Source organism: Martes martes (assembly GCF_963455335.1).
Source record: "Martes martes genome assembly, chromosome: 13".
Taxonomy (NCBI): Eukaryota; Metazoa; Chordata; class Mammalia; order Carnivora; family Mustelidae; genus Martes; species Martes martes.
Window position 1 is genome coordinate 16873465 of NC_137901.1, and position 144179 is coordinate 17017643.

At 43.9% G+C, this 144179-nt stretch overlaps 1 protein-coding gene and 1 pseudogene across 3 annotated transcripts; one reads left to right on the forward strand and one right to left on the reverse strand.

Annotated features, from left to right (window-relative positions):
- Positions 1–47225: 47225 nt before the first annotated feature.
- MALT1 (MALT1 paracaspase) lies at positions 47226–106705 on the reverse strand. Of its 2 annotated transcripts, XM_080821517.1 has the most exons (17): positions 106305–106657; positions 97607–97773; positions 86488–86609; positions 81574–81733; positions 79117–79295; positions 78445–78541; positions 77896–77928; positions 75178–75204; positions 72780–72812; positions 66757–66960; positions 58445–58622; positions 57587–57661; positions 57115–57242; positions 54616–54765; positions 51931–52088; positions 50150–50275; positions 47226–49085 (listed from the first exon to the last, which is right to left on the reverse strand). In XM_080821517.1, the coding sequence occupies exons 1-17, from the start codon at positions 106577–106579 to the stop codon at positions 48645–48647; spliced, it is 2553 nt and encodes an 850-aa protein (XP_080677643.1). In that variant the 5' UTR covers positions 106580–106657; the 3' UTR covers positions 47226–48644. The 2 variants fall into 2 exon arrangements, with proteins under 2 accessions (XP_080677643.1, XP_080677644.1); XM_080821518.1 differs by lacking the exon at positions 77896–77928 and having other exon boundaries at positions 106305–106705.
- Positions 85419–85887, forward strand: LOC308353923 (small ribosomal subunit protein uS17-like; annotated as a pseudogene). Its single transcript has one exon. The product of its transcript is annotated as a small ribosomal subunit protein uS17-like (transcript).
- Positions 106706–144179: the final 37474 nt, after the last annotated feature.

Genomic DNA, 144179 nt, shown 5'->3' on the forward strand with positions numbered 1-144179 from the left:
AAGAAAAAGAGTCATTTATTTCTTTACCGCGTATTCTGTGGAAGCCACTGTTCCGGGCCCCAGAAAAATCCCAGAAACCAAATGGGTTCCTGCTGGTCTGGAGTGGACTCTGGTGGGGGAAACAGGTGAGGAACACGCGGATGAAGGAAATGCAAGGAGGATACAGGAAAATGGTGATGAAAACAGGTTTTTTGTTTTTTTAAAGATTTTATTTATTTATTTGACAGAGAGAGAGAGAGATCACAAGTAGGCAGAGAGGCAGGCAGAGAGAGAGGAGGAAGCAGCCTCCCCGCTGAGCAGAAAGCCCGATGCGGGGCTCGATCCCAGGACCCTGGGATCATGACCTGAGCCGAAGGCAGAGGCTGTAACCCATTGAGCTACCCAGGCGCCCTGAAAACAGTTTTTATTATGTCACTGTGTGACGGGCACTGTGCTAAGTGTTTTCTATATTCTCCTAGTTAATCCTCAGAACAACCCTAGAGGCAGATTATTATTGTCCCCATTTTACAGATGAGGAAAACAGAGCCTCAGGGAAAATATGGGGCTAGTGAATCGCAGAAACGAGACTCCGACTTCCTAGTGGCCACGTGTTTCGCTGCTTGCCTTTTTTTTGTGGTGGTTGTTTTGCGGTCATTTTAAAATACAGCCTCCAGTGGATGGGAGTAAAATTGTATAAATCAAGGAATCTTGAAAATACGTTCTTTGTAGTAATTTATTGTGCTCATGCTCTTCAAGAATATTCCTGGAAGTGTAGTTTATCTAAAGGAAGCCTCTTCCTGGGAAAACTACTTAATCAGCTTCCGTGTCCCTAGGTCAAACGCTCTGAGTCAGCCCACGCTAATGACTGCTTTAATCGAAGGTCGGTTTGATTTATTTTCCTCCTGAACTGAGGTTCTTTGGCTGAGAACTTGAGGAATCTCATACCTCACAACTTGGGAACTTCTATACTACAAACTGGAACAAAGAAGCACAATCGACCACTGGGATTTTAGGAGGGTACATCCAGAGACCTTCAAAAGGCTATAAACACGCACAGATTTCATCCCAGCAAAACATTCCCCATTAAATGTACTTATGCATTGGATGGAGTGCTTGCTGAAATATCATGTTTTTTTTTTTTTTTTTTTTTTTTTAGGATTTTATTTATTCATTTGAGAGAGAGACAGAGCACACAGAAGGGGGATAGGCAGAGGGAGAAGCAGGCTCACCACTGAGCCAGCCAGGATGTGGGGATCAATCCCAGGATATGGAGATCATGACCTGAGCCAAAGGCAGACGCCCAACCCTCTGAGCCATCCAAGTGCTCCACATCTTTTTTTTTTTTTTTTTTAATTTATTTAAGTTATCTCTATACCTTACTCATGACCCCAAGATTAAGAGTCACATGCTCTGACTGAGCCAGCCAGCCACATCATGGTGGACAAGGCCGTGTCAGGTCTAATCTGACCTCCAGTGAATTTTGTTCTATAGCTTAGCCCAAATTTTCTGTTTCTTTTTCCCCACGAAGAATCGTTACTTCCTTAAACATGCCCAATTTCTCTTCACCTGCAGGACAAGCACTGGCTTTTTTTTTTCTTTTTCAGGGGTCTGAATATCTCTTCCCAAGAACAAAGGCACATCCACTTAGTAGTAGGAACCAACAGGGCACCTGGATGGCTCAATCAGTTACGCATCTGACTCTTGATCTCAGCTCAGGACTTGGTCTCAGGGTCCTGAGCTCAAGGCCCATGTTGGGAACAAAAACAAACAAACTGAGGTAGAAACCACTGAGATCGACAGAGACATAGATGCTAGGAGACTCCCTCGCCAGCCATGGAGCACGGCACCCTTGCTCTCCATGAGTGAGGTGCCAATTTGTGGCTCAGAGAAGTTAGGAAGAACTCCACAATGTTTACACTGGAACCAGTGATGACAAGTTGAAACTATGAATGCTACAGTGCCAAGAACACAGCATAGTAATTACCTATTGCTGCCTAAAAAATGACTCCAAAATACTGTAGCTTAAAACAAAACAAAAGTCATTATTGCAGGGCACCTGGGTGGCTCAGTGGGTTAAGCCTCTGCCTTCGGCTCAGGTCATGATCCCAGGGTCCTGGGATCGAGCCCCACATCAGACTCTCTGCTCAGCAGGGAGCCTGCTTCCTCCTCTCTCTCTCTCTGCTTGCCTCTCTGCCTACTTGTGATCTCTCTCTCTGTCAAATAAATAAATAAAATCTTTTTAAAAAAAGTTATTATTGCTCTTGGTTTCTGTGGGTCATTGACTCTGCTCTACAGTGTCTGGGACTCAGCTGGCAGACTGGAAAGCCTTCATCTGACGGCATGTTCATTGTCATGTCTGGGGGTTCATGCCCAGGAGGCTGGCGGGTGGCGGGTGGCAGGGGGTGAGGGACAAGGGATGCTCCTCAGAACATCCACACTGGTCTCTGAACATAGCTTGGGCTTCCTCACAAAATGGTGGTTGGGTTCAAAGGGCAAGCATCTTGAGAGGGAGAGGGATAGAGAGACAGAGAAAGAGCCAGGTGGACACTGCGACTTTCTAAGACCTAGTCTCAGAAATCCCATGGCATCCCTTCTGCTGTGGGCCATCAGAGCAGCCATGGCCACTGCCCAGATACAAGCTGTCGGGGGAAACTTTGCTTCCTCTGATGAAAGGAGATACAGTCCCATTAGAGGAAGAGCCTAGGAGACAGGATACGTATGGAGGTGTGGTTGTCTTTGGAAAACATAATCTGCTGTAGATGTAGATGGCACCCAACGAGTACTTACTGAGAAAATCTGTGAGTGTTGAACACCGATTCTCAGAGAAGGTACAATGCAACTGGCGAAATCAAGCCCAGAATCACAGAACTCTTTTGCTTAATACCACCCAAGACCAACTAGCTATATGCTTCTTAGCTGTTTGTGTATCACCAATGGTCTGCCTTGGGAGAAGTACTGTGCTTTGTCCAAGACCTTGGACAAGTTAGCTAATCTCTCCCAACTTCTGTCTCCTCTTATAAAATGGGGTGACTGACCTGGCCAGGAAAATGTAGTCAACATCTTTGATAGAAGGTAAAAGGATGGCTCTGTGTCCTTTCAATATCATATGGGAGCACTGTGCAGTCCAAGGCCCTCCCAAATTTTATCTAATTGTTTAAGAGATGTATTTTTGTGGTCCTGCCATTTACAAAGGACTAATGGCCACATTCTCCGAAGTTGCATGTTAACTTGTAGATTTCCAAGACTAGGGAAGATACCTCCAGAGGTTATAGTTTTCCTGCCCCAAAGACAGTAACCAGTTTTGTCTGTGGCTTAGAAAACTTATTTTAGGATGCCTTTCCTGACTCACTGCAGAGACATCTGTTCCTCGAATTCTCCTTTGAACCAGCTTTACCGTCCTCCTAGCACTCTCGTGAATTAGCTACATAAATAATTGACATGTGTTCGTTCTATATTTGTCTGAGAGTCGGGTTTTTAGCTTTTTGAAAATTATTCTTTGACAGCCCAAAGTCCTATCTATGCATCATGGGGGAAAAAAAGTAATTAGTGTCCTAGCTGTTCATTGGAGGAAGTGATCTGAAGGAGGCCAGGACGACTTTATAGGAAAGACTTTTTACTGAAGGACTTTCGAGAAGATCTTGATAGATGTGAATACTTCCAGAACAGGGAGGGCATTTGAGGGCCGGGGCGTTGGGGCGGGGGTGTGGAGAGGGGGCGCTTCCTCTGTGCAGAAGGAGCAGTAAGCTGGGAAGTCAATGAACAAACCAGAGAGCCACGGTCTAGAGAGGGTAATAAATAACATTTTGAAACTAACCACATGAAAGCCTATTGATAACCTCACCACTCCACCAATGGTGAATTATGAAGACGAAAACCAGCAGTCGTTGTGTATTTAGATTGTATTTGGTTTTCTTGGGCGCCCCTTTGTTCTTTTGCTTTTTTTCCACATAGAGGAAGCAGCGATATGGTTGCTTCGGTTTATAGTGAAGTCTTGCTCTCTCTGCACAAGGCTGCATGGGTGGCCTTTCCTGCGCTTCGTTTCGAAAGGAAATGAAATAGGGCTCTTGGTCATAAAGTTTTAATTTTGTCTCCTGGACTCTGCAGAGCCATCCAGTGCGAAAAGCCCGTGTCCTGTGTCGATGCAGGGGTTCAGATTACCAGCTAGACTGGTAGCATATAGGAGAAAGAAGTCCTTTTCTGCCTTTGCAATCTTTCTTTCAAACTCATGCATTTTTTCTTCTGTAAATTACAGAAGGGTCAAGGACAACCCTGGGAAGCTACCGAGGTGACCCCTCACGGAAAGCCACAGGGAAGGGAGCCCCGTTTCGAAATGCGGACTTTAGATCCCCCCTTTCTACACTCCTTACTTGTGCTGCTGGATCTCGCCTTTCCGACACCGTTTCTTTCTTCAAATTGTAGTGAGCTATGTATAACATAAGCTGTACTATTTTAACCCTGAAGCACACGGAGAGTGACAGGGATGCACAACCCTCCGCCTCCAGAGCTCCTTTCGTCTTGCAAACCTGAAACTCCGGACCTGCTAACCAATACCCAGCGCCCCACCCCACCCCGCAACCACCATTCCACTTGCCGTCTCTATAAACCTGACCACTTTAGGTATTCCGTGTGGGTGGAATCGTGCAATCTTTGTCCTTTAGTAAGTGGCTTATTTCACTGAGCATAATGTCCTCAAGGTTCCTCCACGCTGTAGCGTCTCTCAGAATGTCCTTCCTGTTCAAGGCTGAATACTACTCCATCGTGTGTGGACACCATATTTGTTTACCCATTCATCCCTCCGTGGGCGCTTGAGTTGTTTCCAGCTTGTGGCTGTTGTGAGTAATGCTGCTCTGAACATGGGCATGCAGATATCTGCACACTGCTTTTGATGCACCGCTTTTTATTTTATTTTAAATTTTTTAAGTAGGCACCACACCCCACGTGGAGCCGGATATAGAGCTTGAGCTCATGACCCCGAGATCAAGACTTAAGCTTAGATCAAGAGTTGGATGCTTAACCGACTGAGCCACCCAGGTGCCCCAATGTGCCATCTTTTAAAAAAAATGATTGGTGTGGTCCAGGAGACTGAGGCAAGTCCAGTAAGCCCTAGGCCTTATAAGGGACTCTTGGAAATATTTTGTCCAGTCCTGATCCTAACCAGACTTCTACACATTTTCAGGAAGAGCACAGTCATAGGCTGTGATGACATTTCTATGTTGAATTGCTATTGCCCCCAGATCAACTATTTATGGGGACAAGAATCTGGGTGTTTGGGCGGTGACTGTTGTAGACTTCCTGGTATATTCCCCCAAATTTCTACCCCTCGCTGTATGAGACCCAGCAGCTCCTGGCTCTAGGAGATGGGCAGGTGATGAAGCCAAGGCAACCAGATTATGTTCATAGGAATCTGAAAAATTCATCTGATGGCAAGATCTCCAACAAAAGCTCATTGTGAGCCTCTGCTGCCGTGGTCCCCAGAACCATCGCATTCCTGATTTCAACTCTAGGCCGCTCAGTATCATTCACATAACCTCTTCCTTCTGGCCTTCAGTTCCTGAGTCAATTTCTAGTGCTTTCTTTCTTCCTTTTGTTTTATTTTTAAAAAATTTTATTTATTTGTCAGAGAAAGGGCACAAGCAGGAGGAGCGGCAGGCAGAGGGAGACGCAGGCTTCTTGCTGAGCAAGGAGCCGGATGCGGGGCTGGATCCCAGGACCCTGAGATCATGCCCTGAGCTGAGGCAGACGCTTAACTGACTGAGCCACCCAGGAGTCTCTCTAGAGCTTTCTATCAAAGAACTTCGACTGATAAGTTGTTCAAAGACTAACGATGCTTGAATTTCTTCAGGAAATACAGGAATGCCATAAAACTCAATTTGATAGGAGCATGACCTACTTTATTATGGTCCATTTCCTTCAGTGCCATCCTGATAGGTATTTTAAAAACATGTCCAAACCAAAGCAAAATCTTTCCCTGTTTCCCTCTGTCTCTGCAAGTCTTTTTCTCTGTGTTTATCTCTGTCTCTCTCTGTGTCTGTCTGTCTGTCTGTCTCTCAGAGGAGGAGGAGAAGGGAAGACTAAGTAGAAGGAAATAGGAGAGACTAACGTTACAGGGCAGACTCTTCAACTGTGGAAAGCCATGGAAACTTCCAGAAGGGTGCCTGTTCCTTGCTCCTAGGAACACATGCCTCTGGACGAGAGTGTGTTTCTGATTCAGGGCTTCATTTACTGTCTGCAGTTTCTGGCATCTCCTCAAAGTAAAGATCCACTGGGGCTGGAAAGTTATTCCCATTCGAGGGAGAATGATTGTGTCCACGTTTTCCATGATTTGCTTTTTTTTTTTTTTTTTAAATAAGAGAATTCCTCTAGAGTCAGAACTTCTTCAAATGCTCTAAAACCTCTCTTGTTTGAGCCGCAGCTCTGTGAGCTCTTTCTTCTAAAGAGCCGCTTTGGGTTGCCCTTCCACAAAGCATTTTAAAACTTGGTGTTGGCCTCTTTTTTCTGGGCCACATCAAAGAGCACATATTGTTTCCTTTCTGAGAACAAAACTCTTTAATGGCAAGAAAGAACAAGAAACTGAGCAGTCAACCATCCCTATCAGGAAAGACACGGTAACCCTAACAACGAAAAAGATCTGCTTCCCCGATCTCCACTCACTTTTTTGAAATTCAAGCCCAAGGACGGTGGTCTCGCCCTCCTGAATACGGCTCTACAGTGCAATCATGTTTTTCCACTTTAAAAACTCTTGATGAAACTGGTTTAATAATTAACCCTTACAGGGCAGTTAGGAGCACCTATCACATATCGAGGATGAAATAGTAAAATTGCGAGTAGCAAAATCACAAATATTCCGCAAAGCTGCAAACGCCCTTGTTGTTTGACTCAGCCATGTCACTTGTCGAACTTTATTCTACACGTGTAAGGCGTAGAGTACTGGCAATATACACGATACATATATAGGTGTGCAAAGTGACAGATGTGGGATGTCATCTGTTGCAGCACCGTTTTTTGTTTTTTTTTAAGAAGGTGCCATCGACATTTTTTTTTAAAGATTTTATTTATTTATTTGACAGAGAGAGATCACAAGTAGGCAGAGAGGCAGGCAGAGAGAGAGAGAGGAGAAAGCAGGCTCTCCACGGAGCAGAGAGCCCGACGCGGGGCTCGATCCCAGGACACTGGGATCGTGACCTGAGCCGAAGGCAGAGCCTTTAACCCACTGAGCCACCCAAGCGCCCCATGCAGCACCGTTTTTAAGAGCGAAATACTGGGAAAAACCTGATACTCGTAAGTATCCTTGTATTCCATCTAGCCAATGGATGCTTTGTAGCTGTTTTAAAAAAGGGGGTGGGATTCTTACACATCGATGTGAAAAGATCTTGAAGACTTATTTTTAGAAAAAAAAAAAAAGTCTGCCGAACAATGTGTATGCATTACTTCCTGACGCAGGATGTGCATTAGAATCACCTGGGGATTTTTAAAATACTGATGGCTGGGTCCCTCCCCCAGAGATTCTGATTTAAGCTTTCGGAACAGCTTCCCCAAATGATTTTAGTGTCCAGCCAAAGTTGAGAAAAGCTGGCGTCTGGTGTGCTTCCATTTGCTTAGACAAGAAAAAAAATATGGGTTTCCTTTTATAAGCTAAGATGATCTCTAGAAGGATACCCAAGAAAGCAGTCAGTGTTTACACTGAGGAGGGGAACTGGATATAACTTTCCAGTCTCATACCTTTCAACCATTTGAATTTTATATCCTGTGAGCATATTGCCTACTTAAAAATATGTGAATGGGGGCGTCTGGATGGCTCAATCCATTGGGCATCTGCCTTCGGCTCAGGTCGTGATCTCAGGGTCCTGGGATTGAGTCCCGCATCCGGCTCCCTGCTCAGTGGAGAGCCTGCTTTTCCCTCTCCCTCTGCCACGCCCCCTGCTTGTGCTCTCTCATGCTCTCTCTGCCTAATAAATAAAATACTTGGGATCCCTGGGACACCTGGGTGGCTCAGTCAGTTGAGCAACTGCCTTTGGCTCAGGTCTTGGTCCTGGAGTCCCAGGATCAAGTCTCACTTTGGGCTTCCTGCTCAGTGGAGAGTCTGCTCCTCCCTCTGACCCTCCCACCTGTCGTGCTGTCTCTAGTAAAAATAAATAAATGAAATTAAAAAAATAAAATCTTAAAAAAAAAAAGAAATGCTTGGGATCTCCTACAGCTTATGAAGATGGAAGAGTGGAAAAACTCATGGATGGGGAGTTTCAAGTTTACGGACACCAAGTGTATTCTTCCTACCTGGGACAGGTACAAAGAGGCTTGGCACATGTGGGAGAGGGCATGCTGACAATAGGCGAGGGGCATGAGTCTTACTTCTGCCTCAAAATATCTTTCCAACTCATCATTTAGATTTTCACAGGTTGATGCAATCTCTAGGGTCATAAACACGAATTTGATTAAGTTTATCATTGGTTCCAATACAATCTCCTCTTATCTCTTTTTCTCTGGTCATCTAAATTTAGGTGCTTAATCTGTAGTGTATTCTCAATAATTCATTTCAATTTAGCAAACAGTTAATGAATGTCTCCCTATTCAAGGCACCGGGATACAAAACTAAGACACTATCTTACAGCAGGAGGGTCAGTCAATTAACCAGAATTCAGTGCACTCGGTATGACCCTTTACATGCCTGTTCTGCCCACAGCCTCCTGCTGAGCAAGAAGCCAGTTCTTAATTTAAGATTGCCCGAGATATAAATGAATGCATTGGTGTCCTGAGGAGGAAGTGATTAATTTAGGGTTGGAGGAGAGTTTGGGGTAGAGGTTAGGGTGGGGCCAACCACGGTGATATTTGAATTTGAACTTGAGGAGTGCACCATTTCTTCTTTCCTTCTTCCCCCCACCCCCATTTTAAAAAGATTTTATTTATTTATTTTGACAGGGAGAGAGCAAGAGCACCCACATGGGGTTGGGGGAGACGCAGTCAGAGAGGGAGAAGCAGACTCCCTGCTGAGCAGGGAACACATGGGACTCAATCCCAGGGTCTTGGGATCATGACTTGAGCCAAAGGCAGACGCTTAACCGACTGAGCCACCCAGGCGCCCCAGGAGTGCACCGTTTTATAAAGACGTACTACAAAGAATGAGAAAACTTTGTGAGAATTTGGAGATCAGGCCGGCACCTGGATCTGCCAGGACCTGGAGTACTGGAGCCATGAAAGTGACCATGAATATCATGTAAGGGTTTGGGGGTGCTGACGGATGGCCATGTGGTGAGCGGGCCCAAGATGCTGGGGTCAGACTATGAGGTGAATTTGGACCAACTCCAGGGCAGTGAGCAGTCACCCATCCACCCATGCTTTGCAGGCACAGCGCTTGGGTTTGCCGCCATCGGACTTGCATGGCACAAAGGTTGGTGCAGTGCCTGCTCAGGAGCCCCCACCAGCTTGGTGAGGAACCTGTTCAGGCTTCTATCGCACCTCGCTTGAACACACTGGCCTCTCTGCTTTCCCAGCTCACCATAGATCAGAAACATAAAACAGCAAGTTTGAAAGGCAGTGTGCTAGATGCAGGCAACTGGGAAGGAGACAGACAACGCGCTGGACAGCCAGATGGTGCCAGGGCATTGGGTAACTTGTCCAACGGATTCTCGGCGGTAACCTCGGAGATCGGCTGATGTCGCCCAGCCCACACTGCGGACCCCCAGGGATGTCGAGGTCATGACTGCTATGCTTGGTTTAAGAGAGCAGGAGCATGCGTCATCTGTCTGAGAACGCTTCCATTAAAAACAAAGGTTTTCAAGGTTTGACCCTTAAAGGGATACAACAAAGTTGTTTTTTTTTTTAAATTAATTTTTGGGGGGGTGGGCACCTGTGTGGGTCAGTCAAGGGGCATGGACTCTTAATTTCAGTTCAGGTCACGGTCTGAGGGTTGTGGGATCCAGCCCTGCATGGGGCTCCTGACTGGGTGTGGAGCCTGCTTGCCATTCTCCCTCTCCCTCTGCACTCCCCGGCCTCCTCGCCTGCACACTGTCTCTCTCTATCCATAATAATAATGATGATAATAATAATAATAATAAATTATTTTATTATGGCAAGATGAACATGACTAAAATTTACCATTTTCATCATTTTAAGTGTACAGTTTGGTGGCAGTAGGTGATGTCGTGAAACCGTCAGCAGTATCTATTCCAGAACGTTTTTGTCATCCCCAACAGAAGCTCTGCACCTATTAAACAATAAATTTCCATTTTCTTCTCTCTTCCACCCCTGGTGACCAGCATGCCACTTCCAGTCGCTATGAATCTATTTCAAAGAAATGGAATCACACAATATTTGTCCTTTTGTGACTGGCTTATTTCACTCACCATGATGTCTTCAAGGTTCGTGCCTGTGTCAGACTTCTCGTCCTTTTGGAGGCTGAGTAATAATACGGACCACACTTACCCATTCATCCGTCCACGGATACTTGAGTTGTTTTCACCTCTCGGCTACTGTGAATGACGCTGGTAGGGACAAATATCTCTTTGCGTCTCTACTTTCAATTCTTGTGGGCACATACCCGGAAGTGGGCTATGTGGCTAGGTGATAATGCTATTTTTAATTTTTTAGGAACCACCATACCGTCTAAAAATAATCCTTTTATCTCTTCCTTCACTCACCTGCTCCCCATCCTTCAAGGTCCTGATCAAGTTTCACCTATTCTAGGAAGTCTCCAGTTTTCTTCTATACTTTCTTCTTGCACGCTGTGTGCCACGCAGTTTGGCAGCTGACGACCTACGCCCTTGTGTTATCTGGTCTCGGTCACCTCGGTTTAGTTGTATATCCCAGGTGCGACTGCAGAGTCTCCAGGTGCCGATCGTGATCGTGTCATGCTCAGATCGTCTGACTGCATCTAGCTCAGAGAGGAGGACGTGGCGGGTTCTCGGGAATAGCACGGACTGATGGTTTGAAGGAACTTGGGGAGGAAGCGTAGAGCCATAAATCTTCATCCTTGTGTTTTAGGGGATTTGGTGGATGGCAAAGCTATTTTGGGATAGAGCCCGGCAGAACCTCCCACACAAGGTGAAGGCCGTACGTGGTAGGGGCCAACACAGAAAGCCCAGGGTTGGGTTGTCACGGGCGTTGAGCATTAAGGAAATAAGAATGAGTTAATCGCGGCCTACGAGAGTGGCTCTGGGGCCTAGGACAAATTATTTAACTGCTCTTAGTTGCCCATCAGCAAAATGAGTTTGCTGTACTGGCCATTTATAAGCCCTCGATGAAGCTTAGCTGGGTCATGTCCAGAGTCAGAAAACACTGGTCACCTCCCCTTCTCCTTCACAGGTGCCCCTCCTTCTCCAGCCTTCCGGAAGGAAGTGACCGTCCGCGGTCTTAGCCTTCCTTCCCTTTCTTTCTTACTTCGTGCCCGTGTGTCTGAGAGCAGTGCTGGTGTTTTAAAAGTGTGGATTGTGTGACTCTTCGGGGAGGGGGAGGCCAGAAGATGAGGAGAAAACTGCCATTGGAGGGACAATTTGCCACGTGCAGCTCTCCAGACACAAGAGGGATACCATGCCACATGGGGCCGCAGGGCCACACGGGGCCACAAAGGGCCACACGGCGCCACACAAGGCCACACGGGGCCACACAGGACCACACAGGACCACACAGGAGACACCAGTGGTGGTCAGGAGGCAGAAGGGGCAAAGTGGAAAGCACGGACGAGAGCCTTTACTGTGGTTTTCTGGGAAGGAATGGTCGAGGCAGTGTAAGCAGGATAGACAGGTTTAGGATTGGCGGGTTTGAACATTTCTGTGCGCTATGGAGCATAGGGGTTGTCACTGGTGGTTTGGTCCCTAGGCCCTGGGATACTTGGGGCAGAGGATTATTGCATCCTGGAGTATAAGGACTATTTAGAGGCAGTGCTTCGGAGTACGGGCTCTGTTTGGTTAGCTCATGTAGGAAAGGAGTACTCCAAGAGAGAAGTGGGCCGGCTTTCAGAATTGGCTGGACCAGGGAGGGACAGTCTCTCCCCAGTCAACAAGCCCCCAGGTGCTAGAACATCAAGAATGTGGAAAATTAGGGGCGCCTGGGTGGCTCAGTCGTTAAGCATTTGCCTTCGGCTCAGGTCATGATCCCAGGGTCCTGGGATCGAGCCCTGCATCCGGCAGCCTGCTCAGCAGAGAGCCTGCTTTTCCCTCTCCTTCTGCCTGCCCGCCCCCCTCCGTGCTCTCTCTCTCTCTCTCTCTCTCTCTCTCTGTGTCAAATAAATAAGTAAAATCTTTAAAAAAAACAACAAGAAAAAGGAATACGGAAAATTAGAATATACAGTGTGATACAGTTGGTGAGTGGCAAAGACGCTGTCAAATACAACAGGCGTGATTCCTGTGCTCCCAGGGCCCTTGGCCCAAACCTGTCCTCACGGCTAAGGAAACACTTAATCTATGGGGGCTGAGAATAATAGTCATTAAGAAAATGGCCTCTCTTTCCCCAAATTCCCCAAGGATTCTGACTTTCCTAGGCCCTATCAACTGTCTCCCCTCTGCTCTCCTTACACAGAAAGGTTTTAAACTCCTAAAGATAAATATCTCTGAGAGGTTAAGAAAATGACCTCAATGGGAAGAAAGTGAAAGCCTCACTGGGAGATTTCCATGCAGGATGGCTCTCTTTCAAAGAGGAACCTTAAAAAAAAAAAAAAAAATCAACAAGAGCACTAATAAATATCGTAATAAAACCTATTTCCAAATGAGAGTTGCAACTCAGCTGTAAAACGTCACTGAAGCTTAATCTTGAACAAAGACTTTGAAAAAATAAACCTCACTCCAAATTAGGAACGCCTGCAAATGTAGTAATTTCTACCTAAGAGGCTTTGTGTCCAAACATGTCATTTGAGAGGCCAGGCAGACAAAGGAGAATGCGCTTGGAAACAAGGCTGCCATTCAGCCCCGTGGCCCCAGGGCATTGGATTTCCTCCCTGGGCTCAATAACATTTTCAGCCACATTAGCCACCAGCTACAGACCTGGTGGGAAGCAAATTTAAAGTGTCTCTTTTAGGGGGAAACAATAAGAATGCTGTATTTCACAAAAGAAAGGAATCCTATCACCCTTGGATTGGCGGACCTGGAGTCTTAATGATTATCTTTGACAGTTGCTTGTACTCCTAGATGTTGGATTTATAGACACCTTTGGGCTGGCAAAGTTTATCCCAAAGGGGAGACACCCCAGATCCTCCACTGAGCCCCCGTTCTTCCAGTAGCCTGGGAACAAATGTTTATCCTGTTCACCTTTGCATTCCCGGGGATAAGTAACAAATAAATGAATGATCCGAAAGCTTCAAGGTACTGACAGTAACGAGTAATAGATCAGAAGAGCATCCACCCATCCATTCGCTTGCCTGTTCATTCAATGACCAGATGGCTACGGAGGGCTACCCTTGCTGGGCACCTGAGGTCCAGAGTGAACAGAGATGTGGGGTGAGATCAGAACTGGTGGCATCTAGAGGGGGGATTGGGAGATTCCCTCACCTTCAAGCAAAGGGGAAGAAAAACTTCCAGGAAGTACGGAAGAGAAAAGAAGGGGAAAGGGAAGGAGCCCTGGCACAGGGTAGAGCACATGAGACTGGGCAAAAGGACATCGGGACGCGGGGAGACTTCTGGTCAAAAACAAACAATCGAAAGAACCTAGGAAACGTTTTACTGTGAAGCAAGGCCTCCAGTCCAGCCCAGGTCCAAGCTCTAAGGAGACATGGTTGAGGGAGGAGAAATGGACATCTTTCTTTTTTATTTTTATTTTTTCAAGTGAGCCCTATGCCCAATGTGGGGCTCGAATTCACGACCCCGAGATCAAGAGTTGCATGCCCTACCAACTGAGCCAGCCTGATGCCCCTGAAATGGGCTTTATTTATTTATTTATTTTTAAGATTTTACTAATTTTTTTGACAGAGAGAGAGACAGTGAGAGAGGGAACACAAGCAGGGGGAGTGGGAGAGGGAGAAGCAGGCTTCCTGACAAGCAGGGAGCCCGATGCGGGGCTCCATCCCAGGACCCCCAGGATCACGACCTGAGCCGAAGACAGACATTTAACAACTGAGCCACCTGGGTGCCCTGAAATGGGCATTTTTAAAAACTGAAAAACCATTGACCAGCCTGGCCCAATTTAGGAAAGCAAAGTCTCCCCTGCTTTTCCATTCCTAATTTCAGGGTCAAGAAAAAAGATGAGATTCCATACCCTGATTATGTTGCATAACATGGGAAAAAGGAGTTTTGCAGGTGTCATTAAGGTTACTAATCAGTTGACTTAGAATTACTCAAAAGGGGGGCGCCTGGGTGGCTCAGTGGTTTAAAGCCTCTGCCTTCGGCTCAGGTCATGATCCCAGCGTCCTGGGATCGAGCCCCACATCGGGCTCTCTGCTCAGCAGGGAGCCTGCTTCCTCCCTTCTCTCTCTGCCTGCCTCTCTGCCTACTTGTGATCTGTCTGTCAAATAAATAAATAAAATCTTTAAAAAAAAAAAAAAAGAATTACTCAAAAGGGAGAGAATCTGAGTGGGCCTACTTGAATCCCAGGAGCCCCTTAAAAGCAGAGAGTTTTACTGGGCTGATGGCAAAAGGGGAAGTCAGAGAGACTGAGAGGGTAAGAAAGATTTGCTGTACCTTTGCTAGCTTGTCGTGTGCAAAGACCAGAGTGGCCCCTAGGAGCTCACAGTGACCCCTCGTGGGTCAAGGCAATGGGGACTTCCAGTCGTCCAGCCACGTGGAGCTGAATTTTGCCAACAACCTCAATGAACTTGGACATTGCTTCTTCCCCAGGACCCGGCCCAGCTGCCATCTTGTTTTCAGCCAAGTGAGACCCAGAGCAGAGAACCCAGCTAAGCCTAACCTACACCTGAGTTAACAAACAGGTGCTGTTTTAACTGGTTACCTTTGGGACATTTGTTCCCCAGCAATAGAATGAATCCAGCCTATCAGACACTGGGCCGGATACTACAGAGACAGTTGCTGCCTTCAGAATCTTTCCGCTTCCTGGGACTATACATGTGGGCTCGTGCAGGGAAATGCAGGAATAAAGGCCACGTGAATCGGGCCTGGCAAATCACAGAAGAATCACCCGTGAGGCGGTCTGAGAAGAGGGTATGTGCGAGCACAGCGATGGGGCGTGGTGTCAGGGATGAGCTGGGTGGCTCCAGCTGTAACATCAACCCCCACATTTAGATGATGCTGGGGCTCCCCAGGTGCTCTATGGAGGGATGGGTACACACTCCCCACCCCCTTCTCTCTCTCTCTCTCTCTCTTTTTTAATCAGGTAGGCTCCACACTCAGCCTGGAGCCCAACTTGGGGCTCGAACTCACCACCCTGAGATGGAGACCTGAGCCGAGATCAAGAGTCAGATGCTTAATTGACTGAGCCACCCCTCCCCTCTCTTTCTGGCATCAGAATCATAGAAAAGGATTCAAGAAGGGAGAATTTCATTAAGGAGGGGTTACAGGACTATAATCCCCCTGGTTGCTGAAAATTCACGGGCTGTCCCCTATGGTGTTTTATCACAGACACTACTCACAGAGTCTATCTGTTTTGCTGTAAAAGGTGCTGCTACTGCCCAATTATCCAAAATTCTGTTTCTTTTCAACAGTACTTCATCAAAAGGCAGCACATTAAAATAAAAGGAATGTTCCAGAACCCAGGGGAGATGAAGCTGTCAGGCAGCTGAGGCAGGCCCTCTCTAGGGAGCAGACGAATTCCTTCTCTTTTTATCTCTTCAGACTCTTCACCAGTGCCCTGATGGATGAGGAGGCCAGAGAAGGAAGCAGGCCTACTGCAGACTTCTCCTCGGGAGGGTGAGAGGTGGGGAGGGCAGAGAGGGGCGGGGGGCGGGCAGTGGTAGATGGGGAGAGGGAAGGGAACACAGTGAGGTGTGGCCTGAGAGGTCCCCGGAGATATCACTTTCCAAGGGGGGGACGTTTGCTTCCTGCCTGTTAGCTTCTCTGAAGACCTTGAGAAAAAGATGGTGAAGACATCGGTTGGCTTCTGCCAGGTAATCTGCTGTGTTCACAGTTGGCTCTGCCGTGACCGTGTACTCCTCCTTCTGATTCATGGGACATTCGCCCTCTTCCTTCCCAACCTAAAATACCACGGTAGAGGCCTGGAGGCCTCAGGCCATGGAGAAATAATCCAGTGACAGAAAATATTTCCATCTGCACAAACCAACGTCTTCACGTTCACTCAAGTACCTATCCTGAGGACCACCACGGCCTCCATGGTTGGCTCTCCCACCCCCACATTTACAGGTTGAAATTCTAACTCCCGAGGTGATGGTATTAGGAGGCGAGGCGTTTGGGAGGCGATTAGGTCAGCAGAGTGGAGCCCTGGGGAATGGGATTGGCAAACCTCCACGGAAGGCCTGAGAGAGCTTCCTCGCCCTTTCGGCCACTAGAGGACCCACATCACTGTCTGTGAGGAGAGACATCGAATCTGCCAGCGCCTTCATCTTGGGCTTCCCAGCCTGCGAGAAGTGGATTTGTGTTGTGTATAGGCCACTGTGTTTGTGGTATTTTGCTATCACAGCCCCAACAGCCCAAAAGACGAGCCAAAAAGAGTAGCCCAAGTAATAGTGCCAAGAGACAAGTACCATGGCAGCTATTTCGGGATTTGGACAGAGGCGGGAAATTCAGGTGCTGATCCAGTCATGCGGGGTATGACCGTCTCCCTGCAGGCGCCTTTGCCTTCCTTTGAAGGGACCCGTGGGTATTTTGGTGCAGGATGTACCCTCCGCCCTTGCTGGCTGCAAAGACTCTTGGTCGCTGCCTGCAGGCAAATTTCCACATCGTGGTCCTGCCCCGACTTGTTCCTGCCCACCTGCCTGGTTTCATATCTGGAATTCTTCTCCACATCCTGATTGCTGCCGCCACTCCAGGCTGTTTTCTGCCTCCTAGATACCCTGTACTCTGTTGCCCTTTGTTACTGCACTGCTCTCCATCTAGAAGCTTCTGGGCACCTCCTCCTCTCTCTTCCAGGCAAATTCCTGCTTCTTCTTCAAGTCTCAGTGCAAATCCTATCACCATGAAATTTTCCATGATCCTCTCAAACACGCAGGGGCTGGTTTCTCCATGCGCGCACCAACCCTTGATTAGCACGTTGTGTTGTAATTGTCTGTTTGCCTGCAAGTCTCTCCCTTAGACTCCACACCTGAGGTGGAGATCCTGTTTTGTTTTGTTTCCATGTTTGCATCGCTAATGTTATTACACGTGTCTTCTGAACATTTGCTGGTTGAGCAACTACAGAGCTTATGGACTGTTACATAGGTGACATCTGTCAAGTCCCCTGTACAACGTCTAGCTCATTCCCCATAGGTGTTCATGAAATGTTGGACTTCTCGTGGAAAACAAGGGATCATGCTGAGAAAAAATGCAGAATGCTTCAGAGTGAAATCACCTGAAATGCTGACATACGGCAGGGGGAGGTGGTGGGGGGACCCGGAGAGGGGAGCATTGATTTGTGGCAGAAACAAAACAAAAAGACTCTGGAAAGTACTTGTTAGGCATTCAGCTGTTGAGAATTTTAGTTTGATGATCTGTCAGGGAAGAAAAGAGTAAGTGGAGACCCATTTCCTCCTGGCGCTGGGCCTCATCATGCAGTCCTACTGATTTTAAGAGCTGTTTCCCTCTGGCAGGGTCACAGTTAACGCTGTTGGGGTCTCTTTCCCAGCATCTGCATATGAACCAGCATGGGCCCAAGAATGCCAGGTCTGTGTGCTCCCTAAGTCACAGTTCCTGTGCTCATCAATGACAAGCAAATGAATAACGTGATAGTGGTGCCTTTTTTTTTTTTTTAACTCAGCAGTGGAAAAAATAGCAGATTTGAAGTCAGAAGACTCCCAAAGTTCCTGCCTGGACTCGGCCACTCTCTGCTAGTATGACCTTAAGCTCTCATCCTCAAAATGGTGGTATAACAAAGGCGGCAGTAATGGCCTCACAGGGCTGTAGTGACTGTCCAGTGAGATCCCTTAGATAATGCTAAACGAGAATTTTCTTAAATGGTGAAGTTATGACTTTCATACAGCTATGAAATAGACAAGAGTCAAAGATTTTATATAACTCATCTGTCAATGTGGAAATCAGTAAGATGGTAAAACTGATTCAAGCGAGAATTTGACTCACAGAGATGTCTGTTCTCCACAGCATACAGTGCCTTTGCACTGCCGGGAATGGGAGTCTGTGTGTTCCTATGGACAGGGAAAACTGGTGGTGTCAGTTTTCTATAACTTAACTTCTTTCCCGATAGATTTATTAAATAGCTCAGGCAGTCAAAAATAATCCAAGGTGCACATCCCCACAGTCTGATAATTCTTGGAAGGTCTACTAGAAAACCCCAGCACTCTACTACAAGGACACCAGGATTCTCTTCTGCTGATTTTCCCTGACACCTAGCCCCTGGACAGTCCTACCCCCGGATAATCCTGTCTTGTCCTCTTTCTCCTTGACAACACACCACACCTTGATCCTACCCCCCCCTTCTCCCTTTGACCAGTTGCCAACATACTTTCACCATTGTCCCTTCCTCCTTACAGACTCTTCTCTTCCAAGATCCATTCTCCTTTCATTAACTTTCCTCTCTTCTGTTTTTACAACCCTGTTCCCCTGCTCCTTCTCCATCGTTCTACTCCATGGCTTAGAAACTTTTTTTTTTTTTTTTTAAGATTTATTTGTTTTAAAGAGAGAGACAGAGAAGGGGAGAGAGCATGAGTGGGAGGGAAAGAGGGAGAGGGAAGGAGACTTCCAAGCAGACTCTGTGCTGAACGTGGAACCCGATGCAGGGCTCAGTCTCACGACCTGAGCTGAAACCAAGAGCTGGATACTTAACTGTGCCACCCAGGTGCCCCATCTTAGAAACATTTTTAAGTCCTTCTTACTTAATGTATAGTCGTAGTGGTGTTGTTGTTGTTGTTGTTTTAATTTTTTTATTTTTTTTAAAAAATATTTTATTTATTTATTTCACAGACAGAGATCACAAGTAGGCAGAGAGGCAGGCAGAGAGAGAGAGGAGGAAGCAGGCTCCCTGCCGAGCAGAGAGCCCGATGTGGGGCTCGATCCCAAGACCCTGGCACCATGACCTGAGCTGAAGGCAGAGGCTTTTAACCCATTGGGCCACCCAGGTGCCCCTTGTTGTTGTTTTTTTTAATGTAATTTCTACACCCAATGTGGGGCTCGAACTCACAATGCTGAAATCAAAAGTAGAATGAAATTCCTCCTACTTTAAAAACAAAAATATGAAATTATTCATCTATATTTGTGCAGTAATGCTGTGTAACCAAAAAACCTGGACATTTTGATGGTTTACAGTAGAAATCAAACCAACTTTTTCCTTAAAGGGCCAGAAAGTAAACATTTTAGACTTCATGGGCCACATACAGTCGCTGTTCCTGTTCACTCTGTTTTTCTTCACAACTCCTAGAAAACGTACGAGTCCTTCTTGTACAGGCTGGAGGCCAACGTGGCCGGCAGGCTACAGTTTGTTGAGTCCTGGCTGATAGAAATAAGGCTTTATTTTCAGCTTTATTTTCCCGTCTCTGGGGCAGAGTATCCCATCTCTCCCTCTTCCCATTGATGTCGGGAGCCATGGGCTTGCGTGGCTGATGGACTGTGAGCAAGTGTGGCATGAGAAGAACATGCCCGGGGCGGGGGGGGGGGGGGTCCGATGGTCCAGGAAGGATGAAAGACATGTGGCGCAGACCTGGACCCCGACCCTCGCTCGGAACCACAGCCGGCCGGGCCCAGCTCAGGTCCTCCAGACCCCAGCCCGCTTGTGCAGTTGTACGACGGCGATGGTCGGCTGCCGCAGCAGGAAGTGCCTCCGTACGGGGACGGAGGATTGTAGTTACTTCCGTGTTGCCGATGACAATCTAGACCAGCGTTCCTCCAGGCGTGAGCAGGGACCACTGGCCAGGTGTGACCGAATCGCCAGCCTGCTTGCTAAGTGTCAGGTCCTGGGGCCTCACGTGAGAGGGGTGAATTCGGAATATCTGGGGGGAAGACTTACTCATCCGCATTATTTCTATACTCCCTGAGGAGTCTGGGAGGCCCGTCTCAGACTCCTTCCAGAGCTCTTCGGTGCAGGTTGGGAATAGCAGGCTTCACGGGACAGCCGCCACATACCAGAGTCTCTGTGTGCACACAGTCTTGATCTTTAAACCCCGCAGAGACTGCTCTGCGAGGTAGCGGGACTGTCCCCCTGTTACCACGGGGGGAAGCTACGACACGGAGGGGCGCAGTACCTCAGCTCCGGTCACGCGTCTATCCAGGAGCAGGGTCAGACCCACGGGCCAGGCTTCCACCAGCCGGGTTCGGTTCCCTTGACTTAAGGCATTAGGGAATCAGCTCGTGCAGTCAGTCCTTCTGGTCAAAGAAGAGAAGTGAGGCCAAGAGAAGAGTTCATTAAGGAAAGGAGGGGAGGCTGAGAGCGGGAGGCTCTGTCTGTGGACTGCTGGGCAAGGGCAAGGGCAAGGGGAGGAGCAGGGGCCTGGTCTGCTCTGTCAGGGCCGGTTCGATGTGCAGAAGGCGGGCAGGGAGGGCCGAAGGGGCAGCAGGGAAGGCAGGCCGGATTCGGGCTTCGTAGGTCCGAGCTACAACCAAGGGACCCTCCTTTCCAGCAAGCTCTCTGAATCTGATGCTGGTGCCTTTTTGCGTTTTTTTAATATTTTATTTATTTGAGTGAGCACACACATGCGTGCACACGTGCAAGAGAGGATGGGGAGAGCCAAGTGCCCGCTGAGCACGGAACCCATTGCGGGGGTCGATCTCACGACCCTGAGCTTGTGACCCGAGCCGAAATCGAGAGTCCCACGCTTAACCGACTGTGCCCCCCGGGGCACCCCAGATGATGTTGGTGGCTTTAAACCACAGTTTGGAAAAACCGGGAACTAAAGGAATGATTCATGAACACCAGAATTTCTCTTAACGTATATCTATACGGAATACACGTGCAGTGTAAGTAAATTCTAAAATGCAGAAAAAGAAAAGGCAAGATGTCACTGAAATGCCACCAGTCAGGGATGCTTCTCTCAACGTTCTGATGTATGTCATATGTGTGTGCGCATTCCGGCTCTAGAAGGGGCATGCACTGGCCAGAGCGCTCGGCAGCTTGCGTTTTGCACTTAACGATGTATCTTACACACTCGTCGGTATCAATAGTAGAAATTTACGTCCTCTTTATGGTAGCCTTTCTGGCATGGGTGGAGATCCTGGTTTCGGAGGGACGGGCTGCAGTCTTTCACCTCCCCTTGGACTTGTACGATCTCATCTAGCCAACCCTACTAGCCTTGGGTAAGGCCGGAACTTGGGTTCATTTCTGAACCTCTTCACCCTGCATTCCCTACACTTCATAGAATCCTTCCCTGGCCTGAGAAGTGGGGAGCTCCTGGTTGGTTCTGGGCCAGCAACAACCTTTGCTGGCTTTCTGGGCAAATATCCCCAGACTTTAGAAAGCCATCAGGGGACTGGCCTCCGCCGCTGATCCTGAGTGTTTCCAGCTCCAACGGCACAGTCCAATCTGCAAGATTGGCATTTTGGGATTCCACGGACTGTCCTTTCCAAGTCCCACCCCGCCCCCACCCACGGGAGCCCCACGAGGACTGGGTTCAGGATGGAAACGTGGGCCCAGGGAAAGCAGAGCCAGCCGCCTTTGAAGGGGCAGAGATGGCCTCCCCCACCCCCCCCAGCTCTCTCCCGAGGGCCCCCACAACAATGCAAAGTTCAAATCTATGGTTACTGGAAAGCGCATTTGGGAACAATCAGGGGGCCCCCTGACCTCTGACATGTGACCTTAGGCCCACCCTCCCTGCGGCTGAGACCAGGCTTGAGTCCTTGGAACCAAAGGGGAGAAAATGTGTTACAGAGGCCTGGTTTTTGTTTTTGTTGTTTTTTGAGAAGAAATGCACTTAAAATATAAACTCTAGTAAACTTTAAAAAAAAAGGTAATTGGAAAAATTGGCTTCAGTCTGAGAGACAAACAAACAACAAAGCAAATCTTTTCACCTCCTGCTTGAGGCTGTAAAGGGGCTGCGTTTGTATCTTCCCGGTGCTTTTATGACCTGGGGGCCAGCCTTTCTCTGCCTCTGGACTGGGCCGTCACAAAGCCTGGCTAATCACAGAGCAGTTTCGGAAATGAGGGTCTAGAATGGAATTTCCTCCACATGCCACGCCCCCCTCCAGTCTGCAGCTTCCCCCTCTGGAAGGCTCTGGGCCCAGCTCTGCACAGGGCTGGAGAACAAAGGGACTGTCTCTCTCAATTTTCCCTGGAACTTAAGGAGCCTTGTGTTGTACGAAAATTCAGTGAAAGCAGCCCTTCTGTTCTCTTCCCAGGGCTAGGGCTGCCCGAAGGAAGGAAACCGGGGGCTGCACGTTTGTGGCACGTACCGTGTGTAGAACTCTGTGGGGGCAACACAAAAATGCATTTTGTACCGAGAGGCCTTGCCCTCAAAGAGCTTCCTATTTATCTGGAACGTCATAACTCATGAGAACACCAGGGAAAAGTCGACTCACAATTCAAGATGGCCGTCCAAGTGACTGACAGATGAGAGGTACAAGCCTTCAGAGTCCAGTAATTGTGAAGACAAATACCATCTCTCACTCATGTGCGGAATTTAAGAAACAAATGAGCAAAGGAAAAGAAAAAAGAGAGAGAGGGGGAGACAACCCCAAAAACAAGACTCTTAACTCTAGAGAACACACAGTTGGTTACCAGAGGGGAGGCCCTGGGCAGGGGGATGGGGGAAATAAGTGAAGGGGATTAAAGAGACACTTATCGTGATGAGCACTGAGTACTCTGTGGAATTGTTGAGTCGCTCTATTGTACACCTGAAACTACAGCAGCACTAAGTTAACGACACTGGAAAAAAAAAAGAGTTCAGTAATTGTTTAATATTTGTTGAGCATCTCTACTAGACAAGCTATGGGATGGGGCGCCTGGGGGGCTCAGTTGGTTATGTCTGCTCAGGTCATGGTCTCGGGGTCCTGGGATCAAGTCCTGCATCGGGGCACCCTACTCAGCAGGGAGCCTGCTTCCCCCTCTCCTTCTCCCTCTGACCCTCCTCCCTGTTCATGCTCTCGCTCTCCCTCTGTCAAATGAATGAATAACATTCTTAGGAAAAAAAAAAGCTACGGAATCACAAAGACCCTACGTGTTGTCTCAAAAGATGACTGCCACCCCTTCTTTCCTTCCCCGCACACGCTGGCGTCTCCCTCTTGAAGAGGCGGAGTCTACTTTCTCATCCCTTTGAACCTGGCCTATGACTGCTTTGACAAATGCATATGGTGGAGGTTATGCTGTGCTAGTTATTTCCAGGCCTTGCCTGGAAGAAGACTGGCGATTTCTGCTTGTGTCTTGGAACCCAGCTGACAAGAAACTACATGGAAAGTCCAAATGGGAGGACAATTCAGGCTCCAGAACTTTGAAACTGAGTGTCCCAAAGGAGAATGGTTTAGGAAATTCCCCTATAGCAATGGTAATGCCAGAAGGAGAGCCCGCCTGGGGCGGGAAGTCTATCCTCAAACACTGATTTGTGGAATTGGAATAGATTCCAGGAAGATGGTTTCAGTTTTAGACAAGCTGGAACTGAAAAGCAGACAGAGAGAAGATGTGGAACTCAGGGCTCGGGTCCTCAGCAGTTTACAGAATCTCTCTCTGTCTTCCATAGACACCCCATAGACCCCCATGTCCATGGACCAGCGATCACACATTCCTAATACACAGTCACACCGACAGAAAGAGAAGTAGTACGTATTAAGTGCTCAGAAAAAGAACAAACTGCCAAAACATTTGATATAGAAAATGCTATGGGTCATCTAGAGGGGAAAGATCATGGGCTTGACAGCCTCCCGAAGGGTTACAGTAGAATCAGAAGAAGGATATTCCTGTAACATATGCGTCCCAGGGCCTGAAGGGACCATGGAAAGCATCGTTTTCACAGCCAGCGAACAGTCTTCCAAAACGTGATTTTTTAACGATCACAGGGTATCCGTCTCATGAATAACCACAGTTTATTAAACTGTCCCTTGTACATTTTGTACATTTATGAGGTTGATAATTTTGGCTCTTATAAATAACACCAAGATGAAAGTCTCTGTAAATAAATTTTTGCCTGCATCTGATCTTTCTTTGAAGACAGATTCCTAGAAGTGGAGTTAGTGGGCTGAAGGGTGATAATTTGAAAATATTCTTGATACTCGTTGCCAAATAGCCTGCTGAAAGCGCTGCCAGGCCACGTGATGTCCAGCAGTGTGTAAAAGGCCCGTCCTGCATTCGGCTTGGAATGGAATGAGAAGAGGACATAGAGCTGTGCACACTTAGGACCTCCTGTTTGTTTTTAAAGATGTATTTATTTATTTAAAAAGGGGGGGAGGGGCAGAGGGAGAGGAAGAGAGAGAGTCTTAAGCAGACTCCTCGCTGAGCGCAGAGCCTGACACAGGGCTCGATCTCACGACCCTGGGATCACGACTTGAGCCGAAATCAAGAGTCAGACTCTTAACTGACTGATGCACCCAGGCGCCCCTGTATGACCTTGGTTTTAAAGATTTTTTTATTTATTTGAGAGAGAGAAAGAGAGAGGAGGGACACCTGGGTGGCTCAGTCAGGTAAGCATCTGCCTTTGGCTCAGGGTCCTGGGATTGAGACCCGCATCGGGCTCCCTGCTCAACAGGTAACCTGTGTGTAACCTCTCCCTCTCCCCCTGCGTGTATTCCTCTCCCCCTGTCTCTCTATCAAATAAATAAATAAAATCTTAGAGAGAGAGAGAGAGAGCGGAGTTGGGGGGAGAGCAGGGAAAGAGGGAGAGGGAGAATCCCAAACAGACTCCCCACTGAGCATGGAGCCCATCGTGGGGCTTGATCCCAGGACCCCGAGATCGTGACCTGAGCCAAAATCAAGGGTCGGCTGCCCAACCGACTGAGCCACCCAGGCCTTCCTGACCTTGTTTTATAGTAAGTACATGACAATAGATGAAAAGAGAACCCAAAGGGTTAACGGTACCTAACTCTGGGTGTTGGGGGCTCAGGGGAGATGTAATTCCTTCCTTATACTTTCATGTGTTATGTACAATTCCTACATAAGTTGTGTATTCCTTAAAATAGGTTTTTGTTTGTTTGCCTTTTTTTTTTTTTTTTTTTTTTAAGCAGTAAAAGTAATAGAGCAGGAAGAATACTGGGCTCCGGCCAGGACAACTGCGGTCCCAGGTCTCCTGCTGACAGCGGGGGTCGCCAAACCAGCTGCCAGGGGTCTCCGCGAGGGGCTCCCTCAATGACCTGGGCTTCTAGAAGCCCTTCCTCTGAGTCGACATCAGACTAACCGAGTTTGCGTTGTTAGCTGGGGTGGGGCCTGGGCACGGGGATTTTCAGAAAGTGACCCACCCGTCCTACTGTGAGACTTAGACCCTAAAGCGAAGGATCTAAGGATGGTCTTGAAGGCCGCGCTGAAGACCTCACCCTAGCCAGGCTGGGGCCGTCTCTGGAGCCGGGGGTGCTGGGACGGAGCACCCCCTCACCTGTCTACCTGCAGTGCTGAGCCCCGCAGGTGGGGGCAGGCTGACTCATATCCGCCCGCGTTTGCAGACGGTGAGTCAGAACCAAGCAAAACTGCATCTCTGGTAAGGGCAGCCAGGGTCCCCGTCGTTCCTAGAGCCGCAGAGGTCAGGTGGGTGAAGCCTGGCGGTGGCTGGCTTGGGCCCTCCCTTCCTGTGTTAGGGAAGCCGCACTGGTCGTCTCCCTTTTTGGGGGGTTTGTGATTGAGGAGACAGAGGTGGAGGTGGAGGAAAAGAGGGGAGAGGTAGGGCCAGGCGGCGACCTCCTGCGTGGTCTCGGCGAACGGGGAGCTGCCACCTCACGCTGGCCAGGCTCCCAGCCTCCTCTGAAGCCTGGAGATTAGGGCAATGTAATCCCTTGCTCCTCTCCTCTGGTTATTTCTGTGGGGAAGGGGGCTGGGCCAGCCGCGGGTTCCCTCAGCAACAGGGCCTGGCCCGGCTCCATGGTGAGGAGGCCCCGGCTGGGAAAAGCAGTGGGGGAAGGAAGGGAGGAGCCCCGTCTTTCTAGGGCCTTCCCTTCTCCGAGGGGGTGGGAGCGGTAGACACCCTAAAGACGGGGAGGGGAAGTCTTTAGGGTCCTCAGGCCCTCTCCGGGGGGGGGGGGGGCGGGGAAGGCCAAAGAAGGGCCTATGGCCATAACCGAGCTCATTGTTCAGGCGCTGAAAAGGAGGGCACAGCCAGGCCTGGCTGCAGGCCGCGAGAAGAGGTGTTAGAGAGTTCTGGGAGCCGATTTCCCTTCCATTGAGGGGAGGAGGAGAGGGTCAGGTCCGGACAACCCCGCCTGGAGGCCAGTCCCGGCCTACAGCCCCGACTCCTTACACTTGGCATTTTCTGACCAAACTAACTCTTCCCCTCAGCGCTTCTCCCCACAGAGCTGCTTACAAGCTTCTCTCTCCAGCGCCCTCCGCGGCAGGGATTCTAGTCCTCGCGCCCACCCCACCCCCCACCCCCCACGGCTCCATCTTCCCTGTATTTTGTGGTGATCACGGCTCCCTCCCCGCAAGCCTCGTCCAGCTCTGCCGCTTCCCGTCCATCTCTCCCGCCTCCTTGTTCCCATTGATCTTTGATTACACACGCACCCCACACCGCGAAAGCAAACGAACGTCTCCCACCCTCTTTCCAGGCGCGCCCTATTTCAGGACAACAAAGGGTCCGCCAGCCTCGAGGGCGCCGTCAGAGCACCCAGGCCTCGCCGCGCCGGCCCACGTTGGGAACCAGACACGAGACACACGCTTGAGAAACGTTCGGTCACTGGTGCTTTTTAGACGTCTCGGTACTTCAACATGGAAGCTTCTAGATCTAAAAACACGGCTGCTCTAGAAGCTTCCAGACCACACCCAAGGAGTCAGATGTGACCCCGGGTCAGATGTGAAGTCCCTTAAAACATAAATGTCTTTGCGGGGAGACCTTGCTGGTTTTAGTAATTTCCCGAATGCCGGTTCCTTAGGGACCCTTGTTTCAACCTGGCAAACGTCACGAGATGAAGACTCATGTTAAGGACCCAAGAGACCCAGCCACCCCCTCCCAAGGTGGCTTTTTATTGCTGACGGCATCCCCACCGCAGCGGAAGGGCACTCGGGCATTCCGAAGGACAGAGCTGGGCCCCCACCCCAGCGGGTGAGACGGCGCAGGCTGGATTTGAACTCAAACACTCAGCAACCCGTGGGCTCTTTCCAGAGCGGCCGCTGCCTCTCCTTCGTCTCGCCAGTTTTAGAAATGGTTTGCCTTACCTGAGTCCTTGGAGGTTTGCGCTAGGAGACAAGTCCATTAGGTCGATGCCCTTGAAGCGGGCTGGAGGCAGTGTCTCAGCGGATGCTTTTAGTGCCTGTTAAGCAGGTGGGGAAAGAGTCAGATCAATGCAAGGAACACGATGTGTGTGAGGCTCCCTTGTAGGGCCTGTAGACCTGCCCGTGCTCCCAGATTCTCGGACAAGGCTGGAATCCTAAGACCTCCGAGGAGAACGGCTTTGCCCAAAGACAGAGGTGGTGGCTTTTCCCATGCTGGCGTGATTTTAGGGGAAGGGGACTTTCCCTATGGATGTATCCTTTAGATCCAGGTTGTCTGCTATGAAATGCGCCTGAAGAGCCGACATTAAATCATTGTTCTGAGGTCCTCACTCTGTCTAGAGTCTTTTTTTCAAGCAAATATGCCTACAAGAAGGAAACCACCAGAGCAATGGGCCATGAAGGCAGCAGAGTATGGCCCGTCTGGGCCTGGGGAGGAGTGGGGGGAACTCAAGGGGGGGCATGAGGGCCTCAGTGATTTTCCCAAGACATCTGGGGGAGTATCTTCAATTGGATGATATTGGTGTCGTGATCTCTGCTGGGTTTTCCTGCTCTTCTCTGCTAATTTTTGACGGAGAACAGAAAAGAGGGATGACAGAGAAGGGGGCGTGGGCGGATGGGGGCGGATGACGGAGTGTCTGCCTAGCTTGGGTAGAGAGGGAAGGTCTCGCCTGGCACACATGTGTGCACAGGTACACACACACACACACACACACACACACCCCTCCCTGCACCATTTCGAGAGAATAACAGTGCCACCTGCTGGTTCTTTCTGTGCAAAGACGTCTCTAAACCTTCCCTGAGGAGGAGGTAGCACAGGTCGGTGTCATCCGTCCTTATTTACTCTGGTTTTCCCAGTTGAAAGTCCCTCCTCACCCTCCTGTCTTTTTCTCAGAAAGTGAGCCAAGCCGTGAATGTGCTTCTGAGAAGTGCCTTACAGCTTTCCCGGCGGTGCTCCGGGCCAGAGAGACAAGACTCAGAGCACAGCCTCCCTGCGGAAAGTCTGGCTTCTCGGTGTCTCAGAACCCTGGCGTTGTGCTTCTAGCAACAGCCTTGAGGAGCAGAGGTACGTGAACGGCGGGAACTGATCCCAGCCACTGCCCCCCACCGGACATCCTAAAAAATCTGTAAATTACCAAAAGAGCAGAATTATTAGTTGCCTCCACCTGCTTCTCTCAGGTGTGGTCTCTCCAGTAACAGCTCACCTCGCTCTGTTGTAATTATACAAAGTGACATCCGTCTACTGAGTCCTCACCCCCAACCCCCACACCCCCAGGCAGGTACCCGCAGGGAAGCTCCTCCCGTAGCTGGTGATGTCAGGGTAGAAGGAAGCCGGAGCATGGGGCTTTTTTTTCCTCCCAGGAGCGTGCAGCACAGGTCACAGGTGATCTTTATCTCTTTGAGTCAACCAGATGGTGACTACGATGCGCGCAGCTCGCAGCCTGGTGCCCCGTAAGCGTCCTGTTACTGCGGCTACGAAGGAACCAAGTGGATACACCACAGGCACGTGCAGCTAAGACCCATGACGAGGGAGCAGGCAGAGTGTTCGGTGCTTTGGGGTTTTAAAAGGACTCATTACAAGGCATCGAGATTACTACCTGGGAGGCTTTTGATTGATGGAGGAGTTCAAGGAGTTCTTTCCAAATGTTAACTCGCAGATCCTTGCAGAATCGCCTGGAAGTGACTGGCCAGGAAAGGGAACGCCACCAGCGAATCATTAATCTGAATCCGGTGGCAGCAGAGTCAGGACAAGGAACAGGCCGTTCTTCCAATGCCCTCGCTCCAGAGTCAGAGCCGTGAAACTCCCTGGTCAACAGCCTGGTTTTGCTCTGCACCTGCTAGGTACGGGAGCCGCCTCCTTGGTGGCCCCGAGGCCGTGAAGGAATAAGGCTCTGAACAATGATTCTGGATGAGTCTGTAAGCCGGAAACAGAGAAGTGGCGGATGGCTCACGGAGTCCCTTCTCCTCTCCCATGAGTGAGTACAAGGTGCCATCAGGCTAAAATGAGTATCAAGAGAGCTTCAGGGGTGCCTGGGTGGCTCAGTAGGTTAAGGCTCAGCCTTTGGCTCAGGTCATGATCCCAGGGTCCTGGGATTGAGCCCCGCATCGGGCTCTCTGCTCAGCAGGGAGCCTGCTTCCCCCTCTCTCTGCCTGCCTGTGATCTCTGTCTGTCAAATAAATAAATAAAATCTTAAAAAATAAATAAATAAAATAACTTTTTTTAAAAAAAAAATAAATAAAATAACCTTAAAGAAAAAAGAAGAGCTTCCAGGGGGAGGACCCGGATAGGAGAGCGCATAGGGGCCTCAGCGCCTGCAGGGGGCGGTGGAGGGAGGCTGCGTTTCCCAGTCTTTTGTAGCTCCCGCTGGCGGCCTGGGTTCCTTGGCCTGTGACCCCTTCCTCCGTCTCTAAAGAGCATCCCCCCCAGTCTCTGCTTCTGTCACACATCCCCTTCTTCCAACTCCAGCTCATCCCCTTGTGACGGCGCTGGCCCACTCAGATAAGGCAGGACAGTCTCTCCGCCTCAAGATTGGTACTCGAATCTGCAGAATCCCTTTTGCCATACAAGATCACGATCTGGGGGATTAGGATGTGGGGAAATCTGGGGGCTGTTTTTCTGCCTCTCACACTGGGCAGTCAGGGCAGAGAGACTGAATGGCATTGAATCTTTCCATAACATCAATTTCTCCAAGTCCAAGGATGCTGGGACACCTCACCCATGAGCTGGCCATTGGAGTGCTGGACTGGGCCAATGTGAGCCGTGCTTCTGGACATGTCTCCCACCGTGGGTGCAAGAGAGGGCATTCTTGGGACTCTCCCGAGCTAGGGGTGGTGAGATACTGGTGCAGCTCCAGCTTCTCCCTCCAGAAAGCAGAGGAGGCCTGTTAAAGTTCAATTATCAACGGGGAGGGCCACTGGGGTTGCTGGGGAGATGCCCTTGGCCACAGCAATCATGGGGAATGGGAAATGGGTTTCATAACAACCAAATCTCATCAAGTTCTTTTGGACCATCTCTGAAGAGACAGTCTGTGGCTTTGAGTTAGAGGAATCCGGATGGAAACCACAAACACCACGTGTGGGCATTTCCTTCTGCTCTTCAAGGAACCGAGTTCAAAGGAACAGTTCCCCTCCGCGGAGACACGTCCTAGTTCCTTCGTCCTGAAACCTCCAAGATAGTTCTGGCCACAAATCGGCCCTGCTGTCAGATCTTGCTGTGGCTTCTAGGATCTGATCTGAGCTCACGGGCGCCTCAGACCCCCGCACCCCGCACTGTCGCAGCCCACACAGGCCCTGAGGGCTCCAGACTTAACTACTCCCCTTCTCTCCTGGTTCTGTGGCTTGGATGTCCCCCGGGGGACACGCTCTACAAACCACGGTCCTTGGGTCTGCATTGAGGAAGACCCACTGGTCAGTTCCCCTAGAGCCTCGCTTCCCTGCCCCGCTTCCCCTCTCTGAAGAAGGCTCACTCGCTCCATCTACGGTTTGGGATGGCCCCAAGTTTGGGGTAAGCACACTTTCCCTCTTGAAAGCTTTTAGGGTTCACACAGCTCTTTCAGTCCTTTGATCAGGAAGAAAAATCTCAAGGGTGTGTCACATGGGAGTTTGTTAAGATGCAAAGCAAGAAATATGCAGCCCTGGTGACATTTGGGGGCAGATAAGTCTTTGTTGTAGAGGCTCTCCTGGTCTCTGTGACATTCCCAGCTTCTAACCACTAGATCAGCTACTCCTCACGGAGCAGCAGGGCGCGGGGGGCGGGGGGGCAGTTTTGTCCCTGGAGGACATGTAGCAAGATCCAGAGATGTTTTTGGATGTCAGACCTGGGAGTTGGTGGGGGTGGGGGGAGCCGCTCCTGGCATCCAGGAGGTCTGAGCTTGCACGGGACAGCTCCTCGGAGCAGAGTGATTGGGCCCCCGATGTCAGTGGTGTCAAGATTGAGTAGTCCTGGTTGAAAGAAGTGGAAGTGGACATTTATAGTTGGTCCAACAGGATGGGGCGAGAAAGTCCCGAGGGAAGGACATGCCCCCCAGAACAGAGTTCATATCCCAGTCTCTCTGCTGATACAGCTGGAAATAGTCCTTTTGGGGCCATCATTGCTGGGATGAACATCCTCCCCGGAGGCCCTTCCTGGCAGGAGACTCGGGGAGGCGAGCACAGGGGAGAGCGAGCACAGGGGAGAGCGCGCACGCGTCTTCTCTGGCCTGGCTGGGGCCGCGCGGGAGAGAGTGGGCAGACGGGCGCGCGCCTGACCCGGAGCAGGGGCCGCAGAAGTTCTGGCCGCACGGAAGCCACGGGCTCAGATGCCAGGCTGAAAATCCAGTCCCCAAAGAACCGCTCGCAGCCTCGGTCCCCACACAGCGGGCAGGGCTGTTGGCATCCTGCTTGGTACTTTTTGTCCTTCGCATTAGGTTTTTGTTGTTTTCGTACCCCACTTCTGTTGACACACTAATAGGACATGCAGACATCACCCAGTTGTACACAACTGTACACAAACACAAGCAGGCCTCATTTACGAAAACCAATGAACAGGTAACAAAGGGAAAAGGGGATCGGCCCACCCCTGGGGTGCTAGAGGCCTCCGGTTTCGTTCTGTAAGTCTGGCTGGGTGCTGGGAAATCCGGAGACGGGGAGGGGGGGGTTCCTGCCCGTCAGAGTAGCTGTGGGGTCCCTCCCCACAGCCCCGGCCTGGTGACAAAGCGGCAGGTGCAGGCTGAGGGGAAGATCGGCCGTGGTGGGGAGCCACAGAGGTTCCTGAAAGTCCCCGCGTGCTCTGGCGACAACCGGCGACAACTGTGTTTGCAAACCCTTTTCTTTTCGCCCTCTCATTAGCTTGACATAGAAGAGCCAAAATGCATTTCAAAAACCAAGCACAGGAAAATAGACCATCGTTCCTGATTTCCTGTTCTGCTTCTCTCTGCCCTTTCCGATGGAGGGATCGATCCCACAACCTCCCCGGGCTCTCTCCCGGCGGTGGGGGGCTCTCGGGCAGCCAAGTGGAGAATGAAGAAGCGACAGGAGAGGAAGAATGAGGACAGTCTTCCCCTGGCAGCCGTTCTCAAGAAACATTGGCGTGGGAAAACATGGCGCATTTTCTCTGGTCCTTTGGTGGCAAAATTCTCCCACTGAGGCAGCGGCAGAAGGAGGTGGCGTGACCGGCGGGTGGACGCATGAAGGATCCTGGGGCTGCACCGCTGACTTATTAAAGTTCTCATGTGGGTGTTTACCGATCCAGATGGACAGATGTGGGTCAGGGCTAGCGCGTCAGGCCCGGTGACCCTGACGTTGCTCCAAGATTGGGGGGGGGGGCTCACCCACCCGCCTCTGAGCTCCCCCAGGACACGGTTGCCCCCAGCCCATCTCCTGGCTGTCCTCCAGCCCCCAGTGCTGTGCTGGTCAGAGAGGGGGTCCTTCGGCCATGTCCCTGGAGCCCGTGTGCGGGTCCCCATCCGGGCTCCATCACTCACTTTCTCGGTGGCCTTGAACAAGTCAGCCACTGGGTGTCCGTTCACTTCTCTCCAGCGTGGACTTGATATCGGCACCTCCACTGAGTGAGGCAAAGGCCCGAGTGAGAGAAGCCAGTCCGGGGCCAGGCTCACGGACGATGCTGCCTAAACATCAGCCCTTAGTATTAGGAGTTCAAGTTCTGTCTTATTCGGCTTTGTAGCTCATCAAAGACCAAATATCTCAGGTATCTGACTGCTTGAATTTTTTTTTTTGTCCTACTTCTCAGTTATGTACTGTACAGATTATTTTCGAAGTGATATTTGTGGGGGGATCTTGAATGGCTTTGGTCCCGTTTCTGAACGTGGGCAGGAAGCCCTCTGGGGTCCTCACTAGGCTTCTGGATGCGCTGCGGGTTCTGAGCGGCCAAGGTGCGGGAGCGCAGTTGGAGATATACGGGATAGGACACCCCGGGCTCCGGGTCGAAGCGTCCCCGGAAAGCTCATATGGGCCCGAAGGTCTGGAAAGCCTCTCCTATCTGCCTTGGCTTCCTTCCGTATTTTTCTCAGCGGAATCCTTCTGCAGCTCTCTGCCTTTTCTTTGAGGGCCACTCTCTGTGCCCCAGGCTCTGGAAATGAAAAGTCACAATGAAAACCAGGAGTGGGAACAATGTGAGTGCACTTAACATCCTAACAGTTCGCATTTAAAATGATTAAGATGGGGGCACCTGGGTGACTAAGTCTGTTAAGCGTCTACTTCCAGCTCAGGTCCTGATCCAGGAGTCGTGGGATCGAGCCCTGGGGCAGGCTCCCTGCTCAGCGCGGAGTCTGCTTCTCTCTCTCCCCTTCTCTCCATTCACGCTGTCTCTCTCTCAAATGAATAAATAAGTAAAATCTCCAAAAGAAATAAAATGGTTAAGGTGGCAAATTTTATGTCAGGCATATTTTACCACAATTAAAAAAAAAATACAATCACTAGAAAAAAAAAAAAATCCCCCCAAAAAGTGGAGTGGGAGGGACGGAGGCGCCTTCATTCTCCATTGGACAACCAGCTCCAGGAGGTTCATTCAAGTTCAGAGTCGCGACTTCCAAGTTGCCTTCCGTGAACAATCCCCCTCTCCCCTCGCTGCGTGGGGGTGGGGCTGGGGTTCCGGAGCCCGGCTGGGACTGCGGGTTCTCTCGCGTCTGTACCGTCTGTACCGCAAGTCCTCCCAGGAGCCGCGGCGGGTCTGGATTTATTGACTGTTCCTCAAGGCAGGGGCTCCCCGCAGAGGGTTCCAGGGGGTATGAGGCCTCGCCCATGCCGGGAGGGGCGCTTCTGAGCATCCCTGCGCTTTCTGGTGCCAGGGCTGTGGGAGCAAGAGGACAGGGCAGGAGAAGAACCCACCGACGGTAAGTTAGGCTTGGCCCAGCCTGGCTTTCAACTACCGGTGTGCGGACAGCCTCTCGGGCATCCCCGGGTTGTCCAGCCTCCTGTCATCGTACTGAGCCACCAGCTGGGTTCGGGAGGCCCTGAGTGCTCAGGGTTATACAAATGCAAAACTGCTTCCTCCTGGGTCTTCCCGCAGCCCTTTGGGAAGGGCCCCATGGGCTCCCAAACCAGCGGGCCCAGGACAAACCCAAGCCTGTGCTGCCCTCTGCTGGTCATCCCGGCCCATGGCATCCCCTGGGTCTCTGAACCAGAGAAGGGGCACCTGGGTGGCTCAGTGGGTGAAGTGTCTGTCTGCCTTTGGCTCAGGTCATGCACGATCCTAGGGTCCTGGGATGGAGCCCCACATTGGGCTCCCTGCTTGGTGGGGAGTCTGCTTCTCCCTCTGCCATTCCCTCTGCTCATGTTCTTTCTCTAATAAACAAATAAAATCTTAAAAAATAAAAGAACCAGAGGGAAACCAAAGCAAGGGCGGCCCCAGTGGGCAAGGGTAGGCCCGTGAGGCCTATGGAGAGGGGCAGACCTGAAAGGGACCCCATGGGCCCCTCACGCAGGCTCTTACCTGCTCTTACCCCTGGGCTTGGGGCCCCAGCCTGCCTCACGGGTCCCAGTCACCCCGTGTGGATGCAGGCTCGTGTTCATCCTTGTAAGCCATTTTCAGCCCTGAGCTCTCTCGCCTTGGGGCTCAGGAAGCTTCCCCTGCCCCCCCGGGGTGGGTTCTGGCTGCTAGCTTCGCTGGGGGTGCTGCGCCGGGATGTGCCCTGTCAGCAGCTGATCTGTCCACCGTTGCCACCGGCTCCTATTTTCTTTCCAGATCACTGTTCTAGGTGCTGTCTGAGCCCATCTGGCAAGAGTCCCTCTCCCGCCTTCAGGCCGCTCTGCCCGACCCTGCAGTCAGTCCGAAGGAATATGTGACTCGGTCGTACCCTGTCTGACCGCCTGCAAAGTCCACCAACTGTCCAGAGGGCGGTTCCAGAACAGCACAAAACACAGAGCCCTTCACCATCTGGTTCTGTCTTCCTTTCCTGTCTGTGCTTGACATCAGTGTCACCTCCTCTCCTGTCGTTCAAACAAGAGGCAGCTTAGTGTCTGCAGCCCAGCAGCGCGGATTCCTAGAGCACCTCCGTTTGCTAGTGCTCTGACCTCGTTGTGACCCCTCTTGCCTCAGTGTCTGCATCTGTAAAATGGGGAGAATAGTAATAGTATGCCTCATAGAGCTTTTTTTTTTTTTTTTTTTTTTTTTTTTTAGATCTTATTTAATTACTTGGGAGAGAGAGAAAAGAAAGCAGGAGCAGGGAGACGGGCAGAGGCAGAGGGAGAAGCAGGCTTCCCACTGACGAGGGAACCCCATGCAGGACCTGATTCCAGGACCCTGAGATCATGACCTGAGCTGAAAGCAGACGCTTAACAGAGGCATCCCTATTTATTTCCTTTTTAAAGACATTATTTATTTATTTGAGAGAGAGAGCATTGAGGGACAGAGGGAGAAGCAGATGAGAATAATTCGTTAAATAGAGAGACGTTGATGATGTAGGAGAGAAGGGATACCCAAAGAATGGAATTTGGCGAGGGGGAGAAGGAGGCGGGACCCCGAGGATCTGTGGGGGGATTAGACAGGAGGAGGTCGTGCAGGGACCTGTGGGTGCAGATGTGGGTATGCTCCTGTGGGCTGCGGTGGCTTCCATTGTCTCCGGGAGGGCAGAGGCCAGGCTCCCAGCCAAGAGGGAGAGGGTGGCAGGAGGAAGGAGGGTCTGAAGAGGAAGAAAATGTTTGTGGAGGGCTGTTGGGGTGGAGTTTCACCAGTTAAACAAAGGGAGGGCCAGTGGACCGGGGTGGGGTGGGGGTGTGGGGGTGTGGGAGGGGGTGGTTGGTATTTGCTCAAGTCCTAGTAGAATGAATGGGAGCGTCCAGGTTAGGCAGGAAAGTAAGTTAAGAGAGGCTGGAAATGAAGTTAGAGCCGCCCACCGCCCACCCAGGTGAGCAATATGGATTCGGCCGAATAGTTACTGTCGAGGGGACGGACACCCGAGGAGGTGAGCTGAACACAGAGTTTGGATCAGAACAGGAACGGTTTAAATTGCTTTCTGGGGGGACAGGTCCAGGGTAGCTCCGGGGAGGTGTGGGTCTGGTTTGCAGGAAATGGTCTCTGCTGATGAGTCAAGGAAAGGAGAGGAAATTTGCTGGGCGGGCCATCAATGCGGGGCTGAATTTCCCGAGAAAGATGATGGGACGCCGCAGGACAGAGCTCAGGCTTCAGGACAAGTGCCAAAGCCTCCACTCTGTTTTTCAAGATGGGGTGGGGGCAAGAACACACTGTTTAAGAATGTTTTCTTACTTTGCAACGACATGGGTGGAACTAGAGGGTATTATGCTGAGCGAAATAAGTTAATCAGAGAAAGACAATGATCATATGATCTCCCTGATATGGGGAATTTGAGAGGTAGGGCAGGGGGTTTGCAGGGCAGGGAAGGAAAAAATGAAACAAGATGGGAAGAGACTCTTAATCTCACAAAACAAACTGAGGGTTGCTGGGGGGGTTGGGGAAGGTATGTGCTATGTGCTATGGTGAGTGCTGTGAAGTGTATAAGCCTGATAATTCACAGACCTGTACCCCTGGGGAAAATAATACATTATATGTTAATAAAAATAATTTAAATAAAATAATTTAAATAATTTAAATAAAAATAATTTAAAAAAGAATGTTTTCTTACAGAAATATTTCTGCTTCGGTTTTGAGATTCCCTGGTTCTCGCGTTTCACCTGAAATAGCAAATAGGTCTGGGGCTGGAGGAGGCGCACTTCTCCTTCTGGCCAGGAGGGGGCGCAGGAGACCACAGCCAAAGAATAACTCTAGGGAAGGCTCTGGAAAACAAGGTGGACACGGCTCAGGAACCACCAGGCATCATGCTCTGCCATCAGTGTCCTTCCGAAGACAGGCTGGGGCTGGAGCCTAATACACACCGCTTGTGTATTAGTTTCCTGGCCAATTCACTTGCTCAGGGCCTTAAAACAACAGACCTTTATTGTCTCACAGTGCTGGAGGCCAGAAATTCGGAAGTAGTATGACTAGGCAGAAACTGAGGCCTCGGCAGGGCCGTGCTCCCTTGGAAGTTTCTAGGGGACAATCCGGCCTTGCCACTTGCTCTTGTGGTCCTGCAGGTACCCGCGGCTTCTGGTTGCTCCCCCCACCCCGGCCTCCTCGTGTGTCTCCTCTTCCAGCTCTTACAAAGACACCGAGCACTGGATTTAGGGTTTCCCAACCCAGGATGTTCTCATGTCCAGATCCTTAATTACACCTGCTAAGACCCTATTTGCAAACAGAGTCACAGTTACAGGTCCTGGGGGTTAGAATGTAGAGATATATTGTTTGGGGTCACCATTCAACCCACTAAACTTTCTTTCTTTTTTGTATATTTATTTGACAGAGAGAGAGAGAGAGCACAAGCAGGGGGGAGCTGCAGAGGGAGAGGGGGAAGCAGGCTCCCCGCTGAGCAGAGAGCCCGATGTGGGGCTCGATCCCAGGACCCTGAGATCATGACCTGAGCCGAAGGCAGAGGCTTAACCCACTGAGCCACCCAGGTGTCCCGCGGCTGCATTTTCAGAGTCCCGGTAGCTTGGGCTCTAGGCTGGCTGGGGACCCCAGGCCCTGTGGCGTCGCGTCAGAGAGCTTTCCTGCGGTGGGGACCAAGAGGCATTTGAGAAGCCAGCTGCCCACGTCCCCTGCACCCCAAAGCCAACATTCCTCCCATCTCTCACCTGTGGGGCCGCCTATCCCGCTCCCTGGGGCAGGACTTGGTGAGTAGTTAGTCTTCCTCGCCCGTCCTCGCTCGGTTACTCGGAGACGTTGCTCTCAGTCTCTGGACAGAGCCGATGCTGTGCCCTCACCGCCGCAGTGCCAGCAGCCCTCGGCCCTCTCGGCTGGCCAGCTTGGGCCCCCGTGCTGTACACATGCTCCCAGCAAGGGTCCAGGCCCTGAGCAGGGAAGGGCGGTCCTGAGAGTTAGGCCACAGCATGGAGACAGGAGGGGCAGACCTGAAATGTATCAAGTCAGCTGATGTCACTAGAAAGGCTCCAAGGCCGGGAGAGTGGGTCTGCAAGCGACCAAATGTATTAACTCCTGCTAAGGAAACACCTGTCAGGAAAGGCGTTGGTGGCAGACCTTGGCCCCGCCCTCCCGGTGCCGCGACGGACAGAGAAGGTTGGCGCAGGAGATGGATGTTTGGGACATCTTAGCCTGGTGTCCTTAACCCCAGGATTCAATGGGGTGCCTCCTCTTGTTCATATTTACAGGAATGCCTTTGACCGTGATTCAGCCTTCTGCATGCAGGTGTTGCCAGGGAAGGCAGGGCTGAGGATGCGGACCCCAGAGTAGCCCCCACCCCCACACCTCCAGCCTCTCCCAACAAGCATACTTTGTCGTGCTGGTAGGAATGCCACCATGTGCCTCCAAATCATAGATCTCCCTGGGCCACAACTAGGTCAGGTGACATCAGAGTGTAAAATCAGGTTTTAGGAAACTTAATACCTATTTAGCAATAACGGATTCAAATGGGAAAGTATCAGATGGCATCTTGCCTTATTAATAACACCTACCAAGAAGCCACATCTTGAATGACAGAGTAGATTTGAGGGCCAAGTTTTGTGTTGTTTGCCAAAACTGCTGGTCGGTATGGGCAGACCCCAGAGATGTTGTGGGTTTGGTTCCGGGCTACTGCAATAAAGTGATTATTGCAATAATGTGAGTCAAATGAACTTTTGGTCCCTAGAGCACATAAAAGTTTATATGTTAACTTATGTTTATGCTGTCTATTGTTATGTTTCTATTGTAATCTATTAAGTATGTAATGGCATAATGTCTGAAAAATGTATATACCTTTATTAAAAAATTAAAAAGTTGGTTAAGCCTTCCAACTCTTGGTTTTGGCTCAGGTTGTCGTCTCATGGGTCATGGATCGAGCTCCAAGTCCAGGTCTGAAATTCTCTCCCTCTGCCCCTCCCCCTGCTTGCTCTCTCTCAAACAAATAAATCGTAATAACTACTTTATTGTTAAAAAATGTTAAAGATCACCTGATTTTAAAAGATCTTTAAAGATCAGTAAATCGTAGTCACTGAGCACAAATCACCATGACAAGCATAATAATGGAGAAGTTTGAAATACGGCAAAAATGACCAAAATGTGACACGGAGACATGAACGGAGCAAATGCTGTTGGAAAAATATTCCCTGTAGACTTGCTCCATGCAAGGTTTGCACAAACCTTTAATTTGTATAAAACCCAGTATCTGCGATGCACAGTGGGAGGAGCACAACGAAATGAGGTCTGCCTGTACCTGCTCGGAAGGCCTTTCCTTGTCACCGGTAGTTCAAATGGGCCTACTGAGCTCCTCCCTTGAACGGGAGGCTAGAAGCCCTCAGCGCAGTGGGATTTTTTTCTTCCTCTTCTTTCTCAGCACTGAGGCTGCCCAAAATCACCCAGCTGGGATGGGGAACGGCTGTGTGTGAGGGGAGGGTCCCCAAGCAATGGCGAGGTCAAGTGAGAGGAAAGGAGCTCCATTGCTTTTCACTGGGAAACTTTTTAGGCAAGCCAGAGGTAACTTGGAAAGGCAGCGTGTAAACAGATAAAGGTAGAGATGCTCTAGAGGAAACACGTGGGGTGTCCCAGTCCCACCCGCCAGAGAGAAGTTTTTTTTTTTTGAGAGAGAGAGCATGCACAAGTTGGGGTGGGCATAAGGCAGAGGGAGAGAGAATCTTATGTAGGCTCCACGCCCAGCCCAGAGCCTGACTTGGGACTCAGTCTCATGACCTTGAGATCATGACGTGAGCTGAAGAGAAGAGTCAGATGCTTAGCCGACTGAACCACCCAGGTGCCCCCCGCTCCCGCAGAGAAGCTATTCTGAACTGTTTGAAAACTGGACTCAGGTGTGAGGTCAGCTGTTCCAACAGGAAATTGGGAGGGGAGACAGGGCTACTCACCCAAGCTGGGCCACAGGATAGAGGACACAAAGATGAAAGTGGGAAAACTAAAGCTTATATGAAAATACTTTTTTTTAAAGATTTTATTTATTTATTTGACAGACAGAGATCACAAGTAGGCAGAGAGGCAGGCAGAGAGAGGAAGGAAAGCAGGCTCCCTGCTGAGCAGAGAGCCCGATGTGGGGCTCGATCCCAGGACCCTGGGATCATGACCTGAGCTGAATGCAGCGGCTTAACCCACTGAGCCACCCAGGTGCCCTATATGAAAATACTTTACAAAATATATGCTTTAACACCGTCCCGTTAGAACTCTCTTGCTCATAATACAGCAACATTACTAATTTTTAGGTCAACTCCTTTAAAAATGTTCGAAATGTGATCTGTGACTGTCATCTTTAGAGATGGTAAGTTATTTTCTCCTTTAAGAATAATGTTTCAGGGGACGCCTGGGTGGCTCAGTTGGTTGAGCCACTGCCTTCAGCTCAGGTCATGATCCCAGGGTCCTGGGATAGAGTCCTGCGTCAGGCTCCTTGCTCAGCAGGGAGCCTGCTTCTCTCGCTGCCTCTGCCTGCCTCTCTGCCTGCTTGTGTGTACTCTCTCTCTGACAAATAAATAAATAAAATATATTAAAAAAAAAAGAATAATGTTTCAGTATTTAAAAATATTTTTCATACACTTAGAAGAATGAAGTATTAAGCCACACTGTGAACACACGTCATGAAGAGTCACTGTTTGGGGGCACCTGGGTGGCTCAGTGGGCTCAGCAGCCAACTCTGCATTTTGGCTCAGGTTACAACTTCAGGGTCCTGGAATTGAGCCCTGAGTTGGGCTCCGTGCTCAGTGGGAAGTCTGCTCAGGACTCGCCCTCGCTCGCTGCTGCTCCACATCCCCCCACGTGCACACACTCTCAAATAAACAAACAAATCTTCAAAAAAAAAAAAATTGTGGTTGGCTCTTCTTCTGGTGAGCTGGGAAAACAGCAAGTTTAAGTGACCAAATCAAGATGCCATTCCTTCTGTTTTCAAAGTAGGGTGGTTTCTTGCACACTTCAAAGACTTGTATCTCTTAGATAGAATATTTGATACGCCATCAAATATGAACATTTAATGTCATGCCACTTTTGCACTGATTGAGCATTTAGGACAATAATGATTGTGTATCTCTTCATCGTTGGGTAATCAGCAGCTGCACTGGGGATTCGTAATGGGCTCTGGTCTGGGTTTGAGTTATCTTGCTTCTGCTGCTTGTCAGCTATCCAGGGTGAATTCACGTCTTGATTTAGCCTAACAGTTTCTTCATCTGTAAGTTGCAAGGCTGCTGAGAGTTAAATGCGGCTGTCTGTAAATGATTGTACGTAGCGTGTAGAATGTGAAACACTCCACCCCAAAGCTTGCACTCCTTCCTTTGCATAAACGTGTGCATCTGAGGCTCCCATGGATTCATTCGATAATGTTGATGAACCACTTACTCTGTAACATAATGGATACAAGCTGCCTTTAAAAAGTTTGGAGAAGGAAAGAACCTAGAAGTCCATCAACAGATGAATGGATAAAGAAGATGTATATATATATACAATGGAATACTATGCAGCCATCAAAAGAAATGAAATCTTGCCATTTGCAATGATGTGGATGGAACTAGAGGGTATTACACTTAGCGAAATAAATCAATCGGAGAAAGACAACTATCATATGATCTCCCTGATATGAGGAAGTGGAAATGCAACGTGGGGGGTTTGGGGGGGTAGGAAAAGAATAAAGGAAACAAGATGGGATTGGGAGGGAGAAAAAACACAAGAGACTCTTAATGTCACAAAACAAACTGATGGTGGCCGGGGGGAGGGGGGTAGGGAGAGGGTGGTGGGGTTATGGACATTGGGGAGGGTATGTGCTATGGTGAGTGCTGTGAAGTGTGTAAACCTGGCGATTCACAGACCTGTACCCCTGGGGATAAAAATACATTCTATGTTTATAAAAAAATAAAAAATTAAAAAAAAAAGTTTGGAGAAAAAAAAACCAGTTTGGGGATGAAATAGAAAAGGGGATAGTTTGCCCACAGTGGTGTTTCTTGCGATATATGCAAAGTAATCCAAAATTATTTTCAACTATGGGATTAGCTCTAAAAATCACTTACAGATGTTCACCTCCAGCCATGATGTAATCATAGGACTGGATTCACTCTCCCACCTTAAACAACTAGAAAGCCATACACAAAGAATGAAACAATAGTTTTTAGATATTGGACAAAGATCAGAGGTCATGACGAGGTGAGAGAAGGGAAAGATAAGGGAGGATTGTGGTTCCCAGTGTTTGGGCTGCAGCAGAGGGAGGTTCTGGAATCCCGTCCCATTTGGACAGTTGTCTTGTGGTTATGTAGGAGAACGTTCCTGTTTTTAAGCAGTACATACTGAAGTATTTATTTAGGAGCAAAAAGTTAACCCTTTTGAATAGCTCAGGAAAAATATCATTTGTGGATGTATGTAGAAGATAGACATACAAATGTATATATACATTTACGAGACAAAATGAGAAAACATGGAAAAATGTTCACATACGGAAGCAGGGTGAAGGGAATATGGGAATTCTTTGTACTGGTTTTGAAGTTTTTCTCTAAGTTTGGAATGTTTCAAAATTTTAAAAAATAGTCAAAGCCTGGTGCTTCTTAATTCTTAAGTTCTTAATTCTTAAATTCTTAATGTAGGAATACTAAGCCAACCATTTCTACTACTTAAATGCTGTTCCACAAAACCCAACCATAATGCAAAAAAACTGGGAATTACTTCAGATTTGTGGTAGTTACTTCAGACTTTGCTACTTTGTAACAGGTAGAATAAAAGTATCGACGTTTAGCATATTTACACGTCTATAACTATATTTGCAAATTACAGAACAGCTGTTTCCTAGATAAAAACTGGGAAATCCAGGGAAGCAAAGACAAATAATTCCAGCAGAGAAACACTGCTAATCGGTGGTCTTTCTGTGTAGACATAATGTGCTAGTAACTGGTGACATTAGATTTCTTTTTGAAAAGTTTGAAAGTTTTTGAAAATGGATGTTCATTTTGGGGTGAACAACATTCACTTGCAACTTATTTTTAAACATTTCTTAATTTTTCATTTTTTTTAAAAAAAATAAGCTATCCACCCAACATGGGGCTTGAATTCATGACCCCAAGATCAAGAGTTCCATGTTCCACCAAATGAGCCACCCAGCCACCCCCACTGCAACTTATTTTAGAAGGCGATGCTACATTGCCAATACTATCAAGAGTACTTTGTAGGAAGCGTCTTAGTAACACATAATACATACCATACTGTGTGCGTACTGACTGGTACGGTTTTGAAAAGGCCTGATTTGAAGGATGAGACCCTTTTCAGAGAGCAGGCTCTTCAGAGGACTTACCATCTTGGTACTGGCAGACCTGTGGAGTATTGGAAGCCCTCTGATGTTACATCCTCCTCCCCACCGTGCAGATAAGGAAGCAGAGACACAGAGCTGCAGGGTACACTTCAAGTCACCCTGCTGCTGGGTGCTGAGATGAGCAGACTCCTCCTCTGTAACACCACACTTTGTGTCTGATGCCGAAATATTTTTAATGCTGTCAAATTGTAAAAAAATACATTTATACAGACATTTTCATGTTCTGAGTATCTTTTTCTTCACTAATTTGTCTTTTATCAGTATGAGAAATATAATTCAAGGGAAAGTATATACATAGTTTAGTTAGGCCTGGGTAAAACTCATAATGTCAAAATAGAAAAACAGGTTGAAATTGCACAAAAGAAACATATACATTAAAAATTATTTATTAAAAATTATTCGTTTGAAAAATAGAGTCAGTGCATGAACAGGAGGGACAGAGAGAGAGAGAGAGAGGGAGAGAGAACCTCAAGCTGACTCCACACTGAGTGCACAGCCCAGTGCAGGCCTTGATCTCAAGACCCTCAGATCACAACTTGACCCAAAACCAAGGGTTGGATGCTTAACCGACTGGGTCCGATACACCACCCAGGTGTCCCTAAAAGTAATGTGTAAATTCTGAGTGTTTGGCATCAGTTAACAGTGAAAAGCAATGATAGTATATAAATACTAGGGAGGGGCGCCTGGGTGGCTCCGTAGGTTAGGTGTCTCTCTGCCTTCGGCTCAGGTTCATCCCAAGGTCCTGGGATCAAGCCCCACCATTGGGGAGTCTGCTTCGCCCTTTCCCTCTTTCCCTGTTCATGCTCTCTCTTGCTCTCTTTCTCAAATAAATTTTAAAAATCTCTAAAAAAAAAAAAGTACTAGGGGAATATTCAAATAACAGGAAACAATTTAAAATTTATGAGGTCTTTTGTTTAAAAAACTCAGATCTAATCCTTATATTGAACTTGTGCCAATCTATGTATCAATGTATCAATTATCTGAGCTGTGGCTTCACGATTGGATTTCCGGACTCTAACAATTTTAACTACCAAAGAGACCACCTTATGGTTGCTTTTGTGTGCAAGTAAGGGCTATGAAAGGTAACACACACTGGGGAAAAAGGAAAGGTCTGTTGTCCCTTTTCCATGTTGGTATCCTTCAAAGACTTTCTCGTTTTCTTTTCTTTTTTTTTTTTTTTAAGATTTTATTTATTTATTTGACAGACAGAGATCACAAGTAGGCAGAGAGGCAGGCAGAGAGAGCGGGGAAGCAGGCTCCCTGCTGAGCAGAGAGACCTATGCGGGGCTCGATCTCAGGACCCTGAGATCATTACCTGAGCCGAAGGCAGAGGCTTAACCCACTGAGCCACCCAGGTGCCCCTCAAAGACTTTCTCAAGGCTATGATTTATTTGACCTGTTCACCTTCAGATGGATACCATGTTCATGTTTTGTATTTGATGATCCATGTGTTGATTTCACTTTTTTGAATTAGAAATCATGTAACTTATAATTGCTAACGTTAGAATTTTTTTGTTACTTTCCAGAAAATACCCCCTTCCCCAGAAACTTATATTAGCTTTTGATTTAGGTGAGACTTTACTACCCTAATATCTTCCTCCCACTGTAATTGGTATCAGTGGGTTACTCTTCCGAAATGCTACTCATATATAAAAATCCTCTGCTAATGTTATAAAGCAACCGGCGTAAGAAGTCAACTCAAATAAAAACATGCCTGAAGAGACAAAAAAAATACACAATTGTTATTTTTAAAATTTTTTGACACAATTGTTATTTTAAAAAATGTTGTAAAATTATAAATACACGCTTTTAAAAACTCAAATATACAGAATGAACAGCTGCGCAGATGAATATGGAAGCAAGCTGTATGTCTGCTGCTCTGCTACCACCCGGGGCTAGAGGCTGGCATGCCCTGAGCACACACCTGGAACAGTCCATCCTCACAGATGGCCCGTCAGACAGTTCACTGGTTACTGGTCTACAGTAACCATAATTAAACACTAGTATATAAATTGCTTATTATTAGACAAGTTCTGTATACACTCTGGATACAAGTACCTTATCAGACACAATTTTCAAAAACTTTCTCCTGTTCCGTGGGTTGTCTTTTCACTTCCTTGACGGTGTTCTTTAAAACATGAAAGTTCATTTGGAGGAAGTGCCAATTTATTTTTTTCCTTGTTGCTTGTGCGTTTGGTGTTGTATACAAGAAAACATTGCTTAGTTCAAGGTCACAAAGATTTGCTTGTATGTTTTCTTGCCAGTTTCACAGTTTTGGCTCTTATATTTAGGCACATGATCCATCTTGGGTTGAAATTTGTATATGGCGTAAGGAGGGGGGATCCTTTAGCGCGTGGCTATCCAGCTGTCCTAGGACTATTTGTTGAAGAGATTACTCTTATTGAATGCTTTGGCACTCTTGTCAAAAAACAATCGATCATAAACATCATAAGTTTATTTCTGGATTCTCAGTTATATTTTATATGCCCTCAATCCATGTTTATCTTTATGCCAGTATCACACAGTCTCAGTTACTGTAGCTCTGAGGTTAAGTTTTGAAATTGGTTAAGTGTGAGTCTTCCAACTTTGTTATTTTTCAAGATTGTTTTGGCTTTTGTCTTTTGCATGTGAATTTTATCAGTTTGTCAATTTTTGCAAATGAGCCAGCTGGGATTTTGACAGGAACTGCAGGAACTCTGTGAAGCAATTTGGGAAGCATCTGCATCTTAACAGTGTAAAGTCTTCCAATCCATGAACAACGTATTTCCATATATTTAGGTCTTCTTTAATTTCAACAGTGTTGCATAGTTTTTATTCATCTTGATGCTATTGTAAATAGAATTTAAAGAAAATCTCGATTTCAGAATTCACTGCTGACATTGAAATAAAGCTGATCTCTGTATATTGATCTTGTATCTATCCTCTAGCCTGGTGAATTCATTTATTAGTTTTTAAATGGATTTCTTAGAATTTTAAGATTATGCCATCTGTACATACACAGTTTTACTTCCTTTCCAGTATGATTGACTTTTCTTTTTCTTGCCTAATTCCCTGGCTAGAACCTCAAGTACAATGTTGACTAGAAGGGATGAGAGTGAACATTCTTGTCTTATTCCTGATTTTGGGGGGAGGACATTCAGAATTCAGTCTGTTGCAAATAATGATGTCAGGTGTGGGTTTTTTGTAGATGCTGTTTATCATATTAAGGAATTCCCATTTTATTCCTAGTTTATTAAGTGTTTTTATCATGAAACGTGCTGAATTTTATCAAATGTTCCTTCTCCAACTGTTAAAACAATGAAGTCAATGTAGTAATTTAGTGCTTTATGAACATGGAACAGTTGATCTTCATTATTTATGAGTCTGTTTGTAAATTTATCAATTTATTTGTAAAATTTGTTTGTAATCCCCAATCAAAACTGTCAGCACTTTTATGATCATTCATAGATATGTGCAGACCCATGAATTTCCTGATACACGTTTCCAGCAGGGGTGAACAAGGAAGTGCTCTGCCTCTGTTTCACTGCCCACCCCCAGACATGACCAGAAGATGAGGGGGTGGGGGCAGGGCTGTGTAAGCTTTGGCTCTGGGGCCAGTTGGACAGGTATGAATCCCAACTCTGGCAGTTATTGGTGGGGTGGCCTTAAGAAGGTCACTGAATATTTCTGAACCTCATTTTCTCTTTTGTGAAATAAAACAGTATATCAGGATAAGCTGTTTTCAGGATTTAAGATTATAATCTATTTGAGATATGAATACACAAACACTTCCCCTAGGAGCAATGGCTCTGCATTCACTAGTTCAGTATCCACAGTGACTTCCTAGACTATACCTACTGTGAATAATGAGAATTGTCTGCATACATAGATTTTTGGATGTTAAACAAACCTTGCATTCCTGGGATAAATCTTATTTGGTCATGGTGTATAATCCTTTTTATATATTGCTAGACTCAGTTTGCTAGTATTTTGTTGATGACTTTTGATTCTCCATTCATAACAGGTATCGATCTGTTGTTTTCTTGGAATGTCTTCACTTGGTTTTGTATCGGGGTAATACTGGCTTCATAGAATGAGTTGGGAAGTGTTCTTTCTCCTCCCATTTTTGGGGAGAGTTTGCAAAGGACTGGTGCTAATTCTTTAAATGTTTGGCAGAATATAGCAGTGAAGCTATTTGGGCCTGGTAGTTTCTTTGTGGAATGCTTTAAAATTACTAATTCAATATTTTTGTTATTGGCAGTTGCCTTTTTGACATGCTTTAGGTAGGATGAAAGGTGGTAAGATTAAATTTGTTAAGAAAATGTTATCAAGGAAGACATATCCAGTGTTTTTAAGATTCAATAAGCTGTTGCCAAGATTATCCAGAGACAGCAATATCCTGCTGTCTTGCTCTAACAGAGACAAACATTTCATCATCCCTCCATGTGCTTTCATGACCTTAACAAGAAACTTCGGCCTGTTCTACATAAGATTTATATACAAACGTCTAGATTGACACTTGCAGTAAAGTCCTATAATCACAAATTAAAGTTTGTACATTTTTAGATTATATACAGACATGTGTATTTACATATTATCTTTAAATCTACCTACAAACATAACACCTGTCTCAGAACCTGTCAGAAAGGAAGTGTATAGAGGGATAAACACTGGAACAGAAATCTGGAGGTCTCAGCGCTGGGCCAGCACTAATGTAAACAAGATGACGCAATCTGTTTCTCCCAGTGATGATACTAGGTTAAGCCCGAGGATCACCAATGAGGTTTTTTTCCCGATTCTCAAAACACAATGACTTATTCTACAATGCCATTCCCATTGTTCTTACTTCAGTGCTCAAAATGAAAATATTTTTGTTACAAACACATAAACATATACACAACCACTCTTCAAGTCAACCAATTCACCAACTCTTAAAAGAGAATGAAGAGGAAGTCCGTTGGTCGATAATGTAACTCCAACACTTCAAAGTCCTGGGTTCGCCATGAAATACTAACACAGATCTTCTCTCTCTACAGATCCATGTTTGCTTTTTCATGATGCCTCTCTTCTTCATGTCAGTACTGTTGCACTGGAGGCATCTAGAAATTATGATAACTTCCAAAAATAAGGAGGTCAGTGTTCAGAAATTCGGAGCCCCTCAGAGAGACTGAATGGCAGGTCATCAGTTGTCTCCACCGGCACATTGCTCCTCCCGAACTGGCATGGATAATGGTGGGTGTGGTGACTTGAAATAAATGCATCTGCCATCCGGCTGCAGCGACAGTCATCTGATGGCAAGACGTTACTGGAGTTACCAAGGTGCGAATGGTAAACACCGGGGAATGAGTCCTGAGATGAGGGGTAACGGCCGGTTCCCGCTGAGGTGGATGCCGCGGTCTGGTAAGGGCCGTTACACATAATACACGTTTGGAAGCAAGTTTTCCTGCCCAAACCTCGGTGAATGTCCAGTTTGGCAATGAGGGGTTTGCCCACATTCACCTCCTGCTTCTCCTCGACGGTATCTTCCAAACCTGAGTACTGATACGACAGGCAGACTGTGAAGATCAGATGTTCCTGAAAAGGAGAAGAAAGAATTATTTTTATCAACTGTGAAAGCATACCGATCTTAGAGTATTACTGACACACACAAATACACACGTGATCACACAACAACAGCCACTCTCACTCCCCTTTCCCAGGTTCCAAATCCTCAAGGCTTGTTTACACCTTCTCTGCCTTAAAAAAAGCCAGCTATAATCACCTTCCCTTTCCCTCAGTCAGTGCTTTGAACTGGTAGACTTCTAGTTCTTGCTACTGGCAGTTACCAGAATCATGTGATGCTGGACTGTATTCCGGATGAACAGTTTAAAGGCATTTTCTAAGCAGTGGGGCTTAGAAAACTTACCCCGCCCTATTAGTGGAGATAGAGAATGATCCTTTTTGTGTATTTTTTTAAGATTTTTATTTATTTGACAGAGAGAGACACACAGTGAGAGAGGGAACACAAGCAGGGGGAGTGGGAGAAGGAGAAGTAGGCTTCCTGCTGAGCAGGAAGCCCAGTGCGGGGCTCGATCCCAGGACCCTGGCATCATGACCTGAGCTGAAGGCAAATGCTTAACGACTGAGCCACCCAGGTGCCCCTGGAGAATGATCCCTTAATGAAAAAGCTGGCTTTACATCTAGGCTAAAAGTTTAGCTGTTTTAAAAAACATGAAATAATAATCCACAGTCCTCGGTGGAGAAGCATAACCAAATTAGATTATAGGGTTATTTCAAAGACCAGGGAGACTATAGGTAGCTTAGCTATGAACAGGGTGATAATTGTCTTTTGTTCCTTTACTAGGAAATGATTATTTGAAGATGCAAAGGTATTTAAAAGCACACTATGCTCTGATCTCTTAACTTTTCAACTGCGGAGAGTAATCACATATTCTCTCCCACAAAAATCCTCAGGCCATTACCAGGGACAGAACAGAGTATGACGAGGGTCACTGGAAGACTCAGTGTGTATCGTGTCTCTGCACCTCAATTTAATACCCAATGAAGCAGCTTATCTATAAACTAACACAACTGCCACGCGCCACAATGAATTTTCACTTCCACAAAGTCAGTAGTTAATAAACAGGAAAAGGAATAACCTTTAATTTTTGCAGTGAGCTGAGCCTGGTGTAGAGGCAATGCTTGGGAAGATCCTTGGACACTAAGTAGCTGCCCGTTTCTTCAGGTGTCCCTTTATTTGCATCTTTGGGATCAATATCTAAATCCTGTGAAAATCAGCGGACATTATTAATGAAATCAGTTGAAGTCACAACATTGTCTCTGACAGTAAACTATCTTTTTTTTAAGCTTTTATTTATTTATTTCGGAGAGGTGGGGGGGAAGGGCAGACAGAGGCAGAAGCAGATCCCCTCTGAGTGGGGAGCCTGTTGTGGGGCTCGATCCCAGGACCCTGGAATCATGACCTGAGCCGAAGGCGGATGCTCCACTGCCTGAGCCACACAGGCGTCCCTATGGCAGTAAAGTATCTTAACAGATATCGCTCTCTTCTGAATTTTGGCCTGAGTAGGTGAGCCCTTAGCCAGGACTAAAGAAACAATAAAAACAACATTCTGGAGTATAAAAAGAAATTCTAAATTCTGCACGGATACACTTAAAATGTTAGCTCTGCAAGGACAGTTATTTTCAAACTATCCCTACGAACACTTCTTAACCCTCTCAAGCTTCCTTTCAAGTTCCAGCCCTGTTAGATTCTCTCCCTGCGCACTCATCACTTTTGGGAAGGTGTGGGGGCATTTCTATGATTCGTATATTTAAAAAGAATAGAGGGACGTGTACAGGCAGCCCTTGCCTTTTTCTTCTCTAAGAGCCAGCCCCTGGGTAAGAGCAGGATATCTGTTCTGGAATTTCAGAGAGAAGGCCTCAGGGTCTGCCCGCCCAATGTCCAGGAGGACCATCCGGGTCCAGTGCTGTCATGCTGGTAGACAGGCCTGTCTAATTCTGGGGTTCAGTGCTGGATCATTTGCTCTCACACTAAGCACTGTCCTCCAGGAAGCCTTTACCAGTAGCAAAGGCGACGTTCTGGATTGTCTTGCTCCTTGCTCACTTCTCAATTTACTGCACTCATGTAGGAAAGAAGGTTACTATTTATTGGCTTCCTTAGGCCAACATGAAATAAATATCATGTCTTAATTAACGGAAAACAGAACTAAATGTCTATGCTTCCAATATACTACTATTTCACTTCTCCATAATTGATATCGTACATAGGGTAAAGGAAATTAAAGGCTTCTTTCCTGAGTGAACTTCAGACACTCCTAAATTTGATAAATTTAGGGTATTTTGGGGATTAGTTTTTAAATATTTTGACCATTGTTACTAAAATATAAATAAGTAGGGGCGCCTGGGTGGCTCAGTGGGTTAAAGCCTCTGCCTTCGGCTCAGGTCACGATCCCAGGGTCCTGGGATCGAGCCCCACGTCGGGCTCTCTGCTCGGCAGGGAGCCCGCTTCTCCCTCTCTCTCTGCCTGCCTCTCTGCCTACTTGTGATCTCTGTCTGTCAAATAAATAAATAAAATCTTAAAAAAAAAAAAATATATATATATATATAAGTATTTAGATAAATGGAATATATATGTATTCATATTTGCTTTAAATTTACCATCAACTTAAAGTTTCCAAATGTTTAATCTTTAGTGAGGCTATATTGTGCTTTTTTTTTTTTTTTTAAGATTTTATTTATTTATTTGACAGAGAGAGAGAGATCACAAGTAGGCAGAGGGGCAGGGGGAAGCCCGATGCGGGGCTCGATCCCAGGACCCTGAGATCATGACCTAAGCCGAAGGCAGAGGCTTAACCCACTAAGCCACCCAGGCGCCCCTATACTGTGCTATTTTGAATAAAAGAAGAAAGGGGGTTCTTACAAGAGGAAAATCGGTGACATAGGCATCGCACATCAGGACATCAGGCGGCTTGTGGACTATGCTTGTGTAGATTATCATGACATTGGAGAATTCGGCAGCAAACCCTAACTGAATCTGAACGCCGCACTGAAATTTAAGACACATACTTTCTGGGAGTTCTGAAAAAGAACAGAAAGAACAACTTACAAATAATCCCTTGAGGAGTCCTTTGCTAAGTTTTTTGTTCAGCAACAGACAATTGTTCTTTATGGGGCAAAATACATGAAAGCTTTTGCTTTCACTTAAAAATGTTCTAGAACTAACACACTGTTCAAAGATACATAAACACCCAGGCGTGCACTTATAGAAAGAAAAAAAAAACCCGTATTTTGCTGATCAAGCAAATAAAATAATTTACTATTAGCTTACAGTTCTTGTCCCTCTGCATATGTAATTTTTAAAAAAAGATTTTATTTATTTATTTGACAGAGAGAGACACGGCGAGAGAGGGAACACAAGAAGGGGAGTGGATGAGGGAGAAGCAGGCTTCCTGCAGGGCCAGGAATCCAATGTAGGGCTCGATCCAAGGACCCTGGAATCATGTCCTGAGTGGAAGGTAGATGCTTAATGACTAAGCCATGCAGGCGTCCCTGCATATGTAATTTTTATAGTGGTAATCAAAAGTATCCACAGAATTGGTAGAAAAATTTTCACTGTTGCCTCACTCTTCATTGAATATAGTTTTTAGGGGCACCTGGGTGGCTCAGTGGGTTAAGTCTCTGCCTTTGGTTCAGGTCATGGTCTCAGGGTCCTGGGATCGAGCCCTGCTTCAGGCCCTCTGCTCAGCGGGGAGCCTATTCCCCCCACCACCTGCCTCTCTGCCTACTTGTGATCTCTCTCTCTGTCAAATAAGTAAATAAAAAAATCTTAAAAAATAAAAAAAAGAGAAAAAGTAGTTTTTAATAAAGCATAATGTCACTGAATATTTGTTACTGTGAACAAATCCAGTACTCTTGAGTATCTATAATATTTCTGGGTTTTATTATTTTTCTATCATAGTCAATATTTCTTATACATATGTACTTAATGCTTTAGGATTATTAGATATAGCTGATTGATGGTTTCTCATACATGACTCTCACTTACATATATCATTTACATATATTTACATACATTTACATAGATCTCACCATACATTTCCAAAATGAAGTAATATTAATTTTCAAAGTGTTTACCTAGTTGATGGGATTAAAAAGGAAAAACTACTCTATCATAGTTCTAATTTTATTTTCACTAATTACTGCTTTAGTTTATTATTTTCCATATTTGTTTCTTAATTATTAATATATTCTCAAACTGTACAGGCTAAATTTGCATCCTTTGATGATTAATTGAGGGAGTCTTAATGTTTCTCCTTTTACCATTTTGCATGAACTCTTTAACATAAAAAATACCAAATCTGTTACAAAAAAAAAAGTGCTCTCTTTCCAGACAAACTACATCTCCAGAGCCTGTTTGCCTTGGTAAGGAGAAATTTACCTATATCTAAAAGACAAGAAATCAGTATTACTTGAAGACCACAATCTTTTCATTATGTTTTAAATGTTTAGGCCAAGAACTCTGGTGTTACAAATGTGGTTCTGTTCTGAGTATCACCCATTCACTCCCTCACTCAACAACTACTTTACTGAACACATACTATGTGCCAGGCATGGTTCAAAGTAATCACCAAACAGAGAAAAATATTGGACCAGTCCATGTATAAAGTTTCTTTCTTTTTTTAAATTTGAAGATCTAATTGACTTTATTAGGCAATTCATGAATCGGGCAGCAGCTTGTCCACCAAGTAAAGAGATGCTCCCTTCATTTCATTTCATAAGTTTTTTTTACTGTTGATCCTTATCACCATGCTTTTGTTATTGTTGTTGTTTAGAGCTTTTTTAAAGGAAAAGAATCAATTTCAATTACTTATCCAATTATGTGGAAAGCCAAGACAATATATGACATTTTATATTTTAAAGTGCTTTAACGTATTTAACCAAAAGTCTATTTCAGAGAACAGACTATTATGAAAAACAGACTCTTATACAGAAATTCACCAAATATAATTTTCACTTATCTACAATAAGGGATTCACCATACAGATATTTGGGACTCACAACAAATTAAACATTTTTACTTCAGTCAATAACTTAAACTCACCTTTTCACTAAATCACATAGAATTACCAAAGGTAATTAAGTTACAGATAGGATTTCCCCCTCACTGTCTCTTATCTTGCGCTGACTCACTGATGCAAAAGTCGCAGGGAGAGAATTCTCAGTAGCGCCGAGGAGCATATAGTATTTAACGAGCAGCACGCTTGTTTCTTTACATGTGAGATCGCATCCAATAACCAACGGCCCTCCCAAGTATCAGTTCTCACCCCCATTTATAGATAACAAGTTTATCAAGTGGTAGAGACAGGATCAGAACCCAGGCCTGTCTGATTTTTCAAACAGCACAGTTCTGACAGATCACAATTTAAGAAAATCTAAGGGACTGTATATTAGATAAGTTGTTTAGTTTTGGGCTTGTCTACCAGGTTAAAATACTCTCACTACAAAATCGAGAGGAAAACTATTTATCCAGAAGGGAAAAAACCTCTTTCATGATTTAACAGAGCATACTGCAGAAAAACCTCACAAGAACCAGCCTTCACCGTACCATGCGCTTTGGCCCACTGCAGATTCCGCACCAGAGACTCCGCAGAATACGCTGTTCCCTGAATTGGGTCAGTGAGCGCTCTCTTTTCAGACAAGCTACTCCGAATCTCTAGAGCCTGTTTGCCTTTGGTGAGGTGACATTTACCCATATCTAAAAGATAAGAAATAAGTATTAACACCACAATCTTTTCATGTTTTAAATATTTAGGTCAAGAACTCTCCTGCAAATCCAGTTATGTTCTCAGTATCACTCACTCGACAGCTATTTTACTGAACATCTATTATGTGCAGTAATAACCGGGCACGGTTCAAAGTAATGAGAAACGGAGAAAAATATTAGGTCAGGAAACTTCTGAAGATCCCCTTTTAGTTTTTATCTTTTATCTTCTATAATTCTATTATCATATCCCTAATATTCTAAGCCTTAAAATTCACAAAGAATTGAAAGTACACTCCTTCCTTTAAAGATTTTTATTTATTTGCGAGAGAGAGAACAAGTGGAGGGGAAGGGCAGAGTGAGAGAGAGAGAAGCAGGCTCCCTTTAGGGAGCCCAATGCAGGGCTCGATCCCAGGACCTTGGGATCATGACCTGAGCCGAAGGCAGACGCTTAATGACTGAGTCACCCAGGTGCCCCTGAAAGTATATTTCTTTACTGAAAGGGCAGCCATGATAACTTTATGTCTATACTCTGTTGAGAAAAACATGTATTTAGTAAACAAATGACTACTTATCTATGTGAAAGTAAGATTTCATGCCATCTTTACCTCAGATAGCTTTATTTTTAAGCAAGGAAATAATGTGTTATAACTACTGATATGGTTAAAGTACCACCATTCTTCTCCGACTCAAAATAACCACTGTTCAATGTAGTACGTATATTCCCATGCCTATCTTAATTTTCACTCATGCACAGGCATTGGTAAGTAGTTTATGCTAATGTTTTAGGTTTTTTTTTTTTAAGATTTTATTTATTTATTTGACAGAGAGACAGAGATAGCAATAGAGAGCATGAGCCGGGGACAAGAGGGAGAACCAGGGTCCCCGCCGAGCAGGGAGCCCAATGTGGGGTTTGATCTCAGGACCCTGGATCATGATGTAAGCTAGAGGCAGACGCTTAACCGACTGAGCCACCAGGTGTCCTTAATGTTTGAGGTTTTGAACTTAACAAAACTGTTATCCTATATGCATGCTCCATAATGTGTTTTCATTAACATGTTTTAGTCAAAGACTTGTGACTACTGATAAATGTCAATTTAAATTTATAAAGCCATATATATCATATTCTTTAATATGAACAAAATTATAGTTTCTCTTACTTCTGTATGCATTATTATTAATAAAGTTATAAAGTAATAATATCTGGTCTTTGATACGTCATTACTTATCTGGAAAAAAAAGAGGTAAAACTAAGATTGTTAAACAGAAGAATCTATTCTTAAATAGAAGCCAAATATAAAAACCAGATAAAAGCAGAACTTTTCCGGTTGAAGGAGGATGGTGGGAGGAGGTCAAAGCTCTGGTTGTCTCTGTTACATGGGAAAGTGGTTAAGTCAGGTGATCTAGCTAAAAGATCTACACTGATAAAAACATCAAAATAAACAAAGGTGACTCATGGCTCTTGGTGAAACCCTCACATACCTCACACTCCACCTGCCATCTTTAGAACACCCCTGAAACTCCGTTTCTTATGGGCTGGCTGGCAAGAGGATTGTCTTTTGGCATGGCTTCTAAAATGGCATTTCAAAAAACACCTGGCAATCTATATGTACTTGTTTGGCCCCTGACAGGAGCATAACATTATGCTGAGAAGGAAAGGGAACACAAGGAAATGGAAGACATGATGTGAGCCCTCTAGGGTCATGTCCTGAAAGCAGAATTTAAAAACCATTAAGTCCATTAAAAAAAAAAAAAAAAAAAGAATCCAGCCTTTTCCACCCAAGTCTCAATATTTCTGCAAAGCTGGATCAGTCTGATCCTGGGAGAGGATGTTCTCTGGACAAGTTTCTCTGCAAACAAGCCAACAGGGCCACAGGCATGAGGCACAGAGACGAGGTACAGAGCTCTGAGGATGAAACTTCACTGACTCCAGTCTTGCCCGGGACCAGCCTTGTAGCTCGAGTCATGTTGCACAGATGGCACAAAGCTCAGTCACCAGGGAGAGGAGGAGGGAGGAAGGAATCAAACTCGAGTGTGGCTGAATGTTCTAGAAAAAACTGCTTTATAAAAATAAATACTGGGGCGCCTGGGTAGGTCAGTCAGTTAAGCGTCTTGCCTTCAGCTCAGATCGTGATCCCAGGGTCCTGGGATCGAGTACCACATCGGGCTCCCTGCTCTGTGGAGAGCCTGCTTCTTCCTCTGCCTCTGCCTCTCTCTCTCCGTCTCTCATGAATAAAATAATCTTAAAAAAAAAAAATACTAACTCCAAACCTGCACGATAACAGTAGGAATAAAACAATCACCAGAGAACCTGAGTAGCTTTCTCTTTATTTTTTATTTTACCTTCTGCAACTTCATCCAGTAACACAGTAATTTTCTTGTCTTCTAATAATCTATCTTTTAAAAATTTCATGAAAATTCCATTTGCCAACCCAGAATGCTGGATTTCAAAAGCTTCTGCTCCTTGACACCTTAAACACAGCAAAAAGACAAATTTTTAAAGAAAGTAAACACCTGCCACACGGGACTTGTGTAAATACTCATGAGCCTCATTTGCTTCCCTGCCTCTTGCATGACACCCTCATTGCAGAGCTTATCTTTAAGCAGGAACTAAATGCTCGGGGCTTAGTAAAAAGAAGATGCCAAGATACGAGGAGCTAAAGTCAATTATTTAACTCACTTATCCTTTCGAGAATTATCAAGGATGAAAATTTATGCCTACATTCCTATGGATATATCTAGGCTTCTAATCTTTCATCAAAAAGAAGTCATTGAAAAATGAATGCATCTTGAACATGAATGTAAAATTCCTTACGTGGCGTATCCAAACACAATATTGGCAGTGACTTTTAGCGCATCCAAGATTGGGATAGTGTCATCATAGTCGTTTCTATTTAAAAGGGAGGAGGGAGAAGGACAGATACAAATATGAAAAAAGTTAAACAGCATTTTAAAAAGAGCGTAAGTAATAATATAATGGAAAATCTGATAATGCTGTTCTATTATACATAACTGAAGATTATAGATTCAAAATGCCTTTATCAAATCAGGTACATATTTACCCCTAAATAACCTAGGGCTCTTCTGCTGTTGAGACAGCAGACAGGCACATCATCTTTTCTCTGGTTAGCTTTAAAACTGGAGGTACGTCGGAACTCTGGCCCTGGTTTCTGATCTGTATGGGCTGAGCAAGCACAGAACTGTATTTCCGAGAGGAATAATCACTGGTTCTGTTCCTTAGGAACCCAGTGACCAACAACTGGGATCCACACCTTCAAACACCTGGTCTGGCTGCACTCCCGTATCTGGGAGACCAGGACTGACCGAGGCCCAGCTCTATGTGTACTGTTTCTATCAGTTCCTGGAGAAATCAGTGCAGTGAGGACTAGAGACATCTACAGACATTCTGAAGAGTTGAACCTTCTGGAATATAAATACATACGCATACCCTTTAGCTTCTCACTTTCGTTCTATAACAAATAGGAAAAAAGTTAAAGTGATTAACTACATATAGAGAAATGGAGTTTCCTTCTTGGTCAGTTTCAATCTGTAATTACAAACTCACAAGCTTGAGTGCTTCTCAGCATTCCCAGGTTTGCCTTCGATTTCACTGGCAAGGCTGGTATTTATCTAACTCCGATGAACTTTGTTTAACAAAGATGAGGCAGTTTACCTTTTCCTACACATGTCCAACAAGAACACGTTAAGCCCAGTTTCTTTTTCTTGCATCAATTTCAGTATATTTTGTACACACAGACAGTTTTCAGACCTATATGGATTTGGAGCATCAACAGGGACCATAAAGCTGTTGCCAAAGTTTTCATAACCATGCCCTGCATAATATAACAATCCTGGAAAGGAAAAAAAAAAAGAGGTAAAAATTAATTCTAAATTGCACTCTGAACACACATGTAGCACTCTTTAGGAAAAAAACCCCAGACTTTGTTTTCAAGTTAATGCAAGCTTATTTAAGAGATATCCAATTATAAACACAGTCCATGTTAACTAAATTTGTACAGAAAATTATTTTGACAACAGTCTTCAAGTACTGCACTTAAACCAACACCGAGATGCTGTCCTAAAGTGTATTTTAATTCATAAAAATTATACATTTGTAAACAATGGTATAACATGGAATCCAATTTTATCTCATGATGTACAACAAAGAAAAAGGCTAAAGACTTCTTTGTTGACTCCTGCGTCTCCTCCATGAGATCAGGAGACCAAGAGCTCCCGCAAGGCAGGGATGGTACTATCTTTATCTGTGTATTCCTGGCAAACAGCAGGAGCTTAGTAAATTTTTAACGGATGGACAAATAAACACAGTTCAGACGAGTAGCCACGGCAGTATCCAGAATAAGAAATTCCACAGTCATGTCCATAGAATGTTAATAAGGGCTATAAAAATATAAATGTAGCTTTTTCTAAGCAGAGAAGGGAAATCTGGTTTCATGATTATTTTTTCTTTTTCTTAAGAGATATAATTATCATTAATTTTCCATCCAGAGTCTCTTGAATTAATAATCTAAAATTTGGGTTCCTTTTAGTGTTCCATAAATGAGTCATTATTTCTTTGCTGAGAAATGATAATATAAAAACTGTACCAAACAACTCTGAAGGTATTATTGAAAAGAAGTTTATTCTGGCTATACAAGAACTCCCCCAAAACATCAATATGGGCTTCCTTATAACAATATTTGATAGAAATACTTGTGAAGACATCCTCCCCCGAGCATGCAGTTTCTAAGGTCCACTGATGCTCTCTCAGCATTCTGGGTATGACGACTTCTATGGTACTCTATCATTAACAGTATAAAGGCACTGAGACAGGGAACAACAGAAAAACTAATCCTTTTTATCTACAGGCCCAATTCCTAGCAAAGAACGGGGCTCTGAACACTAAAACAATGTGTTTCATTCAGTCCTAGAAGGCAGGACCCCGGCCTACTTTACTTGAACTCCTACTAAAATGGGATACATGGTTCCTTCCTATGTAACATTTCAGGTAACAAATGACAAAATGGGCGCATTCATTTAATCAGTGTGGGTTTATTCTATCCCATCTAGCCCTGAATGAATGAATGAATGCAGGCACTGAAAGAAATGAAAAAGAAAAGGAAGACAAAGTTCCTGGCCCAGGGAGCCTGCAACTCATTCAGTCCTGCTCCTGTTGTTAGTCAAAGAACAAAGAAAGTCAGCACATAATGAAATACAATAAATTATGTGGTTAAGGAAACCCTGCCTGATAGGAGCAGGGTGCAGAGAAGAGGCAGGGTGAGGTGAAGCAGCGGTGGGTGGCCTTGAGAGCCTGGGTGCAATCTAGAAAGGGAGAGAAAAGAGTGAGGTTCATTAGAGGCAGGGACAGCAGAAACAAGGTGAGGACCGGGAATGGCCACTCATAGAAAGGAAACCAGCCTGGCCAAGAATCCAGCTATTGCTGTAAATGGAAGTGAGACCGCACTGATAGGGAGCATTTTGAACATCACGACACAGGGAGTGGATTTAAGTCACTAAGCGATGAAGATCAAGTAAGTGAGAAGACAACCTGAAGAATAAGGGAAAATATTTGCAAATCATGTATCTAAAAGGATAACTTGTGTCTAGAATATGTAAAGAACTCTTCAATTTGACCATAAGAAGACAAATACCCCCATAAAAAAATGGGCAGAGGACCTGAATAAACATTTCTCCAAAGAGGATATACAAATGCAAGTAAGTACATGAAAAGCAAAACAAAATGACGAGACACCGCTTTGCACTTACTAGGGCGGCTATAATAAGAACAGGCAGTAACAAGTGCTGGCAAAGATGTAGAAAAAGTGGAAACCTCATTTATTTCTGGTGGGAATGTACAACAGTGCACGCACTTTGGAAAGAGGAGAGGCAGTTCCTCAAAAAATTAAACTCAGAATTATCCTATGACCCAGCAAATGCAAGTGCAATCCAAGGTACATACATCCAAGAGAACCAAAAATGTGTGTCCACACAAGAACGTGTACACGAGTGTTCGCAGCAGTGTTATTCACAAGATCCACAGAGTTTAAGCAACCTACATGTCTGTCTGCTGGTGATGTGGTACGCCCATACAGCGGGTGATTATCCAGCCACAAATATCACGCAACAACACGGATGAACCTTGAAAACATTATGGCATGTAAAAAAAGCCAGATACAAAAGGACACGTATGGAATGATCCCATTCTATGAACTGTCTCGAAGAGGTGAATCCATAAAGCTAGGAAAGTGGATGTGTTGTTGCCAAGGGCGTGGGATAAGGAGGAATGCAGAGTGACTGCTAATGGACATGGAGCTTCTTTTTGGGATGATGAAAATGTTCTGCAATTAGGGGACTGATGCACAGCTCTGTGAATATATACTAAAAGCCACTGAATTGTACACTTCCAAAGAGTAAAATTTGTAATTCTTTATCAAGTACAGGTACCCCTTGCTCTTGAAGTTTGCATCAGACCACTTTGCTTTTATGAAAGACCTACATTAGTATCCACTTTCTTTTCTTTTTTTTTTTTTTAAAGATTTTATTTATTTATTTGACAGAGATCACAAGTAGGGAGAGAGGCAGACAGAGAGAGAGAGAGAGAGAAGCAGGTCCCCACTGAGCAGAGAGCCTGATTCGGGGCTTGATCTCAGGACCCTGGGATCATGACCTGAGCTAAAGGCAGAGGCTGAGCCACCCAGGTGCCCCTAGTATCCACTTTTGTTACTCAAAAGAAACCGAAAGAGGATTTCTGCTTCGACGAGAAAAGGCAAAAAGCGAAAACAGTGCTGAGTGTGTGTCTGCGGCTGGCACGAGCCCTGGAGGGGCAGCGTGGCCCCCTTCCCCGGGAACCATCCCGGGCAGTTCAGCAGCACCACCAGTGCTGTGAGCTGTGTCTGTGAGCCTCTGGGCTTCGCTTCCCTTTGGTGCATGCATCTGTTAGCAAGATGTATCCTTTGGTAGTAAAGAAGTCTGTTTGGGTCTGGGAACGCTCAGACGCATGGTAAGTGCTTCTTCCCCGCAGGCTGTCAGAGGAGCACTCTGTGTGCTCGTAGCGGGGGACCTGCGTACAACATGGGATGCTCTTATCCATCAGTCTGTTCACAGTTTCTGAAAGCAAGCTCTGCTGATTTCTAACCTTCATGACCCTGCTCCGGTGACTATCTCCTTCCTGTCCACCCAGATCATGACAAGTCCTCTAGGGTATTCTCAGGCTCAGAACACTCAGCAGGTTATCACCCAGTTTCTGGCTTTCTGACACACGGCAGACTTGCCCTGCTTTGAAGCCCTGCAGCACCCCTCGGGGACACCCTACAGTTCTTTGTAGGTTTCATCTTTTTTTTTTTTTAAAGATTTTATTTATTTATTTGACAGACAGAGATCACAAGTAGGCAGAGAGGCAGGCAGAGAGAAGGGGGGAAGCAGGCTCCCCGCCGAGCAGAGAGCCCGATGCGGACCTCGATCCCAGGACCCTGGGATCATGACCTGAGCCGAAGGCAGAGGCTTTAACCCACTGAGCCATTCAGGCACCCCGGTTTCATTTCTTGTCTAAAAATCACAATAGACATTAATCTTACACACTGGTAGAGACTTTTCATGGTTTTGAAAGCACCTTCACATACATGAACTGATTTTAATCTACATAGCAACCTTTAAATAATTTATATCCTTATTATATTCTTGAGAAAATTAAAAAGATCAAATGACTTGCTTAAAATCATATAGGTGATAGGTATCTGGACTCTAAAAAAGCATTTTTTTCTCATTATATTAAGTGCCTTCTAATTTTGAGAATATAAATCATGTTCTTTATTTTCTATATCTCCTTCAACACCTAGCATACTTCTCTATCTGGGCTATGTTATAATAAGAAACTCAGTACATGCTTTTTGAATGCATTAAATTAACAGTGCAAACCAATCAGGGCAGAGGTAGATGTGGAGAACGTTCTATAAAAAGTCTGATTTGCAGTAGAAATGGCACCATTTCTACAACTGGTATTACTAGCCAGCCAGCCAGAGGGCTCGGGGATTGCCCCCGCTGTATCACGTAATGTATCTGTCTCTAATAAGACTTGTAACTTGCAAGAAGCACCAACTTCAAGGGAAGGTTCGGCCTCCAGTGACCAGGGAAACCTAAGTGTGGTCCGTTATTTCAGTGCCATATGTCCTGCCCTGCAATCACCGAAACTAAGGCACTTAGAACAAAATACTTCTGTGCTCCCCAAAATGATTTATGAAAAGTGTAAGCATTTTGTATCAAAGTCTACATCCAAATTACATTGTGGGAGATTAAACATTTTTATGTAAAATAAACTAGCCCAAATCATGTTATTTTAAGAACTGCATCTGTAGTACTTGTTAATTTAATCGACTATCCCATTACTCAAGGATAGAGGCACAGAAAAGGTATCTTTATAAATGACAAAAAATTCAATGTGTTTCAAAACACTATCCTATCAATTAGACCCTTAGGGAATTTTATTTCTGGGGAACATGATTTCCAAGAATATAGTTCATTACAGCTATGCATTCTTGTCTACAGAGAAAAGAACCGCTTCGGTGAAGACTGTCCCACCGTGCACTGAGCACCATGCTCTGACAATGGCCGTGGCCACCACATCAACCTACATGGCTCCTCCCCTGTTCACACAAAAGTGCTTTAATTATACGGTTATCATCTCCTATGATCCTTACGACACATCTCTCATAACCAGGGAGGTAATATTACCTTCCCCCTTTTACAGATGGAAACACTGTAAACAGACACTGATGAATAGTGACAGGGCCAGAATCTGGATGCCGGCCGGGCCGTGCTCCCACTGTACTGTCTCGTGATAACTACCACTGCCTTTCTAGTAACTTTACTCTCAGAAAATACAAACCATCCGTGTACTGGTTATTCACGGCCTCACTATTACGATCATCTTAAAACCTCCATTAAAAAAAAAAAAAAAGAATCTGAGGCTGAACCTTAATATGCAACAACACGGAAGCCGGGTTTCTCTAGTTGGGGCCTGACGTGGAATGCTACCGGGTTCAAATCTCCACATAAAGTGAAGGAAAGTGGAATTCAGGAAATTACAACAATAGTGGCCAAGGCACCGGGATAATTATTTTATCGTATTTATTCGGCAATCACCTCATTATGTTAGTCTACCACTTCATAAGTCTTTTTTGGCTTATGAAAGTTAACTGACTTGGTTCTAGTTACACAGCGGTCAGCAGAAAGGCCAGAGTGTCGGACCCGGGTGAGCTTACTTGAGGCCCCCTGCTTCGCCACTCAGCTCCGCTGAGCCGAACGACTCCTCTAGAGTAAGTAAGGCTTTGGCCGTAATCTGACCAGGCTCCTTCAGCATTCTCCTCCAAAAAAGCACGGCGAAGCTGCCGCAAGCTATGAGGGTAGAAAGGCACAGCGTGGGGGGAGATATCAAGCCAAACAGTTACTCCCTACCGCAGCCACTACATACGGCAACTGGAAATCTTTATCTCCATTTGTCTGCAAGGACACGTAACAGAAATCAGTTATTCCTGCTCTTAAGAGTGTTTTTAAAGTTTATATCTATTTTAAAAGTGAATTACCTATTTTCTGTTCTGTTGCAGTTTTTGCTTCTTTTACAAACCCACGGGCAACAGGATGTAAAAGGGCATAAACCTGAGTGCATACACTTTTCCCTCTCTGCAGTTGTTCACGCTGGATTTGCTATGCTCTGCCTCGGCCCCCTCCCCTACGGGATACTAGCCATGACATGGGGCTGCCAACTGGAGGTAAAGGTGCAGGAGGAGGGCCGCCACCATGAGCCTCTACCCCACTGACATTTCATGCAGATGTGCCTGATGTTTAGCGTATTCACAGTACTTCAAAATATAATGCAGTCACCCTGTTAAGACACCAATCAGTAGGATTTAAAAGCCACCTAGCTTTCGGGATGCCTGGGTGGCTCAGTTGGTTAAGCATCCAACTCTTGGTTTCAGCTTAGGTCCTGATCTCAGGGTTGCCGAGATCGAGGCTTACACCAGGTTCTGGTTCAGCACAGAGTCTGCTTAAGAATCTCTCTCCCTTTGCCCCTGCCCCCGCATTCCCCCTCCTTAAATAAATAAATCTTTATAAACTACTTTACCAACCTAAACCCTAAGTTGGCGAATATTTTTCCCTTTTGTCTCATTCCTTTCAGTGATGCTTTAGGAGCCTTTCCTGGTACTTTATAAATGGAGATAAATTAAATGCAATAAAAAGAATCAAAACACTGTCTTTTTTTAAAAAAATATTTTATTTATTTATTTGACAGAGAGAGATCACAAGTTGGCAGAGAGGCAGGCAGAGAAAGAGAGGGAGGTAGGCTCCCCGCTGAGCAGGGAGGCCGATTCAGGGCTCGATCCCAGGACCCTGAGATCATGACCTGAGCTGAAGGCAAAGGCTTTAACCCAGAGCCACCCAAGTGCCCCTCAAAACACCATCTTAATCTAGACTAAAAACATATTAAGTAATTGCCAAGAAGGCACATTTGTACAATATATTCTACCATATTTTCAAAAGAAAAATGAATGTCCTCACCCAGAGCTACCACTCTACACACTCATAAACAAGGTTATGTTATTACAACATCAACGTAAGAGTTGAAATCCCAAATTTGAGATATTTACTTTGTTGATTTATTTGTGTTACAACTGTAATCCTATTATTTAAATAACTAATCCTATCATTTAAATAAGATTTTAAGATTCTCCCCATCCCATATACAGTGACATGTTGAATCTTGGGGAAAGAAAAGCTTTCTCTTCCATTAAAAATTCTCCTTCGAGACCCATTAGCAATTCCACCAAGCCCACTTCATCGTTATCGGTCTAACTATAAATGAAAGGTTAAACTTAGAAATGATTGGGGTGCCTGGGTGGCTCAGTGGGTTGAACCACTGCCTTCAGCTTAGGTCGTGATCCTGGAGTCCTGGGATCGATCCCCACATCAGGCTCCCAGCTCTGCGGGGAGTCTGCTTCTCCCTCTGACCTTCTCCCCTCTCATGCTCTCTCTCTCTCAAGTAAATAAATAAAATCTTTAAAAAAAATAAATAAATAAACTTAGAAATTATTGAAGTAAAATAATTTGAAAGACACAGAAGCTAAACTGATACTTCAGCACCAGCATGCCTAACAACAGGCCCGGGGATGCCACTTGGCGGGCAGTCAGATGTGACCGCGCAGTATCACCGCGCGCACAGCCTGGGGGATAACAGCTCCGAGAACCCCGCCAGCTGGCCTTCGTGTGTGCTTCCACCCATTACAAGAAGTAAGTTACCAAAAAAATCACTTACTGCTGACAGCATATTCTCTCTCTTTAAAAAATCTTTACCATATCTGTGGTGTTCTTCACATTTAAATGAGAGAATGAGTAAAACGATAACAAATTTACCATTAGAATTTTTGTGGGGGTCCACCTCTAACTATCTTTGTACAGAGCTTTCGTTTGCAAATTTTCATATGCTTCATTCACCAACATATTCTTGCTAAATTCTAGTTCCTGTTAAAGGACTAGAAAATACCAGGCAATAGTTAGAAAAAGATTAAAACATACAGAATGTACATTTGGTTCCCTTTGTACTAGACACACACACACACACACACACACCCCACAGGACGATACATATATGAGTATACAATGTGCCATTTGGTCACTGAGCTTCACTGTACTTCAGCTCTTATCAATAAAACACAGACTCAATTAAGACAGGAAAAAATTCTAGTAAGAACAATATTGTTTTGATAAAACAAGTGACATGAAAGTTAGGACACTGAGCTAACTGTTCACATGGAACTATAGAATGAAGATTAAATCCATCATTTGCATAATTTCAGTTGTAAAATTCATTCACAAACAATTCATTCACAAACTTCAGCTGGATGTGTTTACCATACCTTTCTCTGATTTTTGTCTCTTAACCTAACTTGTACAGTAACGAGTGGATAATTATAAAAACCAAGATTATAAATATCTTACCATATACTCCTTTGTCTAAAAGTAGTAAAAATTCATCCACAGCATTTCGCATCTCATACTCAGTGAGATCCAACAGTGAAACAACTTTGAAATCAAGTTGTCTTAACAAGTTGGTCAATTCATACACATCCACCAATGGCGCTTTAAGCTTGGGGTGCTCCCAGTAATTCATATTTCCTATCAAAAGAGCAACCTTGTCCTTTGCTGTTTAAAAAAAAAAAAAAGAGGGGGTATTTAGAGGAGGATATATTTTATTTTATTTTATTTTTTTAAAGATTTTATTTATTTATTTGACAGAGAGAGAGAGAGAGATCACAAGTAGGAAGAGAGGCAGGCAGAGAGAGGAGGAAGCAGGCTCCCCTCCGAGCAGAGAGCCCGACGCGGGGCTCGATCCCAGGACCCTGGGACCATGACCCGAGCTGAAGGCAGAGAGGCTTTAACCCGCTGAGCCACCCAGGCACCCCTTTAGAGGAGGATATAAAGATTAAAATAAAACCTATGGAAATGTTACAAGTATAATAAAACATATGCTTTACAAATAAGATCTCATTCTTAGTTTCATTCTACAACTATCACTTTATACAGCAGACCACTTTATATAGTATATAGCGTATATACTATACATAGACCACTTCTTGTAGTATACTGAGGAACATAGGTTGATAAATCAAACAACTGAAACTTATCAATGCTTTTGAGAACCAGGCAAAGGATATTTATGAACTCATATGAAGCCTAATGGTAACAAATATTAAATTAATACTTTTATTGAGTTACAACAAAAGAAAAGGATATTCAACTAGACTTTTAGAGCAAATTTAAACAAGCAATGTTAGTAACTGGGTTCCCATCAAATTAGGTTCTGTTTTACTGACCATGGAAGATGGTAAAACCAAAAGAATTACCAAAAAGAGGAACAGGACAAATTCTCGTCAGAGCAAGTAAGGGGAAAACCAAAGAGGAGAGAAAAGCAGGGACTTAACAAGAACTCTATCTGTATTTTGTCAGTTGATGTGCTATCTCCTTTCGGCTTCTTTAAAAAAAAAAAAAAAATCCCCTGACCTTAGGGATATGTGAAGACCTTTTGTATGAATATCTTAACAGTTTATTTTCTGACCTTAGTGCAGAGACGTTGCTCAAAGACGTACCCTCATACATGGAATTTCTCTGTTTCTTAGGGCCAAACAGACCCAAACTTAGAAAGTGCCAGCTAGCTTTACCACGTGTAGAGTGTGTCCTGAAATGGCTAGAGAGGGCGGGTCCCCACAACCACAGCTTCGCTAGTCTGGGGTTAGTGTTTAGAGATTGGAGACAGAGCCACGCCGGGAGGAACAGCGGAGGGCCACAGCGGGGACAGGCAGCACAGGTTCTGGTGTGAACCATGCAGAAGGCTGCAGGGAGCAGCTGACGGGCCATCACCAAACCGGCTGAGGAGCCGCCAACTGACACAGGCCAGGGCTAGGTGACCAACCTCTGTCACTAAATGCTGCTGAGTAGTTTCTTTATAAATTATCATGAAGACTACTCTCATGACAGAAACAGAAATAATCCCATTGTCGACTTGCTGTCTGCAATACGGAATTGAATTTCAGATGTTTTAAATCATTATATTGATGAAAACTCTTTGGTGAAATTTCCTTCCACAGAAGACTTAAGTCTAGTGTTAAGCCAGGTCTGGAGAAAAACCTGTGCCAATTCTAAAATGGGGCTCTCAGAGTGAAAGAACACCCACTTTGTGAGAAGCCTCAATCCTTTCTTGTCGCGGTATCTTTATTCTACATTCACAGTCTTAGAGGTTTCTTGCAAGTTGCTTATTCTAATGAGTAAACATAGTTTAGAAAAAAAAATGAAATGATACTTGAACATTTCTAATTCAGTAAAAGTCACTTCAAGGCCTACATGAATGATAATCTTTTATCTAAAAGAAAAGGTCAATCATCAAGACTACTCAAACACAAAGATTCATACTGGGCAGTTGTACTGAACTGCCTTTAGTTCTAAAAATCACTGGAAAAGTTGAGGACACTCAGGATAGAATTCAACAGGAGGCAGTATGAAACTTAACATTGCCTTTTTTTTTTTCTTATTTCTTCTTAAATAAACTAGATCTGTGCTCTTAGGCCAAAGTACCCACTGCATGGCAAACTTAGCTGACTAATCCACAGAAAAAAAAATTCTCAGTGCACTTACTGTGAGCACATCAACCCCATCAGAATTTAGGCCCATCCATACAGTGATAGACTCGGCACAATGTACCCCAGACTGGGGAAAGTAAGAGAATGTGTGTCTCTGCCTCACACAAATCATGGGGTTCCCAAAGTTATGCAGGCAGTAAAGTGTTTGTAAATTAGAGAGGGTTTTTTTGATGGAATATTATAATTTAATTCTAATATCTGTCCTAGACTAAGTTTTACTGGCAAAAAACAATTATAAGAAATACAACAGGAAAAAAATCACTGGCATCTAGGGGAAAAAGACCAGTTTTCAAACTACACATGTTTTTGCTAATGTCAATTCTTTATTCATGGATTTAGTCATCTGTTTAGAAAAAACAGTCAGTACAGTTTATAGAAGGCTAGGGTTCAACAATTCAAGAACTATGTTGCTCAAAATATGTGTAGCAGCAGTGGCCATAGCTCTTTAAAAAAATTTTCCCCAATGACAGTTAACAGCCAATTCCGAAAATGTCTTAGAGCATTTTTTCGAGTGTAATGGTAATAAAGATGACGGGTAAGCAAATCTTACCTTGCCCAATCTGCTTGTGAACAGTTCCTGAGCGACAGGCCAACTGGGGTGCATTTGGAATAGAGATGCAGACCAGAGTGGTCAATGTAAGAGATGACAAAGACCCATTCCAGGAATTGGTTGTAGAGAGGAAAAGGAAAAGCCAGACTTTAGAGATACGACAGAGAAAGAAGCAGTAAAATGCGAAGTGGGGGAGATAAGGGCAAGGAATCAAAGACAATTTCAAAATAGCAGCTACATAAGCAATTCGTGATGGCTTGCAAGTGATAAAATAGATGGAAGAAATCTTCTCAAGAAAAACACTTACTGTAAGAGCCACCCACAACTTCTTGAACACAAACCATTTATTGGAAAAAGGAAACAAAAATGCCAGTTGATTAAGCAACAGAATAATAAAACCACTTCAGAAAGATATTTCAACTACATGATCCTAGGCATCTTCCAAAACTTAATGCAATGTATTCTGCAAAAACCGGTACAATGCTACAGTATTAATTCCACCTATAATTACGTGTGTTACTCATCCTATCTCATCCAAAATAAATAATATTCTTAACTACCTGGAAAGGATTAACTACCTGGAGCAGATTAAGTGCTGTTTAGGTATTTGTTAAGTAAAAAAACCTGTTGACTATCAAAAACTGAGTATTAGCATCGAATCTGATGGAATATACAGTCCTTGTTGGTCTGCACAAAATCTTTTACTCTCTACATCCGACAAAGTCAAGTCCAAGCCTACCTCTCCAGATGTGGTAGAAGGCAGCAACCTCCAAGGAGCCACGCTAACCTTCCTTGCCCTCTAGGGTACAGACCGGCACATCAGCTCCCACCCTGAATCTGGGCTGCCCCGTGACTGATTTTCTCTGAACAACACAGTTTGGCGTCACATCTGCCAGTTCTGGGTCTAAACCTTAGGAAATCTGGACGACTCCCACTTTTGAGGCCCAGACACCATGTAAAGAAAAAAATTTAGGTACATGGCAAGACCACGTGGGTAAGGAGGGGAGGATGGGGAGGGGGAGGGAAAGTGAAATAGGCCTAAGGTTGTACAATGAACAGGAACACAGAGGCGTACAAGCCCCTTTTAAGGGGGTAGCCACTATTTAGCACAGCTACCCCTCAAAAGCTACCACTTTTCAAAAGAACCTAGCAATCTAAATTTTGATATAACACCTGGTTAGTGATGACTGATTCTGTTAAAAAATACTGTATGGACTGCCCTTCCCACCCACCACCCCCACACACATAAAGGTTACCCAGTTTGTGCCCGTTTCTCTGTGGCCTGTGGTAATCTCATGTATGCCACCACTTGGTTTGAATTTCCATCTCTATGCTGAGGAGGCTCGTAACTCTACCTCTAGCCCTGGCCGCCCCCTTCAAGCTCCAGATCCATGTCCACAACTGCCTACTGTACACCTTCACCTCGATGTGCTCAAATACCTCACGCAGGTTAGGTCCCAAATGGATAGTCATCTAGCCTCCGAATCTTGCTTTCCATTCTGTATTCTCGAACTCAGTGAGCTCATGTTGTCCACCTAGTGGGCCAACCAGCAATCCGAGCAGGCCTGGTGATTCCTCTCTACTTTTTATGTCCTATAGCAAGGTAATGAGAACAGCTTACTGATTCCGTCGCCTAAAGGTCTTCTGAGTCGGCTCTGTCTTCTGCGTTCGCATTGGTACTATCCTAGTTTGGATTCCCATGATTTCCTACCTAGACTACTGGAAACAGTCTCTGAATTTTTCTCCTAACCAAAACATTGTCTCCCTCCAGTTTACTTCCTCCGTCCACACAAGACTGGCCTTTAGGGGACAAATCACAGGCCTCTATCCACAAGTTTCCTTCCAGTGGCTTGCATGAGAAACGGGCTCCTCAAGGGCTGGTGTCCTCCACCTTCTCTCCCACTTTCTCTTGGTGCTCCAGGACTGTGTGCGACTTGCAGTTCCCACAAGACAGCACACTGGCTCACTCTCTACAATGCTGTGCCTGCGATGTCATCCTTCCTCTGTCTGGAAGGTCCTCCTAGTCATCGTTTTCTTTCAGATCTTTTTATTTTTAAGTAATCTCTAAACACAAGGTGGGGCTTGAACTCATAACCCTGAGATCAAGAGTCGCAAGCTCCACTGACTGAGCCAGCCAGGTGCCCCTCTACTTTTCATAAAGCTGCGAGCATTGCAACCTCTCTGCGGCTTCTCCCACCTCTAACCTCACTAAGAGATAGCATTAACCACTTCTGTGTAACATGTAAGTTTCCTGTTTACCAAGTTGTATGCATGCATGCTGCCAAAACAAAATCATTCCATAGAAGTTGACTGGGTCCCAGAAACTGAATTCATCATCTTTTTAAGCTCCCTGTTTACAACTTCTTTTACAAATATCCAAAATAAAACATTTGGTCTCACTGTCATTTAAATATTTATGTCAAATTAAAATGTCTCGAATCTCTTCATGATCACCATAAAAGCATTATAAATGTCACATTTTGACCAAGTATTTTATTTTCCTTATTCATTTATTTTTTAAAAGAATTTTATTTATTTGACAGAGAGAGACAGAAAGAGAGGGAACACAAGCAGGATAAATAGGAGAGGGAGAAGCAGGCTTTCTGCTGAGCAGGGAGCCTGATGTAGGGCTCAATCCCAGGACCCTGGGATCATGACCTGAGCCAAAGGCAGATGCTTAATGACTTGACTGAGTCACCCAGCAGCCTCTATTTACTTACTTTAAAAAAGTTTTTATTTATTCATTTTTGGGGGGGCACCTGGGTGGCTCAGTTGTTAAGCAGCTGTCTTCCGCTCGGGTCATGATCCCAGGGTCCTGGCATCAAGCCCTGCATCGGTCTCCCTGCTCAGCAGGAAGTCTGCTTTTCCCTCTCCCTCTGCTTGCTGCTCTGCCTACTCGTGCTCTCTCTCTATCTCTGTTAAATAAATAAATAAAATCTTGAGAGAAAGAGAGAGAGAGAGAGAGGGAGAAAGCTTGCAAGTGGGGTGGGGAGGGCAGAAGGAAAGGAGAGAGAGAATCTCAAGCAGATTCTGTGAGTCACAACCTGAGCTGAAACTGAAACCAGGAGTTGGACGGCCAACTGAATGAGCCACCCGGGCGCCCCTATTTTGACCAAGCATTTAATTATTTATTAAGTAGGTGTGGGGCCCAATGGGGCGTGGGGTTTGAACTCATGACCCTGAGATTGAGACCTCAGCTAAAATCAAGAGTCACACACTTAACTGACTAATAAGCCACCCAGGCAGCCCTTGACCAAGCATTTCAAAGCTCTACTCACCCAAAGGCTGATCAGCTGTTTGCTCTTTATTGTCTACAAAAACATAAAAATATAAAAAAGATAAGGTGTTACTGTCCATGATACAAATATCTGCAGGGTTAAAGACACATGGAAACAACGAACAATAACATCAGCAGCATCAAAAGACAAAATGTGGTTTCCTAAAAGCTAACTAATAATTTTAGTATTTTCAGATTCTTGATAAACATACCTGGATGGACAGAGTAGAATCAGGACAGGGGAATGTTTTCAGTAATTAATGACCACAGCTCGGGTAGTAATCCTTAACATGCTAGGGAGTACTCAGTCTGGAAATGGTGGGTGGTGGTATTAAGCAGTGGCAGGAATGATTAGCAGTTGCTAAAGGCTTGCCTGGTACTATTCTATGCACTTCGAATATAATGGATTTAAGTAAGCCTCATCTTGTCTATGAGGTACACACTTCCTCCACTATATAGACAAGGACTCTGAGGCACAGAGAGATCGAGCCATTTGCTCGAAGTAACTGAGCTAGTCTCACTCCACAGTTCATGTTCTTTGTCATCTATATACATAAAATGAAAAACCTCCCATCCCAAGGACCATGCAGGAAAAGATGTAGGAAAAGATGGGAGTTGAGTCAGTAATGTATCTTCTATTACAGAGTAACTCTTTTTGCATTCTTTTTTTTTTTTCTAAAGGTTTTATTTATTTATTTGACAGACAGAGATTACAAGTAGGCAGAGAGGCAGGCAGAGAGAGAGAGAGGAGGAAGCAGGCTCCCAGCTGAGCAGAGAGCCCGATGCGGGACTCGATCCCAGGACTCTGGGATCATGACCTGAGCCGAAGGCAGAGGCTTTTAACCCACTGACCCACCCAGGCGCCCCTCTTTTTGCATTCTTAATAATATATTTAATTATTGGAGTCTATTAAAAGTTCGTTTAAAAAATTTTTTTTTCAAAGACTTAGTGTTGGGGGCATCTCTTGATTCCTGTTGTATAAGGATATAATGAAAGTGGGGGCCAGGAAAATCTCAGAAGCTTAGTGGTGGTTTCTTGCGGAAGTTTTCCTGATAATTTTCACAATGTTCGCTGTACAGCAAGAAATAAGAGACCAACTTAGGAAAGGAGGATTCTAACTAGTCTAAGAGAAGCAGCTAGCTACATCACTGCATGGGTCTGGATGTCTGAAGCACACGTCCCCATGAGGCTCCGCCAGAGGACGGCACACGGGTAACAGGGGCCTTCCAGGTTGTCTCATTAGCATCTGTGTAATGGGCACAGCCTGATCATCACTGACGGTAATAGATGTTTATTAGTAAAATATGGGCACGAAACTAAGCAGACCAGTTATGGTGCTAAAATAATGAGAAATAACATATTGGGAATACGAAGGGTCACTGTAAGTATTAAATGATGTAACTGCCTTCTTCACTGCTTGGGGAAGGGTCAGTTTCAGATATCTGCCCAGGTTCCATCACTGCCTTTCAGGATCTCGGGCCCATGCTGATGCCCCCATCTTTACAAGGTCCTCAGTACTACTGTGACTTTCATCACAGCTGAGGCTTTCCCTTTAGTTTCACCTGCTCAAAATTGGATTAAAACTGGCCAAAGTGATGACAACTTCTGCAATCAGTCTCTTTTTCTTTCTTTTAAAAGATTTTATTTATTTGAGAGAGAGAGGGAGATCGAGATAGTGTGAGTGGGGGGGTGGTGTCAGGAAGAGAGAGAAGCAGGCTCCCTGCTGAGCAAGGGGCCTGAAGTGGGGCTTGATCCCAGGACCCCAGGATCACGACTTGAGCCGAAGGCAGATGCTTAACTGACTGAGTCACCCTGGCGCCCCTGCTGTTTGTCTCTTAGTGGTCCATGGCCACCTATTTCTCTGTACAGCATCAACGATGCTCACTCACGCACCTTGTACTTCAGATAAACGCACTCCATTAACTCCCTATTTATGACATAGATCATACACAATGATAAAAATATACATTGATATTTTCTGTAGCTGCAGTATATTTTTCTGTAGTCTCATAATCTAGTATATATATATATATATATATTTTTTTTTTAAAGATTTTATTTATTTGACAGACAGAGATCACAAGTAGGCAAAGAGGCAGACAGAGAGAGAAGAAAGGAAACAGGCTCCCTGCTGGGCAGAGAGTCCGATGTGGGGCTCTATTCCAGGATCCTGGGATCATGAACTGAGCCAAAGGCAGAGGCTTTAACCCACTGAGCCACCCAGGCGCCCCTAGAATATTTTTAATATTTTCACTCGCATGAAATTATCCTTCATGTAAATACTAATTTCAACCCTAAATTGTATTATTTTAATAGAGAAAAAAAATCAGCTAGTATTATTATAGCAAAAGAATATCTAGTTATTGTATTTAAGCTAATGTGTTGTTTGTCTTACTCACCAGGATGTCCAAGATTATTTAATTCATCTAAAATGAAGTAAGAGAAAATTGATTAGTTTTAAATAATTGGACAGCCAATTTAGCACAAATAGTAAGACTAACCAGAGAAGTAGGTTTCGAGCTATTAAATTCAGGTTATAATATTTCATTAGTTTAGAACTTGTCAAATGCCTTCATGGAGAAGCCATGCCACTACTAAGCATGAAAGGATGCTACTGCTGATATGGTGCAGGACTTCTGAGCTATCGCTACTTTCATTAAGTGACAAAAAGCTGAATGGACTCATTCATTGTTTCTTCAAAGTTTTAGATATTCTGGCCTTTTAGGATAGAACAGGTCTGTGGCCTCAATGGTAAACTTCGTGAAACTAAGAAACAATCTCCTATGATTTTTTCTTTTTAAATAAACTTTTAGTTTTAAAATAGTTTGAGATTTATAGAATTAATGTGAAGACAGTAAAGAAGAGTTCCTGTAGACACCCATACCCAGCCTCCCTACTTTAACATCTTCTGTTTAGTGAGGGTAAGGTGTATTTGTCACAACTAATGAACCATTAATGTCCTTTTTTCCTCTGGGACCCCATGCAGAACACATTACATTTTCTTATGTCTCCTCAGGCTCTTTGTTATGACCGTTTGAGGCTTTCCCTGTTTCTGATGGCCTTGGCAGCTATGAAGGTTACTGGTAGGGATTTTGTGGAATGTCTCTCACTTTGGATTAGTTGATGCTTTTCTCATGCTCAGACTGTGGAATGTGTTTGGAGGTACAGTGGTTTCAGAATCATTAACCTGTACTCTCCGGCTAAAGGACAGATAAAATCATCTAAGCAAATACCCATGACACTACAGCCATCTCTTCCTTTACAAATCTTAAGATGCAAATTAACACTAACAATAAATTAGAAATATTATGCTGTTGCTAAGATGCCACAGAGGAACTTATTCTTATCTGCCATGTAAAGTCAATGGAAGAGCATCATCAAATTGTACAGGGCTCCGTACAATTTCTCTGGCCTCTTGTCTTACAGACTGCATTCATTTCTAGTTACTTAGGTCAGCACCTTGTTCTCCCTTCCCCTCTTCACTGACGCTGCTGCATACATTTGTAACGCATTTAGATTCTTTGGTCACATTCTGCATTCCATCCTGGGAATCCCCCCTCCCCTGACCTCCTACTAAATGACTTGCATACATGTATTCACCATTATAATGATCATACAGAATAGTTTCACTGCCCTAAAAAAAAAAAAAAACAAAAAAACGTCTGAGCTTCACTTATTTAATCCCCACCTTTTGTCCTGACCAAATATCTTTAACAAAATACATAAAGTGAAATAAGTAATATGTTCTGCAGGTTAAAAAAAAAAAAAAGATATGATATAGGACACTGTAAGTGGTATGCGTCAATCCATTAATTATAAAACATCTCAAATTTTACACTTTTTTAGAAAGAAAAGTTGGATCTAATTCTCCCATTTGAAATTTCTGAAGTAGTTTCATAGTTGGATCTTCATCTCTAAGTGGGCTGAAAGGTTGATGTGAAAATTAGAATTTGACAGTGTGTTTGCTACTGTAAAAACTAGAGAGAAAATCAGACAGGTGAAGAAACAGCACAGCAAGGGAGTAATTTCCATGCATCACCCTGAAGCCAAATAGCAGTGCTAGTTTGTATTTGTTCTTAGAGATACCCAACTTTGGAAAGTTTAAAAATCATGCAATTAGAAAAAACGAAGTAAGAGAAGTTAAGAGGAGCTTGTTAGGATTTCTTCACATAGCTTCCCTCATGTAAGGTCTCTATACACAACAGGATTGGAATCTCCTTTACGCTAGAGAATTCTTGTTCAAAAGTATACATTAGGACAAAAACAGTAATGACAGTATTTCAGTGTGACACCATACAGATACAAAAGACAGGAAAACCCAGGAAACAAAAGATTAAACTTTTTTTTTTACTTTACCCAAGTAGACCCCAAGATTATGTAATATTTTAAAGAAGCAGAAATTGAAAAAATACTTTGCTATCTACAAATCAAATTCTGTAAAACAATGTGATGTATTAAGGGAAGGTAACTTAAGTATTAAAATTTACTCATTAAAACTTATGTATAATGCTTTGAGTAATTAAAACAAATTTAAAAGCTTATGCTGAAATAGATTTTCCAGTTCTTTATATATATTATTGTAAAGATGATACGGTAGATTAATCTATAGACTTGTAGTTTCGAAAAATGGATCTTACTAATTTTATGCTGAAAGAGTAATATTAGGTACTTGATAAAACATGTGTTTAACAAGAAATTGCCTGTCCTGAAACTCTCAAAGAAGCCACATTCGCATTTGAACAGCATATAATCATGGCTAAAAGGGTGGCTAAAATCTTAAATGATTATCCATGATAGTACAGCTTTCCATTTTTTTAGACAAATTTTATAAAGATAAAAATTAACATTAAGAATAAATTGTAAAATTTCTCTACTCATAAGATGTACAGAAATGCTATTCTTATTTACAATAGAAAATCAATGGAAAATTAGATACCTTATTAATGTGTTGGTTTAACAGCATCCCTGGCAATTTACAAATCCTGAGACTCAGTGAAATTTCTTTCTTATAGCTAGTATTTTTTCCATCACTGCGTGCAGCAGGCTAGAGCACACCACCAATCCCCAGGGGAACCAGCATGCAGGATATGTGGTTTCAAACCAAAGGATTACACTACCTTCAGTGCACTCCACTGCCTCATCTGTTCTTCCTTGTTCCAGAGAAAACAAATGTGAACATACTGTAATTCATGATCTTAGGAACGGCAGCCATCAGGTAAACAAAGAAACGAATGTCATAGAAATATGTTGGCAAGCCAACATATGCATCAACCCTCCTACTGCTGACAACCTAACTATAAATGCATTAGGCCTAAACAGAGCAAACTCCCACATTATGAACTTTATAATGGGACTGTTAGTTAATGATCATTCTTTCCTTCCCATGTCTGTGATGCTTGGTTTTTAAAAGCATTTTAATAAAAATTTTTTCCCACTTAAATCAAGTTTTTTGTAACTAAAGTTTTAAAGAAAACTTTTTTTGCCACAAATGTTTATGATTGTGAGTTCAGTATGTATTCTCTCAAATTTCTATATAAACAAAATAACTGGGCTATTTAACATGACACTAAATAGAATGGGATAAAAAGCAGAATTTCCATTGCTTTAATGTTTCATTTTATATAACTTATACTCCACTTGACAGAACACTGAGTAAGATGGCTTACCTATGATGATTTCTACCTTCTTGCTATCTTGACTGTCTCGATCATTATAAACATGACACCAGTAGGTTCCCTGATGTTCCAGATCCACATAAGGTACCTGTTATCAATATCAGAACACACACACACACACACACACACACACACACACACACAATTTGCTTTCAATTTAATTTTAACTGGCTTGGAAAGAAACTTATTTTGAATTAGGAAAGAAATCTAGAACATTTCAGAGGACTTTAGACATTCTTAGATTATTTCCATTTATTAGATTAAACATTAGCAGGCAAAAGATACAATGATTCCAATAATGGTGAGTTAGGTGTAGTACTACTGGACATTTTAAGGATTTTATTTTGGAGTCATCTCTACACCCAACATGGGGCTTGAACTCATAACCTGGTGATGAAGAGCTGCATACTCCACGGACTGAGCCAGCCAGGTACCCCATCTGACATTTTACTATAAGCCCTATACGTGGGCTAGTGTTTTATTCCAGAACTTTTGTAAATATAAGAATGAGCTAATACTGAATAACAAGAGACTAGAACTGAAAATATGGTAAACAATAAAATACCCCAACGAATATGAAATTTAATGTTTGTCTTAATTTTCAATTATATTACTTATTTTATATATCAACACAAAAAAATACCCAAATAACCAACTTCTTACCATGTATAGCTTTTTGGTCTCATGTATTAATGGTGATTCATTTTTGAACCATTGGTAGTGAGGAATAGGGCTTCCAACCGCAACACACTGCAAGACCAACGTGCTGCCGGGCATCAGCTTTTGGGACCTTGGTTCAACACAGATTTGCAACCTGGATTCAGAGACGCCATCCACACTTCCTTAAATTAAAAGAAAAATATCACTGAACATAAATAAAATCTCTAGGTTAGTAAGAAAAAGTTCCATCCTTTAACTAAAACAAGCAAAAAACCCAAAAAAGGTGTTTTCAAGCTAATATTTTTTATGATCCTTAACAGTACCTTCTAAAACTATGTTTCATAAAAGCGTGAAACTTTTAAAAATACTAGATGTCCCATGGATAAAAGGATGCTGCAGACAAGTACGTTTGGAAAATTCTGGGTTAAACAAAGTTAAACAGATTTTTTTTTTTTTTAAGATTTTATTTATTTGACAGAGATCACAAGTAGGCAGAGCGGCAGGCAGAGAGGGTGGGGGGGAAGCAGGTTCCCTGCTGAGCAGAGAGCCCGATGCGGGGCTCGATCCCAGAACCCTGAGATTATGACCTGAGCTGAAGGCAGAGGCTTAACCCACTGAGCCACCCAGGTACCCCTAAACAGATTTTTTTTATTGCAGGACTTCTCAGAGTTTTTTCCTTTTGTTTTTTTAAGGCTTCTCAGAGCTTTAAGTGTTAGTATGCTTTGGTGTATTTAAAAAATTTTAAAAAGAATTTATTTATTTCAGAGAGAGACAGAATGAGAGAGAGCATGAGAGGGAAGAAGATCAGAAGGAGAAGCAGACTCCCTGTGGAGCTGGGAGCCGGATGCGGGACTCGATCCCGGGACTTCGGGATCATGACCTGAGCCAAAAGCAGTGGCTTAACCAACTGAGCCACCCAGGCGCCCTGTTTTGGGTGTATTTAAAAGGACAAAATAGTTCAGTGGTTTCTACACATGTTTGGCCACAGATTCTTGTTGGTGGGGGCAAACAACTTATTAACACCTTGAGTGATGTTCACATTCAACACGGAAAGTTCTACATTCTGCTGTTTGATTTAACATATTAAAAGAAGGAGTTTTGCTATTTGCATGGAATAAATATGGATGGATGACCACTAGCATTTCTTCCTGAGGCAGACACCACCAGAAAGCATTATTACTATTTTTTTTAAAGATTTATTTATTTTAAAGAGAGAGAGAGAGAGAATGTGCATGTGTGCACCCATGGGGGGTGGGGGGGGAGAAGGAGAGAGAGAATATTAAACAGACTCCATGCTCAGTACGGAGCCTAACACAGGGCTCAGTCTCATGACCCTGAGATCATGCCCTGAGCCGAAATCAAGGGTCCAATGCTTAACTAAGCCACCCAGACATCCCCAGAAAGTGTTATTTACTGAACACTCATGTGTTGCTCTAAGGTCCTCGAAGAAGCAGGACTTGTCAGTGTTAACACAATATTAAGTCTCTACCACAAAACTCAGTGTCTCCCACAGTGCAGGTGACCAGTCTTTGCTGAATGAACAGGATTTAATTTATAAACATATTAATGTTCACTACACACACAGAAATATTCTAGAAAGATATAAATAACTCCCTTGTTTAAAAATGACTGTTTTTTTAAAAGATTTTATTTATTTATTTGACACAGAGAGAGAGATATCACAAGTAGGCAGAGTGAAAGGGGGAAGCAGGCTCCCCGCTGAGCAGAGAGCCCAATGAAGGGCTTGATGCCAGGACTCTCAGATCATGACCTTAGCTGAAGGCAGGGGCTTAACCCACTGAGCCACCCAGGGGCGCCTAAAAATGACTATTTTTAGAGATCATTTATTTAGGTATAGGAGAGCCAACCTGAGCAAGGAGAATGGAGATAGAGAGTAACAGGAAGTTTGTGTCCCACCTATTCTTTCTGTTTGCCAAAATGACACAGAATATTGTTCTGGACTGTGAGTGTGAATACAGAAAATAACATCTGATGGCCACTCTTTAGAACAGGTATATTTTTTAAATCAGTCGTAGTTACTGGCCCAAGAAGATGGATGGCAGAGAGGAGAAAACCAGTATGATGAAATGCTTTATTGCAGGGAATGATACACTACCTGTCCTCTCATGTCAAAGGCAACTTAAAGAGGTTTTATTCCGCAACATGATTTTGTCAGAGTGATACAACAGTTGGGAAAAAGACACACAGCATAGAAAGAAACACGAGGGATGTTTCCAGAGGCCAGCAGCAGGGCTGGCCTAGGGCACCTGCATGTGTACATGTCCGCAGAGAAGGGATCAAAGCACATGGGATGAAGTCGGAACAAACGGTGATCTTCTACTGGTGATAACTACGTACGTGAGCTTCCGGTCCCGTTTGTGATACTGTGAAATTCAAGTAAACGTTCAAAACAAAATAGGGCAATACCCACTCCAACATTCAACTTAATTTACCGCTTACCCTGGAAGCTTCCTGATACTTCAGTGACATCACAAACATCCAGCTGTGACCACTGGCTGAATTCAAAGGTGAAATTATTATTAACCCGACAGACATAAAAGCCTGCATCTTTCACATGCACTGTGTTAAAAATAAGTTCTGATGCATTTCCGTTTGGAATCTGCGAAAGAATCAGTAAGAGAATGTAAATGAATGACTCATCAAAACAACACGCCTTGTAAAAATGTGCCGTGCAAAAAAATGTCGATTTCTCTGGAGATCTGAAAAGCATATTTTCCTCCCAGTTCTAAAATATTTTTTACTTAAAAAAACATTTTGAATAATTTAAGACTGAAGTCTTAGAAATCCACACTCTTACAAATCCATTAACTAGAGAGTTAAGCTCTCTCCCACAGATCTTCCAAAAACTAATAGGAAAGTACCTGTTCCATCATTTAAAACTGTTCAAATCATTGGTATTTAAAAAATCTATGATGGCAAATTTATAAGTAACATAGAAAGTTAGGCCTGGTTATTCATTTCAGTTCTGGCCCAATTAGCCGTGAGTACATAAGCAAGTTATTTGACCTTGAGACCCCATTTTCTCATCTGCAAAATTCCATAAGAGGACAGACTCCCGAAACACCACTCTTCTTTCAGGGTCTGGGCTGAGAAGGGCTATGGACAGCACGTCAGTGATGGGAAGAAATGGTCACCCAAGGGTTTCCCAAGCTCTCGACCAGGGCTCTGGTCACCACATTAAGGTTTTTCACCTTTGCTGCTCTCATCAATTTGTAAATTCCACCTGCTTCTGGCACATTGCCAAGGGGCTTAGTGGCGTGCCTTGTTAGATTACATCCCTTTCAAGAGCATCCCTCTCTCTCCAAACCCCGACCAATTGAATTCCACTCTCACCCCCTCAGAACCTGCACCAAAGCAAGAGCCTTCTGTGAAGATTTGACAACTAGGATGGCAGGCTGCCCTTGACACCATGTTAATGTACTAAGTCTGCTTTCCCCCTAGACTGTTAATGCACATTTTGTCTCTCCTCAAACCTCCTACAATCAATCCTGCTTCTCTTAGCCATGGACTTCAGAGAGAAACTCTCCTCTTCCTGCCACCAAGTCACAAAGCTATCTATGTATCTCCTTGTAACTGCTCTCTTCTCTCCATTAAAATGGAAAATGCATCTTCCTAGCAAAGGCTAGTTGGGCTTAGGATCTGTGGCGATCCACTCAGAACCTCAGACTTGGTATGCAGACTAGTTCAAGCTGCAGACATCTGGGATCAACTGGTAATTTCTCTATCTGAAAGGTGCAGAAAGCAGCCTTCTCAGAGACTCCCCTGTCTGACTAAAACTAGACACTTCTGGGAAATGAGGCTACCATAAATTCCTTCTTCAGGGTGGCTTTATCCAGTAAGGAGACCAAGAATAAACCTACCACAAATCCCCTCTCCAGGAGGGTTTTATGGCCATGATGAAGATGGCAAGACCACTTGCACCTGCATGAATAAACATGGTCAAACTTTCTTATCTCCTGTTTATTCTTCTAGAAACCCCTTTGTATTTCTTAAAGAAACCCGTCTGTTCCTCTCATAGAGACCTTTCTCCCTCCTCCTTTTCCCTACTAAATTAGGTATGTAAGGCTCTAACTTAAACTAGTCATGGCGCTACTTCCTTTTTAAGTTCCCATATGAATAAACTTTTTCTCTTGTCAATCTGTATTTTGTCAGTTAATTCACAGGCACCCAGAGAATGAACGTAAGAAGGCAGGGAAAAACTTTTTCCTCTCCTGTCAATCCCATCCTCTCTGACCTTGCTCCTGCAATTTTCTCTCCACTTTACCATCTATTTCTTTTTTATTGCATCACTCTCGAAAACAAACTCTAGTCCTTGTATCTTAAGTAAAAAAAAAAAAAACCAAACCTAAATAAGCCTCCCTTGACTCCCACCGTCTCCTCTCACCAGCACTGGAAATGCTAACTACCCTTTTTTTCTTGAAATAGTTTTCCTTTTAGGCTTCATACCATTCTCTGCCGGATTTCCTCCCATCTTTCTTACAGGTTCTTCTTAGTCTCTTTACTGGTTTGTTTTCTGTAACATAAACTTTCAAAGACTCTCCGGATATCCCAACTCCCTAGCTGATTCAGGGAGCTGTCTAATGGGCATTTTGAACTTAATGCATCTAAAACTAAATCCTTGAATTTTCTCCTTAAATCCATTTCTTTCCCAATCTTCAACACCTCAATATATACTTCCCCAGATGCTTCTGTAAAAAATCCAGGTGTCATCCTTGATCTCTCTTCCTTTTCTTCATGCTCTACCTCTAACCAGTCAGGTGTGGTCCTCTCCCCCACCACAATCACCGGATCGAGCACTCTGCTCCCTCTCCACCGCCCTGCCACTATTTCCAGCCTAGCACAGGCATGAGCTAACTGGTCTTTCTGCTTTCTCTTGCTTCTCTTCAAGCGGCAGCTTTGTGTCTTAAACACATAAATCCTATCATGTTACTTCTCCTGCTTAAGACAGTTAGTGGCTTCTAACTTTAGATCACTCTGCTGATTTTCCTCATAGTTCTTAACTCAAAGAATTCTCCTATATGTTTGCCGTCTCTCCCCACTGAGGTGGGAGGACAGGACCCTGTGTGTTAGTGTTTACTCACCACAGCCTTAGATCAAGGCCTTGCACAAAACAGGCGCTCATCAAGTACTTATTAAACGAATACATCTTAAAATAACCCTATGGCCATAAAGGTAGTCTGACAAAACTCCACCTAGTGAGTGCTTTAAAATCTATTCCAACTCTTGGGGCGCCTGGGTGGCTCAGTAGGTTAAGCATCTGCCTTCGGCTCAGGTCATGATCTCAGAATCCTGGGATGGAGCCCCGCATTGGGCTCTCTGCTCAGCAGGGAGCCTGCTCCCCACCCCCCACTTCTCTGCCTACTTGTGATCTCTCTCTCTGTCAAATAAATAAATAAAATCTTTAAAAATAAATAAATAAAATCTATTACAACTCTTCAAATCTAAGAAGTACTCTCCACCCCCTACATTTTTACCTTTCTCAAATCAGGGCATATTTTACAAATGATATGCTTAATATAGCAAGTTTTATCTGTTATTTCTTCCTTTTTGAAAGGCATTTATTAAGATAAAAGGAACTCTGCAATTGAGAACATGTTATAAATAACTTTAGTTACCATCTCCTGAAAACCTAGGTACATGAAACATCCTGTCTTAAATTCTTATAATCCTGGATGATAGGAATTCATATTACAAAAAATGACACTCGGGGTTCTAACACAGGCCTGTCTAGCACCAAAGCCTACATGCAACCTTTTACTACAGTTCAGCTGCTCTCCCTTACCTGTGTATAAGGGATGGAAATAAAAAAATATAAAACCACACATTTCTTCTAAGGCTCTTTAACTTAGTTTCAGGTTTGCAAATGTAGACTTAGCACTGAGTTTGGATGAAAGCTTAGTTATTTGACTAACAGGATGAAAAGAGTATGGAGTTTCAAGGTACAGTCTAGAAGGGAGGGGGTTAGGGGGAGCTGGAGTGGGAGAAGAGAGAAGCCGACCAAAGTGAGACACAACACGGGATAGCCAGTGGGAAATACTCAGTGTGCAGAGTAGCTCAAAGAACTTATAAGAAAAAAGAATTCCAATATGGAATTTTAAATTATTTATTGGGTGGTAAAAGAATAATGCTCCCCTCTACCAGCCTGAATTTTACTTTGGAATCTACCACAATAGACTAAATCTTTTGATATAATAGTTAAGTGGAATCTTCCATTAGCCTTCCATGGTACCTTAAAAATCTTTTAATTAAAGATTTTGGTTTTCTTTTTCCAGGTGGTTGGGAAGATGGACATTGATACCGAGTGTGCCTACCCAAAGCAGCCAACTACCTTTCAAAATAAGAAGAGGAACTTGCTTGGAGAATTGGCAAACAGAGGCTCCTACAATACCGTAAAAACTTTGGTATAGGTTTCAAGATCCCCAAGGAGGTCAATGAGAGTCCTATACCGACAAGAAATGCCCTTTTACTGATAATGTCTCTATCCAAGGGCAGATTCTGTCTAGTGTGATCAAGATGAAGATACAGAAGACCACTGTCATCCACCGAGACGTCCTCTCCCCCATATGAAAGTACAAGTGCTTGGAGAAAGACCACTAGAATATGTCTGTACACCTGTCCCCATGCTTCAGGGATGTCCAGATGGGCAATACTGTCACAGTGGGTGAGTGTCGGCCCTTGAGCAAGACTGTGTGCTTCAGTGTGCTCAAAGTGACCCAGGCTGCTGGCACCAAGAAGCAATTCCAGAAGTTCTGAGACTAGAGGGCACACACCACCAAAGAAAATAAAGTCATTGTTCAAAAAGAAAAAAAGAGAGAGAGATTTTGGTTGGAACATAATTTTTTGTTAAGGATTTTTGTGTGGGTATGTTAGAATGTACTGGTGATAGATACTATTTGTTAACGTTGTTCTAAATAATCCTGATTTTCCATAATTTCTAGAGTTTAGAGAGTAGATTTTATCATTGCTTACCAATTTTTAAAAAAGATTTTATTTATTTGAGAGAGTGACACAGAAAGAGAGCACACGAGCAGGGGGAGGGACAGGGAGAGAGGCAGACTCCCTGGTGAGCTGGGAGCCCGATGTGGGGCTCAATCCCAGGACCATGAGATCATGACCCGAGCCGAAGGCAGATGCTTAATGGACTGGGTCACCCAGGTGCCCTGCTTACCATTTTTTTATAAGACAACTTTCAGAATTGCCTTACCAAAATAATGGTTAATGACTACTTCAGTAATAACACAGCCACGTCTATCAGATCAAAATTCCAAAAAACGCATTGAGGATAATGATGTTAAATAATTTGCTATCATTCTCTCTTATGACAAGGGAAGTAAAATACATTTAAAAAGTTACCTCTTTATTCATTTTAAACCATTGATATTGTACAAATGGATGTCCAGTTGCCCGGCAACATAGTTTCACAAACTGTCCAGCCAAAACTGCCTTTGATTCTGGGTTGACGGTGATCTTTATTCCTTTAAAAAAAAAAAAAAAAGGTTAAATAAAGTCACAGAAAAGAGGTTTTCCTTGTTTATATTTCTGAAACCAAAAAAACCAAAAGTATTTTGGAAATAACCTGTATATTCATCCTAGTTGTAAACTGCCCATTCATATCTCCTTCCCCATCAGATTATGCATCTGTGAGTTCCAGGCTTTGTAAAACCAAGAGGAAAGAAATTCATCCCCAGAGGACTTTGATCTACTGTACGTCCCATGGCTGGGGAGAAAACTGTTTGTCATCTTTCTTCAATTCTTAGAAATATTTTTTTCATTTTCTAACCCCTCTGAAATCAGGATGCACCTTATGAGAGACGTCTGCTAGACAGCAGCCAAAACGCGGCTCTCAGAGCCAGCTCTTCAAGTACTTGGTCATAAACGCTCACATGGCTGGCACTTCAACGGACTTAGGCGCACTGTTGCAAGTGGTGGCCACTGAAAATGTCTTCAAGACACATTTATTTCAGAGCTGTGATTTAGCATTCAAATGAAAATCACTCCATACACAGAAAGGCACAGAAACAGAACAGCAGGATATAAATCCGACATATGATATTTTCTCATCTGAAAAATGACTATCAGCACCAAAGCTTGGGACAGCTTTAAAGAAAATCCCAAGTCAATTACAGAACTACCTCCTCACCGTCCCTCCCCGCCCACCCCCAGCCCCCAACGCCATCTCGCTCTCAATTACTCCCTCTGCGGAAGCCTGCTGCCATGTCGTGGGGACACTCAAACAGCCCTGTGGGAGGCCCGAGTGATAAGGGAAGAAACCTGGGCCTCCTGCCAGTGGCCATGTAAGTGAACCACCCAAGAAGTAGATGGTTCAACTCTAGTCAGACCAGACAGCTGAAGCTCTGCCCCAACCTCATCAGAGGCCAAAACCAGAGCCAAAACCAGCCAACTAAGCCATTTCCAGGTTCCTAGCCTCAGAAACTGTGTGAAGTAATAAATGGTTTTCATATTAAGCTTTGGGTTTTGGGGTAATTTGTTATGAGGCAACAGATAACCGACACAAAAGAAACCAAAGTTAGGAAACTCTACGTTATAATACATAAAACTGGGTTAGCTGGCTTCAGGGAAGGAAGAAAAGATCGTTAAAACTTGTAAAATGTAATTCCCTGTACCTAGTTTTATTTTCTTTCCTCCTCTATCCTGAATATGATCTCATAATAGTATCTTTTTCCTCCCTAAGCCACCAACCGAAAGAAACAAAACAAGATTATAGTTGAAGAGGAGTTAGTCCAATAATAGCAATCTTAGTACCTCGGAGATACTAACCTTTCCAGGACAAAAATAGTATATAAGGTAAAATAGGTATGTGAAAACCATTCCAGAAAGATACCAAAACCAAAATCCAAAATGAATAAATATTTATTGCATGCCTATTACATTTGAGGGTCTGGAGAAACCCTAGAAAATCTTTAGTAAAGAGAGTAGAGCCTCTCAAAAAAGAATTTAAGACGTTTACCAAGGGAGAACTTTCCTATTCATTAATTCTTTATGTTGATGCCAAGTTAGCACAGTATGGAAGAAGTAATAGTTCTGGAAGCCGTACTATGTGTTGGTTGAAAGGACACTGTGAAGACAGAAAATGGGATAAGCGCTCTCACTCTGGCGGGCAAATTCACAGCACTGGGTTTAAGGCTCCCAATGCCATTCTTTAGCCATGAGAGACTTAGGGTCACAACTTCCAGATACAAAGATTCTGATTTTCAAAGTTTATGTGTGATAAGAAAGAAAAAAAAAAGCTGTAACAACAAAAGAAGGGAATATAAATCTGAAAAATAGAGGATTTGTAGCTAAATGGGCTTTAAAATGTGGATGTCTTCTAGCCATCTCCAACTTAACGTGTCTCAGATTCCTCAGAAACAAAATCTACTCCTGTATGAGACCTGCGTCTTCCCATCTCAGCCTGTCCCCATGCATCCAGTTACTCAGAACAAAAACTTAGCAGTGCCTCCCGAATCCCTCTTTTCTTCCTCAGTTTCCATGTGCAACTTCTCTGCAAGTCCTGCCAGTTCTGCTTTTCCAGTTTCCACATCTTCAGTGCCATGATCTTAACCCAAGCCACCGTCAGCTGTGACAAAACCATGTTACAGCCTGCAAAGCGGTGTCCTTGCTTCCAACCAGCAGCCCAAATGTTTCTTTAAAACATAAATTAATCCAGGCTGCCTGGGTGGCTAAGCTGGTTGAGCATCCCACTTACGATTCTGGTTTAGGTCATGATCTCAGGGTTGTGAGACTGAGCCCCGCCATGGGCTCCACGCTCAGTGGGGAGTCTGCTTGAGATTCTCTCTCTCTCCCTCTCCCCTCCCCTCCACTCACGCTCTCTCTAAAAGTAAATAAATAAAATCAAATAAAACATAAATTAATCTGTACCACTGCTCTGGTTAAAACCCTTGACTAACCTATTGTACTTTGAATAAAATCTATACTCCTCAGCACAGTCTATACTCCTCTCTAACCTCGTCCCCTCCCATCCTCCTTGCTCCATCTACACTGGTCGTCTTTTCGGAAGCCAAGCTATTTTCTACTTTCCTACTTACAAGTCCTCTGCCGGATTTCCCCTCTAACCCCCCACTGTTTCACGGCAGCCTCTTTCTTTCTCATCATCTAGGTCTCTAGCTTCTCTGGGAAACGTGTCTAAACCAGCTATCCCCCACCCCCACTTCTTGATTACATTCACCCCACTTTGTGGTCTTCATTGCACTAACCATCTGAAATCCCTGGGTTTTCTTGTCTGTCTCACCCACTAAAACAGAAGCTTCATGAGGCCAAGGACCTTGTTTGTCTTAGTCACCGGTTTACCCGACACCCAGCACTGTGCCTGGTGCACAGGGCACGGAGAGTGTTTCACATGTATTTATTGGATGACTGTGTTTCATCACTAATAAAAGCTACTGCGGCAGAAATTTACTGATGGCTTTATATGTGCATGGTGTTTTGATCCCTAACCTGCAAAATAACCAAATGAGTTAGAGATTAGTTAGATCTATGTGACAGTGAAGAAAATAAAGTAATTTGCAAAAAGTCCCCCAAATTACCTTGAATAAACTACTTAACCTCTCTGAGACCAATCTTTTTCTTCCCCATTGTAAAATGGTGGAACCAGAAGACAAATCTAGGTTTCCTTGGGCTTTAAAATCCCCATGTTTTTGTTAATCTAGTGATTTTTTTTTTCCTTCCACCTTTATGGAAGTATGCTTGACAAATGAAAGTTCTATACATTTATAGCGTCACCATGTGATAATTTAATACACATACACACTGTGAAGTGATTACCACTGTTGATCTAATACATCTGTCACCTCACATAGTTATTTTCTAGTGATTTTTTTTTATTTTTTTATTTTTTAAGATTTTATTTTTAAGTGATCTCTATGCCCAACATGGAGCTTAAAATCCTAACTCCCAGACTAAGAGTCACACGCTGGGACACCTGGGTGGCTCAGTCGGTTAAGCATCAGTCTTGGGCTCAGGTCTTGATCTCAGGGTCCTGGGACTGAGCCCCGCATTGGGCTCCCTGTTCAGTGTCTGCTTCTCCCTTTGCCTCTGATCCCCACTCCCCCACTCCTGCTCATGCTCTCTTTCTCAAATAAATAAATAAAACTTAAGAAAAAAGTCACACGCTCCACCAACTCAGCCAGCCAGGCACCCACTCCCCCATGATTCTTAGTGCACCTCCCAAGCTGATCATCTGCCACATGAGCCTCTTACTGAAGGGGCAATGTCAGGCAGAGTGCAGTGTCCTGCACCATGGCAGTGCTTATAAACTGACCATGGCAAACATTCTCTCCTATTATACAAAGAGGCAAGAGTGATGGAAATTAAAAGGCTTTCTCCCTTGGGACATCTGGGTGGCTCAGTCGGTTAAGCGTCTGCCTTTGACTCAGGTCAGGATCCCAGAGTCCTAGGATGGAGCCCCGAATCAGGCTCCCTGCTCAGTGGGGAGCCTGCTTCTCCCTCTCCTACTCCCCCTGCTGTGTTTCCTCTCTCCCTGTGTTTCTCTCTGCCAAATAAATAAATAAAATCTTAAAAAAAAAAAAAAAAAAAGGCTTTCTCCCTAGAGTGTCTTACAAAGAAATGAGTAACTTTAATGGACAAAGGGCCCATAGGGCCAGGATATCTTAAAAGGTGCCCTTCCTTTGTGGGGGAGACAAAACTACATGATTTCTAATGTACGTTAAGCTCAGTTTACACATCTCTCCTGGACCATCCATTTCAGTAGTCTAGTCTTTAATAAGTAAGAAAATAAATACATATATTTATTACTTAATGTTTCAAAGACTGAGAATTGAAAGGCACAATCTGATTTGGAAACCGCCCTTGGTGAGTAGTAAAGAGAAGTCACAATACCTCCCATGCATTAACCACACAAATTTCCTTCCTCCCACATAGTGTTGTGTGGCAGGGAACCATGGTCAACCTGTAACCACCCTCACGGGGCGCCCACTAGTCAGAAGGTGCCGAACAAAGGTAAGGAAAGAAGATGGACGGAGCTACGGAGGGTGTACCAAGGCATACAAATGAAAGTTCTGTTTTAAAGGGTGAATGCACAGTTTCCTGGCAAACAAGCCATTTTCAGATAACATCTGCAAAGAAGTCAAAGAGGTTACTCGATTTCCTGTAAACCGGGGAGAATCTGAACTAGGTACGATGGAACATGAGGATTGTTCATTCAGCACACACCTATGTAGATCAGAGAGTTGTGATACCGAACAATAAAACTAAAAACCTGCTGGAATTTCAAAACAAATGAGTTACAGTGATTCTCAACTTGACAGAAGGATTCATCATAGCTTTCCTTTAAGTTACCCTCACTCAGGATGCATTTAAATTTTTTCTTTTTTCAAGATTTTGTTTGAGAGAGATAGTGTGCAAGCGAGAAAGTACAAGCAGGGGGAGCAGCAGAGGGAGAGGGAGAAGCAGGCTCCCCACTGAGCAGACAGCCTGATGCGGGGCTTGATCTCAGGACCCTGGGATCATGACCTGAGCCAAAGGTAGCAGCTTAACTGGCTGAGCTACCCAGGTGGTCAATGGATGCATTTAAATACTGATGTAATTTACAAACAGCTGTTCCAGGAACAAATCTATTGTATATGTGACAGTATATCTGTTTTCAGAGGCTGTGAACCAAGATTTCTTTCCATCAACTTCTATCTTAAACTCTTCCTTGGAGTTATTCCAAAAATTTCTAAGCTATCATCGAAAAGAGCCTCATCCCGTCCCAGAATGAATACCATTTCTCTTCCTCCACCAATCTCCCTCCAAAACAACCAAAGCATGTCCATGTATGTCCCTCCTACAAGTCAGTTTACATTCATATCTCCTGTGGCTACACCTAGTCTCCTGATACCCCGTATGCTTCTGTATTGCCCAGTGACCCTGAATATCTCAGCGCAGATGCACATTCTTTCAGACCTCACAAGTCCCTTTCTCTCTCCTCCTTTGTCCTTTATTCCCATCTATACCATCACTGCCTCTTCTGTTTCTTGATATTTTCCTCTCCGAAATTTTTGTCACTCACGCAACAAGAAAAGTCTTTTGTAAATGAGATCTAATGAGTCCTTTTTAATTTGGCAAGGACAAAAAATTGCAGTCCATGGGTCAAAGAGGCAACTGGGGGAATAATTCATCAACAAACTTCCTGAATAACCCAGAAATTTCCTAGCATAATGGAAATGACATTGAGTTTAGCTTGGGGTCAGCAGACCTGGGTCTAATCCACTTTTGTCAATAACTGTGACTCCGGCTAAATGACAACCACTGGAAATCTCATTTTCCACACAAATGTCTGCTCACATTTAAAATTTAAATGTTCATGATGGTACACTTCTGTTCCTTCACAGAACTGTAAAGATAAGATGGTTCTGAACTAAAGGTATTTTGGAAATTAGAGAATAATATCCAACAATCTTGATTTCTGTCTTTTTTTTTAAGTTTTTATTTATTCATTTGAGAGAGAGCAAGAAAGAGAGAGCGAGCATATGAGAGGGAGATGGAGAAGCAGACTCCCCACCGAGCAGGGAGCCTGATGCAGGGCTCAGTCCCAGGCCACAGGGATCATGACCTGAGCCAAAGGCAGGCGCTTAGCTGACTGAGCCACCCAGGTGCCCCTTGGCTCCTGTCTTAAAAGACAAAAAAGGTGTGGGGCAAGTGGAAATGATGTGACTGAAGAGATCTCGGCCAGAACCGTCTAGAATGTACGGAGAGTGAAGTACCTATTCTATAAAGAAGGAAATAAAATGATAACATCACAGAGCTGGACCTGGAACCCTGGGATTCATCTAATGAAACCCATACATCAAATGTTAATTCTCTCTAAATAGTTCGTATTGTCTGGCCTCTGCTTAACCAAGTCTGGGCCAGGGCATCACTTCCCTGGCAGCCATTTTGGGACCTGCATACCTACATAACTGACGGAGCTCATAATCACTCAGAATGTTTTCACTTAAAAAAAGAAAAACAAGAACATCTTGAACTGCACATCTAGGCTCAATGACATTTGCAACGGACAGAGATACCAATGTCAGTTGTTTCAGGATCAGGATTTTTGATCGTTTAAGGAGAAAATAAAGGTCTAAAAATCATTATGGACTTCTGGTGCAAGCAATTTCAGCACACTCATTTGGCGCTCCCACTCCCTTCTAGTTCCCACTGAGATGACCAAAAGAACAAAACAGGGAAACAATCAGTGTTGTGAAATGGGCATGGAGAGCAGTTAGCCAACCATGTGCTGTGGGAAAAACCCAATTAGAGAGAAAGCAGAAGAGGATAAACCTCAATCCTATGGGGCTCCTTCAGAAAATACATTAAGTGTCAAGAGCCCACAGAGAGCAACAATTTAGGGATGAGTTACCCTTAGGTCCCACTGTACTTGAGGGACCACTGAGGCTGGCTCCTAGTCAAGGAGTTAGAGGTTTCTAGTCAGTGGCAGGGGAACACTGCCCTAGCTACCGCTGGGCTACAAAACAAATAGATAAAAGAAACACAGTTTCTCAAAAAAACAGAGAAATTCCTTATTATAGCCATCTCCTATGGCTATATCTCTGGCTGTTGGCCCACAACCAACCAGAATGGAATGTGGGAAAATAAAACTAAAATAAATCTAAAGTTTCCTCTTTTTCTTGCATTTGGATCTGCAAGGTCTGTTCGGAGGCTCACAACATCTTTGAGAACTCACTCTACTCACCAAAAGCACACCTCTCCACAGAGAGAAAAGTCATGGACTTTCTGTGGAATAAGAACTAATATCCTCCTATGAAAACTGTCTTACTACAAAAAAGAGAAAACATGAGAATATTTCCATATTGTATTTTCACCAAGAACAGGTGAAAAGAAAAACCCAAAGATCAGATAAGACTTGCTCTGCTTGTTTTTACGGTTGTGTTGGATGTGACCATTTCCAGGTTTGTCTTTCCTGTTAGACTATGAACTTTTCCTAGGCGAGAATTTTGGTTCTAGTCATCTTTGAGTCACAGTACCAAGTGCAACGTCTGGAATAGCAAAGGTACTAGAATCCTGTATGTGTTTACTGAACGAATGCGTAAAGTCCCAAATAAATTTGATTCTTTCAGAGCTTACCTTCTTAATTACAATAGTTTTTATTCTCAATTCCTTATGAAAAATTAAGATTTTCTCTATAATTCTTATATTCTTTATTCTAGTGTCTGCAAATACAGTGGGTTTTAGATTATTCACATAAAATGCACATAGAAAGCTAACAGTAAATTACCTCTTCCTGAGATTACTGAGCTTTATCAGATCCTAAAATATGTCCTCAAAAATCAATACTTAATATTCAGGAAACAACTGATTCCCAATGGGTACTATACAGTTAATAGGACATAAAACTTCAAAGAAATGGTGAATAAGTGTTAATATAGAAATGTTAAATAGAAACTGCTTTCCTTTCCCTGGTCTCCCCTCAAATGCAAGGAAGTCCGAGCAGATAACTCTGAAAAAGCTTGTAGACCAAATATGAGAATGCTCCATATGGGGACACTGATGGTAAAGTGCTAATCCTACTATTTGGAGAAAAACACAAAGAGCAGAAATGGATCTGTCAAGGGATTAGATTACCGATGTTTATTAGGTTGGCTCTGTATTCACTGCTGGTTTGTCAAAAACTTCAGGCAGACTGTTACACAGAAACAAACATGTGACTCAGTTTCAGGAAAGCCCGGTGTCATGCATGGGAAACTGAAGACCTGGAAGCCCGAGATCGGAGGCGAGTGATCCCAGCACAGACCATGAGACGGGAAGCCTCTGGTTGACTAGAGGCAAGTTTACATGGCATCACTTCATGTAACTCCTTCAGCTCTGCCAGGTAAAGATTATTTACTCACATTTTACAGACTTGGCAACCAAGAGAGTAATTAGTGTAACTACTGAAAAAAGATAATGAGATATAAAAGTTATATTTACTTCCTGGAGAGGTTTCTTCAGTTTTCAGAGGCCCTGGTATGGTATTCTAGGACTTGTGAGGACTTAGTAGCTAACTGAGGGCCCGAACTAGCAGATCTCAATTGTCACAGCTCCTGGGTAATAGTCAAGGCACTGGGGATATAAAAGTGAACAAATGTCACCTTATGAAGAAGTTCACTGACTGGTGACAAACCACAGTCTCATCTAGACGGGGGTTGCTCTAGCAGTAGTTACTCCTACCCCAGACCTCTCGACAGGAAGAGGCACTGAGGAACGGATGTCAAGCATCCAATGCAGTGTGTAACTCAAAGGAGCATTTGTAGGAGACCTATTTTATCATCTTCATTAGGCCTTGGGAAGCAGAGGATGAGTTGAGAGTCCAAATTTCCTGCTTGGTAATCTGGGGTCCTTTCCCCTTTGTAGTAGACCCCTCAGTTACCTCCCCAGCATCTGTTACGCCCTTTCTCCTTCCAACGGGGCCACTTTTGTTTGGTAATCCATGTGGTTTCTGGAAAGCTGACTCAACCCAACTTCGCTCCTGGTTCTAAGCCAGCAAATGGGCACATTCCATCTGCCTGGCCACAGTGACAGGTGCAGGGACAGGCATGTCATTGAAATTAGTTAACTAAAGTGAATTTTATGATTTTTGCTGGGATAAAGATGAATGCAAGGAACGGGCAGTAGAGATCTTGCAACTATGTAGAAAGTCACTCTTAGAAGGAAGTCAGTAACAAGAAAGGAGGGGCAAAGATGAAAACAAGCCAATTCTTTGAAAATGGGCTGTCCTCAGCCTCTCTTGAAGCCCAACTTGCTTCAAGACTTTGCAGTTAGAAGATTCCCGAACTCCAGAACTGACAAAAATATGATATGAATTATAATTTTAGGTTCCTCATGTTAACTTTGAAATATTATCACAAATAGGCTGGTTATTTAATAAAAACTGCATACATCAAAACCATGCAAAATAGAGCATGAGTCCTTAGACCATGGCCCTCCCAACCTCGACTGGCTTCTCTGGTTCTAGTGGAACCTATGATGGTGAACTGGACCACTGAGAAACGAGATCCAAGGTGCTGCTGTCATCAGGTGATTTAGATCACATGATCTCTCCTGTCAATACTGCTCTAGGGGACCAACTCTACCTGTAGTTGTGGACAAGGGGCTTTTCCTACCCCTCGCACCTGACCTTGCAAGGGAGAAATCTCATTCAATAATATTGTTATATTCAGAAAAAAAATCACGGTTGAATCAATCAACATTTCAAAAGTATCACGTTGGTGAAATAATAAATATTTGTCATATTTGCTTTATCTAATTTGTATACATACATACATATTAATAAATATGTATTTCTTTACGTTTTCCCCCTCCCCCTCTTCCTTTTTTCCTTCCTTCCTTCCTAAGTAAACTCTACCCCCAAAGTGGGGCTTGAACTCACAACCCCAAAATCAAGAACCACAGGCTCTACTGACTGAGCCTTGGCTGCACTATTTCAACACAAGTTATATAAGTCCTACTCCTAGGGGTGCCTGGGTGGCTCATTTGATTAACCATCTGCCTTCAACTCAGGTCATAATCCTGGGGTCCTAGGATCAAGCCCTGCATCGGGCTCCCTGCTCGATAGGGACTCTGCTTCTCCTTCTCCCTCTGTCCCTGCCATCCCCAATTTGCGCTCTCTAATAAATAAGTAAATTCTTGGAAAAAAAAAATCTTACCCCTAAATATTTTACTTTTTTTTTTCCTTAAAGATTTTATTTATTTATTTGACAAAGAGACAGCAAGAGAGGGAACACAAGCCATGGAGTGGGAGAGGGAGAAGCAGGCTTCCCTTAACAACTAAGCCACCCACGCACCCCACTTTTTCTCTCTATTTTTTTTTTTTTAAAGTAGGCTCCCCATCCAATGTGGGGCTTGAGCTCACGACTCTGAGATCAGAGTTGCATGCTCTCCCACTGGGCCAGCCAGGAGCCTCATCCCCTAAACACTTTAGCATATATCTCCTTGGAATAAAGACATTCTTCTACAGACTATACCACCATTATCACATGATTATTCCATAATACCTAATACATGCGTTAAATCCAAATTGTTTTACTTGTCTCCAAAATGTCTTCTACAGTTGATGTTTTTTTTGTTTTTTTTTTAAAGATTTTATTTATTTATTTGACAGACAGAGATCACAAGTAGGCAGAGAGGCAGGCAGAGAGAGAGGGGGAAGCAGGCTCCCCACGGAGCAGAGAGCTGGATGCGGGGCTCGATCCCAGGACCCCGGAAATCATGACCCGAGCAGAAGGCAGAGGCTTTAACCCACTGAGCCACCCAGGCACCCCACAGTTGATGTTTTTGAACCACAATCCAATCAATGTTTATGTGTTGTATTTGCTTTTTATGTGTTCTTTAGTTTCAACCTGGAGGGAAAAAAAATGAGTCTCCATACATTTACATTTTCCAAAAATATTCAATACAATTCACTGACAAATGAGATATTTTTCTCCAAGTTTGTGTCCACAAACTCCTGGAGAACAGACTCCAGAGAAGAACCCACCTGGGGGGCTAAGAAGCAGAAGAACCTCCGTGTGCTCCATAGCCTGCAGGAAGTCACTCAGTTCCGTGACCGTGCAACCTTTCTCACCCAACAGTTTCAGTAAACATAAGCTTGGGCTTCCTTCAGGCTCCAAGACTTTAAGAGAACACTGCTCCAAGTCCAGACAACTGCAAACAAACAGATTTAATTCAAGTCAACAGTTTTTGCCAATATGATATGCCTGGCTCTATGTCTGGCACGATTGGAGGTGTTGCCGGGATAAACCATGAGTCGCTGAGTGGTGAAAAGTTATTTCCATTATGAATGTTACTGTCCTTTCTTCCTCCTTCTGCCATCACAGGGAATTCCTCTTTACACTCTTCTCCAACTCAGCTCCCAAGACTACTAAATCAGAAGATGAGAGAAAGCTTGAGACAGGATGTGAAAGAAAGTTGGCTTTGATATTGATAAAAATTTTTACCTTTAATTTGGGAATTTGGAGTAGGAAGATCAGATACATTTCTCTACTTGTTCTTGTGCTTTTAGAAAGCATAATATGACCAAAAAAGGGCATAGATCTTTGAGACATCTTGAAAAATGAAAAAACTTAACATAGAGAATTTTGTATTAGCAAAGCCATGTGCCTACATTTGTATTCATATAAATAAAGATACAGAGCAGTGTTTGTTCTGCTTGATACCATTTTTATTACTAAGAATATGTGTTTGTTCTTAAACGTACAGAATTAACTTTGAAAAGAGAGCAAACATTTGCGATGATGTGGATAGAACTAGAGGGTATTACACTTAGCGAAATAAGTCAATCGGAGAAAGACAACTATCATATGATCTCCCTGATATGAGGAAGTGGAGATGCAACGTAGGGGGTTTGAAAGGGTAGGAAAAGAATAAATGAAACAAGATGAGATCGGGAGGGAGACAAAACATAAGAGACTCTTAATGTCACAAAACAAACTGATGGTGGCCGGGGGAAGGGGGTAGGGAGAGGGTGGTGGGGTTAAGGACACTGGGGAGGGTATGTGCTACGGTGAGTGCTGTGAAGTGTGTAAACCTGGCGATTCACAGACCTGTACCCCTGGGGCTAATAATACATTATATGTTTATAAAAAATTTAAAAAATTTAAAAAAAAGATAGTCAAGAAACTACAAGTAGTAATTTTCCTACAGAGGGGAGCCCGTGCAGCAAAACTCACAGTTGGATGATTCAACTTTTCACTATAAACCCTTTTGTACTGTCGAATTTTTTACTATATGTGCTCATTTTTCCTAGAAGACTATCATTGCTACTGACATTCAAAGTTCTTCTAAGTACCTAGAAATACCCTAAAACATAGGTAAGACAAATGCTGGTCTTGGGTCAAACCTACCCAGTCACCTGATTTTGTAAACAGTTTTGTTGGAACACAGCCACGCTCCTTCACAGACATGGTTACAAAGGTGGATGGCTGCTTTACTGTTATAACAGCAGAGGTGAGTCATTGGTCTGCAAACTGAACACATGGACGATTTAGCTCTTCACAGAAAAAGTTTGCTGACCTCTGCTCCAAAGAATCTACTTTCTGTCTCACTGTCTTTTTGTTAGAACTACTTTTTTTTTTTTACTATCACTATTTAACATACATATACCATTTCCTTTTTAATGTCATTGTGTTCAGTAGGCATATACAAGGTTAGAAAGGTTAAGATCAGACTACAGAAGGCCATAAATAACGAGATAAGGAGTATGGACTTCAACAATTTCATAGAAAGGGAAAGCACAAGTCTGAAACATTCAAGAAAAGAAAAACAAAAAAAAAAAGAAAAACAAAAGAGCCCCCCAAAATCTTCCCGAAGACACAAAACCAACAACAAAGGCCAACCAAAGCCTTCAGATAATCTCCATGATATACTGTAGAATCCACACCTCACAGCGACCTGTCCCTTTCCTTCCAAATTATAGTCCAATATAAACTCTAGCTTCTCTGTGAGGTTCACCCAGACCACACCAATCCCCCAAGCACATTAGAAATAGTTTCCTGATGGTACTTATCTTATATATTAAAGGTTGACAAATTTCTGTAAAGGGCAACAGGGAAAATATTTTAGGTCTTATGGGCCATACAGTCTATTGCAAGTTCTTCTTTCTTGTCTTTTGTCTTACAATTTTTTAAATATGAAAACCAATCTTAGCCCATAAACTGCAAAAACAGGGGCTGTGGCCCAAATCTGGCTCAGCGATTATTGTTTGCAGACCCCTGTTCTCTATGTCTCAGTTGACACAATTCTGCCTTAAAACCTTGAGTTTTTCTTTCACAAGTGTGTCTTCTCTACCTAACTAGATCACAGTACTCTTTGAAAATAGAAACCCTGTATTTTTAACCCCTCAATAACCTAAAATCTGTCTTGCACATATTAATTATTCATAACTGAATGATAACTGCTTGAAAATTTTTTAAAGGTTTTATTTATTTATTTGACAGAGACAGTGAGAGCAGGAACACAAATGGGAGGAATGGGCGAGGGAGAAGCAGCTCCCTGCCCAGCAGGACCCTGGGATCATGACCCAAGCTGAAGGCAGACACCCAAGGACTGAGCCACCCAGGCACCCCTACTGCGTGAATTTCAATTGTAACTTAAAAGGCTGGAGGACTGGATAGATGGAAATGGTCAGACATAACAGATGCAAGGTAAGCAAGTTTTCACATGACTTGGAACAGTCTTTTCTTTTTTTAGAGAGACAGGCCGGGGAGAGGGATAGAGAGAGAATCTTTTTTTTTTTTTTTTTTTTTTTAGATTTTATTTATGAATTTGTCAGAGAGAGAGGGAGAGTGAGAGCACAAGCAGGGGAAGTGGCAGGCGGAGCAGGCAGAGGGAGAAGCAGACTCCTCTCTGAGCAAGGAACTAGATGTGGGATTTGATCCCAGGACCCTGAGATCAGGACCTGAACTGAAGGCAGATGCTTAACCAACTGAGCCACATAGGTGTCCTACAGAGAAAGAATCTTAAGTAGGCTCCATGCTCACTGCAGAGTCCGTCACAGGGCCTGATCTCATGACCCTAAGATCACGATGAACACACTTAACCCACTGAGCCACCCAGGCGCTCCTGGAATATTCTTAACCCACATTCATTTTGATTGGTTTTATTAAGAGGCTCCCATAGCATTTATATAACGGTCATTCAAGATTTATAATTCTGTGGTGAAGTTGGTAATCTCATAACTTTAGGAAAAAAAAAGTTTCCAACCAAAATAATTTCAATACTAGTATCACCTATCTCATAGGATTGTTAGAATTAAATTAGATAATCCATGCTACAAGTACTTAGCAGAGTGCTTGGCAAAAAATAAGCACTCAATAAAAGTGAGTTCTTACTGTGCAATAAAAATATGGGCTATTAAAAGAACATCAGTTTCCTAATTATGCTGGTTCTGAAACTGTTTTCGTTTTTCTAAAAAAAGGTTTTGATTAGTTACTAGTTTGGTAACCTGATCATTCCTTCAAGGCCTCCTGTCTCTGTACTCACTAGGTATTCTTTTCTAAGTGTCTCAGTTAAATGCGTATATTCAATACTTTATTTTTGTTAAATGTGAGTCATCATAATATATGTCAACTGTTCCCAAATTCTGGATGGCAGACTTGTGGCAGCACAATCTGAAGTCCATAGTAAAATGATAAAGATAAGGACAATAAGACTGCCTTTTAATCTGAGATGGTCTTTCCTATTTTTTTAGTGTTAAAGTCTCATTTCTCCTACGGAATAATGGTGACTATGATGACAGCAACAATGAATGTCCGCCACTCCTCTATTCGGTAAAACTTTCTTCCCTTAGTCTCTGTAACACCCAGGTCAAGAAACCAGTATTAGAGACAATAGAAGGATTACCATTCTTTTAGATAATTAGAATATAAGATCTATAAAAACAAGGATGCTGTATGCTAAATATAATATTTTTTAATGATTCAGAAAGGTGGTCAAAATCTGGTACATAAAATTCAGAAGCCATCTCACCAAATGCAGCCAAGTGATGCTTTGATGTTTATACTGATACAGAAAAAAGCGAAAAACAATCTGACTTCTTTCTTCCAAATGAAGAAAGAGGTCGAGCTGAAGCAGACAAAAATTTCCAATACAAGACACACAGGAGAAAAAATAAGATTCTGTATCTCCTTTTCTTTTTTACTGATTTTCCGCCTGGGCATTGGCTTTCAGCTCAGATGATGCTTCTATATAACAGACTCTCTCTTTCCTTTTTTAGTTACATTCCTGTAAGACTGTGCTTTGAAGTGGTTTCTACCAGCCCTAATTTGGAATTTCTCATTTAAGTTAAAAGACTATTACCGAAACAAATGGGCTTTGCTCTTAAGAAAACATATTTGTATTTCTCTTCACTTCAAAAAATATATAATCAAATAGAACACATCATACATCCCTTAGGGTACAAACTACGGCACTGCTTTTCGGTTCTTTTGCCTCTCTTCTTGGAACATTTACTCTTTGAAATCTCTCTTCATTACTTCAGCAACTACTTATTAATCATCTAAAACAGGCCATTTTTCCTAGGTATTTAGGATACTGCAGCAAACAAGACAAAATTCCCTATCATCCTGGATTTTCCTACAAGATATAAATATATATATATATGCACACACAGGCAGACAAACAGAGGCGTGTGTGTGGTGTGTGTATCCATCCAATGGTCGTAAGTGCTCTGAAGAAAAACAAAGCAAAGCAGGGGGCTGAGCAATGCTGGAGCAGATGTACGGGGTCATTTTAAATCATGTGATCAGAGAAGACCTCATTGAAGGAGGTGACTTGTAAGCAAACACTTGAAGAGGTGAAGTCTTACGGTTCACCTGTGGAGGCTATCTCAGACTGCGGAAGGGCAAGTCCAAAGACCGTCCTGCAAGTGTGCAGAGTGTAGAGAAAGGGAGGAAGATAACGCGGCCCAAGAGGTAACTGGTAACTAACTGGTGTTTTTATACTGAAACAGAAAAGCAATTAAAGGGTTCCGAGCAGAGGAAAGGTAAGACCCACAGATGATTCAAAAGAGTAGTAATTCTCACTGCTATGCTGAAAATAGCCTGGGGGCAGGGGCCAAGCAGGAGAAGTTAGGCACCTACTGGAATGCTCCAGATGAGAGAGGGCAGTGGCCGGCCCAGGGCTGAGGCCGTTGGAGGTTGGATTCTGGATGCACACCGAAGGCGTAGCAGATGCAGATGGGACGTGGTGTATAAAAGGGGACTCAGGAATGATTTGGAAGTTTTGGGCCTGAGCAATCAGAGGGGTACAGTTGCCATTTCCTGAGATAAAGAAAACTGCATAAAAAACAGGTCTGTGGGGGAAGAGATGCCAAGTTTGGGACATGCTACGCTTAAGATATCTTAGTCATTCACGATGAGACGGCAAATCCGCATCTACAGGTACAAATCCAGGGGGTTCAAAGCAAAGATACGGACTGAAGATACGAACTGAGAGGAATCCACCCAAGTATGTATAGTCCTGAGACTTAAGGATACACTGAGAAGGGGATTGGGTGAAGACACGGAGCTCCAAACTTCAGACACTGAAGAGACAGACCAGAGGGACAGAGATGGAGGAGAGCCTTTGTTTCAGCTTTGCACATGTTCTCAGTCTTATCATAAACTGCAGGAGGGCAGAAGTCTGCAGCTACAGCAGGTGCGCAGGGATGGTTTTCCTTGGTCCGAGTCCCAGAGCCCCCTTCCTAAGCTCCCTCCTGCATGGAGTCCGGGCAGCGTTAGAGCCTCCTGAAAGCTGTCACCTTCAGGGTGTGGTGACACCACCACACAGTTGTGTCACTCAGAACCTGCTTCTATCCGCACTGACAGCAAAGGCTGTTCAGTATCAGGGCGGTCTGGAATGGAATTAGGGCTGAGTTTGTATTTAGGGCACTCCTGTATACACACGGTTGTGCGAAACCAAACCGTAAGCCAGGACTGATTGTGAGTCACCCATAATTATATGAAAACATTTATAATTACTCCTAATCTCTGATGGACAGTTCAGGATGGACTCTTGGGTTTTCTTCATTAAATTCTCATCTATTTGAGGAAACATGTATATAGTCAGAAAAGAGGGAAGAGAAACACTAGGCAATCTTGGAAGATTTTAGGGAAAAAGTCCACAACCTCATGGGAACTACTGTCCACTTGGACCCTCACACTTCATTTCCTTGATCTGACACTAGAGGAAAATACCTCTGGGACTTTCTGCTATGAGAGATGTTCTTCTAGCACCAGTATGAAATTACTCTGAAATAGCATTTTTGTCTTAAATACAGTAGGCATCACCAGCTTACCTTGCCCACTCCAGCCTCTAAGTGCCCAGTGCTAAACTTTTGTTATACCAGTTTAATTCCGATTTTAGTAGATTTATGACTTTACCATTCCCCAATTTTCTAACTTGTAGGGGTGCCCCGACTCCCACCACCACTCACCTATTCTGAACTAATCTCTATCTTGGAAGACTGGTAAAATCCCATCTATTTCTTTTCAGACATCCCACTCTGGAATTTGCCAGATTCCACGAATGCGTGCGCTTTGTTGCCTGGGAGGCAAGACTGCCCTTGTCTCTATACTACCTTCACCAGAGATGTGGCCTCAGACTTTTCTGTTAGTTTGCCACACGAACCATTCTGCAGCCTTTGGCAAAAGCTGACTGAACGCTTGGGCAGGAACACTGAGCACCTGATGTCAGGTATCCACTGCTTCAGCCATGCTTCCTCAATGGCAGGGCCTTCCTTTCTTCTCTTTCCTCCACTGCCAAATTAGGAGTCCTTACTCCCAGGCCCTCCTCAGGAAAGTCGAGAGCCTTCCCTAGCTAGTGTACTAACCACAAACCAACCAATCATAGATCTGATGATCCTATCCCCAGAGAAGACAACTTTTTACACTGTTCCTAGGTCCAGAAATTCAGAAATCTACAGACCCAGTGTAATAGTATTTTGGATTTTCTTTGCATAGCCCCTTCTCCCTAAGAGAAGCACTGTTTTTTTCCTAGAACAGAAAAGTGTGCTGTCTGCTCAATTTTGCAAGTTTATCACTTGTTAATTCCAACTTCACATCCTTACTCCTCAAAGAACTCTAAATCATCATGATCCTGGCTTAACCCCAAACTCTGAAACTTGAGGTTGTTGCGAGGGCCAAAGTAGATAATGCAGGTAAATGCTTAGTGTGTTGCTATATACCAAGTGCTCAATAAATGACAACAACCCATTGTTATTATTATTCATACCCAATATAGCATTTAACGTGTTATTTGTGAATGTCACAGAGTAACAGTCCATTACTAGGGAGGTCCTTGTGAATAGGAACTAAATATTTGTCATCTGTTTATCTTCTGGAACTTCCAGCTCATAACAGGCACTCAATAAACATAAAATCGTGAATGAATGACTTCCTTCTCAATTCAAGAATATAGTGTCTAAGATAGGTTCTATGCAGAACACACAGACTCTTAACTGATGCCCCCGTTCTCGAGTTCATAAGAAAGTGTACAAATAATTATAGTCCAAGAAAAAGTTTAGTCATATGAGAAGTTAAAAACAACACAACAACAAAAAACTTCTAAAGGATTCCCAGCCAGGCAGATCAAAATCCTAAAAACAGGAGAGGAGTGGTTCTAAGTGGGGTCTGGGCATCCCTAGTGCAGTTCCTGAGATCCTGTCACGGCCTCTGCAAGGTCCAAACAATTTTTTACAGTAACACTGAGATGTTATTTATCGTTTTCATTCATTCTCTGAGGAAGTGTACATTGTAGAGTATCTAGTGTTACATGACCTGGGATAGTACAACAGACCGAATGCAGAAGCCCCTAAAAGAGGCCCCTTCTCTGCAATAAAGGCAAGACATCGAAGAGACCTTTAAAATGTAAAACAATGCCACTTTTCTAACAATTTTTTTTTGTTTTGGAAAAGTTTTATTTTCCCACAAAAACATGTAATTTCTGTTAACATGTAACAGGTTATTCTTTTAGAAAGAGTTAATATTTTTAAGGTTTCTTAGTTTTAATTCCTAATATGGTAACTCAGCATACATTACATGTGTGTAATGCATAGAACCCACATTAAAAACTCTGGGGGTCCTCAATAATTCTTTACAGTGTGAAGAAGTCCCGAGACCAAAAGTCCGCAGTTCCTAGCCTGGGAAGAGGAAAAAACAGTTTTACTTCGAGCTCAGTGCTCACGGTGAAGGCAAGAAGAGAACCTGGTAAGTTGGTTTGACAGAGGAAGATGGCAGTTTTAGTGTCAGCCTTTCCCATCATCATCCTCTCCTACATAAAAACTTCCAGGAAATCCTTCGCTTTCATTATCTCCTCACCTGCACTTCTGCTTCTTAACCTTCCTTCGGTCTTCCCGGTCTGCGCCCACATCCCGTTCTTTTGCACCCTGGGTCTTTTGGAACGACGGCCCTGACCTAGTGGTTTCCGGACAGCCTGCCTTCTCTCCTGATCCTCCCGGGTCGACCTCCACGGCTCGCTTTCAGTGGAGCCCCCGGGGAGGAGGGTCCAAGCTGGGATCTCTGGCATTCCCACGCTTTCCCGACCGAGTCCCCTCTCCGCGCCCCGTTCACCGCAGCGGCCCCCGCCGAACTCCAGCCGCCGGAGCGTCGGTCCTCCCACCCGGGTGGCCGCTCGCTCCCGCCCCGCGCGCCCCTGCCCCACGCCCCCCGCCCCACGCCCCCGGCGCCCCCGTCCCTCACCTGAGCCGGAGGCGCCCCCGACTCCCCGCCACCTCGGCCAGCCTCCTCCAGCCCCGGCCCTCGGGCGCTCGGTCCAGGCTCCCGCTGAGTCTCCGCAGTAGCGGCTCCGGAAGGCGGTTGAGGGTCGCGCCGGCCGAAGCGGAGATTGGCGGCCCCGAGGGCGCGGCCGGAGGCGGCTGCAAGGCCGGGGGCGACGGGGCCTGCAGCAGCTCCCCGCACAGCGACCCGTCCGTCGCCGGCGACCCCGCGACTTGAGTTGCTGCCCCCGGGCGCATCGCGGGCTTCGGCTCCAGCGAACCTTCCGCTCGCCCCCTCGCTCGCCCCGGCGCCGCGGAGGCAGGGGCGGAAGGAAAAATTCGGCAACGCCGCACCGCACTCTGAGGAGGAAGCTCCGCTCCCCGCCCGGCAGAGACAGATTTGCCGGGGCAGCCGGGCGGGCGGGCCACGCCTGCAGCGCCGAGGGGGCGGGGCCTCTGGCGGGGCGGGGCCTCTGCGCGCGTGCGCGCACCGCCGCCGCCCGCTCGCGGAGGCGCGCGCTTCGGAACGGGGGAGGCGGGGTCGGGGCTTAGCAGGAACGGGTCCGGCGGCGGCAGCTGGGGGAGGAAGCGGTGGAGGAGCTACGCCCGGGCGGCTCCACTTGGGCTAGGAAGCCTGCGGCGTCGGGGCTTCCCGAGACCGTGGGAGGAGGATTGCCTCAAGCCGGAGACCGGAGCTCGCGGCTCTCCACCGCCGGCCCCCCGCCGCGCTGAGCTGACTCAGTGACTTGCGTGTGCCAGCACCCGCGTTGGGCAACCTCAGTCGAGGCTTCCTCGTTTTAGGGGTTGATGTGTATGGCACTGCTAAGGGAAGTGGTTCCTAGACATCAGATACCTAATGGAAATTTGCTCGAAATCTGTGCCTAGACTTTTTTTCCTTTCAACTGGGCGGCAGATCTTGGAAATGATCGTTTATAGCAGGAATTGCCTGGTTTCCTCTGAGTCTGACTGCCTCCCATTGAACACTATAGAGTAGTTTGGGGCAAAAGGAAGCAATTTATCGAATGTGACCAGCTAGGTACTCTCAGACAGAAGGCTTCCTTGCCCAGTTTCCGGTGCCATTAGCTTTTGCATCACTTAGGACAATAGGATTTTCTGTAGCAATTTGGGCACCCAAATTCCCCCTCACCTCTGGCTAGGTAATTAGTTGCTCCATACATTCTCCCATCACATTCTAGCACAAGCAGTCACTATCCTTTTTCATCCGGTGTTAAGTGCAGAGTTCAGAAAGCAGTGTAATGGCTAAGTGCACGACCTTTAAGATCCAGAAAGATCTGCTGGATTCTCGTTTTATGACTTTGAATAAGTTACTTAATTTTCTGCCTCATTTGTTAAAATGGAATTGAAAATACAGTAGAATGTATAGAGTTGTTACCAGAATTAGGGGACTTGATGTAAGTAAAGCACTAACTCTGCTTGCCGTATAGTAGATAACAAATGCAAGCTATTATCCTTGGAAATGCAAAAGCTCGTTTCACACTCAGTTTGACTTGGTAAACCTTTCCCAGTCACTTCTGGTGCCTTCCTGTTTTGTTCTTAGTCATTGAACACACATGAGAGTCTATTAGCTGCACGTGCCAATTATGGAAATCAAGTCTTCTAGTTTTTATTGGTCTAGTCTTTATTAGTCGACTGGTCTTTCAAAATTGAGATTCAACAAACTTCTTTTATCTAAGTCTGCTACATGGAAGGTGTTGCTTATGCAGCTACTCACACATGCCTATCTATCTATCTATGCACATCTATTTTATCCACCCTGGGAAAATCCTTACTGATTTGATCTTTGTCCAATACAGCTCAGCTACATACTAACAGTATCCAACCCCTCCCATCTCCTCCTCAGCTTCTCCTCTTCTCCTAGGAGGACTGCCTCCCTCATTTCCCTCTAGTCTAGGTCCTGTTTTCCACCTTGCAATTTTTTTTTTTTTTAAGTAGGCTCTACCCCAGTGTGGGGCTTGAACTCATGACCTCAGATCAAGAGTCGCATGTTCTACCGACTGAGACAGCCAGGTGCCTCCTACATTGCAGTTTCATAACCTATTCAGTCACCCCACCCAGCACTTTCTAACCTTTGCCATGGGCTGACATTACTTTTTATGATTGGTCTTTTTCTCCTCTTAATCAAATATTAATATTATGTAATTTCACCCCCCTGTGGTTCTTTTAAGGGGCATAATGGTTTAATAGGTAAAGTTACGACCTTTCGAATTAGCCCTGAATTTGAATCTTGATGCTGCCACTTATTGAAGACATGACTTTAGGCAATTTCCTTGACCTCTCAGCTTCAATTTCTACATCTGTAAAAAGCAGAAATAATAGTACCTGCTTCAAAGGATGTATGAGAATTAAATGAGAGATAATAATGTATACATATAAAATGTGTTTGGGAGTAGATGCAGGGTTTATTAGCACTCTCAAAATTGCCACGTTAATTTTGGGAACAAAATAATAAACAGTAATTCAGCTTCTTTTCCTGTACCAACCATTACAATTATACAGATAGGAGAAACATTGAGAGTGGATATCTGGCTTTTAAATGCACCTTAAAAGTTCATGCATATCTTTAGAGGATATCCTTGGGAGTTCTTCCTCATTAGTTGAAAGTGATGTAGGTCTTTGTGAATCCAGACAGTCTGCAAGAAGCTTGTGGTTTCTTTCTATGGAAATCCATTGATGTAATCTTCAAAATACAAATCTGGAAACTGACTCATAGATTTCTCTTCCTTTATACAATTTGACTCTAGATGGTACTTTAACTAAAAATGCCAGAACAACATGTCATTTCATATCTGGACAGGTTTTCAAAGGCCCAGCACAGGGGAAAACCTATGGATCCTGGGATTGGTATACGACAGAGAGGAAGAAAGCAGGAGTCTTGTGACTTAAGTGGTACCCCTTGTCTTCCACCCTTATTCCATACCAGCACCTTCATGCCCTCTGACTCAGCTCTGTGTTGAGGCCACTCAGTGCACCCTTGGACACAAGGCTCCCCACAACCACTGCCCCATCTTGCTGCTATCTCCCAAAGGATTAGGGGCATTTTCCCATTTTGACTTCAACTTTGGAATAGTAACTAAGTGTTGTAATAGCATTCCATACTTTTTCGTCATAATGAGTCATCCAGAGCAAACTACAATTTATTTGTCTACATTCATTCATTCACTCATTCATTCAATTATTAACAAATATTTACTGATGCCTACCTTGTGCCAGGCTCTGTTAAAGGATAGTCTTTATTAAGGCTTTTTTGGGGGAGGGCGCAGTTTTAGACTCATGGCAAAATTGAGGGGAAGATACAGAGATTTCTCATATACCCTCTGCTCCCACAAATGCACCACCTCCCCCATTATCAACATCCTGCAGCAGAGTGGTACACTTGTTTTAACTGATGACCCTCCACTGACACATAATCACCCCATGTCCATAGTTTCCATTAGGGTTCACTCTTGGCGTGGTACATTCTGTGAGTTCAGACAGATGTATACTAACATGTATCCACCATTATGGTGTTATACAGATGGTGTCTTCACTGCCCTAGAAATCCTCTGTGGGCCACCCATTCATCCCTGTGCCCTTGAACTCCCATGAGACTATCAAGAGATCGTTGAGCAGCGATTTATGAGATGGAAAACATTCATGGGCAACACAGTCACTTCATTATAACCACCTTTCCTTCCGATTCAAGAGAACATATCTGAGCACTGGTATGATGATAGAAATAATTTTAGGTATCATGATAGATACGGCATTGTGATAGGGAAAGTCTTGAATCAGGTCTAATTTTAGTATATGTGCTGCCGAAGCGAGCATGAATCAGGTCTAATTTATTATCTACAGAGCAGATCATTCAGAAACTCTGACACTTACACGATCATTACTAACTAATCACTGGGGACACATTTCAGCTGAAAATGGGAACTGTGATTGAGGTGCCACTTCTCACGGCCAGGAGACACTTTGTTGGGGTTTTCAAAAGAGTACTTTTCATCCACCCAGTCGTGTTCAGACTTTGTGACAAAAGCAACTGCATTGGGCTGCAGTAAAATTAATGAAGGAAGTCACTCCATAATATCTACCAACTACCAGTCAGTACTCTCTTAGGATGTAGGAGGAACACCGGTATTCCTCATGTTTGGCTCTACTTAAGAATCACGGAGGGCAGGGTGCCTGCATGGCTCAGTTGGCTGGGCGTCCTACTCGTGATTTCGGCTCAGGTCATGATCTCAGGGTTGTGGGATTAACCCCCGTGTCAGGCTCCGTGCTTAGCCTGGAGTCTGCTCGAGATTCTCTCCCTTTCCCTCTGCCCCTCACCGCGCTCGTTTGCTCTCTCAATCTCTCAAATAAAAAAATCTTTTTTTAAAAAAGATTTTATTTATTTATTTGACAGAGAGAGAGGTCACAAGTAGGCAGACAGAGACAGAGAGGGGAAGCAGGCGCCCCGCTGAGCAGAGAGCCCGATGCAGGCCTCGATCCCAGGACCCTGAGATCACGACCCGAGCCGAAGGCAGAGGCTCAACCCACTGAGCCACCCAGGCGCCCTCAAATAAATAAATCTTAAAAGAAAAAAAAGAATCACACGAGGGCATGGCCATTCATCAAAAAGTTAAACGTGCACTTTGGCAGCACATTTACGAAAATTGGGATTACACAAAGAAGATCAATTTGTCCCTGAGCAAGGATGACAACAAATTTGTGAAGCATTTCATATACATTTTTTTGTATCTGTATGAGATGATGGATGTTAATGAAACTGTTGTGATAATCACAATACAAGTAAGTCAAATCATTATGCTGTGCAACAATTATATCTCAATGAAATGGGGAAAAAATTAGACATAGAATTACCATATGATCCAGCAATCCCACTTCCGGGTATATAGCCAAGAGAACTGAAGGCAAGTACTCAAACAGATCCTTGTACACCAATATGCATAGCCTCGTTCACAGTAGCCAACGGCTGGACAGACCAAACGTCCATTAACAAGTGAATGGATAAACAAAATGTGGTATGTACATGCAATGCAATATTACTCAGCCTTAAAAAGGAAGGAAATGCCGACACAGGTTTACAACATGTAAGAACTTAGAAAGCATCACGTTAAATGAAATAAATTAGTCACAAAATGATAAATAATGTATGATTCCAATTATATGAGGTACCTAAAAGAAAAATTCATAGAAACTAAAGGTAGAATAGAGGGTACCAGAGCTTGCAGGGGGAAAGAGAAGAGGGAATTATTGTTTAGTGGATACCCTCTTGTTTGGCATAGTGAAAAGGTTCTGGAAATGGATAATGCACAATATTGTGAATGTACTTCATGCCACTTAATTGTATGCTTAAAAATGGCAAAAATGGTAAATTTTGTTATATGTAGTTTACCAACACACACACAAAGAATCACCCAAGGAACCTGAAAAACGTACAGATACCTGAGCTATAGTCCTCAGAGACTCTAATTTTAATTGGTCTCAGATGGGGCAATAGTAGTTTTTAATGTATCCCTCAGGGTATTCTAATGTACAGAAGGGATGCTTAACCTCCAGGCCAGTGAGGCTCAGCTTTGATTACACGTTAGAACCATTTGGCGATTAAAGTACACTGATATCGGGGCACCTGGGTGGCTCAGTGGGTTAAAGCCTCCGCCTTCAGCTCTGGTCATGATCCCAGGGTCCTGGGATCGAGCCCTGCATCGGACTCTCTGCTCTGCGGGGAGCCTGCTTCCCTTCCTCTCTCTGGCTGCCTCTCTGCCTGCTTGAGATCTCTCTCTGTCAAATAAATAAATAAAATCTTAAAAAAAAATACACTGATATCTGATCTTACATCCATCTTATTTCACTGGCTTGGGGATCCTGCCTGGTCACTGCGATTTTTTTTCTGAATTCCCCATCTGATTGTAATATGCAAGCTAAGGCGAGAACCTTTGCTCTGAGGACACCCCAGGATCTCTGCCTTTCATTCCACCTTGGGAGAACAAGTATTTCTGTATGTCAGTGATGAAATCAGCACCAGAGTGCAGGAGGGGCTTCTGATGAGAACCGAAGGGCCAAAGGCCACTTGATTCCTTTTCTTTCCTTCCGCAGAGTCAGAATAGTAAAAATCAGAGAAGCAAAGACCAGTAGAGGGCCCAGGAGAAAAGGGTGAAGATATGTTAGACTCACTCTTACGGGAGAGAAAGGCTCTTTTTTCTTCTTACAGGCATTTAGTTCCTAACAGCTTCTAACATGGGCAGTGCTCCCCGTCCTACCCACCACCTGCCTTTGAGTTCTCCTCCCTCCCCAGGAGGGGCTCAGAGCTGATCTGCTCAACTGGGGTCCCAAAGAATCAGGGCTGATAAGAGTATCCCAATCAAGGGGCTACATTGCTGGTGCATGAAAAACTGTCCAGCTTATCTTTTTTATTTTTATTTAAGATTTTATTTATTTATTTGACAGAGAGAGATCACAAGTAGGCAGAGAGGCAGGCAGAGAGAGAGGAATGGAAGCAGGCTCCCCACCGAGCAGAGAGCCCAACGCAGGGCTCGATCCCAGAACCCTGAGATCATGACCCGAGCCGAAGGCGGAGGCTTTAACCCACTGAGCCACCCAGGCACCTCCTGTCCAGCTTACCTTAAAAGAACATCGAGGGATGCCTGGGTGGCTCAGTTGGTTAAGCAGCTGCCTTCGGCTCAGGTCATGATCCCAGCGACCTGGGATCGAGTCCTACATCGGGCTCCTTGCTCGGCAGGGAGCCTGCTTTGCCCTCTGCCTCTGCCTGCCACTCTGCCTGTGCTCGCTCACTCTCTCTCTAATAAATAAATAAATAAAATCTTAAAAAAAAAAAAAAAAAGAACATCGAGATGGTAGACATACAATGTCCTCTGAGCAATCCTAATTTACCTTCAGTCAGTCTTTCGTCACTTTTATCTTCTGAGGTATTTGTATTTCTGTTCTTCCATATAAATCTTGGCTCTTTCTGCTTATTAGGTCCTGTTGTATCCTGTTATCTTGTTTGGGAATGCCTTTCTCCAGTCCTAGGTCCTTGGAACCAAGGCCAACTAGACAAGGGGTGGGGTGGGGCTTTAGTCATGCAGCTGAAAGGCAATGTGGGATCAGGGTGGCCCCTAAAGATAGGAAGTATGGAGAAAGCAGATGAGGCCAGTTCTGCTCTAGGCCTTGAGGTAAAGTAGTGGTTCCCCATTAATCTGTATCATTTTATCATGGTAGAATCCCACCATAAGGCTTTGGGCTGGTCACTTACCAGTGGTGCTAAGTACCTTTAATGTCCTCTATATAATATTCCTCTCTTCCATTTTTATGGCCTTGGGAACCAACCAGATCCTGGAAAGGGGACTCGGGGTTCCAGATCCTGGCTATCCCTTCAGGTACAGCGGAAAAGGGACATAAAATATAAAACAGAACCTGTGTTTTCTAGGAACCTATGATCTTGTTGAGTAGATAAATTATATAAACACGAAAAAGTGGCAGAGCTACATGTTGAACCTGAGGATTTCTGTATTGTTAAAACTATTGAAGCTCATTAGTTTTCCAGAGACTTATCAAAGGCCTAGAGATGGGCCAGGAACAAAGAGAAATAAGCTTCTAGGATCAGGAATGGTGGACCCAGAGAGTTAAAGGAATCTGAGCAATGAAGGCATGATTATTTCCTGGGTAATAATATAACATATATTTTTAAAAATGTGGCAACTGTGACCATTCCCAGTTAATGACATTAACCTTCGCATGTGAACATGGTCAGGTAAAAAGGTGGTTAAATACATTGTACTGGCTCTCCTCCATGCCTCCAAAGGTGACCTGTTCTATTTTCTGGGGTGACTGGTGGAGGACCTCAGCAGACTTTCACAAGGTGTTAGTGATTGATTGAATGGGCCGTCCCTTCTGAGTCTGGGAATTCCTTGGCGTAGTACCTTGAAGACACATTTGGTGGGTCAGATTAGGGGAGTGGACTGGACACTAGGTCCCCTTCAATCCTAAGGTTCTAAGCAGGAAGGCATCAGGTCCCAGAGGGAGGAGAGCATGTGATCTAAGACCAGCCAAGGAGGGTAACTGCAGCTGCTCCAGGATTGAGTTAAGCAAATTAACATGTAAATACAATTTATTTGTGTGAGGCAGAGGGGCAATATTTAAATGACTGACAGTTCAGGTTTGCCATATTAGTTATTTGCTAAATTTAGATGCTGTGAACAAGCATGGCTATTTCAGGAGGATGGACACAGTACTAAATTAAAATGCAAGTAATATTTATTTGTTAGAGGAAAGGGGAGGAGAAGTACATGTTTAGTTGACCAGTAGCTTATATCACATTTAAGGCCTTTAAACATTAGTTATATGCTAATCCTTATGTGCTAATTATTAATTTGTTCTGTAAAATCATCTCAGTGAAAACTTTTCTTTAAAACATTTTTGTAGGAGCCCAGTTTACATTATGAATAAAAGGGCATTTGCTTAAAGTATTCTGTAACTTTTCCATAAGTGACAGTAATGAATTTTATTTAATAAGGTTTTGTTGTATATAGATCAGAGCTTTTAAACTCCTGGAAATTTTTATAGTATCTTTCTTTTTTTTTAAGATTTATTTATTTAATTGTCAGAGAGAGAAAGAGCACAAGTACGGGGAGCAGCAGGCAGGAGAAGCAGGCTCCCTGCTGAGCAAGGAGCCCAGTGCTGGACTCCATCCCAGGACCCTGTGATCATGATCTGAGCCAAAGGCAGACGCTTTACCCAGGCGTCCCTATGGTATCTTAATGTAGATGGTCAGTAATTATTTCATGGTAATGAGAAAAGCTTGACACAAGTACACGTGTAGCCTCTGTTTAACACTGTAGGCATGGGTGTCGGTCCTAAAGAGCATTTGGCTAACCTAGCCCAACACCTTTCTGTCCCTTCTTGAATATCTACATAGTAGCTCTCAAAATGTGGTCCTTGGGGCGCCTGGGTGGCTCAGTGGGTTAAAGCCTCTGCTTTCGGCTCGGGTCATGATCCCGGGGTCCTGGGATCGAGCCCCACATCGGGCTCTCTGCTCAGCGGGGAGCTTGCTTCCCTTCCTCTCTCTCCGCCTGCCTCTCTGCCTACTTTGATCTCTGCCTGTCAAATAAACAAATAAAATCTTAAAAAAAAAAAATGTGGTCCTTGGACCAACAGCATCAGCTTTTTAGAAATGCAAATTCTCAGGCCCCACCCCCAAAACTACTAAATAGAAAGTCTGGGATGGCACCAGCAATATGTAGCTTACCAGCCTTCCGTGTGATTCTGATCCACCTGAATGTTTAAGAACTACTCCCCCCATACCTTGGCTTTAAAATATCTTGAGGCAATAAGTTCCCTTAGATCACTCTCAGCCACATAGAGATTTACTTCCTGTTTTATGTCTAAATTTATCTCCCTGAAGCTTTGAAGGGCGTGTCACACAGTCTTCACAAGTGTAGAGGCACTTCTCTTACGATCTTTTGTGGGCAACAGCGCAGGATGGTCTCAGCAGAAGGGGAACCAAGCCAAGAGGGGGGAGGAAGACAGAGCCGGCAGTGGGCAGAGACTGGGGGACCAAGTGCTGATCTTCACCCCTTCCCTATTACCATTATTTGATCATTTGTAGTCCAAGATCTACCCCAGAGAACAGCACAGCACAGTTTAGTTGGGGGGGGGGTCTGAGTTTTTAAGGCAAATAACACAGAATCAAGGAGTACGGAGTGGGGAGAAAACTTAAGAGCTACATAGTAGAGAAGATGGGAATCTAGAATATTGGCCAACATTGTCCCAGAAATTCTCTGATTACAAGCAAGATAGAATCAAGAAGGGTCCAGCCCTCTGGGAGTTGAGCACTGTTGATAAGCTAAAAGAAAAGGCCCAGATGGACTGCCTGTGATTCATGGTAGGATTCTACCGCTCCCCACCCACCCTTGCTAGCCCGGTAAGCAGAGAAATCCAGGAATTTGGGATGCCCGAGAAACTGAGGATTCGGAATGCCAAGGGAGCCATGTGAAGCCACTGTTTCTGAGGTCTTCACAATGCTCTTTGGAAGGACGACGCGGTGGGTGGTTACTGTTTTGTCTGCCTATAGTAGAACTCCCTTCTCAGAAATACTGCTTCTCAATGTGTGGTTCAGCAGGAGCCCCTAGTTTCTTACCAGTCTGTTTCTTTAACTCAGTGATTGGCTGGAGGTAGGCATAGTCTCCAAGCTGGGCCAGTCCTGGGAATTTCTGACCTTCAACCAGATGAAGAAGGTCTCAGGTTGTGTCGGGCGCCAAAACTAGGAGTTCTATATCTGAGCTGTTTGGTGGGCATGTCCCCCGCTGGCTTTGTGGAGGAAACTGGTAAGGTGGCAGCAAAAAGTGACTGGTACACTGAGAAGGAGAAATGAGAGGTAGAAAAAGGATTGGTGATGTTCCTGTCCCTGGCTGTGGTCATCCCGGAGACTGGCTCGTATCTACCTTTTCAGCAGTTCAGTTGGCTGAGCCAACAAACTCCTTTTTTTTTTGCAGTAGGGGAGAGGGAAAAACAGGTTCTTCAACCTTCTTATGTTCAGTACTTGGGGCCTGCAAATTACAATGATAAAAGACAGATGAACAGGAGGAAAGGTTTATTTTGTATGCACAAATGACCCATCAAAGGAAGCAGCTTGCTTCTTACATGGTTGGAGTTAAAGGATTATATATCTAATTTAGTAGAAGAAAGGGAAGAGGGAAGAAAAGCCTTGTTATGGGAAGAACAAATAGGGTTTTTCTTTACATCCTTTTTAAAATTTACTGTAGAAACAATATGAAAATGGGAGAAAACATTAGCATCAAAAATGTCAAGTCACTCTTTTTTTTTTTTTAAGATTTTATTTATTCATTTATTTGTCTGTGCTCGTTTCGGCAGCACATATATTTGTCAGTGAGAGAGAGAGTACATATAGCAGGCAGAGTGGCAGGCAGAGGCAACGAGAGAAGCAGGCTCCTCGCCGAGCAAGGAGCCCGATGTGAGACTTGATCCCAGGGCCCTGGGACTATGACCTGAGCTGAAGGCAGTGGCTTAACCAACTGAGTCACCCAGGCATCCCCAAAATGTCAAGTCACTCTTTTTTTTTTAATTTTCAGCGTAACAGTATTCATTGTTTTTGCACCACACCCAGTGCTCCATGCAATATGTGCCCTCCTTAATACCCACCATCTGGCTCCCCCAACCTCCCACCCCCCCGCCCCTTCAAAACCCTCAGGTTGTTTTTCAGAGTCCATAGTCTCTCATGGTTCATCTCCCCACCCCCAATTTCCCCCAACTCCCTTCTCCTCTCCATCTCCCCATGTCCTCTGTATTATTTGTTATGCTCCACAAATAAGTGAAACCATATGATAATTGACTCTCTCTGCTTGTCAAGTCACTCTTAAAAAAGATTTGTAATTTTGTAAATAGGTTTCTTTAGGAAAGGCCAATGGGTTTTAGGAAAGAAGAAGAAGAAGATAAGGTTTGTGATAATGTTTGTCTACATAGGTAAGAGAGGTCTTTCCAACTTCAGGGTCATAAAACTGTCCTGGAAGAGGGATTTGGGGTAAGTTTTATTCATGTCCTCCCTCTCAGAGTAGATCAGCTCTGAAGAGGAATTTATGGCAGCCTTATTTCCCAGAAGTCACTGCTTTTAGTCAGATAAGGGAAGCTCCCAGAGCTGCCCTCCGCCCCCAATCTGTTGAGTCCCAAAAATGTCTTCAGCTTACAATAATATTACACCAAAGTGGCGTATGTCGGTGTGCCATATTCCGCTCCTCATCATTGCCGAAGCTAATTTGTCTCTAGGTACTATGTCTCACTTCACAACGTCTTTTTGTAGGTGCTTTAGCAAAATACCTTGTAAAGTTTTTAATTATTTTACTTTCTTCTAAATATTTTATTTGTTTATTTACTTGAGTGAGAAAGTGAGTAAACACGTGTGTGCGTACAGAGAGAGGGGCAGACGGAGAGAGAGAATCCTAAGCAGACTCCCTGCTATGACCTTGGGATCATGACCTCTTAACCAGTCGGTACTTGTTAAGCCACCAAGGTACCCCTCTTTTTTTTTCTGAAAGATTTATTCAAGAGGTGGGGAGGGGTAGGGGGAGAGGGAGAGAGAGAGAGAATCTGCAAGCAGACTCCCCTCTGAGCATGGAGCCGGGCACAGGGCTTGATCCCAGGACCCCTAGATCATGACCCCAACCAAAACCAAGAGTCGGACACCTCAACTAACTGAGCCCTGCAGGTGCTCCTGTTTTACTTTATTTTCTAAGTGGCTACAGGATCAATTCATACTATTTTTAAATTTCATATTTCAAGAGCAGTTTTAGGTTTTATTACTGAAGTAATCCACATCCACTTAATGCACAATATGAACCAATTATGCTTTTCTCTTTCTGGACAAAAATCACTCTATGGACTGCTTAGATATTCCTACATTTTATGACAGATCCCACAAGAGTATCCCTGGGAGAAATATTTCGTGTGTGTAGAAGTAGTACCGTCAGCTCAATAGCCTGTAGCTTAAGGTCATTTTTATTGTTGTTGTTTTGTTTTAAAGATTTTATTTATTTGTTTGAGAGAGAGACAGAGAGAGAGAGCAGACACAAGAGCGGTGGGGCGGGGAGCGGCAGAGGGAGAAGCAGACTCTTCCCTGAGTGGGGAACCCCATGCGGGGCTTGACTCCTCGACCTTGAGGTCATGACCTGAGCTGAAGGCAGACACTTAACCAACTGAGCCACCCAGGTGCCCCTAGCCTGAGGTCATCTGTAACATCAGTTGACCAACAGTAACTCAGCTTCATTCCCAACTGTCTTTAGAGCTCATCGGTAGATACTCCCAGATTCCGGTGACTTAATATTCAGGTGATTTGTCAAGTGAGTTTTAAGTATCTTCGTTTAACTGAATGCTTTAGACCTATTTGCTTCAAAAGATATCTGGGGACGAGTGTATCCCTAAGATATGGGGTAAAGAAAGACTAAGGCAAGGAAAACTTAAATGCCCCAGTCCTCTCATTCCTGAGTGCACACTTGCACTGCGCTTACCTAGTACCAAATGAAAGAATGTGGACCCTTGAGATTTGGCTGCAAACTTTTGGTTTCGCCCTGTTATGTTTCCTCCCTTTGTGGTTAGCTACTTGGGAGGGGATTTCCGGAGATGTGGGCTGTATAGCTTGTTTCCCAAAATATTTTGCATTGTTTTGGGTGGGAGAGCCTATTGTCTCCTCTGTAATACCTCGATCTCAGAGAGCTAATACAACCCATAGCCATAATCACATGAGTGTAGTGTGTCTCTCAGTGGTGACACATTCTTTTTTTAAAATTTTTAAATGATTTTTTAAAAAGATTTTATTTATTTGACAGAGATCACAAGTAGGCAGAGAGGCAGGCAGAGAGAGAGGAGGAAGCAGGCTCCTTGCTGAGCAGAGAGCCCAATGCAGGGCTTGATCCCAGGACCCTCGGATCATGACCTGAGCCGAAGGCAGAGGCTTTAACCCACTGAGCTCCCCAGGCACCCTGGTGACACATTCTTTCATAAGAAAAGGAAACGTTTAAAAAAAAAATTCTTTTTTAATTTGGTAAAATATACATAAGCATCTACCATTTTAACCATTTTTAAGTGTGCAATTTGGTGGCATCAAGTTCTCAGTGTTGTGCAACCCTGGCTGCCATCCATCTATTCCCAGAACTTTCTCATCCTCCCAAACACAAACTCTCGATCCGTTGCACGGCAACTCCCTGCTTCCTCCCTTCCCCTCGGGTCTCCGGCGCCCTCTATTTGGCTTCCGGTTTCTGTGAATTGCCTATTCTAGGTACCTGACCTAAGTGGAATCATACAGCATTTGTCCTTTTATTTCTGGCTTATTTCACTTCTCATAACACTTTCTAGGTTCGTTCATGTTCTAGCATGTTTCAGAATGTTACTTTTTGAAAGCTGAATATCATCCCATTGTATGTATAGACCACATTTTTTTAGTGCATCTGGTGATGGGCATTTGGGCTGTTTCTACATAGAGTCCGCACTTACAGTTCTTTTGGGTATGTATCTAGAAGTAACTATGTTTAACTTTTTGAGGAACCAAAGAAAGGAAAAATTACGAACTATCCTATTTTTTTCTTCACTAACCACAAGTTGTATCTGCAGGGCCCAGATGTGATGTGACAGAATGTCTCAGATTACACTCTCGCCTGTTGCGTAGACCCCAGAGCATGTGAAATGCTTTAGAAGCTGGTCTGGTATTCCTGCTACAGGGCATGGTGGGGGGAGGCAATTCACTTTGGGGTATCTTATCTGAACCCACGATATTTCCTTACAGAAGAGCTCTATGTCTTTTCCCAAGAGGACCCTGATTTTTAGGGCAACTCTAAAACTAACTCTGCATCCTTGGGTTGCTCCAGATTGGGGCCTTTATAGAACTGGACTAAATCCCAGAGCTTCTTTAGGGAAGACTAGGAAACCAGCTCCCTCTTCCAAAACTGCCAAATCACATTCATCATCGAGTCCTATCACTTTTTTTTTTTTTTTTTCTCTCTTGGCTCTTGATCCCCTTTCCTTTCTGTCTCTGCTGCAACCATTCTGGTCCAAGTTACCCTCATCTCTCTTGTGAATTCCTGAAATGGCATCTCTTGCTGGTCTTCCCCCATGCACGCTTCTTCACACAGCCAGAATGATCTTTCTGAAGGTCTGATCTGACCACGTCCCCAACAGGGTTTGAGTGGAGGGGACCAGATAGCATGATTATAAAGTTCATATAGAGAAGTAAATAGGTAACAGTGAGGAGGTTTTTAAAAATCAAGAGTAATGAGAAGAGACCAGCCTTTTCAAATATCAAAATAGATTAAAGAAGCCATAAATACTAAAATAGTTTTATGTCACACCTGGGTAGGCAGATCAATGGAACAGAATACGGTACTGTAAATGAGACGCAAAACAGATGAGAACTTATAATGAAGATGGTATAATGAAGATGGTATTTTAAATCAGTGGGAAAAACTGGATTTTGATTAGTTGGGTGTTGAGACAAATGGGGAAAAAATTTGTTTCCTTAACTCATCCGTCACACTGAAGCAATTTTCAACTTCATCAGCATTTTAGATGATATTTTAAAAAATGAAACCATAAAGATACAAGAAGAGAATATGGGAGAATGTCTTTATATTCAGAGTAGGAAGGGCTTTCTGAATATGAAAAATCTCAGATGACTTAAAAGATTGGTAAATTTGTGTATGTACAAATGAAGATTTTGTTTGTGGAGAAAAAGCACACATAGTATAAAAATGCAAAGGACAAACTGGTCATTATATTAAAGACAAGAGGTATTATTCTTAACATGTAAAATACGCTTATAAGATAACTGAAACAGACTAATTATCAACAAAGATGGGCAAAGAATATGCATAGGCAGTTCACAGACAAAAATCATTCAAATGGCATTTGAATATATGAAAAGATACTTTACCTCTTTTTAAATGACAGAAAGGCAATTAAATAATAGAATAGAATAGAAAGGCAATTAAATAATAGAATAATGTTAATTCCACTATTAAATTGCCAAATAAAAAATTCTGATACTAGATTGTGTTTCAAATCTGGTACCCCATATATAGCTGGGAAGAATGTAAATTTGTATAACTCTTTGAAGGACAATTTTAACAATATCTATCAAAATGAAAAATGCACTTACCATTTGATATAGCAATTCCATTTCTAGAAATTTATCTGAAAAATATGAGACTCACCTACAAGGGTGCCATGAGAACATTCTAGAATAAGTCATTTATTCTGGCAGGAGAGGGTACAGAACAGACTGTCAGGGAGGAGTGATCCTGGAAGAGTAAAACATCTGACACTTTCTTAGGTAAGATGAAAGAAATTCTCCACCATCAGCCAATGACATCTGACATTGTATTTTTACATATGTATGGAAGGTCCAAAAGATCTAAGTGCAGCAAAAACTATTGCTTGCTGAGTTCTAAGGTTGGAGAGAGAGAACCTCAGCTTTCCTTCTGGGACCAACATTAATTTTTACATGAATTCCCCTCCAGAAATTACCTGTATTTCCTTCCCCATGAGTAACTTGCTCATCATCCCACACTTACATTTTCTGATGGAGCAAATATCATATCTGCTCTGAGCCCAGCTCCAGAATTTCCAGGGCTCAACTGGAAAATGAACGTGTAGGGCTTGTTTTTCAGGAATAACTAAGAATTCTATGATGCCAATAGCAGAACGTTAAACCAAACATGTGGCCAATGTGAACAAGAGGCCCTGTGTGACCCCACGGGTCATAGGACCACCCCTGACGCCCTCCTTTCTAACTTAGCTCAGCTGTCCCAAACTCCTGCGGTTCCTTTGAATAAGCCAAGCTTCTCCATACATCACTTTGCACAAGCTCTTACTTCTATCAGAATGTTCTTCTGCAGATCCCTTATCCTTCTCCCCAAAGTGCCTACTCATCTTTCAAAACCCCCTGATATATTACTGCCCTGAAACATCCTTCGCCCAATTCCCCCATCTTCCCTTTGAGAGTCCCTCCTGTATACCTTCTTGGCTCCCTATGTGCACCTGGATGAGGGCAGAGGTTCTGTCTTCTGCTTGTCTGTGTGCCCAGCCCTCTCCCCCAACAGTGTCAGTTACTAACAATTATTGGGCACTTACCATATAGCAAGTGATGTATTAGGAACAGTCCATGAGTAACTTGCCACCACATTAACCTAAGGAAGAAGCTGTAATTATTCTCATTTACCAAAGGAGTTTCAGGGAGATAAAAATGTGTCCAGCGCCACCCACCTAGGGGCATATATGCTAATGAAAGTGGATTGAGTTTAGCATTTTGGTGCATAATTAATTCTTACCAGTGGCCTGAGCCATAACATTAGATCATGAAGCCCACATTTGAAATAACTTGGTATAAGCAAACTTAAGGAAATAGAGACTCTCTCTAACCAAGTAACTTGGGTTTCCCTTACTTCAGAAGTACAGGAGTACCCTGACTATTAAAGACAGTGTCTTCTTACTGCCTCTTCCCCCATAATGCTAATTTTAATCAATGATGGTGATGTCTCATCAAAGTGGACCCTTTGAGTTTCACGTCTTTTAGGTAAACATTTGCTCTCTTTGGGCACTCTTTTAAAAATGCAAATATCTTCCAAAGCTAAGGCATTAAATTCCTAACTGTGTAATGGGTATGAGTTTATCACAGACTTTTCTACTCTAGCCTAAAGTAGAATAGAGAAACATGGGGCTAAATGTAGCTACATGATGTGGTGAAAGGTGGTTGATTGCCCCCCAGTGTCTTTGTGATTTTCATCATGTGGTTCACTGGCTGCTTGCGTAGGGTGTGTGGGAGGGGTTGTTGTTAAAAATGAAGATTTCTGGCCTTGAACTCAGACCCACTTAGTCTGAATCTCTGGAAATGGACCCCTAAATCCCGCATTGGAACAAGAGCCCCAAGAGATTTAGATGCATGGTGAAATTCAAGACTAACTGCTTTAAGGGTCAATGTAAACTCCAGAGAGAATGACATGAAAATATCCCGCCATGTATGTTTTGTTCTCATCGCTATTTCCATACTGGTATGAAAATTATGGGGAGGAATCCCCAACACTGCATGGTAAGGGCCAAGGGGATACTAGAATGGGGGAGAAAATGGAATTGAAAGAAAAGATCTTCAAAAGTTTCCATGTTTCCTGGAGCTGGTGCTGGGCTTCCCAGAATAACCGTAGTTGACTTTAGCTGCCTTTCAGGAAGTTAGTCCTTTGGGAGAGCATGAGCAGACATACCACCATGAGAAGGCTCTGTTATCTAAGACCCGTCCATTCATTCGGTCAACGACTGTGGCTTGAGCCATGGCCAGCCCGGCACTGAGCTAACTGCTGGTGCTGTAGGGCGAGCAGGTGTTTCTCATAAAGCTTACAGAGCGGTTGGGGGGGAGAGTTAACCCCTGAGAAAACTACGGGGTTGACAGTGATTGTTATTTTCAACACTTGAGTGAAGTAAAGGAGTAAGTTGTTATGTCAATGATCAAAATGTAAAGCTATGTCGTTATGGTATTTCAGCTTTCCTGTATGGGGGAAAGTTAAAATGAGGAAATCCTCGGTGCTTTTAGGGTTTGAGACATTTTATTTGCAGTGAAAGGGGCTGGCCAGACAGTGGGTAATGGGACGTCGTGACTCAAGTATTAGCTGATTATGTCAGCAGCAGGACAAATGGTTTGCTCATCATCAGGAATTAATTAATTTTATTTTATTATTTTTTATTTTTTAAAAGATTTTATTTATTTATTTGACAGAGAGAGAGAGAAAGCGAGGAAGGGAGAAGCAGGCTTCCCGCGGAGCAGGGAGCCCAATGCGGGGCTCACTCCCAAGACCCTGGGGTCGTGACCTGAGCCGAAGGCAGACGCTTAACGGCTGAGCCACCCAGGCGCCCAGGAATTAATTAATTTTAATGGTGCAGCTCTCAGAATAGAGCAGACTTATTCTCTATTCCCCGCCCCTTGTCTTTGACTATGTCTGAATCTGGGCTTGCTGGAATATGTAATTTGGATAAAAAGAGGAAGTTGGATTACGTAACCGTGAAGTCCCTGCAGTTATTTTTGTTCTTCTAGAAAAGAGGGATCCTCTGCTCCCGTTAGGCTGGAAGTGGAATGGAGCAGGAAGAAGTCTAAAGCGTGTCTCAGGTAAGTCTAGACAGGTGTATCTATACAAAGCACGTGCACAGCACAGCTGGTTCCAGGCGCGGCATCGACTGTGCCCTCCTGGGCCGGAATCACAAGGAAATGGAACGACGGCCTCAGTCCTTTAAGCCTCCCCAAGTGTAGCTGAGGAAACTGCACAGACCAAGTAGTCAGAGGCGGCAGCAAAATGCACTTGGCTGCGGCAGCTTTACCCTCCTCCTCTGGGCCAGGGTGCATTTCCAGGGAGGAAGTTAGCACAGCCTAGCGTGGTCTTCCTGCCCAAGTCTTTAAAAAAATTCCCACCATCACCACACTGACTTTAAGAATTCCAGGAACTTGGGGCGCCTGGGTGGCTCAGTGGGTTAAAGCCTCTGCTTTTGGCTCAGGTCATGATCCCAGGGTCCTGGGATAGAGTCCTGCATTGGGCTCTCTGCTCAGCAGGGAGCCTGCTTCCTCCTCTCTCTCTGCCTGCCTCTCTGCCTACTTGTGATCTCTCTCTCTGTGTCTAACAAATAAATAAGATCTTAAAAAAAAAAAAAAAGAATTCCAGGAACTCAAAGTGCCTGAAAGAATGGGTGGCATGTCCGTTCAGAGAAGGGAGGTGCAGGGATGCTGGATCGGGGGGCTTGCCCACAGGAGGTGTGCCTCAAGCTGGGCCACGGAGGAGGTGAAGCACCGGTGCGCAAGGTTACAAGATGTGGTGTTCGGGTTGTAGGTGTGTTGGTGGGGGCAGAGTGCCTATGGGGGGAGCAGAGGTCAGTGAAAGCATTTCAACTTACTGGTCAAGGTATTACTGTCCTGGCTTGCATGGTCCAGCTTAATGCCAGTAGAGAATAAACTCTCTTTGAGAAGTCTCAGAGGTGCCAGTGACATGCGCCATTGACAGTCTGTGTCATTGATTAAACTCTGATTGTTACCCATCGACTGGGGAGAGGGGATGGCTGGAATGGATCAGAAAGCTGAAGAACCCGGGCAGGATGAATGTTTGAATACAAGGCTCGTACCCTCCTCACGGAAGAGCAGATCCATCCAGAACCAAGACCTACATTTCCCTCAGAACTTACTTCTGGGCCAGCTCTCACCATGGGACAATAGGGGACTTGGGAATGTCCACCTGAGATGTTTAGCTTTATTCTGTTAATGACGGGGAATCACTGAATGTTTATTAGCAAGGGAGAGATATAAATAAACAACAGTGTTTCTAGAAGACTGGTCTGAAGTCTGCCTTGCTGGTAGCCTTAGCCTGTGGCTGTGGTGCTGGGAAGTGGGGACAACCGTGATAGATCTGGAAAGAGGAGGCTGGTGGGCTACTGCTATGGTCCCATCACTTAGGGGTGAGGGGAGCTGGACAGAAAAAAATGGACTCAAATTAACCCTCACGGAGTAAAAGCATATGGAGAAGTGCCTGTATAACACAGAGGCTAACTGGTTGTTATGTTGTTACTGCATATGCAGCCACAATTTGCAGGTCAGAGATGACTTTTTCACCCTGCAGGAAGGTTCTCTTTGTGTCCTTGGGAAGACCAGTTTGGACACCTTACGAGAGAAGTATCTGCGAAATAGAAAGAAGGGCCATGTTTTCAAGGCTGTAGTCCCAAGCCCTCCGATGGGGGCAGCAAAAGGGGAGTCTGCTGGGCTGGCAAAACCAAGCTCAGAACTCAGCCACATGAATCTTTTACACACAGAAAGGGACAGAACTGCATGAAGCTTGGACAGGACCCTGGAGTTCAAGAAAGGGAGAGGAGGCAAAAGGGGTAGACTGCTTCAGAAAGCTGTGATTTAGAGGAAACCTCTTTTGTGAAATTTTGCTCCCCTTAAGGAACTTACACGTTTCCTGCTCGTTTATCAATTAGGTAGAATTGACTCGTCCCTTAACTGACCACGCAACTATCAAAGTAAGTGGCAGGAATAGGAAACGTCGTAGTTTGCCAAAAACCCTGATGTAAGATCATGTAAGTCTTACTATGCTTTTAAACTTATTGTTACGAATGCAGAATCTTGGCCATTCAGGTCTCAAAGCTACCTCCTTGTAGGAGACCTGCAGTAAAGGAACACAGGAGCTCCTTCTGTCCAGGAGCACACCATTTCCCCTGCTACCTTTACGTTTGCTGGAGGACAGGGTCATACGCTGCCTTGTTGCGTAAGAGTGGCATAATGACCCTGTCAAAAGAGCAAGTGTTACACCAGGTGGCTGGTGCTAATTCTTGTCTTAGACTTTTGGCTCTCTGGGTATCCGTCATGAGGAATATCATGTTCAGGAGGATTTATTCACTAGGTATCTGTTTCTTGGGTTCATAGCAATTGAGATCCGAAGTAATCATTCAAAGTCACAGGTTTATCCAGTAGGTCTGTTCGTTGACATGACTCTAGAATAAAGGTCAGGTTAAAGGCATCCAAACTGGAAAGGAGGAAGGAAAATGATCTGTTTGCAGATAATGTGATCATCTTATATGTAGAAAGCCCTAAAGACTCCTCCAAAAAAACCCCCAAAAAACAAAAAAACAAAAACCCACAACTGTTAGAATTAATAAATAAATTCAGTGAGGTTGCAGGATACAAAAACAACATACGAAGATCATTGGAATTTCTACACACTAATAACAAACTATCTGAAAAGGAAATGAAGAAACAACTCCATTTACAATAGCGCCAAAGAAAATAAAATACTTACGAGTAAATTTAATTGAGGAGGTAAAAGACTTGTACACTGAAAACTATGAAACACTGATGAAAACAATTAAAGCAGGCACAATTAAATGGAAAGACATCTTGTGTTCACAGATTAGAAGAATTAATATTGTTAAATGTCCATACTACCCAAAGTGATCTACAGATTCAATGCAATCTTCTTTTTTTTAAAGGTTTTGTTTTTCGGTTATTTCTATACCCAACATGGGGCTCGAACACACAACCCCAAGATCAAGAGTCTAATGATCTTCTCACTGAGCCAGCAAGGCGCCTCTCAATGCAGACTTTATAAAAATCCCAAGGACATTTTAAAAAAAAAATAGAAACAGGAAAAACAATCCTAAAATTCATATGCAACCACAAAAGACCCTAAATAGCAAAGCAATTCTGAGAAAGAACAAAAAACCTGGAGGCATCACTGGTCTTGATTTCAAACTATGTTACAAAGCTATAGTGATCAAAACAGTATGATACTGGCACAAAAACAGACCCAGAGACCAATGGAACAGAGTAGAGAGCCCAGAAAGAAACCCATGCATTACGGTCAACTCACCTTTGACCAGGACACTCAGAAACACAATGAGGGAAGGACAGGGTTGGGAAAACTGGATCTCCACATGCAAAAGAATGAAACCGGACCCTTATCTGTCACCATATACAAAAAGCAACTTGAAGTGGGTTGAAGATTTGAATGTAAGATCTGAAACCATAAAATTCCTAGAAGAAAACACAGGGGGACAAACTTCTTGACATTGATCCAGGCAATGCTTTTTTTGGATATGACGCCAAAAGCAAAAATGCACTAGAAAGACTACATCAAACTAAAAAACTCTGTACAGCTAGGGAAGCAATCAACAGAGTAAAAAGGCAACCTACAGAACAGGAGAAAATATTTGCAAGCCATATATAAATTGTACCCCAATAAAGTTGGGAAAATGGAAAAATAACAAAGTACAAATAAAAGTCATTTTAAAAGGATAGACAAGGGATCCATTAACTGCTTCAGTCTATTTTTAAAGCAGCTTTACTGAAGTATAATTTACATAAAATTCTTTCATTTTAGTGTACAATTCAGTAATTTTTAGTATACCTAAAGTTGTGCAACCATTACCACAATCCAGTTCTGGAGCATTTCCATCATTCCAAAAATTCCCTCATATTCTTTTTTTTAAAAGATTTATTTATTTGAGAGAGAGAGAGTGCAGGTGAGCAAGCATGCATGCATGAGTCGGGGAGGAGCAGAGGGAGAGGGAGAGAATCCTAAGCAGAGTCCCTGCTGAGTGTGGAGCCTGGCGTGGGCTTAATTCCAAGACCTTGAGATCATGACCCAAGCCAAAATGAAGAGTTGGACATTCAACCAACTGAGCTATCCAGGTGCCCCCCTTCATGGCCTTTTGCAGCTAAATCCCCACCCACCTCCAGACCTAGAAAACCACAGATATGTTTTCTGGGTCTATAAGTTTGCCTTTTTTGGGACATTTCATATAAAAGGAATAGTTCAAAAGTACTCCTATGTGGTTAGCTTCTTTTACTTAGCATAATATTGAATTTATTGTAAGTTGTAATATCTACCAATTTGTCCTTTCTTTTTTGTTGTTAAATAATATTCTACCGTATGTATGGGTATGCCATATAATTTGGTTTATCCATTCTCTGGTTGACAGGGACCTGGATTGTTTCCAGTTTTTGGAATGCAGGATTTTGTTGGGACATGTATTTTCATTTCTCAAGGGTAGATTCCCAGGTGTGGAATTACTGGGTTAGGTTATATGGTAAGGATATGTTTAATGTTTTAAGAAATTGCCAAGCTCTTTTCTAAACTGGCCGTGCCATTTTATATTCCCATCAGCATTGTAAGGGGGCTCCAATTTTTGCACATCCTCACGGACACTTGGTATTGTCTGTCTCTTTTGTTTAACAGCCATCGTACTGGGCGTGCTGTGGTATCTCATTGTGGTCTTCGTGTTTCTCTAATGACTAATGAGACTGAGCATCCTTGCATGTGCTTATTAGCCATCTGTATATTTTCTTTGGTGAAACGTCTATTCAAGTCTTTTGCCTATTTAATTGGATTATTTGTCAGTCCGTTGTTGAATATACATACATGTGTATCTGCACACACACACACACACACACATACACATATATTCCATATATGAATCCCTTATGAGTTAAATGATTTGCAAACATTTTCTCCCAATATATGGTGTGCAGTGATGTCTTTTGAAGTAAATGTTTTTAATTTTGATGAAACTCAGTTTTCTAGTTTTTACTTTTATGGATCATGCTTAATGGAAAGGACAAGTGATATAAGAACTCTTTGTATAACCCAAAGTCACAGTTTTCTCCTGTGTTTTCCTCTAGAAGTTTATGATTGTCACAATTACTTACATTTAGGTGGGAGGTGTGGGAGAGGGAGAGAGAGAATCCCAGGCAGGCTCTCCCCCAGTGCAGAGCCCAATGGAGGGCTTGATCCCATGACCCCAAGATCATGACCCAAGCCAAAACCAAGAGTCAGATGCTCAGCTGACTGAGCTACCCAGGTGTCCCCTGTGAGCTGTTTTGAGTTAATTTTTGTGTGTGGTATGAGGTAAGTTTCAAAGTTCGGATTTTTTTTTGCATATGGATATCCAATTGTCCCAGCACCATTTATTGAAGATACTATTCTTTCCTTTGTTGAATTATCTTGGTTATTATTTTTGCCAAAAATCAGTTAGCATAAATGTAAAGGTTTGTTTCTGGATAGACTATCCCTCTATATGATGGTGTGGCCGGATTGCACTGTTTTGATTACTCTGGCTTCTAAGTAAGTTCTAAAATCACAGAGTATAAGTTCTCCAACTTTGTTAATTTTTCTCAAAATTATTTTGACTGTTCTAATTCCATTGCCTTTCCATATAAATTTTAGGATCAGTTTATCAATATCTACAAAACCCTTCTGGGATTTTGATGGGGATTATGTTGTATATAGATCAATTTGGGGAGAATGGCAACCTTGACAGTAGTGAGTCTCCCAATCTGTAAATGTGGACTGTCTCATTTAACCTATCTTACTTTCTCTTTTCAGTGTTTTATATAGTTTTTAGTACACATGTCTTTTTGCTTCTAAGTATTTTTAAATTTAAATTCAATTGAATTAACATATAGTGTATTACTAGTTTCAGGGGTAGAATTTAGAGATTCATCAGTTGCATATAACACCCAGTGCTCATTACATCATGTGCCCTCCTTAATGCCCATCACCTGGTTATCCCATCCCCTCACCTCCCCTACAGCAACCCTCAGTTTTTTTCCTAGAGTTAAGAGTTATTGATATTATTGTGACTGGAATTGTTTAATTTTATTTTTGAATTGTTCATATATAGAAATAAAATTGATTTTTGTATATTGACTTACATCTTGTGATTTTGCTAACCTTGTTTATTAGTTGTAGCGGCTTGTCTGCTGAATCCTTGGGATTTACTACATATAGGATCTTGTCATCTGTGAAAAGACAGTTTTACTTCTTTTCTTCCAGTATGGATGCTTTAATGTTTTTTTTCTTTACTGCCCTGCCTAGAACCTCTTGTACATTGTTGAATAGATGTAGCAAGAGTCACATCTTGATTTCCCCCTGATATTAGGGAAATAATAATAATAATAATGTTAATAACAGTAATTCTGTCACCATTAAGTAGAATATTCACTGGGGGTTTGGTTTGGTTTTGCAGATGCCCTTTATTCTTAATTTCTGAGAGTTTTTAATCGTGAATGGATGTTGTAGTTTACCAAAAGTTTTTTCTACCTCTGTTGAGATAGATGATCATGTATTTTTGTCTTTTATACTATTAACAGTGCATTACATTGATTGGCGCTAGTGTTAAACCATCCTTGCATTACAGTATAAATCCTAGTCGGTCACGGTATATAGTCTTTTTCATATGTTGCTCACTTTTGTCGGTAATATTTTGTTAAGGATTTTTGCATTTATATTTTTGAAAGACATTGGTCTTTGGTTTTCTTTTCTTATGATGTCTTTGTCTGGTTTTGGGGTACTAGGGTAATACTGAATTTCTATTGACTGCTTTTTTCCTGTATAAGAATACACTGTCCTATTTCTTTGCATGTCACATAATTTTTTGTTGGAAACTTGAAAATTTAGATCATATATTATGGTAACTGAATTCTTGTGTGTGTGTGTGTGTGTGTGTGTGTGGTAATTGAATTCTAATCACTCCCTCCAATACACACGTTGCTGCTGCTTGGTTATTTGTTAGTTTAATACCCTAGCTGAGATAAAGTATGTGGACACAGATATTTCTACTCAGTTTTCCTTAATTTTCTCTCTTCTTTCCTTCCCCCCCTTTTTTTTAAATAAAAAATTGAGAGAGAGCATGTGGGAGCACATGAGCAGGGGGTGGTGGGGGAGGGGCAGAGGGAGAGGGAGAGAATCTTAAACAGGCTCCACGCTCAATGTGGAGCCCAATGTGGGGCTCAATCTCATGACCCTGAGATCATGACCTGAGCCAAAATCAAGAGTCAGACACTTAACTGACTGAGCCACCCAGGCATCCCTCTTTAAATTTTTTTAAAATCTTGGCTTCCTAGAGGTCACTCCTGTGTCTGTATAGACTTATGTCAGCTAACGATTGGACAGAGGTTGTGCTCAAATACCTTGAGCCAGTAAACCTTCCATCCTCTGCCAGGGTATCTATGCGTGGGTAGGGGAGCACATTCAAGCTTTGGCCACGTTTGAATCTGCCCTGATGCCTACTTTCTGCTGGGTCCTTTCATGGCTCCTCTGTGCATGCTGGGAATGTATGGATGGATAGCTAGGTCCTCCCTGGTCTCCACCACACGTGCCTGCAGCCTCAGCCAGACAGATGCTTGCCCCAACCCCAATTCCTTTCTCAAGCTAGTAGAGCCATTGGCCTTCTCCATTCATCTACGACCAAGAGTTACTTCCATTGCTAACACTGCTGGGCATAGGTGATTTCCATGGCTCCAGATCCAGTGAGTCCTCTTTGGCCATGGCAGAGAAAATGCCAGGGTTCCCAGCCTGCCCTAGCAGAACCTCCAAGACCTTGGGGCTGGGTGAGGGAATAGGGCCATGAAGACTCATTGTTAGTGTCCCAGATTGAGAACTTTTTTTTTTTTTTTTTTTTTTGCACGCCTTTGGTTTTTATCTAGAGCACCAAAATGGCTGCTTGTCTGTATCAACCAATCTTTCTTTCTTTATTTTTTGTATTATCCATCTTTATAGTTGCTTTCAAGGAAGAAGCTTTTCCAGCCTCTTTATTCGGTCACAGCTAAAGGTCTTAACTCCCATTTCATTATATTTTTAATGAGGGGAAAATCTAGTTTCCGAATCAAAATCCTAGCCATATCAATCTCTGAGTTGTAAAGAGTAGAAGTCCCGACAGCAGCAAGGAAACGGAGAATCTCAGATATCTGGTTTAAGGAAAAAGACGCAAACTAATCCAGGATATTAGCACAGATGAAGTAGCATGAAAACGGGGGAAGGGCTTGTTTCAGACCCAGCTTTACTCTCTGCTCTGCCTGGAGGAGCATGGACAGTGGGTGAGTGCACAGAGGGATGGAGGCTTTAGAAGCCCAGGAAGAGACTATAGGAAAAAGATAGATTTCTTTTCTTGTTGTCATTAAAAAAAAATAACAACATTTGCCATTTCTAAGTGTGCAACTCAGGAGTGTTAAGTACATTCACATTGTTGTGAAACAGAACTCCAGAACTTCTTCATCTTGCAAGGTTGAAACTCAGAACTCATGAAACAGCAATTCCTCCTTCCTTCCTCACCGCGAGATCATTTTTAGTGTAAATTCATAGGTTCTTATATGCAGAAACTATGAACTTGCAAAATAAAAGGGCAAACCATAAATTGGCAGATAGGGCCCATATCCAGCAAATTACATATGAAATGCTTTTATATGTGCCAAAGGAAAATACTCAAAGTTAACCAAAATGAGACAATCCGTAAAAGAAAACGGACCAATGAACTCATGAGTCAATACCGAGCCTTACTAGTAAGCAGAGAAATGTACATTAAAATACCAGTGTTGTTTCTTAGATTAGCCAGATGTTTTCAGTGATATGCTCAGTGCCAGACGTTGCCCTCTCAGTGAGATGGGTAAGCTCAGACCTGCTGGTGGAAACTACTAGCGTTTTATCTGATAATATGTTTCAAAACCTTAAAATGTTCACAGTTTTCACCCATTAAAGTCACTTTCTGAGTGTATAAGTGCCCAGAAAGGGAAAATAAAAGAGATAGAAGGAAATATGTCAAAATGGTGGCTATCTCTGGGTACTGGGAGATTTCAAAATCAAAATATCAGAGATTACCAGTAAAGAGTTTATCCTGCTCTTAGAAGTAAAGCCTTAAAAAAGAAAATTTTATGAAATAGTATAAACAGCATACATAAGTATTTTTTAGAACTTAAATTTCCATGCATTGTTCAACTAATTAATTTTACTTAGTAATTGTGATTTTGGACTTAAGGTTTAGCATACATATTTATGAAAATTGGAATTTTGCTCCTCTTCTGAGAGTTGTAATGCTTTTTTTTTTTTTTTAAAGATTTTATTTACTTATTTGACAGACAGATTACAAGTAGGCAGAGAGGCAGGCAGAGAGAGAGGAAGGGAAGCAGGCTCCCTGCCGAGCAGAGAGCCCGATGACCCTGGGATCATGACCTGAGCCGAAGGCAGAGGCTTTAACCCACTGAGCCACCCAGGCTCCCCATCCCATGTAATGCTTTTTTAAAAACGTCTGTTTTTAAAATTAAAACTGTGCCAAACTTTATCATGGAAGTTGAAGTCTGGATATTTTTTTTGCCGATAATTAGACTTTCATATTTTGTTAAACTGAAATTTACCCAAGTTTTGATCCTCATGGCTTTAGGAAGCTGAAATATGGTACTTTGGGAACATGATGGATTAAATACTTCTGTAAGGTGTTCTGTGAACCTGATTCCCATTTATTATTTTGAGACCCGGGGAGAAAATGAAATCTAACTTCCAAACAACACTCATATATTTGGAAAAGCCCCTCTTAGATATATGAATTCTGAGAAAATTGCATTTTAAAAGTAATTTTGCAAATATTTTTTATGAAGATTTTAAGTAATCTCTACACCCAACAAGGGGCTTGAACTCACGGCCCCAAGATCAAGAGTTGCACGTTCCACTAACTAAGCCAGCCAAGAACCCTTTTTGCATGTTTTTTAAACTTCATATTCTCACGAAGAATTTTATCTGCTACCTGGTATGAAAAACATCAGGAGAGAACACAGTCCCACTTACACTGATATTTCTGTTGCCACCGTACTTAAGGGATCAAAATGCCTGTTGAGTTGACCTACCTGATTGGCAATACGGGGAACTGAATGAAGGTTGCGAGAGTTGGATTCGGGTCGTGTCCACCGAACAAGATGCCACACACAGTGCAGAAACTATGAGAACCCCTGGACCTTGGGTAGGGATGGACTGTTGAGAGAGGGAACCCGAGCTGATGCTCTCAGTGGTGGGGGACTCTCCCCAAATGTTGACTGTGCCCTGAAGCTGGAGTGGCTGCCGCAGCTCCAGCTTAGCCCAAGGACCCTGGCAGAAAATCTGATCTGACTAACATGTGATTGGTACCAAGCCTCCGCCAAGAATGTGCTCTGCTGGAAAGGGCATTCATCACTCCTACCATTAGACACAAACATTTGAGGGCCTTCTCTGCCAGGAGGGATAAAATGAGCAGATAAACTCTTCACGTACCAATTCAAGCCCAATTTATGGGAGTGAAAAGCAGCTTGAGAACCTAATGAATTGGCTTTAAAAATTCAGATTATTTGGGAACTGACTAGGTCTGGTCCCCAGCAAGCCTAGAGTAGCCGAGGAATTGCGAGGCGCCCGTTCATTCATTTGAGAAGCCAAGAAAATAACCAAGCCCCAAAGGCCTCTGAGAGAAGCAGTTAAAAGACATCTGATAAGAAAGACATTTCCAACTCTGCTCTTCGGGTGGACAGTCCCCTTACAAAAGGAGGGTTTTGTTTTTCCTCCTGTAGCTTCAGAACAAGAGGTAACTTACATATATTTTCTTCTATGCCATACTACTTGACCTGGAATGATGCTACACATCGTTAGGTCTTCATTTTTAATCACAAACTCAGGTATTTTGGGATGCTGTTAAAGGGGCACAAATATATGCCCTCCTTTTTCTCTTTAGCACTTTAAGCCTTCTATCCGCTCTTTGAATAATCACGGAAAATTCAGAACAGTGTTCTGGCCTCATTGAGTTTAATCCCAAGGTCTGTTTCTGATTGTCTTCTGTTCCTGCCCCCCAAACCTAAGATTAAAACAGAAATTCTATGGCTGCAGGTTAAAGAGATGAGCAATAAAACATATATAGGCAAATCTACTATATATAACATATATAAATATAAATGTAAATGTATATTTTAATCCTCTGCTCCTTAAACTTATTTTATAGAAGATGAATGTTAGGCGCTGACTGTTTGTCAGGAACAAAAACAAGTTTCATAATGAGTGTCAACTTTTCCATTTAAGAACTCCCAGGCAACAATTCTCTCATGACCGTATATGTCTGTCTACCGCACTGGGATGTTGGATCGCTTTTGTCTTTATCCTATCCTGTTGCTGTGCGATAACTTTTGTTTATTTTTTATCATCACACCTTCCTCTTATCCGCTCTCTTAACTTTAATGTTCTCTCCTTTTACTTGGAAAGAGCCTCTGTGAAGAGGATCCAGCTTTAAATAAAACCAGCCGATGGCCACCGTCCCCCAAGGGGTGGTAATTTCTACACGTGGTTGCATTTCATAGATGTGTTCCCAGCGAGACAGTCATTACTTTAGAGTCTCTCGGCTTTCAGAAAACTGAGAAACAGAACACATCAACTGTATACTTCTTGATATTTAATGACTTTAGATGATGAGTTCTCCTCTTGTGAAAAATTTCATTCCATCCTGGCGTAGTGATGCATACGTTGCACTATGTAGGAACAGTCTGCTTTTGAGGATTCCGCTGCCCGGTACAGAGTGAATATATCCAGTTATGTCCCTTTCAAAGTCACCCACTCAGAGCTGCTAATTTTAGCCGACCCTGTGAGTGTCCTGAGACGGTTCTTTCCAAGCTGTCCGTTTCCAGGTGTGGCACACACTTTTCCAGAGAAGCAAAGTAGTTACAGAAGAACATGTCTGGATTTTTTTTTTAAGCTACTGTCTTGGATTTGGACAAAATTCAATAAAAGAAAATGCCCGCGTGACAGATTCTACTTTGGTATGTAACATGAACACTTCTTGACAGTTTGACGGATTTGTGGGGGCTCTTCTACGGTGTGCTTCCTCTCTTCTTACTACTATGGTCAAAATAGGAAGAGAGAGAATGTGTGTGTGTGTGTGTGTGAGAGAGAGAGAGAGAGAGAAAGAGAGGGAGGAAGGGAGGGAGGGGTGTGGGGGGAGGACCATGACAGGAGGAGGGAGGAGGGCGGATCCCGCCTTGCGGTGGCTTCTGCATTTTTCAGAGAACTTCAGAGAACGACTGTAATGCCAGTTCTGAACGAACAACATCATGCCTCTTGTTTGCCCTCCCCTCCCTCCCTCCCACCCCCTGCACGGGTTTCCCATGTGTGCTTCAAATGCCTTGTATTCTTGGTATGAGAACTGCCCGTGTTACTGCGGCCTCACAGACTTTATCAGACAGCAAGATTCTGCTTTTCTAAGAGGCAAGCCACCAAACCTGAGGTCCTGCACAGCCCTGAGAGCGGCGCTCAGTGTCCCGAGCCTCGGGGACAGAACCTCGGGGACAGCCCGTCTGCGTTTCGTCAGCTCACTGGAGCTGCATTTCACCAGCCCCCTCTGCCAGGGCCTCCCCGGCGGCGTCAACAAGTGTCACACCTCCTGCAGAAACAGCCCTCAAGTTTCATCACAGGGATGCTAAAAAATATTCTCCAGCTTCAGCAATGACCTAGTTCATTCAAGGGCAGGGGAAAAAATGTCTTCTTCCAGAAGGTCCCCGGGGAACGGAATTTTCCCTCTTAGGAAGATAGGAGCTTTTCTGGAAACAGACCCAACTGTGCTTTGACCCGAACGTGGAAAAGACCCTGAACCTTGTAACTTCTCTGAATCCCCTGTCCCAGGAGCAGGGACACCCAGTCAATACCTCCCACACAGCCTGGGGAGCCCACAGCCGAGCCAGTCCTCTTATCACGTCTCTTGGACAAAAGGTATTGAAAAGTAAGTATCTAGCCTTTGGTTTTTACATAAGGAATGGCTACGCTTTAAATATGTAGTTGTTTGCATTATCTGCAGTAAGGAACAAAGCCGATGGTTTCCTTAGGACCTAGAACAGGAGGGAACAAGGAGGGGCTGTCTGGCATATTTGGCTATCTAGGGTTTTAAAGTGGTCGAACTATCATTTGTAGTTTAGGTCCATTGAGACCCTTTTTTGGAAATGGTTATTTTTCTTATCTGTTTATTTTGGCCCGGCAGCAATTAAAATAGACTCTTTCACATCAGGGCTCTCTCAGCGCGTAGAGAAAACAAACATATAGAATGACTCAAAGGAGTGATCTGCGAAGGCTTTGCAAAGTAACCTGAAAAATTGAAGTAATTATCCAGGTAACTCAGGCCCCAGATCCGTTTGCCTGGAATATTTGAGGATTTTAGTCAAAAGTTATTGCTTGAATTTTACGAATGATTGAAAATCCCTACTCTCTGGGTGGACTCAGAATGACACCCAGAATGCAAATTGCTGAAAAGCTATCAGGCATTTCAAGATGACTGAAGCAGACACTCATTGAGTCATTAGATAGATTTGCTTTCCTCTCCACCCCCCCCACCTTTTTTTAAAATTGAGGAACACAGCATGACATCTACTATCCTGATGAATTTTAAAGTGTACAATACGGTATTGTTAACTACAGGCATGACCTTGTACTCCAGTTGTTAAACAGAATCTTTAAAAATCTAAGGCAAAAAGTCAATCAACAAATCCATCAATAAAATGGCACCACTGTCACATTGCATTTTGATGAACACATCTCAACTTGAAAATCACTGATTAAGGGTGTCAGTTACAGACATCTGGCAATCATTTAAAAATAGATAAAAGCAAGAACAGCATTTAGAGCTGCTTCTGCTCTAATATTTCCCTTCGCCAACCTTTTCCTGAAGCAAAGATATCCTTCATTTTTGAAGCTTAAGTAACCAGGAATGGTAAGAGATGATGTTTTTACAGCACACCAGCTAAGGGTAAATTGCTGTCAGGCTTTGGGACCAAAATCCAGGATGCTGGGAGTGACCTCAATCAACAAACTGATAAATCCTGTATTAACAGGCACTGATGGTCAATAAGCATGTTCAGATCTTGGAAATCAGGATTTAAAACAAGTCTGGTGCCAAAGTTATTTTGAAGTTTTGCAAAAACAGTCACAATTTGGGGCACACTTTTGGGTCGGGTGGAATTTCTGTTTTTGTCAACTGCAAAAATTATTCTCCCCCCAGTCCCCTGCCCCCATTTAATTCGTTTTTAAGCACCCCATGCACACCTACATGTAGATATCAGCCTATGCAAGGAGGAAACAGTGGGTATTGTCACCTGGGTGGATGTGTGGGGGAAGCAGGGGTGCTGAGTAAAGTCCAGGCTCTAGAGTCAGATTTCCAATCAAATCCTCACTCTAGCACAGTTTTCCAGCTTGTCTGAATTTCTCATCTATAAAATGATGATAGCAACATCCACTCCGACAGGAGTGATGGGGACATGAGTAAATGTACCTAAGGTATGTGTTACATCCTAGCTTCTCCCCAAAGGCCAGTTCTTCTTGGTTAGTTAAAAAAACCTCTCTCCCTCTCTCTCTCTCTCTCTCTCTCTCTCTTTTTTTTTTTTTTTGCTAAAACTTCCAAATGCTTTCATAATACAAACTATTAAAGTGGTAGGAGTAACACATTTTTGACATCCATGCCATAATTAAAAAAAAAATAACATAGGAAATAAGATTTTTCGAGGAATCTTCTCTACTTAAAAACAGTGTGTTTGAGATCAAAACAAAAAAGGACTATATTTGAGAACACATCTATGATAAATAAGAAAAACTGTGTTTTGTTTGGAAATGGTTTGTGGGACATATACTATCTAAAAGGAGAGGCAGAGATTTCTCAACATCATCTGGCCTGATGCTTTTTAGTATATATCAGTACCATATTTAAATGAGTTCTCATAATTCATAGGAATGGAGGGTCGAGTTAAATCTATGCATACAAGGTGATATCTCTGTGATGATTATGAAAATTAAGCCACAAGTCCAGTCTTTTGTCAAAGATTCTAGCTCTGCCTTTCACTGATCCCTTTTTGCTTGGACAAAGGCAGAGTAGAGTGAGGGCACGTGAGACTGAAATGGGCTGGCCATAGTGGCTGAGTGGAGACAGTGACTGGGTGGACATTTCGGGAGCCACAGAATTTCGAGGGCAGCCATGAAAGTGCATAATGAACAGGATGCTTCCTGGTTCTGGAGTGAGGGCGAGTCAGGCACAGAGGGATGGAGCAGACAAGGGTCACAAGCAAGCCTCGTGGGACAGCTCCAAAGAATGCTGTCCACATCCTTATTACTGCACTGTCTTTACTGAGCTATGCCACAGCTTCTGCCCTGGCACACCGGATAAATTCTTTGTTTGAGCTCCTGACAGATCCCCAAGGAATCCTGTTATTCTGGGTTTAATTCTACCAAAAACAGAAATCTAGAAATTCAGAAATGTAAAGAAACTTGGGAGAAAGTAAGCATGTCATCTTAGGGTTGGCACAAAGGAAAGAATGAATGCCCAGCCTCCAGGAGAGAAAAGGACCCCAACTCACCTCAATCTTCACTTCAGTCCTGCTCTTGGATAACCAGGCTCATTTGCTCCTCAGTCGGTAGTTTAAGATCTTCCTCTTCTCCACTGGTTCTCAAACTATAAACTGCAACAGTATCCAGAGAACTTGTTAAAATGCAGGTTACTGGGTCCCTCCTCCAGAGTTTCTGGTTCTGAAGGTCCCAAGAATTTGCAATGCTGGCAAGTCCCCAGGTGATGCCGATGGCGCGGTCTAGGGTCCACACCTGAGAACCATTGCTTTAGCCGGTTCTTTGGCCTGTAATTCCTGAGGAAAACCTATTATTTTCCATCACTAACCTTGCCTCCTTCTCAGGAGATGTGGAAGGCCCAGCCACAGTATGCTAGAGCTGGGGTGAATACAAAAGATAAGCCCAGGAGTGGCTTGCAGGCAAACAGCTCACAGTGGAGTGTGTTTGTGGGGGATACTGAGTGTGGGCCGGGCACACATTTGGGAGAGGGCTGTTTTTTGTTTGTTTGTTTGTTTTTTGTTTTCCCCAGGGCTGATTTTTTGTTTGTTTGTTTGTTTGTTTTCCCCCAGCTGAGGCTGTCAGGGGAGGCTTCAAGGACAAGCTAGCACTTGAGCTGGGGTTTGAAAACTGGTGGGACTGATCTTAAGAACCAGATGGAAGGTGGTCTTTCTGTGGAAACAACAAAAAAAGCAAAACACAAAGGGCAGAAAGAGGAGGCAAATGCAAAGGGAGCTCAGAAATTCATGTGGTTCTATTAGGCGTCCCCAGAGCTTTCTTGGAGAAGCATTCCTTGGTTAATCTGTCTAATCTTAAATGCTTCTCTTCTGCCGGTAGCTTGGCAAAGGGACGTCGCACGAGGAGATGTGGAATGGAGGGCCCGTGGTAGGAATTTCAGGCGCCATGGGCCAGGGAGGGGAAGGTATGGATGCTTCAGTATGCTTTCGAGAAGGAACGATCAAAAACCAACTCAGACTAGCTTAAACAGCAGCAACCACGGGAGTCTACTGCTCACACAACAGAAAAGTTCAGGGGTTCGGTCAGGACCTCGGTTCTGGTTCTCTGCATTTCTGGAGATTCTGCTCTTCTCTGTGCTTTGCTTTCAACCTCCAGCTGGCTTTCCACGGTCTCAAATGGTACCCTCCCCTGGGCTCCACACGCGTTCTTTTTCCTGTTTACAAACCCAAACTTTGCGCTGATTGGATGATTCTTGAACCACTTTCTGGAGAGAGCCGCGTGCTGATTGGCTTAGAACTAGGTTCACAAGCCAATCACTGAGCAAGAGTACGTGACCAATTTAGACCAATCAGGGCCCACGAAGCGGGAAGGCCGAGGTCCGGCACGTCGGTTCCCAGGCTTGAGTGATGGGAGAGGCGTAGGGGAAGGCAGTGAGGACAAGGCAATGGCCAGGAGGTTTGGGATATATTCTGGAGTCAAACCATCTCTTCCCTTAGTCACGAGGTTAGTCGTGGGCAGCGTGGATACTTCACAGCTTAGGATGAGCCTGCTTTAAACTCCAGCCCAAACAAATGAAAAGAATCTCCCGTAGGAGAGTCCTGTGTTTGGATGCAATGCACTCACGGATGCAGTACTACTCCCCTGCTTTCCTAAGGGGCGGTGGTGCCCCTTACCTCTAAGGCACCCTTTACCAAAAACAATTCGATAATGAACGATAAAAATAATTCTTCAGAAAAACAAGACAAATGGAGGCAAAAACACAAAGTCTTCTCCTGAGACCCTCTGACTGGCTGGGGGATGGGCGGTGGATGAAGGTGGCCGAGGTGACGCTGGCCCTCCCCACAGCTCCCCTTCCCCGACCCAGGCAGGAAGGGGACAGACAACTTTTCCCGGGTGCTCCCCTTTCTGCAGAGGCCTGGAATTGCACACCTCTTGGTCCACTTTATAACACATTCTCTCCAAAGAGGGACACAGGGATCCTAGAGAAAGCAGAGGACAACAGGAGAAGGGACTAGAGAGAGGGTGTTTTCATGACACAGTGAGGACTCTGATGACACATGCCTGGATGGGACACCGCCTTCAGCCCACCACCTTCAACCTCGAACCAGAGTGATGTTAACCAGTTAATCCGCAGCAGCTGGTCTCATTAGCAGCACTGTCATGCTCTGTATGTTGCCAGCATCGTGATCTCTCCTTTCCATTACCCTCAGAGAGGACAAGGATAACCCCAGCAGAGGAGTATGTCCTCTGAACAGAGTGAGTTGAAAATCGGAATCAAGAATCAGGGACTCTGCCACAAACAAGCGGTGTGACCTTGGAAAAGTCACTTGAGCTGCCTGTCCCAGGGGAATTTTTCAGTTGTAAAATCAAGGAGATACTAAACTCTCTCACATGTTTCACTGAACCTTGAGCTCTCTGTTTTAGCCCTTCCTTAAAGAATTGGAAACTGTCATAGATTTTAAATAGCAGAGGAGAGGCGTACTAGTGGAAAGGCTCTATTCTACCTTAAAAAAAGTTCAAGCAACTTCCTCATGCAGAGCAAGTGGCAGCTGGGTCTCCGTGGTCCACACAGATATGTGCCAGGCATGCTGTAGGCACATGGAGTTGCTCAATATTAATATTTAAAAGTTAAGTTGTGTTTTTTAGGTAACATGTATAAATTTAAATTATCCAAAAGGATCTGTAGAGACAATCACTGGTCCTTAACAGGTTCCCCACCCACTTTTCCTTGGATACTTGGACCTTCTCCCGGCAACAACCACGTTACTGGTTTCTTGTCTGTTTTTAGAATCCTTATATGTATAAATACGCATATCAGCATATTCTTCTTGTTTTGCCTCTACAAGGGATAGCATACTCTACATTCCCTTCTATATTTTATTTTACTGGACAATATACCTTGGAGATCATTTCATATCAATGCATACAGAACTGCCTTATTCATTTTTAATGCCCATTGCCATTAATAGCAAATCCCGTTCAACAGATAAACTGTAACCATATTCCTACTGATGGACATTTTGGTTGCTTGCAATTTTTTGCTATCACAAGTAAGTCTGCAATGAATGTAGTGTGTGCTTATGAAATGTTTGTCTCCTTCTTGCCTCTATTTTAAAAATTAACTTTATTGAGGCATATATTGCATATTGTATAATTCATCTTTTCTTGTTTTTCTCACCCACTCCACACCCCTATAATTCACCTCTTCTAAGTGTTTACTTCAATGATGTTTTTAGTAAATTTACCTAGTGGTACAACCATCACCATCAATCAGTTTTGGAACATTTTCATCACCCCAAAAAGAAACCTTGTGCACATTTATTATTATTATTATTTTTTAAACACTTTATTTATTTATTTGACACAGAGAGAGAGATCAGAAGTAGGCAGAGAGGCAGGAGGAAGCAGGCTCCCTGCCAGAGCAGAGAGCCCGATGTGGGGCTCGATCCCAGGACCCTGAGATCATGACCTGAGCCGAAGGCAGAGGCCTTAACCCACTGAGCCACCCAGGCGCCCCTATTATTTTTTAAAGTAGGCTCCGCATCCAGCATGGAGCCCAACGTGGGACTCAAACTCAAGCCTGTGAGATCAAGATCTGAGCCGCGATCAGGTGTTGGATGCCTAACCAACTAAGCCACCCAGGTGCCTTCCTGCACATTTATTATTAATCAGTGTTTTTCCCTCGGCCTCCATCTCCAGCAATCACGAATCTACTTTTGGTCTTTATGGCT

Bases quoted from the DNA above. Each gene is read 5' to 3' on its own strand.
- MALT1 (XM_080821517.1), bottom strand. From the start codon at position 106,579: ATGCGCCCGGGGGCAGCAACTCAAGTCGCGGGGTCGCCGGCGACGGAC. The intron at 57,243-57,586 runs GTAAGGAATTTT...GCTGTGTTTAAG, and splicing joins ATTGTGTTTGGATACGCCAC to GTGTCAAGGAGCAGAAGCTT. The intron at 50,276-51,930 runs GTAAGAACCCCC...TGATTTTCACAG, and splicing joins ATGTCACCGATTTTCCTCTT to GATTTAGATATTGATCCCAA.